The sequence below is a fragment of the Rhinoderma darwinii genome, chromosome 2, assembly GCF_050947455.1.
Source record: "Rhinoderma darwinii isolate aRhiDar2 chromosome 2, aRhiDar2.hap1, whole genome shotgun sequence".
Classification (NCBI taxonomy): Eukaryota; Metazoa; Chordata; class Amphibia; order Anura; family Rhinodermatidae; genus Rhinoderma; species Rhinoderma darwinii.
Genome location: NC_134688.1, coordinates 120,305,404 through 120,418,619, shown reverse-complemented (window position 1 = coordinate 120,418,619; position 113,216 = coordinate 120,305,404). Strand labels below are relative to the sequence as shown.

Sequence of the window (113,216 nt, the reverse complement as noted above, 5' to 3'; positions counted from 1 at the left end):
GTTCAAAGCAAAAACAGTTAATTTTTATCCAGCTCACCAGCCAAGTAGATGCGTGGAGGGTGCAGGACTGCACCAAAGTGTAGCAGAAAGGCAAGAAGGTTCCTGCATCAAAATCTTGAACAAATTACGGCTTTATTGAGGTTCCATAAAATCAGGGACAACACATAGAGCAGAAGCTGTCACAGGTGCTCGCAGCTCACTCTGCATTCAGGGACTTCCTACAGATCTGACAGCAAACCCGATTGTAACGTCTATGGCCACGGTCTGTCGTTCTAACTTACCCCTCGACATCCGTGGCCATGGACGTCCTGCTGCTGTTCTGCGTCGTCCCCCTGTGAGGCACCGGCACTCGCTTCAGGGTATCGAGCCTGTCTCCCAGAGGGTGCACGCATGCTCGTGCCCACTCTTAAAGGGCCAATGTGCGCACCTGGAAGTTGATGATTTCCAGGTGCGCGCACTGGCCCTTTAAGAGCGGGCACGCCTGGAAATCATCATCATCCACTCCTGAGTTCCTGGACTATAAGGCTATGTTCACACGGAGTATTTTGGGGGAGGAATATCTGCCTCAAAATTCCGTTTGGAACTTTGAGGCAGATATTCCTCTCCCTGCACGCCGATTTTCGCGGCGATTATCGCGCCGTTTTTCGCCCGCGGCCATTGAGCGCCGCGGGCATAAAACAGCGAGAAATACACTTTATCCTGCCTCCCATTGAAGTCAATGGGAGGTCAGAGGCGGAAGCGCCCGAAGAGAGGGCATGTCGCTTCTTTTTCCCACGAGGCAGTTTTACTGCTCGCGGGAAAAAGACGCCGACGCCTCCCATTGAAATCAATGGGAGGCGTTCTCGGGCCGTTTTTGCTGAGTTTTGCGACGCGGTATCCGCGTCAAAAAACTCGGCAAAATACCCCGTGTGAACATAGCCTTAGAGGGTCAACGCCCTTCTTAACCTCGCCTGAGCGTTGTTGTTGTTGTTTCCCTTAGTCTGTCTTGCAAATGGTCTCCTGAGTGTCTTCCAGCTTCCCAGTGTTCCCCGTACCTGTATCCTGTTTCCCGTGCTAACAGTACCATCCTGGTCTATTGCCGTGCTGAGCTGTTGTCATGTTTTACTGCATTTCCATGCCTGTTCTACTGCACCACGCCTCACGCCTACCTGCTGCCTGGTCCCAGCCGAGCCTGCCTTGCTACTGCCTGCCTTCCTACTGCCTACATTGCCTCAGATACCCCTTTCTGGACTATAGACTCTGTACCATACCTGTTTAGCCAGCTGCCATCCCGATACGCGGTACGAACCAGTGGGTCCACACCCCGCCTCATGACACCGATCCTCTATTCTGCTGGCGGTCGACCGCATGAAGCGTAAGGCAGACAAAAAGAGAGGAAAGCCTCCCCAGTTTCTTCCGGGTACCAAGGTCTGGCTGTCCTTAAGAAATATCCGGCTGAGAGTGCTGTCGTGCAAATTCGCTCCCAGGTTCCTCGGACCCTTTGAGATCCGCCCGGATCAACCCGGTCGCTTATAAGCTTCGGCTGCCCGCTACCCTCAGAATCCCCAACTCCTTTCACGTGTCTCTTCTGAAGCCCGTGGTCCTGAACCGCTACTCTAAGCCTCTTAGCCCTGCAGTTGCCCCTAGCGGTTCTGATGATGAATACGAGGTCAAGGAGATCTTGGACTTCAAGAGGATAAGAGGAAGAGCCTTTTACTTGGTGGATTGGAAGGGGTTTGGTCCAGAAGAGAGTTCCTGGGAGCCAGAGGAGTATGTCAATGCTCCTTCCCTCATTAAGAAGTTCTTCTCTCGTTCTGGTCCCAAAAAGAGGGGCGAAGAGGGGGGATACTGTAACATCCGCGGTCGTACACCACAGACTCCTATCACCCTGCAGACGTCTTCCTTCCCAGAGATGCCAGCACATGCGGCCATCCTGTCCTGCAGTGACCTCTAGGGTGCGCGCTCTAGCTCATTACTGGCCCAGAACACACACATGTTTTAGATTGACTGATTGCTCCCTGATCACCCTGGACTATAAGGGCTCTGCCCCTTCCTTCATTGCCTGAGTGTTGTTGTGTTTAACCGTGTTAGTCTTTGCAAATGGTCCCTTAGTGTTTTCCAGTTCCCAGTGTTCCCGTTCCTGCTACCTGTATCCCATGCTACCTTGTTCCTGTGCTGTAGAGAGTTGGATTCATGTTGTGTCGTATACTACGCCTGCTGTATTTCGCCGCACCTGGTGTCTGCTTGCTGCCAAGGTACCATCCGAGCCTGCCATCGCTACTGTCTGTATTGCCACAGGTACCCTTATTCAAACTATTGACTTTGTCTTGGTATCCTGTTTGGCCAGCTGCTATCCCGCTACGGCGGTATGGCCCAGTGGATCCACACACCCATCGTGACATTTCACATGTACAGGAATATTTTCAAATGCAAATTCGATCATAGCAGAAAAGCAGATACATAGGGAAAAATCGGACAATGGCCCCTTAAATAAACAACCAATTTTGATTAACCATGAACAATACTTTTATCGTTTTGTGCAATTATCATTCCAATCACTTATCAACATATGAGTAATAATAATAATAATAATAATAATAATAATAATTGTTTTGTGTAAATGAGGCTTTAGCAATAATTTAGGGAAACTTACTGGGACAAACCTCTTAACCCCTTGCGTACCTTCGACGTAATAGTACGTCGCTGGCCGCTTATTTCAGCGTACCTTCGATGTACTATTACGGCGCAGGAATAAACTGTCACTATGTGAAATCACATAGTGACAGAACAGCGGCGGCAGCTGTCATTGACAGCTAACCGTCTCTGCTACCGGCCTGGGGACCAATTAGCAGTCCCCAATGCCGGTGATTGCTGTGATTGGTCAGTCTCTGAAGACTGACCAATCACAGCCGTCTGTGACGTCGTCTGCAGGAGAAAGCTCCTGTCACTTTCACTGATCTCCTCACTTCTGTGAGATACGTGAGGAGATCAGAGAAAGCGGTGTAAAAAAAAAACCACTATTTTTATTAACCCCTTCCCGAAAATGGGCGTATAGTAACGCCCTGAGGATGAAGCGGGCACAGGAGCTGTGCTCGCTCCATCTTCATCGGATGTCGGCTGTAATATACAGCCGACATCCCACTGCAACTACAGCGATCACTGTCCTCTCCGATCGCTGTAGTTTAACCCCTTAAATGCCGCTGTCAATAGCGACAGCGGCATTTAAGTGATTGATACAGAGGGAGGGGGCTCCCTCTGCACCCCATTGCCCCCCCCCCCGCGAAAAATCGCGGGGTTCTGATGGTTGCAATGGCAACCAGGAAGCCTAGCAATGGCTTCCTGGTTGCCAGGTACGGGAGCCTATTAGGTCCTGCCCAAGGCAGGACGTAATAGGCTCAACTGTCAGTTGTAAAGTGACAGTTACAATACACTGCACTACATCAGTACATACAGAAGTAGTACAGTGTATTGTGCAGGGGATCAGAAGATCAGATCTTCCAGTCCCCTAGTATGTGTAAAATGAAAAGTGAAAAAAAAGTAAAAAAAAAGTTTTAGATAAATAAATAAATACAAGTTTTACGTAATAAAAACAATAATCGCCTTGTTTCCCTGACCAAGCCCTTTATAATTAGAAAAAAAATGAAAAAAAAGACAAAAACTAGACATAATAGGTATCGCCGCGTTCATATCGGCCTGACCTAAAAAAATATCATATTATTTATCCCGCACGGTGAACACCGTAAAAAAAATACCATAAAAAACAATGGCAGAATTTCCTTTTTTGGTCACGTTGTTTCCAAAAAAATGGAATAAAAAGTGATCAAAAAGTCGCGCGTAGCCAAACATGGTACCAATAAAAACGACAGTGTGTCACGCAAAAAATTTATGTACTCCGCACAGATTACATATGCCCCCACATTATAAACTGAAACACAAGTAAAACACTAAACAAAACTACTACCAAGCAAAATCTGCGCTCCAAAAGCCAAATGGCGCTCCTTCTGGGCCTGGCAGTGTGCCCAAACAGCGGTTTATGACCACATATGGGGTATTACCGTACTCTGGAGAACCGCTTAACAATTTATGGGGCGTATGTCTCCAGTGGTACAAGCTGGGTCCAATGCATTGGGCACTGAAATAGCATATATGTGGAAAATGTCAATTTTCAATCTGCAACATCCACTGTGCACTAATTTCTGCAAAACCTTTGGGGGTCAAAATGCTCACTACACTTCTAGATGAATTCCTTGAGGGGCGTAGTTTCCTAAATGGGGTCACTTCTCGGGGGTTTTCACTGTACTGGTACCTCAGCGCAATGCAACATGGCGTCAAAAACAAATTTTGTAAAATCTCCACTCCAAAAAACGAAATTGCACTTTTTCCGTTTAGACCCTTGCCGTATGTCCAAATAGCCGTTTACAACCACATATGGGGTATTTCCGTAATCAGGAGAAATTGTGGAACACATTTTGGGGTGTCTTTTCTCCTGTATTCCTTGTGGAAATGAAAAATTCTGAGCTAAAGCTACAGGTTATTGGAAAAAAAAAATGTTTTCATTTTCACGGACCAATTCTAATAAAATCTATAAAACACCTGAGGGCTCAAAATGCTCACTACACCTCTAATTTAATTCTTTCAGGGGTATAGTCTCCAAATTGGGATCACATCTGGGGAATTTCTACTGTACTGGTACTTGCGACAAATGCGACATGGCCCCCAGAAACCAATTCAGCAAAATCTGAGCTGCAAAATCCAAATGGTGCTCCGTCCCTTCTGAGCCCTGCCGTGGGTCCAAACAGCAGTTTATTACCACATAATGGGGTATTTCCGTAATCAGGAGAAATTGCATTACAAATTTTGAAGTGCTTTTTCTCCTTTATTCCTTATAAAAATTAGAAAATTCTGTGTTTTTTCCAAACAAAAGTCTCTTTTCATCTTCACAGACTAATTCCAATAAATTCAGCAAAAAACCTGTGGGGTCAAAATGATAACTATACCACTAGAAAAATTCCTTGAGGGGTATAGTTTCCAAAATGGGGTCACTTTTGGGGGGATTCCACTGTTTAGGTCCCTCTAGGGCGTTGCAAACGTGACACGGCACTGAAAACCATTCCAGTAAAATCAGAGCTCCAAAATCCAAATGAGGGTCCTTCCCTTCTGAGCCCTGCTGTGGGTCCAAACAGCAGTTTATTACCACATATGGGGAATTTCCGTAATCGCGAGAAATTGCTTTACAAATGTTGGGGTGCTTTCTCTCCTTTATTTCTTGCAAAAATTAGAAATTTTTACGTTTTTCCAGAAAAAAAGTAGATTTTCATTTTCACAGACTAACACCAGAAAATATAGCAAAATACCTGTGGGGTCAAAATGCTAACTATACCCCTAGATAAATTCCTTGAGGGGTGTAGTTTAAAAAATGGGGGTCACTTTTGGGGGTTTCCACTGTTTTGGCACCACAAGACCTCTTCAAACCTGACATGGTGCCTAAAATATATTCTGAAAAAAGGAGGCCCCAAAATCCAAGAGGTGCTCCTTTGCTTCTGAGGCCTGTGTTTCAGTCCTTTAGCGCACTAGGGCCACGTGTGGGATATTTCTAAAAACTGCAGAATCTGGGCAATAAATATTGAGTTGCGTTTCATAGGTAAAACCTTCTGTGGTACAGAAGAAAATGTATTACATATGAATTTTGTAAAAAAAAATGAAATTTGAAAATTTCAGCTCTACATTCCTTCAATTCCTGTAAAACGCCTAAAGGGTTGAAACACTTTCTGAATGCTGTTTTGGATACTTTGAGGGGTGCAGTTTTCAAAATGGGGTGTTTTATGGGGGTTTCTAATATATAGGGCACTCAAAACCACTTCAGAACTGAACTGGTCCCTGAAAAAATCGCTTTTTGAAATTTTCTTAAAAATATGAGAAATTGCTGCTAAAGTTCTAAGCCTTGTAACGTCCTAGAAAAATAAAAGGATGTTCAAAAAACGATGCAAACATAAAGTAGATATATGGGAGATGTTAATTGGTAACTATTTTGTGTGGTATTACCATCTGTTTTACAAGCAGATGCATTTAAAATTGGAAAAATCATAATTTTTGTACTAAACTAAAGTACAATATGTCACGAGAAAACAATCTCAGAATCAATTGGATAGGTAAAAGCATTCCGGAGTTATTACCACATAAAGTGATACATGTCAGATTTGAAAAAATGGGTCTGGTCCTCAAGGCCAAAATGAGCTGGGTACTCAAGGGGTTAAAGAAGTACTAGAGGCACATGTAAATATTCCCAATTTGAGTGACACCAGATCTCCACATTCTTGTCTTCTATTTTTCAATTTTTTTTCAGTCTTCAAATCCAACTTCTTGTCTTTTTTTAAGGTTATTTCTTTTCAAATTCCGTTAATCAACATTTCAGACCATTTATTAATAGGACATTTGAGGATTGTGCTACAGTGACTGTAAGACATTGCACCTGCTCCTAAATTGAACAACAGTCAGCCATTCCTACAACAAAAGTTCATTGATCTTTTCCAAAGAAATGCATAGACAACTACTAAATGATCTGCAGCCCTCATCTAAATATCTTCAAACACATTTTATAGTTTTTGATTGATTGACTGAGAGAATGTGTAATGTCAAGATGTCTATCACTGTAAAGCAACAGGGAGTGCTATGTAATACCCGCGGACGCTGACTGCCAGGATCTCCCTCTTACCGGCAGCTGCAGGACTATGCATCCTCGCCAGCGTCTCCCTTTCCAGAGAGGCCGGCGCACTGTGCTCTCTGCCTCCTTTCCTGTAGGCTGTGTGCGCTCGTGCCAGTTCTTAAAGGGCCAGCGCACACACCAGTAAAGATGTTCCCAGCCTGTCCCTGCACACCCTGGTCTTTATAAATGACCCTGCCCCTTTCCCCAGTGCCTGTGCAAAGTTGGACAAATCTAGTGTTATCCTGCGAAAGTTCCATATCCTGTATCCTGAGTCTGTTACCTATAGGTATCCTGAGTCTGTTACCTGTCGGTATCCCGTGCCCTCTGGGTGCTTCCAATAATCCAGCACCAGCGTGCTTCCAGTAATCCGGTACCTGCGTGCTTCCAGCAAACCGGAATCAGCCGGCTTCCAGTAATGTGGCACCGGCCTGCATCAAGTAATCCGGCTCCTGTCTACTACAACGATGGTACCAGCTGTCTGTCTCTGTCTATCTTCTGTTTGGCCAGCAGCAACTCCGCCGGGACCACCTCAAGAGGTAGCGACCTGGCAGTCTCCCCGCAGCAAAGACCAGATCCCTGTAAAGGGGTTAAAAGGTGAAGACCGGGGAGGCTGCTTATACAATACCATTAGAGGTGGCCCTGTGCCAAACCGGCAGAGTAGCCCAGTGGGTCCACAAACCTGCTGGTTGTTACATGCTATCTTGTTTTGTTAAATTAAGTCACATTCAACTATGGCTAAAAGCCAGTTCAAGCATATTTTTTTCTTTTACTGACTGTAATTTTACTTCAAAAATTGAATTTACTGATATATAGGAAATTAGTAAGAAATAATTGAGCAGAAATAATTGTGTAACATAGTCTGTCAGTGAATATCCAGGAAATGACATCGAATATTGCACAATATACATTCTTAAATAATGATCATGCTAATTCTGGCATTAGATCCAGAAGATGGATTCTATAAGAAAACTTGTCCCTATGGCATACCTATTAATAAATAGGACATCCATACAGGGCCGCCATCAGGAATTTCAGGGCCCCCTACAGCTAAATTTTCTGGGCCCCCCTACCGTGGCACCGCCTGTTAACGGTACTCCGTCCAGCACTATATCATGGTACCCAGGGCCGCCATCAGGGGAGGTATTAGGGGTACTGATGTGAGAGGCCCGGCCAAACCTAATTGAAAGGGGGGCCCGGCAACTGCCGCGACTTGCCTTTGGTAGAAAAAAAACAGGCCCCTGCAATGGGGCCCGTTTTTTTCACCAAAAGAATGTCGTGAGCTGCGGGCCCCCCTTTCAATTAGGTTTGGCCGGGCCTCTCACATCAGTACCCATAATACCCCCTCTGATGGCGGCCCTGGGTAGCATGGGGGTCGTCATGGGGGCCGTCAAACACTGCCGCCCGTGCGACCGATCGCGCGCACCCGCAAACTCCCGCGCATGCGCACCCGCGACCGCCTGGAACCGCGCACCGAATTTTGAGGCAGATTTTGACCTGCCCACACTATCTTGCCGCGTTTTTTGCCCGCGGCGATTGAGGACAGCAGACAAAAAACGCAGGGAAAAATGCATTTTCTGCCTCCCATTGATTTCGATGGCCGGTCAGAGGCAGAACCGCGGCAAGAAAGGACGTGCTGCTTTTTCTTTTTTCCGCGACTGGCTCCCATTGATTTCAGAATAAATCAATGGGAGGCGGTTTTGGAAGTTTTTTGGTGCTGATTCTGACGCAGTGTCCGAGTCAATATCAAGGCCCAAAAACTCTGTGAACTGGGCCTTATTGTTAGGGCTTATTCAGACGAACGTGTAATACATCCGTGCAACGCGCATGATTTTCACGCGCCTCGCACGGACCTATGTTACTCTATGGGGCCGTTCAGACTTTCAGTGATTTTCATGCAGCGTGTGTCCGTGTGTCCGCTGCGTAAAACTCACAACATGTCCAATATTTGTGCATTGTTCGCGCATCACGCACCCATTGAAGTCAATGGGTGCGTGAAAATCACGCCCAGCACTTCCGCAGCCGTATAAACTATGAATGAAAACAGAAAAGCACCACGTGCTACAAACATACAAACAGAGTGTCATAATGATGGCGGCTGCGCGAAAATCACGCAGCCACGCATCATACGCTGCTGCCACACGGAGCTGTTATGGACCTTTTGCATGCGCAAAACGCCACGTTTTTGCGCACACAAAAAGCACACGCTTGTGTAAATCCGGCCTTAGGGTAGGAACACACTAGGCATGAACACTGCGGATTTTATGCAACACATTTTATTGTGGAAAATCCGCAGCGTATCACAGTCGCAGCAGAGTGGATGAGATGTGAACAAATCTCATCCACACGCTGCAAAAAAAATGGACCTGCAGTGTGGCTTTTTAAGCCGCAGCATGTCAATGTATTCTGTGGAATCGCTGCTCCTCTGTTGCGGAAATGCTGCGGTTCTGCCGCAAAAATCACACATGAGAAAAAAAAAAGGTACTTTTTTACATTTATAAAAAAGTTTAGACTTGCCCCGGCCGTAGTCCTGGTGACGCGATCCTCTATTCTTAGCGCAGCCCGGCCTCCTGTCATGACGTTTCATCCCATGTGACTGCTGCAGGTCACATGGTCTACAGCGTCATCCCAGGAGGCGGGGCTACGTTCAGAAGAGAGAGATGCGTCACCAGGACTACGGCCGGGGCAAGTCTAAACTTTTTTTTCCCTGCAGGATTCCCGCAGCGGACACGCCTCACGAAACCTGCGCCACTATTTGGTGCGGTTTTGCTGGCGGAATTCCCTGCGGCTACCGGGGCGGATAAGCTGTGTAGTTTTACTCAGCATATCCGCCTAGTGTGTTCCTTATGATGTCGCTCCTGGAGCTGCTGCCGGTCTCTAAATAGGCAGTTGGTCCAGTAGAATTTGGAATTATTTTTTTTTGTGAACCAGCTTAAAAAAATCAAAAACTTTTGTGTTAGGGCCTGTTCACATCACCGTTCGCTTCCGTTCCGTCTGAGGTTTCCGCCGGGTGAACCCCGCAACGGAAAGTGAAAGTGACAGCTTCCGTTTCCGTCACCATTAGCGCAGTCGACTACGCTATTGATTCCGTCCGAAAACCTGCCGGAATGGTGACGAACGGAAACCATTAGCGATGTTTCCGTCACCATTGAGATCAATGGTGACTGAAACGGAAGCTGTGCTGTCACTTTCACTTTCCGTTGCGGGGTTCACCCGACAGAAACCTCAGACGGAACCCCGGAGCGGAAGCGAACGGTGATGTGAACAGGCCCTAACACAAAAGTTTTGTGTTTTTTTAAGCTGGTTGACAAAAAAAAATAATTCCAAATTCTACTGGACAAATTGCCTATTTAGAGACCGGCAGCAGCTCCAGGAGCGACATCATAAGGGACACACTAGGCGGATATGCTGAGTAAAACTCCACAGCTTATCCGCCGCGGTAGCCGCAGGGAATTCCGCCAGCAAAACCGCACCAAATAGTGGCGCAGGTTTCGTGAGGCGTGTCCGCTGCGGGAATCCTGCAGGGAAAAAAAAGTTTAGACTTGCCCCGGCCGTAGTTTAGGTGACGCATCTCTCTCTTCTGAACGTAGCCCCGCCTCCTGGGATGACGCTGTAGACCATGTGACCGCTGCAGCAGTCACATGGTATGAAACGTCATGACAGGAGGCCGGGCTGCGCTAAGAATAGAGGATCGCGTCACCAGGACTACGGCCGGGGCAAGTCTAAACTTTTTTATAAATGTAAAAAAGTACCTTTTTTTTTTCTCATGTGTGATTTTTGCGGCAGAACCGCAGCATTTCCGCAACAGAGGAGCAGCGATTCCACAGAATACATTGACATGCTGCGGCTTAAAAAGCCAAAAGCCACACTGCAGGTCCATTTTTTTTGCAGCGTGTGGATGAGATTTGTTTAAACCTCATCCACTCTGCTGCGACTGTGATACACTGCAGATTTTCCACAATAAAATGTGTTGCATAAAATCCGCAGTGTTCATGCCTAGTGTGTTCCTACCCTAAGGCCGGATTCACACAAGCGTGTGCTTTTTGTGTGCGCAAAAACGTGGTGTTTAGCGCATGCAAAAGGTCATAACCGCTCCGTGTGTCAGCAGCGTATGATGCGCGGCTGCGTGATTTTCGCGCAGCCGCCATCATTATGACACTCTGTTTGTATGTTTGTAGCACGTGGTGCTTTTCTGTTTTCATTCATAGTTTATACTGCTGCGGAAGTGCTGGGCGTGATTTTCACGCACCCATTGACTTCAATGGGTGCGTGATGCGCGAACAATGCACAAATATCGGACATGTCGTGAGTTTTACGCAGCAGACACACGGACACACGCTGCGTGAAAATCACTGACAGTCTGCACGACCCCATAGAGTAACATAGGTCCGTGCGAGGCGCGTGAAAATCAAGCGCGTTGCACGGATGTATTACACGTTCGTCTGAATAAGCCCTAACAATAAGGCCCAGTTCACAGAGTTTTTGGGCCTTGATATTGACTCGGACACTGCGTCAGAATCAGCACCAAACAACTTCCAAAACCGCCTCCCATTGATTTAATCTGAAATCAATGGGAGCCAGTCGCGGAAAAAAGAAAAAGCAGCACGTCCTTTCTTGCCGCGGTTCCGCCTCTGACCTGCCATCGAAATCAATGGGAGGCAGAAAATGCATTTTTCGCTGCGTTTTTTGTCTGCTGTCCTCAATCGCAGCGGGCAAAAAACGCAGCAAAAAACGCGGCAAGATAGTGTGGGCAGGTCAAAATCTGCCTCAAAATTCTTTAAGGGATTTTGAGGCAGATTTTTTCGGCCTGCAAAATACTCTGTGTGAACAGGGCCATACATAAACAGCACTTTGAGACACTTTACTCACCGTGTCAGAAGAGCTGCTCCCACTCCAGTCCTCTTCAGGCGATGTCTTCGGTCCAGATGTCGTCCTTCACCTCCAGGCTCCAGAAAATGGCGGGGATCGTAGAACTGCCACCGCGCAACAACTAGACTCCCCCCCCTCTCCTTACGCAGCCACGCTCTGGAGAAAGAGGAGGAGGCGGAGTCGGACGAGGAGGCGGAGTCGAACGAGGAGGACGAGGAGGCGGAGTCGGAGGCGGACGAGGAGGACGAGTCGGAGGCGGGCCAGCAGGTAAGTAGACTGCGCCGCTGTCCAGTGTGGCTGTCCTTCCCCCTATATCTTGTGTTGCGGGCGCACCGCCTCCCTCTCGGCGGCGCGCCTGCTCGTTCGCGCGTGGGCGCGCGCGCTTGCGGTCGTTCGCGCGCGGTCGCGCACTCGCTCGTATGCGCGCAAGCGGGCGGTGTTTCGCGGCGGTGATAAGAGGGGGCCCGCAGCTCACGGCGGTGTTTCACGAGAGGGGGGCCCGCAGCTCACGACATTGTTTTGGTGAAAAAAACAGGCCCCATTGCAGGGGCCTGTTTTTTTCTACCAAAGGCAAGTCGCGGCAGTTGCCGGGCCCCCCTTTCAATTAAGTTTGGCCGGGCCCCCTACACTACTACCCCTAATACCCCCCTGATGGCGGCCCTGCATCCATATGATACATGTGGGTATAATTTATCTCACTAAACAGCCCACTAAAGTGCCAAAGAGGAGGACAAAAAGAAAGAACTTGTAATTTTACATGATCCCTCTCAGCCAGTCAGGAGCTCTAAAAGGATCATGTAAGGCGCACTATGACTACTGTTTCTGAAGCGTTATGGAGTGTATGTCACCTGATTCTTTTCAGTGTATCACCTCCTCTATGAGCCAGAGTAGAGAGCTCCTAACAAAGAGCAGCCCTTCCTCTGATGGACCTGTTCCATGTATTACATGGTCGGCCATTAATTTAAATGGCCACCATGTAATACTCTATTTCCCCTGCTGGCTGCTGCAGGGAAATGTATTCAGCTGGCTGCAGTTTTCCCACACAGCATTCAGCTAATCGCTGGTCCCTGAAGCCAGACATGTGGCGATCAGCTGATCGCTGTGCTGGCTTCTTTTGCAAAAGAAAAAGAAACAGATGAATTTTAAGACGGATACAAATGGATTGGCAACTTTTTCAAATGTCAATAACATAAAAGAAAAGAACGTAACCATAGTACAAAACGTGAGTTTAACACAATCTTAGTTCCCAGGAGAATGCAGACAAGATACAATGCTATATGGGAGAGGCAGCCTGCATGATCTAATAGTATGGGCGTAACTAATAGGTAGGTTGCTAGCAGGAATTGTGCACTGAATTGTGCACTACACATAAGGGCTCATACAGACGAGCAAAATACTCGTCCATGCGCTGTGCGGTGAAATCACTCAAATCACACGGACCCATGCAATTCACTGGGGCCATTCACCCATGCGTTGTTTTTCATGCAGCGTGTGTCCGTTGCGTGAAACTCACTACATGTCCTATATTGGTGCTTATTCACGCACTTAGGCTGGATTCACACGAACGTGGCGTTTTTGCGCGCGTGAAAAACGCTGCGTTTTGGTTGCGTTGTAGTTGCGTGTGGCATCCGTTAGGGCTGCGTTAGGACTGCGCGATTGCGTATTTTACGCGCGTATGGCATGCGGTTTTTACGCGCGTCAAAACAACGGAGGGTGGAGTAATGGAGAGGGCAGCCTACAAAAAGACACCTTCTCCAACACCTGCTTGATGTGAGCACATGTTCACATCAAGTTTGCACCTTGCAAACTACTTTTGTCCGTGTTGGGTGGTTTTTGGGATTTTTCCAGGTAAAAAATCTACACTATGCCCTTGACTCCGCTGGGCCGTGTGCTGATATCATGGATGGTTTCTCGGAGATTTGGTGAGCAGCGACCAATGCTTCAGGAGGGAACCCGGAGAAGAGGGAGGATTTGGGTTCATCCACTTGTGGCCCAGCGCACCTCCAAAGGCCATTTTCATACTCTATATGATGACCTTCGCAGCCACCCTGAGAAATTTTGGACGTTTTTCCGCATGTCTGTGTCGACTTTTGATATTCTGCTGGACCTGATTCGCACAGGAATAACCTACCAGGACACAAATATGCGGCGCTGCATTTCCCCCGAGGAGCGACTCCTTGTGACGTTGAGGTATGTGTGTTTTAAACAATTGCAGCTTACAGGATGGTGTGTGGTTGTCATGTCCTACATCACGTTTATTTGTGTGTTGTGTTTTTGCATCTCGCCCATGTAGATTTCTAGCTACCGGAAACAGCTATCATTCGTTACATTTCGAATTCCTTCTTGGAGTGAGCACAATTTCGGGCATTGTGACAGGCACCTGTGTTGTGATGTGGCAGCGATTGAAGGCCACAGTGATGCCTCAGCCCACGACAGAGCACTGGCTTTCGATTTCTGACGACTTTATCACCACCACCCAATTTCCAAATTGTATTGGTGCCCTAGACGGCAAGCATATTCGGGTCAAGAAGCCCCACCACTCAGGATCCCGATTCTATAACTACAAACAGTTTTTTCCATCGTCTTGTTGGCCTTGTCCGACAGCAATTATTGTTTTACCATTGTACATATAGGGTCCTATGGAAGCTCAGCTGATGCCCGCATCTTTCGCACATCCAGGATGGGCCATCGTCTGATGTGCAATCTACTTTCCGTGCCGGCGCCTAGCCACCTGCCTGGTTCGTGAGGACCACCAGTCCCTTATGTAATCGTGGCAGATGAGGGTTTTGGACTCACAAGTCAAGTAATGCGCCCATTTGCTCGAAGAGGCTTAGATGACCGTCGGCGCATATTCAATTACCGGCTTAGCAGAGCACGCCGATGTGTGGAATGTGCATTTGGCATAATGTCCTCCAAATGGCGTGTTTTTCTCACCACCATGCAACTGTCACCCGTGTCATACAAGCGTGTGTCGTGCTTCGTAATTTTTGTCGCATACATGACGCCGGTTGTGATGCCGAATATATTAGCCAAAATGTTTCAACATCAACCATTCCGCAGCAAATTCCACTCGGAAAGGCTCAAACATCTGGGATTCGAGTACGCGACATATTTGCACAATATTTTGACAGCCCCGATGGAGCTGTGCCATGGCAGGAGGATGTTCTGTGAAGGGTGTCCTAGTGTAGATTAGTGGCCCACTGTAGCATTTTTTAGTTAAATTTGTTGTCATTTGGGGAGGGGATATTTTGATTAGGGACTCGCAAGACATGAGGACCCTTGACGTGGGTTGCGAGCTTATATCTTTGGTGGTTTTTCTTTTTATTTGGAATGTCCTCTAAACGAATTAGCATGGGAGGCAGATTGGCTTAGCCCATGTTCACTAATCCCAAGCCAAAATACATTTGTTCGACATTTCTCACACCACTGCAATGCAGGCGAGCACAATATGAGGAATTGAGGAAAACCACCAAAGATACACTAATACCTCAATCATGGCATGCAACAATCTTGCTCCGTCGGCATAATGTTTGAACATTACCTAAAATAACCTTTTGGGGAACCTGGGTTCCACCACATAGATGGAGGCAAACACATCAAATCTTACTTGCAAACAGAAAAAAAATGTAATGTGTAATTTCGAAGGGTAACTTTTAACAGAAACCAGCAGGCATCCAAAAATAGAAAACGCACCAACATGATGCTACATTTACAAACTCGGACTTCGATGTTTACATCACCACATCGAGCCACCCGTAATCTGCCTACACACATCTATAAATCATGATACCTCTGTGATGGCGACTGATGGCTCTGCATTTCAGCACCACTATACTGTCCCTGGGCCTGCTGAGGATGTTCCTCAACATCATAGTGGTGCTGATACACAGGGTTGAACCCTGCCGGGGGGCCATGGCCAAAAGGTTGCTGGGGTCAGACGTAGGGGGCGAAAGGGCGCTCCCGAGGCACCACATGACCAGGTGACATTATGCTCACCATCGGCCGTTGGTACTGTGGCCGTGGAAAGGTGTGTGCAGGCTGGGAAGGGAGAGGTGCAGTAGAGGGCACCAAATCCTCAGGCAATCCACGCCATTGCTCTATTACCTGGAAGCACTGGCGTGGATTGTTAGGAGGAGTGGCGGAGTCAATTATAGCAAGGATGGAGCCTTGGACGCGTGCCATCCGGTAGTCGCCGGAGTAGCGGCGCTATGCTACGGTCAAATGCGTCACACCCATCCTCCTCCGAACAGCGCCGGAGGTACTCCAGGACTCTGGAGTCCACGTTGGCACCTGCTGTGGCAACCTGGGCGCGCCGGCGTCTGGCTGGTGGCGTCCGGGGATTGTCCACGTCCGGTGGCAGCTGTGGTTGGCTGCTTAACTGGGTGGCTGCTTGTGTTTGCGTAGGCTCGGGGGTCAAGGGCAGCACGGGATGTTGATCCGTGACCAGTTGCGACTCCACATGGCCAGCCTCCTCCTCGGAGTCATTGAGATTATCACTGCATCTGGCAGAAACATTTTGCGTTACTCCTTTTAACATGTCCACAAGGGGCAAACAGCCATTTTTGGCCAATTATACAGTGAACACACACATGTCATCAAGGTACAGTCAGTACTTACGGCCGCATCTCCATAATGTCCTTGAGGAACATCAGTTGTTTCATATATATGTAGGGGCGTTTTTTGGACGCCCCATCCCCACTTCGCCCTCTGCTTCCAAATTCCCTCCTGAACTGATCCCGACAGCTCCTCCACCGGGTTTTAACATCATCAACTGGACATAGGAACAGCAAACAGACAAAAAAAGGAGAACATGTGACATAACTGAAAACTGCACTTCTCCGAAACGTCGCTAAACATTAAACACAACTAAACATTAAACACTTGCCTAATGATGCAGTGACACACCCGCGACCAAGCACAGTAGAAACATGTGAAACACAAGGATATACACTACAGCATGGCCGATTGCATTAGCATCAATACAGATCTGCGCTTACCTATGCTTTTGCGGTCTCTTGTGGTGCTTTTATCCCACTCCTGTCCGAAGAGGCTCTGCGCGACCTCATCCCAGCCAACCTCCTTGCACGTGCGGTCGTGGTAGGCCTCTGCGTTGGTGTTCCACAACTGGGGTCTGTCATGGACCAAGCAGATAATTTTTTCAACATCGCAAGCACGTGGCATTGCAGCAGATGTCGGTTGGAACTGTGCGCATGTGCTCAGAAAGTGAAAAGCCACTTCCTGGTTTGTGCTTGTTTTGTCTAGTTTGGTCAACTCATTTACATAGACTTAACAAGTGTTGCGTGAAAAACGCTGTGCGTACGGAGGTGCTTCCGTGTGCCGTGCGTTGTTTTCACGCACCCATTGACTTCAATGGGTGTGTGATGCGTTGAAAACGCAGAAAGAACGAACATGTCGTGACTTTTTTGCAACGGAGCAACGCAGTGCAAAAATCACGCACATGTCTGCACGGCCCCATAGACTAATATAGGTCCGTGCAACACGCGTGAAAATCACGTATTTCCCGTTCGTCTGAATAAAGCCTAACACGCTCGTGTGAATGTAGCCTAAGGCTACATTCACACGAGCGTGACAGATTTACGTGGACTGATGCTGTCCGTTGCGTTATGCATCAGTGTGCTTTGCGAGTGGCATGCGTTTTTTACGCACACGCAAGCACTTTTTATTTTTTTTTATGTCATCGATGCGTAAAACACGGACTGCACACGGATGTGCATCCGTGGTTTTCACGCACACGTTGACTTCGATGGTCGGCTAGGTGCATGAAAACGCACCAATATAGGACATGCAGTGAGTTTCACGCAACAGACTCTCGCTATGTGAAAACTCACGCATGTGTGAATAGCGTCATTTAAATCAATAGGGCTGTGTGCTGTGCGTTATTTCAACACACAGCACACGGGCGAGATTCACATTCGTGTGAACGGGCCGTAACTGTGTGAATGGCACCTTATAGAAGCCTTATCTGTATGCAACTGTAGTACTAAGTAGCTGCCCCCCTCATGGATGATAGGTGTGTGAGTGGCTGCTTATCAGTATTTTGCACTAGTGCTACCTCCCCCATATAACATTGTAGTCTGTCTGGGAACTTGTGTTTTAACCTGCCCTTGTATCAGTAAGGCTATATTCACATGAGCGTATCAGATTCACGCACGTGAAAAACGCAAGTGAATCTGGTCTGTTATGCATGTGTGCTTTGCTAGAGGCATGCGTTATTCACGCACTCACAAAACATGCGTGTGCTGTGCGTGATTTTCATGCACTCATTGACTTCAATGGGCGATAGGACAATATAGGACATGCAGTGAGTTTTACGCAATGGATACTCCTGCATGTATGAATGGCCCCATTGAAATCAATGGATTAGCGTGCTGTGCGTGAATTTCACTCACTGCACACGGACGAGTTTTACGCTCGTCTGAATGAGCCCTTAGTGTGTTTTTTGTGATTTTATGTTAATTTGATCCCATTTTCTGTAATCTTTTTAACACAATCTTAGCTATGAATAAACACGGATTTTGCATTTACGCAAACTACTAAAATAGAGTTGGATAAAACAGCATGTAGCGTCCATGGCCGCGGGCCGTCGGGTTTACTCACCTCCCGACGCCCGCAGCCATGGATCTGTGAGCGCTGGTCCCCGTCTCCCTCCTAGGAGGTCCCTTAGTGTTTCCCGTTTCCTGTTGTTACCCGTGTTTCCTGTTGTTACCCGTGCCTTGTTCCCCGTTCCTGTTGTTACCCGTGCCTTGTTCCCCGTTCCTGTTTCTCGTGCTTTGCCTTAGTATCAAGTCGTGCCACGTCCTGTGTCATCAGCCACGTCCTGTGTTATCTGCCACGTTTCGAGGAATCCGCCACGTCTGGCGCAACTTGCGGCTCCTGTGTCATCCGCCACGTTTGGCGCCATCTGCTACACCCATCTCATCTGTGCCAGAGTTGCGGCCACCATCTGGACTATTCAGGTACCCTTGTGCGGGACATTGTATTTCTGGGGTGTCCTGTTGTTTGGCCAGCTGCCTCCCCGCTGCGGCGGTACGGCCTAGTGGGTCCACTAACCCGCTCCGTGACAGTACGCTTAGGCCATGGACCCCGCTGGTCAACCTGAGACGTTGACTACACAAGCCATGCTGGCTGAGATGGAGGATCTCCAGTCACGACAAGACCAGCTCCTCCTGTCGGTGAACGCCATAGCCCATCGGCTGCTTGCTCCAACCACAGTCATCACCGCACCCGTTCCTGCGGTTCCGCCTGCTACACTTCCTGTCTGTACCGGTACCAACCCCCTGTGTTTCTTGCCGCTACCTCCACGCTATGACGGAGATCCGAGGTCCTGCAGGGGATTTTTGAATCAGTGCCTGATCCATTTCAGACTACATGCCAGGTCCTTCTGTTCGGATGACATCAGGATCGCCTTCATCATCTCTCTCCTTACCGGCAAAGCCCTGGCATGGGCCAATCCTCTGTGGGAACATCAGGGACCAGAGACCCGGGACTAAAGTCTGGCTGTCCTCTCGTAACATTCGTTTGAAGGTATCCTCATACAAGTTCGCTCCCAGGTTCCTTGGTCCTTTCGAGATCCTGCAACAGATCAACCCTGTCTCCTATAAGCTGCGGCTGCCTCCTACCCTCAGAATCCCTAACTCCTTCCATGTGTCCCTCCTTAAACCAGTGGTCCTGAACCGCTACAGCAAGACTTCTAGTTCCACAGTTGCTTCCTGCGGTCCTTCTAATGTATTCGAGGTAAAGGAGATCCTGGACTGCAAAAGGGTAGGAGGAAGGACTTTCTATTTGGTGGACTGGAGAGGGTTTGGTCCTGAGGAGAGGTCCTGGGAGCCAGAAGAGAACCTCAGTGCCCCTGCTCTCATTAAAAAGTTCCTCTCTCACTCTGGCCCCAAGAAGAGGGGGCGTAAGAGGGGGGATACTGTAGCGTCCATGGCCTTGGCCGTCGGGTTTACACACCTCCCGACGCCCGCCTCCATGGATCTGTGAGCGCTGGTCCCCGTCTCCCTCCTAGGAGATGCCAGCGCTCACTTCCGCTCCGTTCGGCTGTGTCCCGTAGGGTGCGCGCGCACGCTCGCGCCCGGCCTTAAAGGGCCAGCACGCGCAATTAGGAAATCGTCATCATCATCAACTGCCACGATTTCCTGGTCTATAAGAATGCCCATGGCCTTCTAATCCTTGCCTGAGTGTTGTTAGTTTTCCCAGTCTGTCTTTCAAATGGTCCTTTAGTGTTTCCCGTTTCCTGTTGTTACCCGTGCCTTGTTCCCCGTTCCTGTTGTTACCCGTGCCTTGTTCCCGGTTCCTGTTTCCCGTGCTTTGCCTTAGTATCAAGGCGTGCCACGTCCTGTGTCATCTGCCACGTCCAGAGGAATCTGGCACGTCCGAGGAATCCGCCACGTCCTGTGTTATCTGCCACGTCTGGCGCAACTTGCGGCTCCTGTGTCATCCGCCATGTTTGGCGCCATCTGCTACACCCATCTCATCTGTGCCGGAGCTGCGGCCACCATCTGGACTATTCAGGTACCCTTGTGCGGACATTGTATTTCTGGGGTGTCCTGTTGTTTGGCCAGCTGCCTCCCCACTGCGGCGGTACGGCCTAGTGGGTCCACTAACCCGCTCCGTGACACAGCATAATTTACAGGAATACTAACTTTGGAGAGATAATATTAAAAACGTCCATTTAGTACAAAAGATTTTTGCTACACATCTACTGGTACACTAACACATCGGTCGCCATCTAAATACAAAAAATTAGATGTGTGAAAAAAAAACAACAACAGAGCCTGCTATGTTTTACATGACAAAGGTAAAAATGTAAACAGTAACAATGTATTGAGCTTTTCTGTTTTTTTCTGGAGACTAAACCTAAAGTCTACCTTATCTCTATTTGATGTACCACTAAATACAATATTTATACAGCTTTAAAAGTTTATTCCGATCTCAGACGTTTTTGGCTTATACATAGGATATGCCATAAATGTCTGATGGATGCGGATCCCATCTCTTGGACCTGCGTCTATATCAAGAATCGGTTCACCCGACCTCCGTTCTGCTTGGTGAGCCAGCCACTGATTCCAGGTTGAGACTAAGTGGAGAGGTGGTCAGCATGTGAACGGCTCTCTCAAATTTTTTCTATAGGAGTTACAGAAACAGCCGTTTCAGCTGCTCAGCTGTTTCCGTAACTCCCATAGAACAGAATAGAGAGAGCCGTACGCATGTGCCTGGCCACCTCTCCACTTAGTCCCCACCTGAAATTGGCAGCCAACGGGACAAAGTCAGGTGACCCCACCATTCTTGATATAAATATCCTGTGGATATGCCATAAATGTTTGAGATTGGAATAACTCTTTAAAAGATATGCCATCACTTTCACAAGGATATGCAGTGCCGCATCTACCATGAGGCAATGTGAGCCGACAGCCTCAGGCGGCGCAGCCCAGCTGAAAGTGGGGGCGGCATTTTGATCCAGAGACGGATTGGACCTGGGGAGGGGGATTATTTTACTTAGCAGACGTGCTCCTCTCTGACGCTGTATGGCTATGTTCACACGGAGTATTTTGGGGGAGGAATATCTGCCTCAAAGCTCCAAACGGAATTTTGAGGCAGATATTCCTCCCCCAAAATACTCCGTGTGAATAGCAATGATCGCGCCGTTTTTCGCCCGCGGCCATTGAGCGCCGCGGGCAGAAAACACGCTTTCTCCTGCCTCCCATTGAAGTCAATGGGAGGTCGGAGGCGGAAGCGCCCGAAGATAGGGCATGTCGCTTCTTTTTCCCGCGAGGCAGTTTTACTGCTCGCGGGAAAAAGACGCCGACGCCTCCCATTGAAATCAATGGGAGGCGTTCTCGGGCCGTTTCTGCCGAGTTTTGCGACGCGGTTTCCGCGTCAAAAAACTCGGCAAAAGACCCCGTGTGAACATAGCCTATGAAGCACGCGCCACCAGAGAGGAGCAGGTCTGCAGGAGGAGCGGTCGTCTCCTCAAACAAGTGACCAAACGAATGAGGTGAGACTGCTGTGCAAACAAACTACTTCCTCTCCCTCTCTCTCCCTTTCGTCTGAAGCAGTCGGTGCAGAGAAGAGGGGGAGGGGAGAGTTCACAGCCTCAGCATCTGCACAGAGGAAGCTCCATGTCTAGTCCTCCCCTGTGTCACACTTCTGTGTCTCCTCTGCCCCCCGTATCCCCCCCTCTCCTCTGCCCCCTGTATCCCCCCTCTCCTCTGCCCCCTCCTCTCCTCTGCCCCCCTCCTCTCGTGTGCTGTGTCCCCCTATTTATCTAACAGACCAGCCACTTCTGCAGCTGGTTATATCTGCTGTCCTGGGATGCCTCTGCTGCTTCAAGAGACTGCATGAGAGATCCTACATAGAAGGTAAGTGTGTGTATGAGTGAGTAAATGTGTGTGTGTGTGTGTGTGTGTGCATATATATATATATATATATATATATATATATATATATATATGATTCTCGTCTATATATGAGACTGTCTGCATTAGAGATCCTACATAGAAGGTAAGTGTGTGTATGAGTGTGTAAATGTGTGTTTTATATATATATATATATATATATATATATATATATATATATATATATATATATATACAGTGAAGGAAATAAGTATTTGATCCCTTGCTGATTTTGTAAGTTTGCCCACTGTCAAAGACATGAACAGTCTAGAATTTTTAGGCTAGGTTAATTTTACCAGTGAGAGATAGATTATATTTAAAAAAAACCAGAAAATCACATTGTCAAAATTATATATATTTATTTGCATTGTGCACAGAGAAATAAGTATTTGATCCCTTTGGCAAACAAGACTTAATACTTGGTGGCAAAACCCTTGTTGGCAAGCACAGCAGTCAGACGTTTTTAGTAATTGATGATGAGGTTTGCACACATGTTAGATGGAATTTTGGCCCACTCCTCTTTGCAGATCATCTGTAAATCATTAAGATTTCGAGGCTGTCGCTTGGCAACTCGGATATTCAGCTTCCTCCATAAGTTTTCGATGGGATTAAGGTCTGGAGACTGGCTAGGCCACTCCATGACCTTAATGTGCTTCTTTTTGAGCCACTCCTTTGTTGCCTTGGCTGTATGTTTCGGGTCATTGTCGTGCTGGAAGACCCAGCCACGAGCCATTTTTAATGTCCTGGTGGAGGGAAGGAGGTTGTCACTCAGGATTTGACGGTACATGGCTCCATCCATTCTCCCATTGATGCGGTGAAGTAGTCCTGTGCCCTTAGCAGAGAAACACCCCCAAAACATAATGTTTCCACCTCCATGCTTGACAGTGGGGACGGTGTTCTTTGGGTCATAGGCAGCATTTCTATTCCTCCAAACACGGCGAGTTGAGTTAATGCCAAAGAGCTCAATTTTAGTCTCATCTGACCACAGCACCTTCTCCCAATCACTCTCAGAATCATCCAGATGTTCATTTGCAAACTTCAGACGGGCCTGTACATGTGATGAATACCTATATAGAACCAGACCTAACGATAAACGTTATAGTAAACGTCCACACATATCAAGGAAAAACAGACAATAAATACCTAACTGTATGTGAGGACAAATCAAATCTCCCAAAAGGGAAAAATAATGACACCAAGTACAATAAGTAACTTGCAAAAAATATAGATTCTTTATTACAATATACATAAGAACATATTGGCCATCAGGACCTAAAAACCACAAACAATTAAAATATACAATGTGGAGAACATGAGGCTACTCAGAATGGCATATATTCAACATTCAATAATACCGGACAGGGTCACTCTGACAGTCATGCTATAAATGTACAATACAAGGATAACCGACACCACAAAATGTGTCTCCAAAAAGCATGCTGAAACAGAACAATGTAATACAGACCCTGTAAAAAATAGTATACACGAGAGATTGGTAGCTAACACTGAAATCTCAGTGTAAATAAAGTGGTATAGAGACCAGGGTATCACCAAAAATCAGAGTAGGTCCCAGAAGCCATACCAACCTGTGTATTGCATATCAAGCCAAAAATGAGCTCCACAGCAAGAGCCCCGACGCGCGTTTCGCGGTAGCTTTTTCAAGGGGTACTGACTAGTAAGGTGACCGGCGTTGTATTTATACTCAGTGGTGGGAGCGGTTTATACAGAGATAGCAAATAGCAGCACGATATTCTCAAATCCCCCATGCTGAACACCTGAAATGTACCAGGTGCTCTACATTGGTGAATCAGTATGTCTAAAGTTACCTGAATGCTGATCGGTAGGTAGCAAACACCACCATTGCAAATGTCAAGTGTACGTCTCAAGAAATGCAAACGCACATGCGCGTGCGCATCAGACCGCAAGCGCCGCAGACAACAGATGTAATAGCTTATGTATGACGTATCACACCATAGTGGCCATTTTAAGGATGGGCAAGGACAATACGAGATCAAATTATATGGCAAGAACCAATATAGGGCATATGTATCACGATCCGATTTTTTATGTGAGAAACAAAAATAAAATGGAACTCTAATGTCTCAAAATATAAACAATAATACATATATAGAAAAAATACATAATTTGATAATACATCAAACATAGTGTCATACTGTCATTTCATAAAACCATCAATACAAAAAAGACCATATATTGACTTCTATATATACAAGAATAAATATATATAACACATAGTAAACCGGGGAAACAATTTATGAAAGAAAGAATATTATTTCATAAAAAATAATAGGTGATAGTGAGAAGTGAGTGAACACACGTGCACAGTGGGGTGATAAAATAAAAAACAAAATAAATAAAGTGAAACACACGTGACAAAAACGCATTTAAAATACAATTCTATTTATTAATATAAATGATACATACAATAATTTAATAGATGTACAATGTAATATGTACTAATATACCAAAAAAATATAATGATAAGAGATATATGTTTTTATTGTTAGCATATATACAAATAACAAGCGTGTAAAAAATATAAATATATATTGAGAGTGAATATGTGTAAACATAAATGTGAGTAAATAAAAACATAAATATAAAAAAATATATATACAACATAACGAGTGTGTTAACAAAATTTATATAAGGGTATATAAAGTGTATAATAAATATGCGTGCAGTGTGTGCACAAACACACGAATAAAGATAAGTACCCCATGAAAAAAGCTAAAAAATGATCAAAATTTAAAGCGTATTATTGAATAGAGTCCAACCAAAAACATTATTCAGAGATATAATATGTGATACTTGGTATTCTATTCAGCCCAATAAATACAGATCGTATGGCCCCTATAAAAAGACAAAAATGATGATATTAAAAATGCCACCAAATATGGATACAACCAAAGCGCAATAATGTTTAAACCGACAAGCCCACCAATTATTAACAGCACAGTCCAACCATACCAGTCAAAAATATACAGATTTAAAAAGTTAAAAAATAATGATGCTATAGGACCCAAAAAGAAAATATTGTTATAAGAAGGAAGCGAAGGACATTTTCTCATTGAGCCCCAGAGGCGCGCTAGTCTTCAGTTTTGTGATCCATTTGCATTCGATCCGTTCCAATTTACGGAAAGTGTCTCCTCCACGTAATCCAACAATAATTTTATCGATGCCATGAACCTTTAAATCCTGCCACTTGTTGTTGTGAAAATCACGGAAATGTCGGGGGATAGATTTCAATTTATCAATTTCTTCCCAGTTGTTACCCTCTATTGTTCCAGCCTTTTTAATGTCCCTCACATGTTCTTGAATTCGCATTTTAAGTTCTCTTGTGGTCATGCCTACATAAGACAGGCCACATGGACATGTTGCCATGTACACTACACCAGTAGTACTGCAATTGATGAAGTGTACAATTTTGAAACTTCTTTTCTTTTCAGAATCAGTGAATGTATCAGTTTTCACAATCAATTTGCAAATAGAGCAATGACCACAAGAGAAAGATCCCCACGCCGGCCCTTTAGAGCCAAAAAGGTAGTTTTTGGGACTAGGAGCACTATAGTGACTCCGAACTAAGTGGTCACCCAAGGTTTTACTTCTTTTGGCTGTAAGTTGGGGCTTCGGGGGTAGATGTTTTTTCAAATCTGGATCCGTGAGCAGGATTGGCCAAAAGCGATTCACAATATTTCTTATCTCCATCACTTCAGACGGGCCTGTACATGTGCCTTCTTGAGCAGGGGACCTTGCGGGCACTGCAGGATTTTAATCCATTACGGCGTAATGTGTTACCAATGGTTTTCTTGCTGACTGTGGTCCCAGCTGCCTTGAGATCATTAACAAGTTCCCCCCGTGTAGTTTTCGGCTGAGCTCTCACCTTCCTCAGGATCAAGGATACCCCACGAGGTGAGATTTTGCATGGAGCCCCAGATCGATGTCGATTGACAGTCATTTTGTATGTCTTCCATTTTCTTACTATTGCACCAACAGTTGTCTCCTTCTCACCCAGCGTCTTACTAAGGGTATGTGCACACACACTAATTACGTCCGTAATTGACGGACGTATTTCGGCCGCAAGTCCCGGACCGAACACAGTGCAGGGAGCCGGGCTCCTAGCATCATACTTATGTACGATGCTAGGAGTCCCTGCCTGTCCGTGGAACTACTGTCCCGTACTGAAAACATGATTACAGTACGGGACAGTTGTCCTGCAGAGAGGCAGGGACTCCTAGCATCGTATATAACTATGATGCTAGGAGCCCGACTCCCTGCAGTGTGTTCGGTCCGGTACTTGCGGCCGAAATACGTCCGTCAATTACGGACGTAATTAGTGTGTGTGCACATACCCTTATGGTTTTGTAGCCCATTCCAGCCTTGTGCAGGTCTATGATCTTGTCCCTGACATCCTTAGAAAGTATCTTTGGTCTTGCCCATGTTGTAGAGGTTAGAGTCAGACTGATTAATTGAGTCTGTGGACAGGAGTCTTTTATACAGGTGACCATGTAAGACAGCTGTCTTTAATGCAGGCACCAAGTTGATTTGGAGCGTGTAACTGGTCTGGAGGAGGCTGAACTCTTAATGGTTGGTAGGGGATCAAATACTTATTTCTCTGTGCACAATGCAAATAAATATATATAATTTTGACTATGTGATTTTCTTTTTTTTTATATATATAATCTATCTCTCACTGGTAAAATTAACCTAGCCTAAAAATTCTAGACTGTTCATGACTTTGACAGTGGGCAAACTTACAAAATCAGCAAGGGATCAAATACTTATTTCCTCCACTGTATATATATATGTATATATATATATATATATATATATATATATATATATATATAATCTGTGTATGTGGATATATATGATTCTCGTGTGTATATGATACTGTAAGGACATTCACACATTGTAGTTTTGCAGCAATAATTTAGAAACTGTTTTTGCTGTGCTTTAGTGTAAATAGTGGGAAAACTGATGTGTAGAGTATATAGTGTATATACTGGTATTGTGTGTGTAGACTGTGTAGCAGTATTGTGCGTAGTGTATGTTGCAATATAATAGGCAGTCACGTAGCTGTAGGGGTCGCAGCGGTCGCAATTGCGACCGGGCCTCGAAGCCAGGGGGGCCCGCAGCCCCCCGCACCACATCAATAAAAAGTTATTATAGTAACTCGGGCCGCGGGCCCCTGTTACTATAGTAACTGACAGTACTTACCCTCCTGGTTCCGGAGCGCAGTGGAGGTCCTGACGTCAAGCGCTGTGCGCAGCGCATGACATCACAGCGCTATTCACCGCACACAACATCGTGATCCTGGATAGAGTTAGGACAGAGCTTCCTCCGCGGCTGAAGAGGAGAGTAAGATTAATATCCCTGTCTGCTGAAGCTGATTGGCGGGGTCCGTCTCCCGGGAGCCGGCCAATCAGCTGTTTTGAAGGGGCCGCAGTGTTTGTACGAGAGCTGCTTCCCCTTCATTCCGGTCACTTCATTCCGGTCACATTGTGAATTGGTGTCGGCGATTCACAGTGTGAGCGAGTAAGGGAAATGAAGGGGAAGCAGCTCTCGTACGAGTGCTGCGGCCCCTTCAAAACTGCTGATTGGCGGGTCCCGGGAGACGGACAACGACACATCAGCTACTGATGGCCTATCCTGAGGATAGGCCATCAATGTTTAGGGACTGGACAAGTCCTTTAAGCCTACGATGTAGCAGGTTTAGAGGGCCCATGAGACAGGATCACAGATTGTGTGATGCTGTCTGCTGGGCCCTGTATCTAAGCCAATCACATGGTAGGCTTATATACATGGCCCATGTGTGATCCTGTCTGATGGGCCCTGTATTACTGTATAAGATTACTGTCTGCCTGACCCTGTATATAAGCCTACCTTGTGGTAGGCTTAGATACAGGGTCCCACAGACAGTATCACACATGGGCCCTGTATCTAAGCCTAACATGTGTTACTAATCGTTTTTTGTGTGTTTTCTTACACAAGATTTTAGATTCCAGGACTACTTCAATGACGGCTTTTTTTTATTATCAATAAAATGGTTAATGAGGGTTGTGTGGTTTATTTTTATTTCAATTAAATATTTTTTCTATGTCTTTGTGTTTTTTTTTAAACTTTATTACTACCGACTTAGTAATGGCCGCCGGCTGATTGACAGCGTCCATTGCTAAGGCGGGGCTTAGTGTTAGCCGGTGCAGAGGCGAACACTAACCCTCTTTATTACCCCGGTACCCACCGCCACCAGGGGTGCTGGGAAGAGCCGGGTACGATCCAGTACCTGACCATCTGTAGTGATGGTCGGGCAATGGGGCGGCCGCAGGCTGTGGAAGGCCTTACACAGTGGCCCTTCCCACCCTGGTAATGCTAGGCTGCTGCTGCTTTATTGTATCTGGCTGGTTATGAAAAATGGGGGGGACCCCACGTCATTTAAAAAAAATATATATAAAAAATAATTGGAACGAACGATGTGGGGTCCCCCCTAATTTTCACAACCAGCCAGATACAACACAGCAGCAGGCAGCATTACCAGGGTGGTAGGGGCCACTGTTTTTGGCCTTCCCCAGCCTAATACTACCAGCCTGCGGCCGCCCCGGTGTCTGGCCGTCACTGCAGATTGTCGGGTACTGGTTCGTACCCGGCTCTTCCCAGTACCCCTTTTTGGTAATAATGGGGGTTAGTGTTAGCCTCTGCACCTGCTAACATTAAAGAGGCTCTGTCATCAGACTCTCAAATCCCTATCTCCTATTGCATGTGATCGGCGCTTCAATGTAGATAACAGTAACGTTTTTGTTTTTTTAAAACGTTCATTTTTGGCCAAGTTATGAGCTATTTTATATATATGCAAAAGAGCTTTGAAATAGACAACTGGGCGTTTTTTTTTTCTCGTTATGTCCAACTGGGCGTGTATTGTGTTTTTAACTGGGCGGGTTTATGTTTATGACGCTGACCAATCAGTGACCAGTCAGCGTTATACACTCCTCAACATCTGCACGCTCCTCTCCTGAAATATTCTGTGCTGCTGTGAACTCTGCTCTTACCATTACGTATCTCTCAGTCTGTTACCTCTCCTCCACTCCTGTCCTCAATATTACCTTCACATGATTGGCAAGTCACCACCCCGCACAAGATCCGCACGCTCATCTCCTGAAATACTCTGTGCTGTCTTAAACTCTGTGGACAGGTCAGGATCCTGTTTTTGCTTTTGACAAGTTTTGCGGAGCGGTTTCCGCGCCAAAAAACTCGTCAAAATACTCCATGTGAACAGGGCCTAACAAATAAACATCAAATGTTTTCCTATTTAAAAAATTTATATATTGCGTGTTTGTGTAAAGCTAGTAATCTGAAAACTCCGATAGATTTGGGGGGGGGGGGCGCCTTTTTATAGTTCGCCTCAGGCAGCAGAGGGGCTAGGTTCACCCCTGAGGATATGCCATCACTTTCTGATTGTTGGGGCTCCAACTGCTGGGACCCCCACCTATCCTGAGAATTAAGAAGCCACAGAGCTCGTTTAGCGCTGCAGCCTTTTTAAAGTTTTTCCCTGCAGAGCGGCATTATTCACTTGAATGGAGCTGTGTTGCAGTTCCCTGCACAGAATGTGGATGGAGTGCCAGGGAAAACCAATTGGGCATCCATTTCAGACTATGGAGAGGCTAAGTGTAGTATTCTTCAAAGGGATTACTGACAGAAAGTGCATAAATATGGCTCTACACACGATCCCTATTATATTTTGCACCTCCAGAAATATTTACACACATATCTGGGAAAAATATTTGCAGAACTTTTAAAAGCTTCCAACTGTTGCCTGCAAGGCTAGCAAGTCCTTACATTAAAGTAAATATTTACTGTTGACCATTAACTTTCACTTTGCTGTGTCAAAATTTCTATAAAAAGTTAGGAGTACTAACAACATCTATAGAAAGAAATGTTGTATCAGCAGTCATAAGAAGTTCACAACTGCTTGTGGTCATAAAACCTACGGTAAGGTGCCAGAGACTGTAAAAAGGTGAACGCCACTTTATTGTTTGTCATTGCAAAGTGACAGATGAAAAATGTAGCTACAGTACTCTAAATATTTACAGGGATGCTTCACTCCTGTTATTATTCATCCATGTACGGCATTCACAATATTAAACCCTCTAATCCACAACACCTGGTAGCCAAAGACCTTGTCTGTATGACAAATTTTCCCATGCTCAGATATGAGTCAGGAGTTGCTGGCCAAAGTTGTTGCTGGCCAAAGTTGTTGCCACTACACTGGCACAACATATGTGCAACTTGACCCCATCACTCTACTGAAATGGCCCTAACCAAAGTAATTAATGATCTTTTAACTTCCACAGCCTCATGACATTAATCTGTGCTTGTCCTTCTGGACTTGTCCTCTGCCTTCGGCACAAATTCTCTCATTACCTGGCATCACAGACTTGGCCCTCTCCTGGATCTCATTATACTTCACCCATCGACCATTTAGTGTCATTAACTCATATACCACCGTCTCGTCTTGCCCTCTCTCTGTTGGGGTTCCTTTAAAGCTCTGTCCGGGGACCCTTGCTCCTATCTATCTACACCTTTGGCCTGGGACAGCTCATAAAATCCTATGGATTTCAGTACCACTTTTTGCTGACAAAGCTCAAATTTACCTCTCGGGCCCAGATGTCACCTCTCTGCTATCCACGGTTCTACAGTATCTATCAAGTATCTCCTCTTTCTTCTCCTCCAGCTTCCTTGCAGTGTACTTGTTGTTTCAGGTGACTTTTCAGAAAAAGCTGTCATATTTATGTACCTGAAGAATAATAAAATTTCTGCCAATTATAAGACTTGTATGTGTCATTTTTTTTTTTTAGCAGTTTTCCCCCTCTAAGGAGATCAGGGTCACGAGCCCCTGGCACATCTTCCCTCCCTCCAAAAAAATATATTAAAGACAGCATAGTTATAAAACAACTTTTAGAATATAACAGGCTTAGATACACCGGCTCATCAGTACACTATGCTTGGATATATATTTGGATTTGCCCCCAAATAATTTACCCCATTATAAACACTAATGTTTTATATAGTAGCACATCTATGAATAATACAGTCATGCACTTACCAAATAATACTACTATACAAGGCTTAAACAATAGCTCCACACTATGACCACAGTAGAGACATACAGTCCCTACCACAAAGACCAATACAACCAATAATATCACCATAAGGGTGACATACCAGTTCTACACTGGTGCTTTGCAGAGTAAAATAACACTGTAGATCTTATATAAGTGAATATAGTGCAGTCTTATCCAGTGTCTCACAGGTGACATCTTCTCTGATTGAGGTGTTCACTTTACGTCTCTTTTCCATTTGACCCAGCCTGCCATGACGACTTCTCCTGGCCACCACTTGTTTATGCAGAGTTTGCTGCCCCCTTTTATACCGTGTTGTGCACTAGTGTCCCACACAAAAATAGTCACTCCTCAGTGCCCGCTATAGTAGTAGTGCCCCCTTGTGTGTCCCCACACAATTATAGTGCCCCTGTGTGCCCACACAGTAATTATGCCTTCTTAGTTTCCCTCACAGTAATAGTGCCCCAGCACGCAGTAAAAGCGCCCGCTCCAGTATTGCTGCTAACTTAGTGGCCTCCACGAAGTAATAGTGCCCCCACTGAGTAATGGTGCCTCTTTAGTGCCCCCACTGAGTAATGGTGCCCCCTTAAAGCCCCACTCTAATGGTTCCCCTCTAGTAATGCTTCCCCATTAGTGCCTCACTTAGTAATGCTGACTCTTTGTCATGTACTCTATGCCTGCGGCTCCCTCGGTCTCCAGGACATCGAGAGTTACTCGCTCGGGCGTCGCCCGGCCTGGCAGAGTGAGGCAGTCTGCAGCCAATAGGAGCTGGGGAACATCAGGCCAATCAAAGCCTGGCTGATGTTCCTGAGCTCCCGCCCTCTCCTTATTTAGTTCAGCCTGGGATAGTTGGCCTTTGTCTGTAATTAGAGTTTCCTTGCCTGGTGCTTTCCCATGTTTCAGACTCCCCTGAGCGACTTGCTTTTTGACTTCTTGTGACCTGACCTTCGCTGGACTCCTGACTTTTCTTTGCCTTCTGACTTTTGTTTTTTCCGTACTCTCCCGGTTTGACCCTGCCTGCCTGACTCCGCTTTTTGCGCCCGGACTTGTCAGCGCCGCAATTGCCCTGCCTCTCCCTCCGTGTACTTCCCAGGTGACCCTTTGTTATTTCGTACTGTCTCTGTCTTATCCGTTTGTCAGTTTCACTTGTACCAGTATAGGGAACGCCGCCCAGTTGTGCGCCGTCTTTTAGGTCGGGTCGTACAAGTAGGTAGGGAGAGAGTCCAGGAGAAACAGCGCAGGCGCACTTCTGGACTTTGTCTATATTGCGGCCTCGCTGGCCATGTCGTGCGTCTGTGTCCCCAGAAGCCAAAAAACTCCAACGCCTAGGATTGGTTAGGGAGACAACCCTGGGCGACACAGCAATTGACAGAGAACTCTCCTCCAAGCTGTCCATCCCTGTGACTAATGTCGCTGGCGAGAGGACCCACCTGGCCTCTGCCTATCTGGACTCTGGCTCTGCAGCCAATTTTATACGCGGAGACCTTGTGGATCTTCTCCACTTACCCACTACCCTTTTGGAGAAGCCATTGATCGTTGCCTCAGTAGACGGACTGCCGCTGCCTGACCCAATACTGTCTGTGACCAAACCGCTGAGGCTTCAAGTGGGAGCCCTTCATTCTGAGCTCATCTCCTTTTTCGTCCTGCCCAAGGCCGTCAACCCCGTGCTGCTGGGTTTGCCTTGGCTCCGTCTACATGCCCCTGTACTGGGTTGGAACTCCGGAGAGGTTCTCCAGTGTGGTCACAAGTGACTCAACCACTGTCTGGGGCATATCCATCCGCTTCAGCCTCCTCCGCATCAGTCATTGGCAGGGTTGCCCTCTAGTTACTCTAAGTTCTCGGATGTCTTCAACAAGAAGGAGGCAGAGACGTTACCGCCACACCGGGCGTATGATTGTCCTATTGACTTGGTCCCTGATTCGTCTCGTCCTCGCGGGAGAGTATACCCTCTTTCCTTACCTGAGACCCAGTCGATATCTGCCTATATCAAGGAGAATTTAGAGAGGGGCTTCATACGCAAATCCTCATCCCCGGCTGGGGCCGAGTTTCTCTTTGTTAAAAAGAAGGACGGATCCCTCCGACCCCGCATTGACTACCGGGGTCTCAACCAGGTCACGGTAAAGAACGGAAACCCGTTGCCTTTAATCTCTGAACTGTTTGATCGCATACAGGGAGGAAATTTTTTTTTCAAAATTAGACCTACGGGGGGGGGGGGGGTGGGGGCCTACAATCTAATCCAGATTCGACAGGGGTACGAATGGCAGACGGCATTTAATTCACGTGATGGGCACTACGAATACCTGGTTATGCCCTTCGGCCTGTGTAACGCCCCCGCGGTCTTTCAAGAGTTCGTCAGTGACATCTTCCGTGATCTCCTCTATGTCTGTGTTGTGGTGTATCTCGATCACATTTTGATTTATTTACCCAGATTCAGCGACTCATCAGAGACATGTCCGCCAAGTCTTGCTTCGATTAAGGGAGAATCACCTATATGCCAAGCTGGAGAAGTGCGTGTTCGAGAGAAAGTCTCTACCCTTCCTGGGCTACATCATCTCCGATCAGCGCCTCAAAATGGACCCTGAAAAGGTAAAGGCTGTCTTGGAATGGCCACGACCCTCAAAGCTTAAGGGCCATACAGCGCTTCCTGGGATTCACCAACTGTTCATCCCCAATTTCTCCTCACTGATAGCTCCCATCTCTGCCCTCTCCAAAAAGGGCGTGAACGCCAAGGTGTGGACTCCAGAAGCAAAGGCCGCATTCAAGAGCTTAAAGAAGGCCTTCACGTCAGCCTTAATCCTCCATCATCCTGATGTGTCTCTACAGTTTTCATTGGAGGTGGACGCCTCCTCTGTTGGTGCTGGCTCCAAATGCAAGACTGTGGTATGTGGCTACTACTCTAAGCTTTTTTCTCCCGCAGTGCGCAACTACTCGATTGGGGATCGGGAATTACTGGCCATCAAGCTGGCTTTGCAGGAGTGGATACACCTACTAGAGGGCGCAGCTTATCCAATCCTGGTATTCACGGATCACAAGAACCTCATCTATCTCCAGACGGCCCAACGGCTGAACCCTCGTCAGGCCAGGTGGTCGCTGTTCTTCGCTCGGTTCCAGTTTGAGCTCCACTACCGCCCTGCCGACAAGAATGTGAGGGCCGATGCCTTGTCTAGGTCGTTCGAGACCGAAGACATTGTGGAGTCCCCACAGAATATCATTGACCCTTCCTGCATCATCTCTGTTAACCCTCTGCAAGTTAGAGACATTCCCCCGGGGAGGACATTTGTGCGTCTGGCAGACAGAGGAAGAATCCTTAGCTTGGGACGCAGTTCCAAGCTGGCAGGTCACGCGGGTGCCTGTAAGACCCGAGACCTAATTGCCCGTCAGTTCTGGTGGCCCAGAAGACGTCACGGATTTTGTCTCCTCCTGCACGGTGTGCGCAGCAACTGGTCTGCTCTAGCAACTGCCTGTGCCCGATGCTCCTTGGCAACATATTGCTATGGACTTTGTCAAGGACCTGCCTCCCTCTGCTGGATGAAGTACAGTCTGGGTGGTGGTGGATCGATTCTCCAAATGGCTCATTTTGTTCCACTGACTGGTCTGCCTTCTGCTTCCCGACTGGCCGGTCTCTTCATCCAGCACATCTTCCGTCTGCACTGCTTGCCTCTGCATATTGTGTCGGATCGGGGGGTTCCGTTCACCTCAAAGTTCTGGAGAGCCCTCTGTGGTCTCTTCGGTATGAAGTTGGACTTTTCCTCAGCCTACCATCCCCAGTCCAATGGTCAAGTCGAGAGGATTAATCAGATCATGGAGAACTATCTGCGGCACTTTATCTCCAGGCAGCATGATGACTGGGTGCAGCTGCTTCCTTGGGCTGAATTCTCCTACAACCATACTAGTGAGTCTACCATCTCCTGCCCATTCCTTATTGTCTGCGGCCAACATCCACGAATACCTCTTCCTGTTTCCACTATGTCCCAGGTGCCTGCAGCTGACTCTACTTTCAGGGACTTTCTACAGATATGGCAGTGTACCCGATCTTCTATTCTGCTGGCGGTCGACCACATGAAGAGAAAGGCAGACACAAGAAGACGAGAGCCTCCCCAGTTTCTTCCAGGCACTAAGGCCTGGCTGTCCTCTAAGATTATCCGGCTGAGGGTGCCATCTTGCAAGTTTGCTCCCAGGTTCCTCGGACCCTTCGACTTTCTGCTGCAGATAAATCTTGTCTCCTACAAGCTTCGGCTGCCTCCCACCCTCAAGATCCCAAACTCTTTTCATGTCTCTCTGCTGAAGCCCGTGGTCCTGAACCGCTACTACAAGACTCCTAGTTCCGCAGCGGCTCCTAGAGGTTCGTCGGTGACATTCGAGGTTTTTGAGATCTTGGACACCAAGACAGTAGGAGGAAGAACGTTTTATTTGGTGGATTGGAGGGGATTTGGTCCAGAGGAGAGGTCCTGGGAGCCAGAGGAGACCATCAATGCTCCTGCCCTTGTGAAGAAATTTCTCTCCCGCTCTGGCCCCAAGAAGAGGGGGAGTAAGAGGGGGGATACTGTAACGTCTATGGCCGCAGACCGTCGTCCTGACTTACCCTGTGACGGCCGCGTGGGAGACGCCGGCACTCACTTCCTGGTCCAAACACTGTCTCCCGCAGGGTGCGCGCGCCCGCGTGTGTTTGGCCTTAAAGTGCCAGTACGCACACATTTGAAGAATAGCTGCAATTAGCCCAGAATGCCTCTGGACTATAAAAGGAGCTCTTCCCTTTCAATTGTTGCCTGAGCATTGTTGTGTTACCTTAAGTTTGTCCTTGCAAATGGTCTCCTAGTGTTTTCCAGTTCCCAGTGTTTCCCATTCCTACTGCCTGTACCCTGAATCCCATGCTACCGCACCTCTGTGCTTTCAGAAGTTGGCGTCGTGTTGTGCCCTCCGCTGCATCAATTGTGTCGCACCCCACCGGGTGTCTGTCTACTGCCAGAGCCTCATCTTGCCTGAAACCACCGCTACTGTCTACATTGCCTCAGGTACCCTCTCAGAACTATAGACATTGCATTATACTTGTTTGGCAAGCTGCTATCCCGCTACGCGGTACGACCCAGTGGGTCCACACCCCGTACTCCTGAATATAATAGTATTATACACTGTACTCCTGAATATAATAGTACTATACACTGTGTTCCTGAATGTAATAGTACTAAACACTGTGCTCCTGAATATAATTGTGTCAAACACTGTAAAGTAATGCACCACACACACCTGCCGATATTCGGCCGATGCAGCGAGCGCCGATGAATGATACATCGTTGATAGGCGCTTGTTTGCCCGTCACATGGAGCTATGGATGGGGACGAACGGTCCCCATACATTACCATCATGTTGTCAGCGTGTCTCCCTGTTTACACACCATGATGTGCTGCCGACAACAATAATATTTAACTTTTTACAATTATCGTCAACAAGCGTTCTAAGAACGCTGGTCAGCCCAATAGTTGCCCAGTATAAAAAACCCTATAGTGTGTCTCATAGAGCCCCCTGTAGATAGTGCTCCCCATAGTGTCCTCTGTAGATAGTAGCATTCCCTGTAGTTAGTGCCCCCTATATAGTCCTCCCCTGTAGTTAGTGCCCACTATACAGTCCTCCCCTGTAGTTAGTGCCCCCTATATAGTCCTCCCCTGTAGTTAGTGCCCCCTATATAGTCCTCCCCTGTAGTTTGTGCCCCCTCTATAGTTATTGTCCCTATATAATCCTCCCTGTAGTTGGTGCCACCTATATAGTCCTCCCCTGTAGTTAGTGCCCCCTATATAATCCTCCGCTGTAGTTATATTCTCCTATAGTTAAGGCCCCTAACACTGCCCACAATAAAAGGAAAAAAAAACATTATATTCTTACCTGTCCCATTGCCGCACTTTCCTCCAGCGACCGTGTCCTCCTCCAGCGGAACGACGCAGCGTCACTAAAGCGCCGAATGGCGAGACATCATGTGCCTCACCAGGGCAGCGCTAGTCAACTCAGTTACATCCGCATCCTAAGGACGCAAATACAATTGAGTGTAGGGGACCGGCTCTGGCTTCACCTGATTCTGCAAACCGGCTGCAATTTTAACAACCGGTTCGGAGGAACTAGAGTGAAGGAAATAAGTATTTGATCCCTTGCTGATTTTGTAAGTTTGCCCACTGTCAAAGACATGAACAGTCTAGAATTTTTAGGCTAGGTTAATTTTACCAGTGAGAGATAGATTATAAAAAAAAAAAAAAAAAAGAAAATCACATTGTCAAAATTATATATATATATATATATATATATTTGCAATGTGCACAGAGAAATAAGTATTTGATCCCTTTGGCAAACAACACTTAATACTTGGTGGCAAAACCCTTGTTGGCAAGCACAGCAGTCAGACGTTTTTTGGAGTTGATGATGAGGTTTGCACACATTAGATGGAATTTTGGCCCACTCCTCTTTGCAGATCATCTGTAAATCATTAAGATTTCGAGGCTGTCGCTTGGCAACTCGGATCTTCGGACGTAACTGGAGATGGTTTTCCATGGAGTCCATGGAAAACGGCTCCATTTACGTCTGAAGAAGTGACATGACACTTTTCTCACTTTGTGCCTCTGTGCACTTATCTATAAACTCATCGGTGACCTCTTTCTTGTATTATAGTAATGTTATAATTATATGTACAGCGATTACCATCAAGCAGCCTGGTGTGCTTCTGCACTTGAGTGTTGTTCATTGGTGGCATCTAACTAGTAAGTGATTGATGGCAGAATCTGTCAAACAACGGAGGAGGAGGCTCGGTCCTCTATTCCTCCTTGGATAGGCTATCGACTGATTGTGGACACATGTTCAGCTAGTTGCAGTGAATACTTAATGAGACTGACACCGCCGCTCGCTGTCATTGGCCCGATACCCCTGAGGACGCTACATCGTAGCGAAACATGTCGGGGGGGCTTCTACCTTTATTTTAATAATTGTCCTATTGACACCTTTGAATCTAACTAATAACTAACTGCATGTAGCGCTCTGTGGTTGTGGTACTTAACCCTTTCTAGACAGAGCTCTTACGTCTGGCACTGTGCTAATTGCTGTCAGAAATGGACATTAACTTTTAAATTTCATGTAGTCTGTCCTTGTTGCAAATTGAATAAAGACTTTTTTATTTTTACTTTTTAATAATGGTTGGAAAACAGGGCTTATTTCTGCCGGCAGGCAGCCTATTTTGAATGACACTTCTTTGGCGCGGGCGTCTATTTACACGCCGTCTTTTGACAGCGACGCGTAAATATACGCCTCGTGTGAACAGACAAACGTCAGCCCATTGCTCTCAATGGGCAGATGTTTGTCAACGCTTTCAAGCCGTATTTTCGGACGTAATTCCAGGCGTAAAATGCCCGAATTACGTCCGTAATTTGGCCGTGTGAACATACCCTCAATCATTAAGATTTCGAGGCTGTCGCTTGGCAACTCGGATCTTCAGCTCCATCCATAAGTTTTCGATGGGATTAAGGTCTGGAGACTGGCTAGGCCACTCCATGACCTTAATGTGCTTCTTTTTGAGCCACTCCTTTGTTGCCTTGGCTGTATGTTTCAGGTCATTGTCGTGCTGGAAGACCCAGCCACGAGCCATTTTTAATGTCTTGGTGGAGGGAAGGAGGTTGTCACTCAGGATTTGACGGTGCATGGCTCCATCCATTCTCCCATTGATGCGGTGAAGTAGTCCTGTGCCCTTAGCAGAGAAACACCCCCAAAACATAATGTTTCCACCTCCATGCTTGACAGTGGGGACGGTGTTCTTTGGGTCATAGGCAGCCTTTCTCTTCCTCCAAACACGGCGAGTTGAGTTAATGCCAAAGAGCTAAATTTTAGTCTCATCTGACCACAGCACCTTCTCCCAATCACTCTCAGAATCATCCAGATGTTCATTTGCAAACTTCAGACGGGCCTGTACATGTGCCTTCTTGAGCAGGGTGACCTTGCGGGCACTGCAGGATTTTAATCCATTACGGCGTAATGTATTACCAATGGTTTTCTTGGTGACTGTGGTCCCAGCTGCCTTGAGATCATTAACAAGTTCCCCCCGTGTAATTTTCGGCTGAGCTCTCACCTTCCTCAGAATCAAGGATACCCCACGAGGTGAGATTTTGCATGGAGCCCCAGATCGATGTCGATTGACAGTCATTTTGTATGTCTTCCATTTTCTTACTATTGCACCAACAGTTGTCTCCTTCTCACCCAGCGTCCTACTTATGGTTTTGTAGCCCATTCCAGCCTTGTGCAGGTCTATGATCTTGTCCCTGACATCTTTAGAAAGATCTTTGGTCTAGCCCATGTTGTAGAGGTTAGAGTCAGACTGATTAATTGAGTCTGTGGACAGGAGTCTTTTATACAGGTGACCATTTAAGACAGCTGTCTTTAATGCAGGCACCAAGTTGATTTGGAGCGTGTAACTGGTCTGGAGGAGGCTGAACTCTTAATGGTTGGTAGGGGATCAAATACTTATTTCTCTGTGCACAATGCAAATTTTGACTATGTGATTTTCTGTTTTTTTTTAAATATAATCTATCTCTCACTGGTAAAATTAACCTAGCCTAAAAATTCTAGACTGTTCATGACTTTGACAGTGGGCAAACGTACAAAATCAGCAAGGGATCAAATACTTATTTCCTTCACTGTATGTGTTGCCCGATCAGCAGCCTGTGTCATAGTGACACAGTGTAATGTATTAGCATACAGTAAAGTTATCCCTTAATGGGATTTAAAAAAAAAAAGAAAAAAGTAACAAAACAATAAAGTCCCAAAACGGTCATTATTTTGCATGCCCCCACATTACATAAAAACAAAAAAGCTACACATATTAGGTATCTACATGATCATAATAACCTGAAGAATTAACCCCTAGGCGCACCAGGACGCAACTGTACGTCCATGTGGCCAATGTCTTAGCGCACAGGGAAGTACAGTTACTGCGTGGTTCCCGCTGCACACTGTTGGCGACAGTGTGCACCGGGAACCGGGAGGCCAGCTGTCCCTGACAGCTGACACTCCACTGTATGCCGATCAGCGGCTTATTTCCGCAGATTTCGGCAATTAACCCCTTGATTGCGGTGATCGATTACAATCACCGCATTCAGGGGTTTGTAGCTCATCGGCAGACCTGACGATGAAATCGTGAGGTTTGCAGATGGCTAGCATGGCGATCGGAGGTCAAGTAATGGCCTCCGTGTCTGCCATGTACGGAAGCCTATCAGGATCAGCCTCCTGATAGACTTCCTGTCAGAATGACAGGACGTCACTGCCGTTCGCAATGCACACTGTCGATGACAGTGTCCGTGACAGTGTCGGTGACCGTGTGCATCGGGAACCGGGAGGTCAGCTGTCCCTGACAGCTGACACTCCACTGTTGCCGATCAGCGGCTCATTGCCGCTGATTTCGGCAATTAACCCGTTACATGCGGGGCTCGTTTGCGATCTCCGCATGTAGGGGGTTTGTAGCACATCAGCAGCCCCCATGCAATTGTGGGGGCTGCGGATGCTTGTGATGGCACCCGGGGGCCAGACAACGGCCTCCGGGTCTGCCATGTATGCAAGCCTATGAGGATCAGCCTCTGGCTGGTCCTCGTAGACTAAGGCCTCATTTAGACGAGCGTAATATACGCGCGTGTGACGCGCGTGCTTTTCACGCGTGTCGTACGCACCTATATTACTCTATGGGGCAGTGCAGACAATGCCTGAATTTTGCGCAGCGCGAGTGCGTTGCGTAAAACTCACGACATGTTCTATAATCGTGCGTTTTTCGCGCATCACGCACCCATTGAAGTCAATGGGTGCGTGAAAACCATGCATGCCGCACGGAAGCACTTCCGTGCGAACTGCGTGAATTGCGCAAGAGCTGTCAAACTGAATGTAAACAGAAAAGCACCACGTGCTTTTCTGTTTACAAACATCCAAACGGAGTGTCAGAATTTAGAGATGAGCGAACCGAACTCCACCGGGTTCGGCCGAACTCGTTTTGACCGAACCCGGCAAAAAATGTTCCGGTACGCGACGTCAGGAGACAGTCACTGTCCAGGGTGCTGAAACAGTTAAACTGGTTCAGCACCCTGGACAGTGACTTCCGATCACAATATACATGAACGTGTAAAAAAAAAAAAAGTTCTGACTTACCGATAACTCCCGGCTTCTTCCTCCAGTCTGACCTCCCGGGATGACAATTCAGTCCAAGTGACAGCTGCAGCCAATCACAAGCCAAGCACAGGCTGCAGCGGTCACATGGACTGCCGCGTCATCCAGGGAGGTGGGGCCAGATGTCGAGAGGCGCGTCACCAAGGACGCGTCACCAAGGACGCGTCACCAAGGCAACGGCCGGGAAGTTCTCGGTAAGTACGAACCTCTTTTTTTTTAAACAGGTTACTCGATATGGTGATCGGCATTCACTGTCGAGGGTGCTGAAAGAGTTACTGCCGATCAGTTAACTCTTTCAGCACCCTGGACAGTGACTGACGTCGACTAGCCTCATCTCTATGATGGCGGCTGCGCGAAAATCACGCAGCCGCGCATCATACACTGATGACACACGGAGCTGTCAAGTGCCTTTTGCACACGCAAAACGCTGCGTTTTTTTGCGTGCGCGAAACGCACACGCTCGTGTAAATCAGGCCTAACTGTCAGAGTGACTGTGACGTCACACTGACAGTTGGAATATGTTACACTACCTAGGTAGTGTAATGTATTGTAGCAGCGAATGAGCTGCAGGTAAAAAAAGAAAGTGTCAAAAGTAAAGAAACAATAAAAAAAAAGTTAATAAAAATGTTTTACAAAAGTGTAAAAATAAAAGATTTTTTTTTCCTATAATATGTCTCTTATTATAGGGAAAAAATGAAACTGTTAAAAAACAGTACACATATTTGGTATCACTACGTTCGTAACGACCCAATCTATAAAACTATAATGACATTTTTACCGCACGGTGAACGGCGCAAAAAATAAATAAATAAATACAAAAAAAAAACAATGCCAGAATCACTATTTTTTGGTCACCACCCCTCCCAAAGTATAGCATAAAAAGTGGTAAAGAGTCGCATGTACCCGAAAATAGTACCAATAAAAACTACAACCCGTCCCGCAAAAAACAAGCCCTTACACAGCTTTTTTGACTGCAAAATAAAAAAGTTACGGCTCTCAGAATATGGTGACACAGAAAATTTATTATTTTATAAAGAAGTGTTTTTATTGTGCAAACGCTGCAAAACATTAAAAAAAACTATATACATATGGTATCGCCGTAATCGTATGGACCCGCAGAATAAAGTACAATTGTAATTTATAGCGCATTATGAATGCCGTAAGAAATAAAGAATTTCAACCGCCAAAATCACTGTTTTTGGCCACCAAAGCTCTAAATAAAATGTAATAAAAAGTGATCAAAAATTTGCATCTAACAAAAAATGGTACCAATAAAAACTACAGCTCGTCCTGCCAAAAATAAGCCCTCACACCGCTCAATTCATGGAAAAATAAAAAAGTTATGGCGTTTGGAAGGCGTGGAGTGAAAAACTAAAATGGAAAAGCAAAAAAGGATCAGTCCTGCAAAGGTTAAGTAATTTCTATTAAAAAAATAAATTATTACCACATGTGGGGTATTGTCGTACTCGGAAGAGATTGCGTTACAAATTTAGGGCGTCTTTTTCTCGTTTATTCCTTGTGAAAATAAAAAAATGCAACATTTTAGTGGACAAAAATGTTTATATTTATTTTCACTGCCTAATTCTACTAAATTCTGCAAAAGACCTGTGTGGTATAAATGCTTACTAAACCCCTAGAAAAATTCCTTGAGAGGTGGTTTCCCAAATGGGGTCACTTTTGGGGTGTTTCCACTATTTTGTTCCCTCCAGGGCGTTGCAATCGCGACATGGCACTAAAAACCAATCCAGCAAAATCTGCGCTCCAAAATCCAAATGGCGCTCCCTCCCTTCTGAGCGCTGCCGTGGGTCCAAACAGCAGTTTATTACCACATATGGGGTATTTCCGTAATCAGTAGAAGATGCTTTACAAATGTTGGGGTGCATTTTCTTCTTTATTCCTTGTAAATATTAAAAATGTCTGTTATTTCAGAAAAAAAGTAGATTTTCATTTTCACAGACTAACTCCAATAAATATAGCAAAATACCTGTGGGGTCAAAGTGCTAACTATACCCCTAGATAAATTCCTTATGGGGTGCAGTTTCCAAAATGGGATCACTTTTGGGGAGTTTTCACTGTTTTGGCACCACAAGACCTCTTCAAACTCGACATGGTGCCTAAAATATAATCTAACAATAAGCAGGCCCCAAAATCCACTAGGTGCTCCTTTGCTTCTGAGGCCGGTGTTTTGGTCCATTACCGCCCTAGGGCCACATGTGGGATATTCCTAAAAACTGCAGGACCTGGGCAATAAATATTGAGTTGTATTTCTCTGGTAAAACCTTCTGTGGTATAAATTTTTTTTTATTACAAATGAATTTCGGCAAAAAAAATGAGAAATTTGTAAATTTCCCCTCTACTTTGCTTTATTTCCTGTGAAACGCCTAAAGGGTTAAAATACTTTCTGAATGCTGTTTTGAATACTTTGAGGGGTGCAGTTTTTAAAATGGGGTGATTTATTGGGGGATTCTAATATATAAGGCCCTCAAAACCACTTCAAAACTGAACTCGTCCCTGTAAAAATAGCCTTTTGAAATTTTCTTGAAAATTTTAGAAATTGCTGCTAAAGTTCTAAGCCTTGTAACGTCCTAGAAAAATAAAAGGATGTTCAAAAAACGATGCAAAAATAAAGTACACATATGGGGGATGTGAACTAGTAAATATTTTGTGTGGTATTACTATCGGTTTTACAAGCAGATACATTTAAATCTAGAAAAATGCAATTTTTTGCAAATTTTCTAAAAATTTTGGTATTTTACCCCCAAGCTGCGGGGGAAAAAAATGACTATTTCTCTGGCATAAAACAAGGGCTCATACAGCCACGTCAACAAAAAAATAAAAAAGTTATGGCTGCTGAAAGGGTATGTTCACACGCTCTGTTTTCAGACATAAATCGGGCGTTTTACGCCTCGAATTACGCCTGAAAAAACGGCTCCATTACGCCTACAAACATCTGCCCATTGCTTTCAATGGGTTTTACGGTGTTCTGTTCCCACGAGGTGTTATTTTACGCGTCGCTGTCAAAAGATGGCGCGTAAAAAGACGTCCGCGTCAAAGAAGTGCATGTCACTTCTTGGTACGGTTTTGGAGCCGTTTTTCATTGACTCCAGTGAAAAACAGCTCCTAAAACGTCCGTAAAATATGCAGTGAAAAACGCGAGTAGTTACAAAAACATCTGAAAATCAGGAGCTGTTTTCAGGCGAAAACAGCTCCGTCATTTCAGACGTATTTTGCTACTGCGTGTGAACTGAGCTGGTCATTAAGGGGTTAAATCCATTCTTATATATATATTTATATATAGCACCCTGGAATTCAGATAACTTCATACCTGGCTACGTTTCCTACAGTCTGTACCAGCTGTTGTGCCATGTGGTGCCCTATTCATCGACACTGGAACGAATAATACAGCGCAATGTGAACACAGGCATGTTGTATTTGTCCATATCATGGCTCGAACAACCCACCATATTGGGCAGAACAAGCTACGTCCACCTGACGTGTGTGATGCAAGTTGTGCAGCTTGTTTTGCCCCATGTGATGTCTTATTCCAGCCATATCAGCCATGTTGTGAATAGAAATCAGAATTTCAGCGCGATTTCTTGATTTTCCTGCTCTTTAGCGATATAGGAGGGATCTGCTCAAGTATTTCTGTAAAGGGCACCTCAGTGAGGAGAAATGCTCTTTTCACCCCAGTCAGGTACCTGCTTACATGTTGCCGCGTTTTTTTTTCTCACTAGCGATGCAACGAGAATACAACCAGCATGGTTTTCACAAAGAGGAGACACAGCTACACGACTGAGGAGCAGCGCTATCCCTGTGTCAGCGGGGGTCGCTGCTCTGGCGGGTGGCCTCAGGCGCCCCTGTGAGGGAGACTTGAGCATGTATCTATTTACAGGCAGGGCCCAGACAGACGGGCGCTTTATTAAATGCCGGCAGACAGCCAACGCCAGGTAGCACTGTCCCTTTAAGGCGCGTACCACACACGACCCGAATACGCGCAACCCACCGAGTGGAAACAAAAGATTCTTCAACGCACGTCATTGCTGCTCCTCCCACCCACTGAGTGAAGTGGGCGGGTCATAACGTATGACCAATCGTTGCTCTCTGTTTACCCCTTCGGCTGTGGGTGGAGCGAAGTAATAGAGAGGTGTGGAACGCAGACTTTGCGTTCCACAGATTGAAGGAGGCCGCGCTGTGCGGCGCGCTCCCGTAGTGCTGCTCTGTCTGGATCGCTTGTGGTCGCGCAGTTAGTGGTCGCTGTGCGGTGGTTACTATGGCGGAGCTGCCGGCCTTCTTCATCATCACCATAAGCATCTTTCTACTCAGTGGCGGCGCTAGTCTGACGAATGGTGAGTGAAGGGGCTTTGTATGTTGTTCCGGGCGTCCAGAAGCTTGGAGTCCGCGGAGAACGGCAGGAGGTGGAGAGTGCAGACATTGAGGATGGGGAGGAGGTTACCTTATACATACACAGTGCATACGTGATTCACTGGTGACGGCTGTAGTGTATGTACTGTAGTAATGGCTGATGTACTCCGGAGAAACTGTACGTGACCGATCAGACCCACGAAAACTGTTGTTTGTTTAAGTAGGTACAATGTGGATGGAGGTGGGGAGACAGCAGGCAGTGTGGATCGCATGGGAGAGGGGCAGCAGGCAATGTGGATGGCATTAGAAAGGGGCAGCAGGCAATGTGGATGGTAAATGGAAGACCTACAGCAAGCTGTGTGGATGGTATGTGGGTAAATCAAGCGGAGGGGGTGTGGATCGTATTTGGGAGCGGGGTGGCAGGGGATGTTGGTGGCGGTGGTGCTGATCTCTAGCACCTGCCAGTGTAGGGCTGTTACATTCTGTCTTGATGAGATCAGAGTGCATGGTCAAAAAGTTTCAGGAAGAGAGAAACTGTTTCTTGGTGTGTACAAACTAAGGGCACAAAGGGCAGGGATGGTGAATAAATGGTGGGCACACAGTCTGCCGAATACCGCTGTACTGGTTTTGTAGTGTCTGCCAGGAAGTATCGATAGACCCATTGTACACAGATGCTGCCGTGTATTGTGATCAGCTGAAGGATTGTTTTTGTTTTTAGGCTTTGTTGGTTTATAAATGTCTATGGGTTCCTGTGCTGTCTCGAAAAAAATAAAAGCAATCCGATGTGCCCCAGTGCTATAGACCATTTATATGTGAACTTTATTCCCTGATGGGATTTAGCTCTTGGTAACATAAGTTTTATCTCATGTTTTAGAGGTATTGTGGTGGTTTTTTTTTTTTGTTTTAGTTTTTTTTTAAAGAAAGGTTACTCAGTTTTTCAGTATACTTTCTGCAGTAATTCTTCCGGTTTAAAGGCCTCTGCTTGCTGTCATTCGATCTATTGAATGGCCATAAAGATATAAAATGTAACTTAGAGAGAGAGAATCCCTCTGCCCTGGCCACCCCAAGTTTTTTTTGCCCAAATCAAGTGCTGGACTATGTCAATGTCTGGATTGTTGGATGCCAGATTAAGGACATTTTACTCTCTCTTGATTTAAAACTAAACCCCAAAAATTGTGAATGTGGAAAACTGTGTGGAAACCCGTATGCAAATAATAACATAAATTTATATGGCATCAACAGGGAAGTTTTGCAACAAATATTACCTAAAAATGACACACACTAGTGATCTCTCCACCTCTCTGTTTACATGGCTGGTTTCTGATTTGTGTTTGTTTATTTGTATACATTATAATGTGAATATTTTCTTGTAAATGTGCAATCCATTGCTGAAATTGTACATAAAAATGATTGTAGATGGTGCTTCTGATCAGATATTCTAATGTCTGCCTTTCCTCTAGACCGCACTTAGTCCTCTGGTAGGTGATACTTGACGGCATCACATGGGTTGACCATGAGATCAGGCTGCCTTCAGCAATTTGAGACTTAATTTTGATGATGGATCCCAGCTAAAGGCTAGACCAGACAGACACATTGTCACGGCTGTCATACGAGGCTTTTAAGATATCGCAGTTTCACTTTTTTTTTACATCTACATAAATGTACTCTTGTTTTTCCTCCTCTGTCCTGTGGGCTTGTTTGGGTTCTGGTATCCGGCTTCTGAAATTGGATACAAATCATTCAATACTGGTTGTTGTAATATTCAAAAAAAAAAAGCTGCCAATAAGTTCCCAATGTCCAGTCCTTCAAAGTATATATGGCCCCTGTTACAAAAAACAAGCCAGTAAAGTCAATCAAAAGAGCTTCTAATATTTATAAATATAAGAACTTTAACATTTATTAAAACTGCCATCATTTTGGTATTCCTATTATTATTTAAGCTCCCCTCTGGCTGCTTACAGGGAACAGTAGTTTGCATTCCATGTAATGGCTCTGGTGGCCGTACCATATGTCTTTTATTCTTAGCCTTGACAGCTATGACGTCCCAACAAATCCTGATGGATCTCATTGACTTATAATGGGGTCTGTCCGGTTTCCATTGAATTTCCAGTGTTTTTCATGGCAAAAATAGCGATACTGACTATTATTGCATCAAAGACGCTAGAACGTAAGCATTCACTAGTGTGCACGGAGCCAAAGGGTCCTTTTATACGGGTAGGTCCCTGCCCAGTAATGTGCCAATCGACGATAATGACATCTCTATTTACATGGAGCAATGATCGTGGCTATATGGGGACGAATGATCATTAATATGATCATTCGTCCCCATACAGCTTGCATATTGTTGGCAGCACATCTTCCCTGTTTACACGGGGAGATTTGCTGCTGACCATCATTTTCAAGGCATCATAATAGATACGATCAGATGACCGGTAATCAGTATGAAAAACTGCCCCATGCCCAGACAACCCCTTTAAGACAGACTTTAGATTAAGGCTACATTCACACGAGCGTGACAGATTTACGCGTGTAAAAAAGTACATAAATCTGCGTTTTGCATCCGTTTGCTTTGCGTATGGCATGTTTTTCCACGCGCTTGCAAGCACTTTTTTTTTTTTTTGTCAATGTAATTGATGTGTGTGCTTGTCTGTGGTTTTCATGCAGCCAGTGACTTCAATGGGCGACTAGGTTCCTGAAAATGCACCAATATAGGGCATGCAGTGAGTTTCACGCAACTGACACGCGCTCGGTGACAAAACGCATATGTGAATGGCCCCATTGAAATCAATGTTTCTGCATATAACCCCCCGCACCACAACATGCTATTAAGTCGTGGTGCACGAGTGAAAATTTAAATTTTCCACTGATATGCCATTTTAGTGCACAATCTGCTGTGCCCAGTTTGTACCACTGAAGACAAATACCTCATACATTGTTGAGCGAATATAAAATGTCTTATATGTGGGCCTAAACTGGTGTTTGGGCACGATGTAGGGCTCAGAAGGAAGGGAGCAGCATTTGGAGCGCAGATTTTGCTTGGTAATAGTTCTGTTTGGCGTTTTACTGGTATTTCAGTTTATAATGTGGGGACATATTTAATCTGTGTACATCAGGGCATAATAAGAGAGTTTAATAATGCGGTAAATAATAATTCATAGATATATGGCCGATGTCGCACAGATAAATGGCGCCCAATCTTATCTGCTTTTGGAACTCTGCACAATTTGTGTCGCTATATTCTGAGAGCCAGAACTTTTCTTTTTTTCCTCTAACGGAGCCGTGTGAGGGCTGATTTGTTGCGGGACAATCTGTAGTTTTTATTGGTACAATTTTAAGGTACATGAGATTTTTTTTTTTTTGATCACTTTTTATTCCATTTTTTGGCAAGCAAGGTGACAAAAACAAATTCCGACTGTTTTGTGTTTTGTTTTTTTTTTACAGTTTTCACCATGTGCTATAAATTAAATGTTACTTTATTCTGTAGGTCGGTATGATTACGGCGAGACCATCTCTATATAGTGTTTTTATGTTTTGTAGCGTTTGCGCAATAAAAACACTTTTCTATAAAATTTATTTTTTGTGTGACCATATTCTGAGCCACAACTTTTTAATTTTCAGTTAAAAAAAGCTGTGTAAGGGCTTGTTTTTTGCATAACGGGTTGTAGTTTTTATTGGTACTCTTTTGGGGTACGTGCTTTTTGATCACTTTTTATTCTATATTTTGGGCAGGGTGTTGACCAAAAAATTTGTAATACTCGCATTGTTTTTTCCTCTTTTTTTTTTTGCGGTGTTCACCGTGCGGGAAAAATAATATTACAGTTTGGGTTGTTACGAACGCGGTGATACCAAATATGTGTACTTTTTTAACATTATCATTTTTTTCCTACAACAAGACTTACAAAAACAAAAAATGCTTTTTTTCTCTATAATTTATATTTACACTTTTTTAGAAAACATTTTTATTACTTTCTTTTTTTTACTTGAAGACCTGCAGCACTGATAGCTGCTGTAATACATTACACTACCTAGGTAGCGTAGCTTATTATAAGCTGTCAGTGAGTCACACTGACAAGAAGCCTATGAGGACCGGGCCTCCGGCTGGTCCTCACAGGCTTCCGTGCATGACAGACCCCTGAGGCCGTTGTATGGCCTTCGGTTTTGCCATGACAACCAACGACAGCCCCCAAAATCAGTCCCCGGGTAAGTTTGTTGTAGCAACAAACTTTCCCTGCGATCACATGATCGGGACTTGAACATATCAGGTCCCGATCACGTCTCCGGGACCAGAGGCAGGTGTTAACAGCACTATCCGCGTGTCAGCACTACTCTGAGACACCCGACCGCGCTGTTAACACCCACCGTGAATTCACGTCGGCGCTGTACAGAGCCCAGCAAGCGCCGACGTGAATTTAGTGAGCGGTCGGGAAGCGGTTCATTGTGTGGGGATAACTGAGGAGCTGTGATTGTTTTTGTCTGTGTTCTCTCTCCTCCGAACTCACACTGACAGGAGGCAGGGGGAGATAGAAAGTTATAAACATTAGGTGCCGGGAAAGATTGGGACCACAACCAATCAGGCCCTGATGTGACCAGGCCTCATGATAGCAACAGCCCTTTCCGGGTGCAAGACGCACTCTGGGGGACCGATCGCTGATATAAGGAGGAACATAAATTAACGTTGGCGCTGTACAAAGCCCATCAAGCGCCAACGTTCATTTACCGTCGTGAAGCGGTTAATGATTGTAAGACCGTCATTGCTCATTGCCGTCCGCTGCAAAACAATTTTATCTTTTCCTGAAATATTGAACTGGCCACTATGCTACAAGCAAAGCAAGAAGTGTTAATAGTTAGGCATTGTAAATGGTCATTAAATAAACATTCTGTTAGATTTTTCTTAAACGTGTTCTGCCAAGATATGTAGGAGTATACCTTGGTATGAACAGCAGCCTGGCTCTCATATGGGGAGGTAGTGTGTAGGAGCCAGGAAAATAACCAAGGTGCTGATAAGATTTCAGGTCCTGTGATTTTCCAGTTAATGCTTCGTTTTAGACTTTGGTTATCAGTGATAAAAACATCATTTTTGACAACATTACTACATATTTAGGATAATTGCTTCAGTTTCCCCTATTAACACCCGCAGTGGTCTACACCTTTATTAAATGTGTGTGTATATAAGGCCCAGAAGTAGAGCCTACAGGTAAGCGTATAATTCATATGTTTGGGACTCCACTTCTGTGCTACATCAAAATGGATATGTGAACTGGACCTTATGAAAGTTAAGAACGAAGGCCACGTACCTCCACGGGCAAGAATAGAATTGTCCAGGAAAATTCTAATCTGAACATTTTTTTTTTCCTGTAGATGCTTGTGTGTCTGAAACCTCATGCATCTTAAACAATTTACAAATGATCTACAACTAGACCGTAAGGGTAGGGTCACACAGAGTTTTTTGCAGGCAGAAAATCTTCCCCAAAATTCCACTCCACAAAAAACAGCGCGCAGGCAGAGTTTTTTGCCCGCGGCCACTGAGCGCCGTGGGCAAAAGACGCAGCGAAATACGCTTTCTCTGCCTCCCATTGATGGCAATGGGAGGTCAGAGACGTAAACGCACAAAGATAGGGCATGTCGCTTCTTTTTCCCGCGAAACGGTTTTTCCGCTCGCTGGGAAAAAAAACGCCTCCGCCTCCCATTGAAATCAATGAGCGGCATTTTCAGCTGTTTTTTGGCACGTTTTACGACGCGGGTTCCGTGTCCAAAAACGTGTCCAAAAACTCTGTGTGAACATGCCCTAAGGGGTCCTTCAAAAATAGTCCTCAAAACCTACATACGAACCAAAAAGAAGGATATATAAATAATAACTTTATTACATATATTATCAAATAACAATAATATCTATAACACAGTTAAAAATGTTAGGGAGCAATAAGGAGAAGATGGAAGCAGATTGTATAGAGACACAGAAAAACAGTACACCTCAACATCATTACAGAAACCATGTCCTGTAATGGATACACGTCTACCAGATGATACAAGTTGTAATATATCTGACCATCAAAATAAATGCCGAAGAATAATCTGTATGTACAAAGAACAACAATGACCCCACCAAGGACCAGAGATATCCGGCTAAGTACATTCGGGAGGGTATCAAATCTATAGGTGATTAGAGGCCAGGTATTCAGGATACCTACAGGGCCCTATGGCAATCTGTACAAGCAAAAGGGTAATGCACCAAAAATTTAAAGGGACCAGATCATCCGTGAAAAATCTACCTAGAAACGATATACCAATACAAGCATGCACCCAATCTGTGAGGCCAAATCATTAGTGTGCTGAAACAGACAGGTGTGTAGAACAAATAATTGCCCAAGCGCACTAAATGGATGTTACCCGACCCATGCGCAAGTAAAGAAGAAGATGCCAAACACACAAATAAAAAATGGGAATGGAGACTGACAACATACCATTGACCATGATGGGAAAGTCCTGCAAAGGATGGAGACTGTACAATGTATCAGGCCTCGACGAGCATTTAGTGTCACATCGTGCATCTTAAAGGGGTTGTCCACCTTCTGACAACTGATGACCTATCCCCCGGATAGGTCATCAGTATGTCATCGGTACGGGTCTGACACCTGGACCTCGCACCGATAAGCCGCTCCGGTGACCTGCGGGCACCGGACGTTGTGGCACATAATGCAATGTACGGATCCCGGAAGCAGTTGGCTCCGTACATTGCATAGCGGCCGTGCTGCAGAACTGCAGCTCTGCTCCTATTCACTTGAATAGGAGCAGAGCTGCAGTACTGCAGCTTGGCCGCTATTTCGTGGCCGGAGCGAACTGCTTCCGGCTTGTACGTCCGGTGCTCTGAGGCATCGGACCAGCTGATCTGTGTGCGGCGCGGCTGTCTGACCCCTACAGATCATGTACTGATGACCTATCCGGTGGATAGGTCCTCAGTTGTCAGAAGCTGGAAAACCCCTTTAAGCTGCCCATGCACTTAAACCGTGTTCACATTGTTTGTTGCAGAATCCACATCGAAATTCCACAACAAAGTTTTTGACAAACCCCATTGGTTTACATGGTAAAATATAGTCAGCATATTCTAGACGTGCTGCAGATTTTACAATCCTCTTTATGAACTCTCTGTTGCGAAAATGTCTCAGACTTTTACCGCAGACTTTAGCGCACCAAAATCCGCATATAACACATGAGGATTTCGTTGTGGATTTAAAGACTGGTTCACTAGTGTAATATCTACACAATGCGTAAACCCAGCCTAAAGATAGCGGTCAGCCGACACCTATTCCTCCAGACTCCCATATGCACGCTCAGGGAATAAGCAGGAACAAAGGATTGGGCATGTTGAGCTGCAACATGCTCAATCCTTTTTTTTTTCCGATATCTGATGTCGGAGAGTTGGGATACCCTATATACATAAGATATTCAGCTGGTCCTGTCGGATGATTTTTGGCACCTTTAGCCTGTCAAAAACCTCCATGGTACTGTACATGGGTGTGCATATGTTGTTTTAATATGGAGGACGTGGTCAAATATCTTGGTTATCTGCTGCCAATGGCCGCATGTTCAGCAGCTTTCAGTAAATAGCACGGTATTGAACACAAGTCATAATGTGCCACTGGCCACAGGCTCGCAAATGTTCAGAAGTTTGTCGCAGGGAAACAAAATCTGAATTGTGAATAACATTGTTTAGTCTATTTACAAGATGACTTGTCTGGATAAACAGGAGCTATAGAAAACATGAATGTTCTACTGATAAAATCTACAAAGCTGATACGTATGAAGAATGTAAGGCTATGTTCACACGGGGTCTTTTGCCGAGTTTTTTGACGCGGAAACCGCGTCGCAAAACTCGGCAGAAACGGCCCGAGAACGCCTCCCATTGATTTCAATGGGAGGCGTCGGCGTCTTTTTCCCGCGAGCAGTAAAACTGCCTCGCGGGGAAAAGAAGCGACATGCCCTATCTTCGGGCGCTTCCGCCTCCGACCTCCCATTGACTTCAATGGGAGGCAGGAGAAAGCGTGTTTTATGCCCGCGGCGCTCAATGGCCGCGGGCGAAAAACGGCGCGATAATTGCTGTTCACACGGAGTATTTTGGGGGAGGAATATCTGCCTCAAAATTCCGTTTGGAGCTTTGAGGCAGATATTCCTCCCCCAAAATACTCCGTGTGAACATAGCCTAAGGCTGGGTTCACACACAGTTTTTCGCAGGCAGAAAATCTGCCTCAAAATTCAGTTTGGAATTTGAAGGCAGATTTTGCTCTGCCTGCACGCCTGGCAGAAAACGCCACAATACACGCTTTCTCTGCCTCCCATTGATGTCAATAGGAGGTCAGAGACGTAAACGCCCGAAGATAGGGCGTGTCGTTTGTTTTCCCCGCGAGCCGTTTTTTTCGCGGTTTCCGCGTCAAAAAAACGTGTCAAAAAAATCTGTGTGATCTTACTCTAAGGCTTTTGACGTCTATACTTGAGTGGGAGTTGTTTTTTGGATGCTATTGACCAGAAACTTTATTTGCAACATATATCATTAAACAAATATAATTCAGGTAAAATGGTATAAATAAATACGGGGACTTGGGTAAAGCTGGGCATTAAATTTTGTCTGCGGATTTTGCCAATTTAATGCCTATAGTGTTTAAAGAGACCCCCCCCCCCCATTCATATCCCCCAGCTTCACAGAAATGTGTTCAGGTGAGTCGGACATGTAAGTCGTACCAATACTGATAACTGTTTTCCTAAGGGTATGTTCACACGACGGCGTCCGTAACGGCTGAAATTACGGGGATGTTTTCAGGAGAAAACATCCCCGTAATTTAAGCCGTAACGGCATGTGCAGGCGCTTGAACGCCGCGTCCCTTACGGACGTAATTGGCGCTGCTTTTCATTGGAGTCAATGAATAACGGCTCCAAATAAACCCCAAGAAGTGATAGGTCACTTCTTTGACGCGGGCGTCTATTTACGCGCCGTCACTTGACAGCAACGCGTAAATAAACGCCTCGTGTGAACAGACAAACGTCAGCCCATTTCTTTCAATGGCCAGATGTTTGTCAACGCTTTCAAGCCGCATTTTTCGGACGTAATTCGGGGCAAAAACGCCCGAATTACGTCCGTAATTAGTGTGTGTGAACATACCCTTACTCATAGGCTGCCTCCTGTTTTGAAAAGTAAAATTTGTTAACTTAAAGTGAACATTACTTTGTAATACATGATGGAGTGCTGGGTCCCCGTTGCCATATTCCTCTCCCTGGCACTAGAAGCTTCCAGTCATTTATCTCGTTGCAGGTGACACTGAAAACTCTTCACAAGACCACGTAAATCCGGTGTAGTCACACAGCGGCGGGAACACATTGTAGCCACTGCATAGTTTTCGATGCCGTTGAGACTTGATTCATTAGGGAGACTGAATTATAAAAAAAATACAGTATGATCTATGTACGTATCTACATACATACATATCTGTGTGTTTTTTTTCCCAAACTGGAGATACATTTTAAGGCCCATATACGTGTACAAATTTTCCATAAAAAAGATAAATGCTTGCTAGTTAGTTCCAGTAGCTCGTACCCAAAAAAAAAAAAAGCTTAGGATAGTAAAAAATTTAAAAAACGGCAGAATTTAGGAGCCTTTTAGATTTCTCCTTGACCCAGTTTGACTCTTTTGGTAGAAAAGCAATAAGCTCCCTCAGATACATCAATAGAAAACACAAAAAACGAGACCCTAGTAGCATCTTTATAGGTGGTGTGTCCCTGGCTTAGGACGGTCATCTACATGAAGGAAGTCCTGACGTGCTTTTTATTATAAGCATATTGATAATTCTTGTTGCGTCTTGTGATTTCAAGGTTATACATTTGCTTTTACACTTGTGGAGCGCTCCGTTTCATGTAATGAATTCTGTGAGTGTTTCATGTATACTACCAAGCCTTGTGATTTTAATAGCACGGTCTTTGTCTTGTTACTGGTTCCAACTGGTATAACAGGCCTCAAATCCAACCCATTACGAATAATAGTTTACACAGGTAGAAAGCGGCTACAAAATGTTACTTGAAATAAATCCATTACACCTAGGCAGAACAATAATGTTAATTCTTTCAATTTGCCAAGGTTTTTTAGGGTCATGTGGGGTGCACCTGCATTCGTCTGGTTTAATAAGGCCGCCTATCTGGTGTCGAGACTGGAGTAGCACCTGCGTGTCTTTCATGCTCAGTTGCTGAGGGCAATATTCCTCAGCCATAAATACCATACTCCATAACTGAACAGAACAAAGCGCCCATTCTTTGTCTGGAAACCTGACGTTTAAACATGTCAAAACAGGTCCCTGAAGGTTGGGTTTCATACACCGCAGACACACAGCCGTGATCTTTTGACTAGAATCTGACTGGAATCTGGGAGACAGATGTTTATTATGTATTGTGACTTGTCCTAGTACAGTAACTGTGGACTGGATACAACGGGAATTCGGAGCCGTTCCTATTTAAGGTGTATGTTTTCTAAAAGCAACACCATGTATACGTCTATCTGCACATACCATCCCCATTCTCCTGTCTGCTGATTCTTGTCCCACAGACATGTCTGACTAGACCTCTCCCTGGTGCATTGAGAGAGGAACGTTCTTGCCTTGGTCTATCCATTTCAGTCATTGATCAGAGCGTGAGGTATTGGCTTCGCTGATATAGAACATAAAAGGGTAAACATGCAAACGAATGCAGCGCAATTTCCTGTCAGACTATCCAGACCTCTAACTTACGTTCTGCCGCATTGTCAACAATATTACCTGCAATGTAATTACAATAAGCACCTATCAACCTTGCAGGGATATTTAATGAATTTATTATTTTGCTGACATTATTGAAAATGAAGCCGATATGTTTTCGGATACGACAATGCTTCGTGTCCTCTGTGGCGGGAGTTATTGATGATGACTTTCTATTGTGATTTAGTATGGATCGTGTACAATGGCTGATCTGTAACCTATTGGGTTTCCGTAGTAAATTCATTTATGAATTGATACCTATAATGTGAGTAGTATTTATCCTACTCATGCCAATATGCTAGTGCCAAACGATTGATGGGCATGCTAAGGGTCTGCTGAAATATATTGGGAGGCGAGTCAGGCTGCAGGCACAGCAATTAGCTGTGGCTAATGTTACAATTGTCATCATGTTGAGCGTGTAATCCTGTACTGCTAATTCTTCTGCATTCTAGGCCACGTTTTACTAGCTCAGACTTTATGAAAGGTCTTTACACGCCAACCGTCATTGGGAAAATATTAAACGTAAATGTAAAAAAAGAAAAAAAAATTGCCATAAAATCCACCTCTTTGATGCTGTTGAAATGGCAAGGGGGGATTTATTTTGTTTTACCCACAGGTTGGAAGTCAGACTAATGTCTGATTGGAGGGACAGCAGTGGGGGATGGTTTCTGCTGCAGAAAGCTGTCTACAGTGTGAGACGAGACAAACTAAGCCCCACCCCTTAACAAAGCCCTCGCCTCGCAGTCCGTCTCCATCCAAAGTTAACACCTGTTTTCCCAACCAGATTTTTACCAGCCTTTTTCAGGAGCTTGGCGAACGTTATGTAGACAGGCAAATAATTTAGGGAAGCATTTCTCTCTCCAAATGTTTTGTTTTGCTGTCCTTGTTTTTAAAATGGGGTTAAATTTTTTACATACAAATAATTGTGATTTCTTCACATCACTATTGGGCCATATAGTTGAGGTATACATTTTATTTTTATTTTATTTTTTTTATTGGATTTATGTGTTTTTCTGAGGGTTTTAGGGTATACTCACACTGGGCGGATTTGCTGCTACTGTAATGAAATCTGTAGCTAAGTGGATTAGATTTGAACAGATCTTATCCACTCGCTGCAGAAAAAATCAGCTGAGAAAATGTTTATAAACTGACCTGCGGTGCTTTTTTTTAAAATTCGCAGCATGTCAATTTATGCTGCAGAATGGTTGCACTTTTGTTGCGGGCTTACTCCATTGTGTTCAATGGGGAGGTAAAAGCAGCAACACGTAGCAAATGTTGCGATCTTTGCGGTGGAAAAGCAGCGATACCATCGCAAAAAAATCGCAGATCTTAAAAAAAATAAAAACAAAGCCCTTTTCAAGTTTAAATAATAGTCTATACTCTCCCCCATTATCGTCCTAGTGATGGTTCCTTGTTCCCCTGCTGCCCTCCGTGCACCCGGGCGTCCTGTGTGAACGTATGTTATACTTTGTCGGTTTGGATTTTTCTAATGGATCCATTAAACAAGATTTTTTTTTTTTTTTGCTCCCCTGAACTTGGATCCAAATGTATACTTTGTCTTTTGCCTTTTTTGTTTTTTCATTATGAAATATAAAAGAACAATTCTCATATGCACGTCACAGAAAATTACACTCCCATCCCCCTCCCCTGGATCCACGGATATATTTATCCTTTAAATTTTATCTTACAGTTAGAGGTCCAATAATAAGTTCAACTTCTCTACTATTGTATATTTTATTTAACCACCTGGTATATCTTTGCCTAAGGCTGTGTTCACATCTGCGTCGGGCTTTCATGGGTCCCGTTCGACCTTTCCGTTGGAGGAACCCATGATCGGAAAGCCAAACCGAAACCATACCGTCCGTTTGCATTACCATTGATTTCAATGGTAATTCTTCCTTTGCAATTGGTTTTTTTTTTGTTTTTTTTAGCAGAAACAATAACTTAGTCAACGGAAAGGTCGAATGGAACCCATGATCCTAAGCATGACACTGATGTGTACAGGCCATAAACGTGTTTTTGGCTCCAGAACATAGTGCGTATTTTGCTGCGTTATTCCTAATGTTGGGAGATGGTGACATCTCTGAAAAACGCAGCAATTCAGTCCACTATGCGCAGCAGGAATTGACATGTTGCAGTATGAAAAATACGCAACGCAGGTAAATTTCTGCTTGGAGTTTTTAGGCAGCGTGTGGATGAGATCTGTTAAGTCTCATCACTTTGCTGCTACTGTATTATGCTGCGGATTTTCCGTCTGCAATTCCGGAAGGAAAATAAATATGCAGCAATTTCACTACTTGTGGACCAGTTATTTGCTGTATCAAGACCTTCACTTCTTCCCAAAATGTTCTAATTGAAGGACAATGGCACAGACAATGAATCGAAACAGTTTTAGGGCTTATTTAGACGAACGTGTAATACATCCGTGAAACGTGCGTGGTTTTCACGCGCCTCGCACGTACCTATGTTAGTCTATGGGGCCGCGCAGACAGTCCGTGATTTTCACGCAGCGTGTGTCCGCTGTGTAAAACTCACGACATGTCCTATATTTGTGCGTTGTTCGCACATCACGCACCCATTGAAGTCAATGGGTGCGTGAAAATCACGCGCACCACACGGAAGCACTTCCGTGGTACGCGCGTGATTCGCGCAACAGCAGTTAAAAGTATGAATGAAAACAGAAAAGCACCACGTGCTTTTCTGTTTACAAACATACAAACAGTGTCATAATGATGGCGGCTGCACGAAAATCACGCAGCCACGCATCATACGATTGTGACACACGGAGCTGTTAAGTACCTTTTGCGCGCGCAAAACGCACACGCTCGTGTAAATCCGGCCTTCTAATCACATTTTGGACATTCCTGCTTACAACCTGTAATATATTTCTCCATAGTATACTTTGTGTTGGGCTATTGACTTATATTATTAAACGCAAATAACACTGTGGTATACATATGTTTTGTTTTTTTAGTTTATCCAGATTTCATGTCAAATATGTGCCCAAAAGGGCGTACTATTGACGTGTCTCCATAGAAGTTTATGGGAACATTACAGTAAAAATGTGTATACTTTATTTTGGGATACAAACCTATCCATCAGGCATATGGCCAAATGTGAGGTTTTTCTTTATGTATTGTTATTATTATTACACAAAAAAACAATAGACAATATAATAGATAATGGGTAAAAAACAACCCAGAAAATTAGGCAAATGTCTAGGTGTATTAACTACATCCCTCCTGGGATTCGTCTAGCCCTGTTTATTTGTAAGGGTATGTTTAGACGGCTTATTTTTGGCTGTTTTTCGGGCTGAAAATGGCCGAAAAATTGGAAGCAGAACGCCTCCAAACATCTGCCCATTGATTTCAATGGGAAAATAGCATTCTGTTCTGACGGCGAAAAAGTGCTTCTTAAAGGTAAGCAGTTCGTTAAACAGTTAGTAAATACATTATTAGACATTGTAGTCATACTTTTTAAATTTTTTCACAAGTCAGGAAATATTATAAATTAGATTCTAATTTATAACATTTCCCTGTGATGGTCACTAGAGGGAGCAATTCCCAAAATTGCATCATTGGCATGTGGTAAAGCAACCACATTGCTTTATGCTGCAAAATTTGGGAAGACACACTCGCTCTAGTGTCCTCAAACAATCCCCCCTCCTTTATCCTGGCTAGTGCCAGGAGAAAGGAGGGGATTGAATGTTCAAACCTCCTACACTGTGTTCCGCCATTTTTTGAGCTAACACGCAGTGTAGTAGGTTTACACACAGTGCTAATCACACACTAAAACACGAACATACACAAACATAACTTACCTGCTCCCTCCGGTCCGTCCGCTCCTAGTGCTTGCTTCTAATCACATGTCCGAAAGCCGCGACCGGAAGTAGTCATCTTACTGTCCGGCCGCGGCTTCCGGTCCACATGAAAATGGCGCCGTATGTCGCTCGGCCGAAGACCTTCCATTTGCACTGTGTGGGAGCGGCGCATGCGCCGTTCCCACACAGACGGCGTATACCATAGTGAATGCGAACGGCTCCCGTTCGCATTCTCTATGGGGATGTATGTGCCATATTCCATCTCTGTATGTGTCGTTAATCGACACATACAGAGATGAAAAAAAAAATGGCAGCCCCCATAGAGAAGTAAAAGTTAGAAAAAAATAAAAAGTAAAACACACAAATAACTAAAATTTATTTTAATAAAACACTAAAAGCAAATTAATATACATTTTTTTTTTTGTGAAACCCTTCCTTTAACCCCTTAAAGAGTCTGTCACCAGATTTTCAAACCCCTATCTCGTATTGCAGCAGATCGGCGCTGCAATGTAGATAACAGTAACGTTTTTTTTTTTTTTTAAAACGAGCATTTTTGGCCAAGTTATGAGCATTTTTATATTTATGCAAATGAGCCTTTCTTAAGTACAACTGGGCGTGTATTGTTTGTGTACATCTGGGCGTGTATTGTGTGTGTGTGTACATCTGGGCGTGTTTACTTCTTTTACTAGCTGGGCGTTGTGAATGGGAGTGTATGATGCTGACGAATCAGCATCATCCACTTCTCTTCGTTAACACCCAGCTTCTGGCAGTGCACAGACACACAGCGTGTTCGAGAGATCACGCTGTGACGTCACTTCCTGCCCCAGGTCCTGCATCGTGTCGGACGAGCGAGGACACATCCGCACCAGGCGACAAAGGCTACAGTTGATTCTGCAGCAGCATCGGCGTTTGCAGGTAAGTCGATGTAGCCTCTGTCGCCTGGTGCCGATGTGTCCTCGCTCGTCCGACACGATGGGGCAGGAAGTGACGTCACCCCTATCAAACACCCCATTTTAGAAACTAGACCCCTCAAAGTATTCACAACAGCATTTAGAAAGTTTATGAACCCTTTAGGTGTTTCACAGAAATTTAGAGCAAAGTAGAGGTGAAATTTACTTTTTTTTTTTTTTTTTTTTTTTAGAAAATCCTCTTTGGAAACTAGACCCCTTGAGGAATCCATTGTAGTTTTCTTGGGGTGCATGCGGCTTTTTGATCAGTTTTTATTCTATTTTTAGGTGGCGTGGTGACTAAAAAACAGCAATTCTACTATTGTTTTTTTATTCAATTTTTTTTTTACAACGTTCACCGTGCGCTATAAATGACATATTCACTTTATTCTGCGGGGCGATACGATTACGGCGAAACCAGATGTTTATAGTTTTTTTTTTTTATGTCTTATGGCGTTTGCACAATAAAATAAGTTTTGTAAAAAATCATTCACTTTTTGTGTTACCTTATTCTAAGAGCCAGAACTTTTTTATTTTTCAATCAATAAAGCCGTGCGAGGACTTATTTTTTGCGTAACGAACTGTAGTTTCCATCAGAACGATTTTTAGGTACATGTGACTTTTTGATCTCTTTTTATTCCATTTTTTGGGAGGTGAAGTGACCAAACAATTGTGATTGTGGTACGGTTTATTATTTTCTTTTACGGCGTTCACCGTGCGGGATAAATAACAAAATAATTTTGTAGTTCAGGGCGTTACGGACGCGGCGATACCAATTATGTATAGTTTATTTGTTTGTTTATATATTTTTACTTGTAATACTTTTAAAACTTTTTCTTATTTTTTACACATCTTTTTTTACTTTATTACTTTGTCCCACTAGGGGACTTGAGGGCAGGAGGCCCTGATCGCAATTCTAATACACTGCACTACATGCGTAGTGCGGTGTATTAGAACTGTCAGCTACTCACTGACAGCAAGCATAGTGGGTACTGACTTTGTCCGGACCCACTAGGCTTCCGTCTATGGCATAGCCGGACGCCATTGTTTGGTGTCCGGTTGCCATAGTCACCATCGCCGGCCGCTATCGTGTAGCAGGCCGGCGATGGCAGCTTAACCCCTAAAAATCTGCGATCTCTATAGAACGCGGCTTTTAAGGGGTTAATCAGCGGGGACAATGCGATCGGTCCCCGCTGTAGGAGCTGTGACGGCTGTTACTCCCGAGATGTACTATTAGGTCATGGAGCGCGAACGATACAGTTACCATGACCTAATAGTACGTCCAGGAGCGGGAAGGGGTTAAGCCATTTTTGGGGCAGTTTTTCATTGACTATAGAAAAACGGCCGTAATAAACGCCTGAAAATCAGGAGCTGTTTTCCTTTGAAAGCAGAGCTGTATTTTCAGACGTCTTTGGTTAAGCGTGTGAACATACCCGAATTGTTTGTCATTTGATGTTGGGAAAAATAAGAAAGCACCAAGTGTTCGTATAAATGACATGCGTGTTGTTATCTATAGATCTTCCAAGAGGATCGGATTTGAAGGGAATTTGTCAGTCTCTGAGGGCAGTCTAAAGTAGAGACAGGCTCTGATTTCAGCCGTCTGTCACTTACGGACTCCTTCCTCAGCCCTGGCATGGCACTGCAATGTTTAAAATGTAAGTCCTCCACAATCGCATACAACCGTCTGGACTCCTGTTTATAAATCTTGTGGGGTATCTCCAACTTTTTACACCATTTTTAGAGTTTACTTGTTTTCTGCGTGCAAAAAGTTCAGATACTTTGCATTCCTTCTCTTGCGCTGCTCCTGAGTTACAGCCTGTATTCCAATCTAGAGCTGCATTCACAATTCTGCCAGCTGATATGTGATGTTTACCAAGTTACTTCTATACTTTCTATGTGTTAAAAGTTCTTCAAAAGTGAACATATGCCATGAAATACTAGGGGACATTTATGGCTGGCCAGCTTATTTTCAGGAAGGGGGTGTCTTTTTGAGAAAAATCATTTTAATGTTTTATAATTTTATGTTGATCACAACATATAGTAAAAAAAAAAAACACCCACATTATTATAGTGTCTGCATTATTACAGATTCACACAGAAATGAGCACACTTCCTTTAAAAAAAAGATTTCAACAGGTCAATGGGTTAATGCCGTGACAATTCCAAATAGTGTAATGTTTGTCTCATTTAGCCAAAAACCGGTCTGCTGGAATCACACAATACATGCCACTATTGTTACCGCTCATACCTCACCGAGGAAAGAATGCAGGCGCTTTCCAGAGCAGAAATCTATTGTGCAACTCCGCAAAGTGATTGGGTGAGGTTCAAAAAAAAGGAAGGTTCAGACAATATGTAGATGGAAAGAAATGTTTTCAGCCGGCCAAAAGCTAGAGAAGGCGGCTCCGTAAATGTCTGTATATGTTGTGCGTTTTGAAGCGATGCAAGTTGGCAGCTTGTGAGGTCGTCTCTCAATCTAATGTACGTGAATCGGTTAGTCACACATGGGCATTTTTTTTTCCCTAAGAATGAACCTGGGTAGTCGCCTAATGTGCCTATTACAGTAGATGTCCAGATGTGGGCTTTTTTTTTCTTCCAGATGTATGATGGAAAAACAAAGTGAATTACGTTTTAGAGCTTTCAGAGTCCGGGCTGTTTAGATCACAGGATAGCCCAGACTTGCTACAATTGGAGAGAACTGAGTAGTATTAGGTCTCTACAGGTTTGCTGCCCCTGTGGCAGGTTCTCATTCACTACTAGCAAGCAGATCTCTTGAAATGCTGATGAAGTGAAACAAAGTATATTAAAAAAAAAAGTTGCGTAACATTTCATTAAGCTTTATTTATGAAAGACTGGAAAAGCCCCTTTATTGAAGGTTTGCAAAGTTTTAGGGTAACCTCACACTTAGTGGATTTTCCACAGCAAAAACCCCTCGTGTTCCATGCAGATTTTATTGCGGATTTGACTCCTTCTATATTGAAACGGGTGAAATCCACAATGAACATCCAGAACAGAATGAGCGCGCTGTGGATTTGAAAATCTGCAGCATTCTCTGATTTCCATGCAGAAAATGTTCAGCTGCGTGTGGATGAGCTTTTTTTTTAACCCCTTAATGACCGCTTACATGTCTTATCACGGCGATCGTTAAGTGTATTTGTCACGGAGCCGCCTTTTTAGGGCGCTGCGCTAATAAGCCGGGCACTGGTGTCCCTGTTCTGGTGTCTGGCTGTTTAAAGAGAGGTGAATAGGTAACTGTGATCCCAGGCCATTTAACCCCTTAGATGCCGTGGTCAATAGCGACCGCGGCATCAAAGTGGTTACACGGGGAGTCACAAAGTGAAGTCCTATTTTTTAGTGGGACAAAAAATAAATAGATTAATAAAAAAATATATGAACCCACTTTTTCCACCTACAAAATGCTTTTATTATAGAATAAAAATTACTATAAAGCTTTGTTTTTTTTTATGGCTAAGTTCAGACTACTGTTAGTATACGTTTACCTCTCTTCAGTCAGAGGATTGAAAGATCAAACGGAAAGCAACGGTTCCGTTAGAGGTACCATTGATTTCAATGGTAATTCTTTTGTTTCATTTGCGTTCCGTTTGTCTCCAATCGCTAGGTGTTCGTTTTTTTGGTGGAAGCAAAAGTGCAGTCTGCAGAAAGTCTGAGCCAGATCAGAAAGTCACTAACAAGCAGCTGCATTCGTTCTGGCGGGATCGGACATCCCAATGAATTTCATGAACTGCCAGTTAATACTACATTTCCCTGCACGGGCAGCTAGAGGGGAAATGTATAACCAGCCTAATCCTCTCCCCCCCCCCCCGGCATAATCCGCCTTTTGCCATGGGCCTTGGAAGCAGTTCCCGCGCGATCAGCTGATTGTTGCGGCAGCTCTTATATTAAAGGGGCTGGACAGGACAAATCGCAGTGCAGCTATAAGTTTTCACCCGGTATGTATATAATCCAACATTTTGTGCTGTTAAAATGTGGGCGTCTTAAACTTTAGCTCTTTTTCTTCCTGTAGCAAATAATTATTGGTGTGAGAATGGTTCCTGTTGAAAGGTTGACCACTGAAGAATGACAAGTCATTCTGGTGCTGAATTTCGGACTGAGGAAGTCGCCCGGCAGTCCATTGATGCCTCACTAATGTAGCCGCGAAAACGAATATTAATTAAAATGCTGCCCGCAGATCAGCCTGGATGTTCAACATGACTGGTTTTAATTTCGCAATCAAAACCACGGAAAATGTTATTTTTTTTTTATTTTTTTAAAATTTTAGTCCTTTCACTTGTATGTCTTTGACAGTAAAAGTGTTCGAGTATGTGCAAAGAAATTCCACTGCGGTTTTTGCTGCCAGTGCATGTAACCTGTCACCTCTCCTGACCGGTCTGTATTAGTAAAATCTTGTATTCCCTATGAAATAACAATTCGGTAGCATCTTTTCTTAGAACTCTACATTGTGCTGTTCCTCTGTTATTCCTCCTAGAAATGTATGAATAAATTGACCGCTAGCTGTTACCAGTTGGGGCGGGTGTCGCTACAGTCTGACATTGTCCAATCAGTGCTGTCAGTTGAACTGTGTAAGGGCACGCCTCTTTGACAAGGAGAATGAAAATGCTCAGTTGTCATTTTAATTCTACACTTCCAATAGGAGTAACCGCAGAACAGCACAATGCAGACTTGTAAGAAGAGGTGCTTTAGAATTGCTATTTCATGGGGGAATACAAGTCTTTACTGGAGATCGGCCGTTTGATACTCAACCATTCCATCCACTAACAATCATTCCATGATCTGGTCCTCCGATCCGATTTCTTCCACATTCTGATGTTTATCTGCCTTCTTGACCATGTCTGCCTGCTCTTATGCTGCCACATGTATGGCTGGTCACATGTTTTTATTAACCTCAGGTATATAGCTGTACCTACTGGGTGTATATTATATGATTTTTATTTTTCGTGTTCTTCCTCGTTGATTAAATGATTCTTTACGCTGTAATATTACAAGCGTATGTCATACAGCATTAGTCAGAACGGAAAGCTTCATTACAGTTTGACACATACTGCCGACAACAATAATTTATGAGTGCGATACAGTGTGCAAAATGATACCTTATTTCACAAGACATTTCAAGCAGATTGACTGTTTCGTACCGCTCGTGGAAAAATCTGCTCTCGTACTCACGTCATTATTCATTTGGTTTGGGACGGTAGAAGGCACTGAAATCTGTCCCTTCTTCCCTTGTAGAAACTGCTCTGACACTTCAGTCACAGCCTAGTGTCTGAACCGAGCTGATCTGCCGTGAGATGTCCTGGAGGATAAACTTCTCCACTTCATGCTTCACAATAAATATTAGACAAGTAGAAACATGTAGGGATTAAGAGAAGAGACATCCTGACAAACCGATGAGATGTCCCAGTCATTTTAATTTTTTCCCTTAAATGCAAACTTCATACTTTGGAATTGAATGACACTTCTGAGGCATCCTACCACCGATGTATGAAACTAAAATGTCTCTCTTATAATGGAGTTAAAGGGGTTGTCCACTACCGGGCAACTGATGACCTATCCACCGGATAGGTCATCAGAACATGGTCTGTGGGGGTCCGACACCCGGGCACTGGACGTTCATGCCGGAAGCAGATGTCTCCGATCACTGAATAGCGGCTGAGCAGCAGTACTGCAGCTTTGCTACTATTCAAGTAAATAGGAGCAGAGCTGCAGTTCTGCAGCACGGCTTCTATGCAATGTACGGAGCCAACAGCTTCCGGCTCCGTATGTTGCAAACTGTGCAATGACATCCGGTTCCCGCAGGCAGCCGAATCGGCTGATCGGTGCGGGGTCCGGGTGTCTGATCTGCACCAATGGTATACTGATGACCTATCCAGTGTATAGGTCATCGGCTGTTTGGTAGTGGGCACCCCCTTTAATTATTTTGCTGCATTGAGAACTTTTTTTTTTTTTATGGGCTTGATGCTGACATTGCGGGAAAAAATTAGATTTCTCCTGAAATTTTTCCACTGAAGGTCATAGTCAACATCTTTGAATAAATCACACGTTCGGAATGATTGCGGAGAGTAGATTTATTACCTAGTGCTTGTAATTCTATTGCTCTGGAATCTTCACTAAATGAACTGTGACCAGAGACAGAGCAAATTAATATATTGTGCGTATATATCGTGTAAGATGAAAACCGTTACTTTGCATCCACTTTATATACCCTTTTTGATAAATGATTTGGAGCGCCACCTTCTGTCACTTCCGGTCTGATCACAGAAGTATGTGCCCAGGCTTACTTCGTGTAAAGATGTGGTGATTAAGGCCCTATTAGACGGAGCGATTATCGTACAAATTTAGATGATGGTCACGTGTAATAGTGTGCTACAATCGAATGATAAATCATTGGCTTTCCGGGGATCGGCCACATCTACCTGAGGGAAAGATTATAGTTTGTCACCGCCGCATCCCCTCGTCTAATCCGAGGTGTGGGCCAACGATGAATATTCGCAGTAACGACTGAACAGCGATAATCTTTAGCGATTGCCACGTGTAATAGACCATCTCATAAACTCAAACGACTCGCTAAATTATTACTTTGCTCGTTCATGAAAGAATATCTGCCTGTCTAATAGGACCCTTAGTCCGGGGAGCTGACCATATGCATTAGATAAAAATTGTCTTACGTTTGGTTTGACCGGATTGGCTAACTATCTAATGTGTATAGGGGCAGGTTACCCCAATATTGGCTAGAATGATCTTGTTCATGGGAGGTTCAGGAGCGAGCGCTATCAAATATTCAGCCAACAACTGACTCATATTTATTGCCAGCTTAAAGGCTATCTAAACCTTTGTAGCCTTTTATTTTAATGAAATGTATATGTAATGTGGTAGAAACATTTTTTAAATAGACTTTTATTAAATTCTCTTATACTTTTTTGCAATGTAGCTTTTATGTACGAATTATACATAGAAACTGCATAGCGGCACTATAAGCAGAATCCGTCAGTCTACTGGACTGTCTTACTCTTTGAGCTGGACCGAGGCTGTCATGTTACACATGATATACATAAGTTCAGTAGTTGTCTCCTTCTGTAAAATGTAGTACAGTATTAGGGCCAGTTTACACTTTGCAACTTGATGCACATCTGGAAATTGATCCAAAACATACGATGTGGGTATGTTCTCGCGTTACGGTAGCAGTTCTGTAGTAAGCCACACCACTACCACATTGCGCCTTTTTTTTTTTTCTTTCTTAAATGGTCACTGTTGTTTTAACAAACTTTTTGCATAAATCAATAGTACAAGGAATTTAAGAAACTTTGTTATCCTAATTTACCAAATTGCCGCCACCATTTATGAGCGACTTCTTCTCTCCCCCCTATGTCCTGCATTGATCTTTCACTCAATTCACTGCTGGAATCAGTCTTCAGATCCCAGATAGATTATTAGCCCACTGAGGGATCAGGTTACATGCTGCCCATAGAAGTCTGAGGGGAGAGAGACATGCTGCTGCAGCTTCTAGTAAGTGGTCTATGTCACCCCAGTGCTGGGTTCTTAGCTGTCATTACTTCTATATAATGTCCTCCATGTTGCTGCTGCTTCTATATATGTGATAGATATACAAAGATAGAAGAGCAGGATTCTCCTCTTCTCTGTGTGCAGTGTATAGAAGACATGATAGCAGTAGCAGTTAGGCCCAATTCACACGAACGTGTTATACGGCCGTTGAAACGACGGTAGTCATACGGACCTATATAATTCAATATGGCCATTCACACGGCCGTTATTTCAACGGAGCGTGTGAAGGGTCCGTGAGAAAATAGGACACATCCCTCCATAGACTCTAGTCACGTGATATCTTGTCCCGCAGAGCACTGATGCACCTCGGATGTGAAAAACTCCTGTTTTTAACGTCCGAGATACGCAACGCCAGTCTGAATCTGGCCTTGGAGAGAGAGTCTGCAGAGGGGATAACCACTTATTCTGAAAAGTCGCCTGAAAGGTTAGGCACGCTTTAAGGAAGCTGTTCTAGTAAAGGTTTCTAGTACTGCTCCTAAAAAAAAACAACATATTACATTACTACATGTTAATAACTTGTGCGAGACAGTGAATTGTTCTTTTTTTAAAGCAATAAACAGTACATGTGGGTCCAGGTGTTTTTTTTTCCCCTAAGACTGGCATTCAATACGCTAGTTTTAGTCAGTAGCTCGTAACATTAACATGCAATTTTATTAAGCAGCAATAAATTAATTACATCTTCTGTCTGTGCGTCTGACAGGGAAATCAACGGTAGCTCCAGGCTAAAATTTACACTACTTTCTGCGTAAAATAGGAGAAATCGGTCGGACCGTGGTGGCACTGCCCGTTTTTAAGCCAAGGCCTATTTTGGGGGAAAAAATGCCGGATGCTATGTAAAAGTTGTAACGCAAAATAACCATGCGCCTGGTGGCCTGCTCGCCTGAGAACCCCCCCCCCCCCAAAAAAGACAACCTTTTGTCAGGAAGACATTGAGGCGCTTTTATAAAAACAGTTGAAAAGGTGCAACGTATGCATCATATTTCTAAAGTATCTGGCTGTCATTTTTGCATGGTTTACTCGTGAACTGTAGTTTTCCGTTTGGAGATGTGGTTTAATTTGACGTAAACATGCCCTTAAAAGTTGTAATACTTTTTCTATACCTGACAGTCCGTCTAGACCAGGTCAGACCAGGTTTGCTCTCCTGCAGAATGCTAAAGTGGAAGCGTCGGTGGTGAGAACACTACCAGGACTAAGAATAAAGTATATAAATAAAAATATGGCAATATAAACCTAATTTATCAATTTAATTCAATTTGATGCTGTTTCTTTGATGTGGTTGGTATAAGTTATGTTCTATCTATTGTTGGATGTTTTCTTCACCTACTGGCTAAACTTCTGCTCGTGTTTGAACACAAAATACTAGGCGTGCATGCAGCAACTATATACACTATAGAGTCGCTAGGTAGGCCGTTACCTAAAATCCAGTAATTTCATGCTTGATGAGGCTACTTTAACGTATTAGGGAATTGCATTGCCCTGCGTATCTATCTGCAGTATTTCATCTATGTAAAGAGTCCTTTAAGAGAGGTATGAACTCCTTGATGGGAAATCTGATCTCGCGTATTTCCAGTAGACTGACTCACGGTTATGCAATCCTTTTTGTTAACATACATGGATTGTAAGACTTATCACAATTTTCACTTCTTGATCAAATGTTTCTTGCATAAGAAATTCCACATTCGCGATTTACTCATTCTACTTAATAGTCCAAGAACTCGCTGTCCTGGTTCTAGTGCCAATTCTATATTCCTACTGCTCTCACTTTACAGTTTGTTATTCAGTTTCTTGGTAAACACTTTAATACACTAGTTTAAATTGATGTTGAATGAAACTGTATATACAGATAATGCTGAGGATTAATACGGTTGCGGCCTACACATGAGGAGTTTATCGCTGTCAAGCTATTCGATTCTATGCCCTCGAAGACACTTCAATGGAGTGTAGCAAGCAGTCTGCCATTTACGCCGTAAAAATCCGTCTGCTGGTAGAACTCTAAGGGTCCATTTACATTGGTCAGTTTTGGCCGTAAAAACGAGTGCTGATCAACGAGACAGCGCTTTGTTCGGCGCTCGTTTGCTCCTTTCACAAGAAGCTATGATTAGTAATGTATGGGAACGAGTAATCGTTACTACGAGAGTTGCCCTGTTTATACAGGGCAATGCTTGGGAACGAGTGTTCAAATGTACCCTTGTCTGCCCGATCATTGCCCCGTGTAAAAGTGCCTTTATGTATGGGGACCATGATCTCTCGTCCCCATGCATTTCCATCATGTCGGCAGCACATCTCCCTTTTTTACACAGGGAGATGTGCTGCCAATATCGATAATGTTTTGTGCTGCATAAATGATACGATAAGTCGACGAATGAGCGTTTGCTCGATCGCCGGCTGATCGTTGCCCTGTTTACACTTGGCAATGATCGTGAAGGGGTGTTCATATGAATGCTCATTTGCCCGATCTTTGGCCCGTGTAAAAGGAACTTAAAGAGAGTGTCATCACATTATAAGCGGCCTATATTGTACATAATGTGATCGGCGCTGTAATGCAGATTACAGCAGTATTTTTTTATTTAGAAAAACGATAGTTTTTGATGGAGTTATGACCTATTTTAGCTTTATGCTAATTAGTTTCTTAATGGACAACTGGGCGTGTTTTACTTTTTGACCAAGTGGGCGTTGTAAAGAGAAGTGTATGACGCTGACCAATCAGTGACCAATCAGCGTCATACACTTCTCCCCCTTCATTTACACTGCACATAGTAATCTTACTAGATCACTATGTTTAGCCACACACACACACACACACACACACACACACACACACACACACACACACGTTACTCAAGTGTCCTGACAATGAATAGGCATCACCTCTAGCCAGGACGTGATGTCTATTCAGAATCCTGACACTTCGCTAACGTTTGTGAGATTTACAGCAAGGCAAGCGCAATCTCGCGAGATTACGCTGTAAACTGTCATTTAAAACGAGATTACGCTTGCCTTGCTGTAATCACACACAAACTTTAGCGAAGTGTCAGGATTCTGAATAGACATCACGTCCTGGCTAGAGGTGATGCCTATTAATTGTCAGGACACTTGAGTAACGTGTGTGTGTGTGTGTACATAGTGATCTAGTAAGATTACCATGTGCTGTGTAAATGAATGAGGAGAAGTGTATGAGGCTGATTGGTCAGCGTCATAAACTTCTCTTTACAACGCCCACTTGGTCAAAAAGTAAAACACACCCAGTTGTCCATTAAGTAATTAGCATAAAGCTAATATAGGTCATAACTCAGTCAAAAATGATCGTTTTTCTAAATACAAAACACCGCTGTAATCTACATTACAGCGCCGATCATATTATGTAGGAGATAGGGCATTTATAATGTGGTGACAGAGGCTCTTTAAGGTCCTTTTACACGGACCAAAGATCGGGCAAATGAGCGTTCACGATAATTTGTAGTGTAGTATTATGGGAGCAATCCCATTGCAGACGAGCCCGTTTTGATGCTATTTATGCATTTTATTCATTGATCGGCTCCAAAGTTGTGGACTGACATTAACTGATCACAAACAAACAGATTTATATTATGTACCTATGAGCAGCAATATTTATTGGGTGAATGAATGAAGTGCTTACAGTGCTAAGACGAATAGCCAAGCCACATTGTAACTTGCTCTATAGCAATGATTGGCCATCGGAGGTAGAGGGAGTCTAGTCGGGAGAGCAGAGCAACAATTGTTGAAACGAGGTGTAATTTTGCACTTATCCTAAACCAGTTTTTACATTTGTCTTTTTTTTGTTTTTGTTTCCTAGCCCTGATTTGTCTTTGCTCTAGTTGCATCAAAACCAACTACACGTGTGAGACAGATGGTGGGTGCATAGTCTCAATTGCCAACATAGATAACGTCCAACATCACATGCGAGCATGCATTTCTGCAAGTGAACTCGTTCCTGCAGGGAAACCTTTTTATTGTCTTAGTTCAGAGGATATCCGCAACACCGAATGCTGCTACACGGACTACTGCAACAAAATCGACCTCCCGGTACCAAGTGGTATGTATTGAACATCCAAGCCGATTTGATGGCAGACCGATTTTATACATTTTCTGCAGTTTTAGAAACCTGGCACTAAGGTGCTTTTTATTCTTGCAATATGTTAAACTGCTTTGACATTAGATGTCCCTCTTGTTGGTTTTTGTTTTTTTTATATGATCGTTCTCCTATTGCTTCTGTTCGTAAAGGACCAGACTCTATGAAGTTGAACCAATACATTAATTAAACGTGAAGCCCTATGGAGGAAGCTTTTCACATGAGAACTTCTCTCCTTTTATACCTAGAGGTGGCCATATATCTGTTGGCCGTTAGCCAACAACTATCTTCCCACAGACACGCTCATAGCGTGTGTTTATTTCACTAGGGAAAGGGAGATAAAGGGGTGCGAGATACCATGTTGAAAACCTTCTTCCCGAGCCTTGTTGCTCCTGATATCTGCTGATTATTATACATGTGCTGATTCATATTTAAAAAAAAAAAAGCTTTGGCTGTTTCTGCTCTTGTGCGTCCACCCTCCTGATCTCCATTAATTTGTTTGAAGAGCTGTTCCTGAACTTGCGGGACCACGGCTGCTGTGGATTTGGGGTAAATTGATATAGGACTGCAAAAACACACTGAAATTTAGTATTCTATTATCCTCAGGCCCTATTTACACTAGAATTAATATTTTGGGTACATTAACCCCTCCATAGAACGAGGGTGTTGGCTGTATGTTACACAGACATTTCAATATAATGAGCGGGAACCGCTTGCTTAACCCCTTTAGATGTCGCAGTCACTAGCGACTGCTGCATCTAAGCCGTTAGAAAGTGAGGGGCAGCCCCCCTCTGAAGTTCCATCGACCCCCGCCCCCATCACGACATCGTGGGTTGACGACCGTTGCCATGGTAGCTTGGGGCCCTAATGAAGGCCCCCATGTCTGCCATTTTTGTACTCCTTTTAAGTCAGAATCACGATATACTGCAATACATTTGTATTGCAGCATATCATATGAGCGATCCAACTGGTTCCAACATCGCTGGCTCAAGTCCCCTTGGGGGACTAATAGGAAAGAGAGTTAAACACCACAGTAAAAAAAGTGTGTGTATGTGTGTATATATATATATATATATATATATATGTGTGTGTATATGTCCTTCTCAATGAATTAGAATATCATCAAAAAGTTAATTTATTTAGGCAATTCAATTCAAAAAGTGAAACTCATATTATATAGATTCATTACACACAGAGTGATCTATTTCCAGCATTTTTTTCTTGTAATGTTGATGATTATGGCTAACAGTTCATGAAAACCTAAAATTGTGTCTCTGAAAATTAGAATATTATATAAGGCCAATTTCAAATATTATTTTTAATACTGAAATGTTGTCCAACTGAGAAGTATTTGCAGTATCTGCCCTCAATACTTAGTCAGGCTCCTTTTGCATGAATTACTGCATCAGTACGGCATGGCATGGAGGCGATCAGCCTGTGGCAATAAATTAACTTTTTGATGATATTCTAATTCATTGAGAAGTATGTGTGTGTTTGTGTGTGTATATATATATATATATAATCTTTTACGCCACGAACGCATTGTAGAAAAAATTAATATACCTGGTATCTCTGCGTCCGTAAAAGTCAGAATTATTACAAAGTAACATTATTTAACCCGCACGGTGAAGGATGTGAAAAAAAAAAAATGCCAGAATATCCGTTTTTTTATCACAATCTTCCCAAAAAATTTAATAAAAAGTCTTATATACCCCAAATTGGTGCCAATAGAAACTACAGCTAGTCCTGCAACAAAATATGCCCTCATACCTTTCAACCGACGAAAAAATAAGTGTCGGTTCTCAGAATATGGAGAAACAATTTTATTTTTAATAATTCGTTTTCTTTCTTGTATAAGTAGTAAAACATAAAAAAAAACTATAAATTTGGTATAGCCGTAATTGCATTGATACGCAGAATGAAGTTAACATTTCTTTCATGCCGCACGGTGAACTCCAAAACCAAAACTGAGGAATCCCTATTTTTTTTTTTCCATTACACCCCACAATTTTTTTTCCAGTACAAAAAATGGTGTGAAAATCTACAACTCTTCCCACAAAAAACAATCCCTCTTATGGCTATTTTGATGAAAAAATATAAAAAGTTATGGCTTTTGGAAGGTGGGGAGGAAAAAGTGAAAATGAAAATCCGAAAAATGGCTGCAGAGGGAAGGGGTTAAAGATATTCTGGTTTAATATAAGCAAATCTTAAAGAGGCTCTGTCACCACATTATAAGTGGCCTATATTATACATGATGTGATCAGCGCTGTAATGTAGATTACAGCAGTGTTTTTTATTTAGAAAAACGATCATTTTTGACAGTTATGACCTATATTAGCTTTATGCTAATTAGTTTCTTAATGGACAACTGGGCGTGTTTTACTTTTTGGCCAAGTGGGCGTTGTACAGAGGAGTGTATGACGCTGACCAATCAGTGACCAATCAGTATCATATACTTCTCCCCATTCATTTACACAGAACATAGCGATATAGCTATATCGCTACGTGCAGCCACATAAACACACTATAACGTTACTGCAGTGTCCTGACAGTGAATATACATTACCTCCAGCCAGGACGTGATGTCTATTCAGAATCCAGATACTTCTGTAGCATCTCTGAGATTTACAGCAAGGCAAGCGTAATCTCATTTTAAATGACAGGTTACATCGTAATTTTGCGAGATTACGCTTGCCTTGCTGTAAATATCACACAGACGCTATAGAAGTGTCAGAATTGTGGATAGACATCACGTCCTGGCTGGAGGTAATGTATATTCATTGTCCGGACACTGCAGTAACATTATCGTGTGTTTATGTGGCTGCACATAGCGATATAGCTATATCGCGATCTGCAGTGTAAATGAATGGAGAGGAGTGTATGACGCTGATTGGTCAGTGTCATACACTCCTCTGTACAACGCCCACTTGGTCATATAGTAAAACACGCCCAGTTGTCCATTGAGAAACTCATTATCATAAAGCTAATATAGGCCATAACTCCGTCAAAAATGATTGTTTTTCTAAATAAAAAACACTGCTGTAATCTACATTACAGCGCCGATTACATCATGTACAATATAGGCCACTTATAATGTGGTGACAGAGCCTCTTTAAAGGGAATGTGTTGCCAGTAAAACATGTGTTTTTGTTTTGGTTTTTTTTAATTAAACATTTAGAGTGTAGGTGATTAAACATTGTTCACATTTTTTTTATTTTTTTCACGAGTCAGGAAATATTATAAATTAGATTCTAATTTATAATATTTCCCAGTGCTGGTCACTAGATGGAGCTATTCCCAAAATTGTAGCATTGCATGTGGTAAAGCAACCACATTGCTTTTTGCTGCAAAATTGGGAAAAAAAGCACTCTCTCTAGTGAGCTCTGAGAATCCCCCCCTCCTTTATCCTGGCTAGTGCCGGGATAAACTAGAGGATTGAACGGTCTAACCTCCTACACTGTGTGTCGCCATTTTTTGAGCTAACACAGTGTAGTAGGTTTACATACAGTAGTAAACAAACACGAACATACATAGAAATCTCTTACCTGCTCCTGCTGCCGCGGCTCCCTCCGATCCGTCTGCTGCCGCTGGTCCAAGTGCACAAGTCCGGAAGCCGCGACCGGAAGTAGTAATCTTACTGTCCGGCGCGACTTCCGGTCCACAGGAAAATGGCGCCGGACGGCGCGCATTTCAAATTGGACTGTGTGGGAGAGGCGCATGCGCCGTTCCCACACAGACGGCGTACACAGAAGTGGATGGGATGGGACCCGTTCGCAGTCCCTATGGGACTGGAGCTGCCGTATTCCATGTCTGTATGTGTCGTTAATCGACACATACAGAAATGGAAAAAAAAATGGCAGCCCCCATAGGGAAGAAAAAGTGAAAAAATAGAAAAAAGGAACACACAAACACACAAATAAATAAAAACGTTTTTAATAAAACACTAACATAAAACTGCCATGAAAATTTTTTTGGTGGTGACACTGTTCCTTTAAAGAGGTTTTCTGGAAGTTGATTTTGATATTTTAACAATAGCACCGCTAGCTGGACGTGCTGTGTACAGAATCAATGCATTATTATTCGTCCAATTCTGTTTGAAATAAAAGTTTCTCTGCAAAAAGTTATGAATTTATATTCCTAAGGCTATGTTCACACGCTTAACGAAAAACATCTGATAATACGGAGCTTTTTTCAAGGGAACACAGCCTCTGATTTTCAGCCGTTTTTTTAAGCAACTTGCGTTTTTTGCGCTGTTTTTTATGGCCGTTTTTGGAGTTGTTTTTCTATTGAGTCCATGAAAAACCGCTCCAAAAACAGCTCAGGAAGTGACATACACTTCTTTTTATGTGCCATTTTTCGAAAATGAAGCGTTAAAAAAATGCCCCGTCTTAACAGAAGACCGTATTTCCCATTGAAATCAATGGGCAGATGTTTGTAAGCGTTGTGCTTTCGATTTTTCTGCTGTTTTTCGCAGCGTTTATGGCCCGAAAAATGGCTGAAAATAGCCTGTGTGAACTTAACCAAACAGAACTGACTTTCTTGATTTCTGAATATTATGTTGCGTAGATACAGTTTTAATTCTACTTTTTAAAGTTCTAAAAATCCTTCTGTTTTTTTTTGTTTTTTTTTTAAGGTTTCCCAAAGGAGAATCTACCATCAGGCTGGGGCCCAGTAGAGCTTGTGGCCATCATAGCTGGCCCTGTGTTTCTCATTGGCGTTATTATTATTGTGGTGGTCCTTTTCCATTGTCACCAGCGGTTATACCACAACCGCCAGCGACTTGACTTGGAGGATCCATCATGTGAAATGTATCTGGCAAAAGATAAAACCCTTCCAGACTTGATCTATGATCTGTCTACATCAGGATCTGGCTCAGGTAAAGTTCTTGGTAATGCGGTGCATTTTAGGGCCCTGTCAGACGGGCGTGGTCTAGGTGGTGTCCGTTCAAATAACTGACCGCACACGGACCCATGCAAGTCAATAGGGCTATTCAGACCTGCAGGATTTTTCACGCAGCAAGTGTCCGTTGTGTTTGCAGTGGATAATCACTGTTGTGAAAAATGGATGGCACACGGACATGAAATGCAGGAAATATGTTTTTTTGTTGTTTTTTTTGCGCCTGCATATTGGACATGCCCGTGTCAATGTAGCCCAAGTATGTGGATGTGTATATATAATAAATACATTTTTGTTTATTGATTGAGTTAAAAAGGAGAACCCTGAATTTAGAGTTTAATTCAAATATTGCTTGTAGAGGCCTTCCAAAAGCCAAGCCAAGTATTGTTTTGGTAACTAAGGAGCTGTATTCAAGAGAACCTGTTACAAGTTTTTAGGCCCCTAAACCGCCACCAGGCTGTTACACAGGACGGTAATAGTATTGTAAAGAAAGATGCCGCTATATAATCTGTCCGATGCAGAATAATGTAGAAGTTGAATTTATAACATAGCACATGCTGTATGTAAATTAGCTTTGAAGAGTCATCTACTCGTTGCCGCTATCCTGAATAGTCATGAAGTCCGGTCCCAAAACGTGTCCTTCCTAGATTGATTGACGTCCCACAGGCCGTGATCCGTCATAACAAGCCAACACCTGTGGAAAGTCAATCAAGCCAGGGAGGGTGTGTTTAGTGACCGGACTTCATGACTCTTCAGGAGAGTGCCACCTCCCAGTTGGTAATTTTACATACAGCTATGATCTGTTTATTTTCTACATTATGCAGCATCGGTCCAGTGTATACAGTGACACCTTTTACTATTACCGTCCAGTTTAACAGAAAGGAGTTTGAAGTAAATACAACTTTATTGGACCTCCTATATGTAACGGATTCTCTGCCTGGATCGGCTGCTGCCTTACCATGCAGGATCTGGTTGGGGGCCATAAATGTCTAAGATGGGAATACCCCTTTAAGGGACACTGCTCTTTATTGCTATTGATGAAGCAGCCTGTGTTCGTGGTTTTTCCTCTGTGCGTTATGGGGGCCTAACTTAATAATTTTTTGGCTTAAGTTGATGTCAGCTGTATGTGGTGTTTTTTCATGGGTTTTTTTTCTTCCATTTTTGCATTTAGTTGTAATATTTTTTTATGGTAAATGTGAAAAAAATTCAATTCCGCCATATTATTATTTTTTTTGTCCGACCACCTTAATTCATGTTTAAAATTTTATTGTATGGGTTGTAACGATTACAGGCCTATATAATATTCCAATGCATTACTTACTGCCTGTTCGTGTAGAATGCACAGGCAGCTCTTGGAGCATACCTCCGATGTACCCTAACCGGCACTATCGTGGCAGGTGTCACCATGTGATGTCCCATGTATTAATTGCAGTTCTGATAAAAGGTTTTTAATGCTGCAGCAAATCTTTAATAAAACCCTGATTGATGTGGCACACTTTATACAGTTAGAAAGAACTCTTGACATATCCAGTATCTCCTATCCACAGGACTTCCACTTTTTGTGCAGCGCACTGTAGCAAGAACGATTGTCCTTCAAGAAATCATTGGGAAAGGGCGCTTTGGTGAAGTGTGGCGTGGAAAGTGGAGAGGAGGGGATGTGGCAGTCAAAATTTTCTCATCTCGAGAAGAAAGATCATGGTTCAGGGAGGCAGAGATCTACCAGACTGTGATGCTGCGTCATGAGAATATACTGGGATTCATTGCAGCAGACAACAAAGGTACAGTACCTCAAATAATTATATATATATATATATTAGTGTCTGTGTATGTGTGTGTATATATATATATATATATATATATCTCCTATTTTTATAAAAAAAAATTATACAGTGGCAGGTTACTTGCGCAGCTCAGGATTAGAAATACATAGCTGCTGTTTTTCAGAAACGGCGCTATACATGTCCATGGATTGTTTCCGGTTTTGCAGCTCCGCTCCATGTTTGACGTCCATTTTTCTCTTTTGCAGACAATGGAACGTGGACCCAGTTGTGGCTTGTGTCTGACTACCATGAACATGGCTCGCTATTTGACTATCTGAATAGATATACGGTCACCATAGAAGGGATGATCAAGCTTTCCCTGTCAGCTGCCAGCGGCCTTGCCCATTTGCATATGGAAATAGTTGGAACTCAGGGTAGGTCAGCGTACGACCCCCCCCCCCTCATTCTTCCACAGATTAGTCCTGATCAACAATTGATTTTCATACTTTTTTTTCTTCTTGTTAAATAGGAAAACCTGGAATCGCTCACAGGGACCTCAAGTCCAAAAATATATTGGTAAAGAAAAATGGTGTGTGTGCCATTGCAGACTTGGGCCTTGCTGTGCGGCATGACTCTCTCACAGACACAATAGATATTGCTCCAAACCAGAGAGTTGGGACCAAACGGTGAGTAGCATGGCCTCTTTACCCTCTATTCCAATCACATTAAAGAAGCACTCCAGCAACTTTCGCCTATATAGTGCAGAATAGGCGATTTTTAACCCCTTTAGGAAACGGACAATTTTCATATTTTTCCTCCCCGTCTTCCCAAAGCCGTAACGATTTACGGATTGATGTTAATTCTGTGGATTTGGGTAGATGAGCAGCTGCCAATATTTCCAAAAGAATTAAAAACGTGCAACTTGTTGTTTTTTTTTACTGACAAGTGTCTGCCAGTCACCTTAGAGATTAGATTATTAACAAACCTCTGTAGGCAGATTTCAATAATCTCATTTTTAGGATTCTTGTGAAATTGACTTGCTGGTTTAAAGAGGCTCTGTCACCAGATTTTGCAACCCCTATCTCCTATTGCAGCAGATCGGCGCTGCAATGTAGATTACAGTAACGTTTTTATTTTTAAAAACGAGCATTTTTGGCCAAGTTATGACCATTTTTGTAGTTATGCAAATGAGGCTTGCAAAAGTCCAAGTGGGTGTGTTTAAAAGTAAAAGTCCAAGTGGGCGTGTATTATGTGCGTACATCGGGGCGTTTTTAATACTTTTACTAGCTGGGCAGTGGAAGGAGCTGAAACGTTGCCACTGTTTATGGGACAATAAAAGTACCCTCTTTTTTCACCTCTACCTGAACGGAGTGCTGCCTATTTTTTGTCTTATATACCATTGGGATTGTGGTCTTATCCCGTTGGCTTGCACCCATAGCATACCGGTGCGGCTGGATCCATTTGTTTTTCTTCTTTTTTTATATATATATATATATATATATATATATATGAGTTTTCCATATTAAAATGTTATGCAAAATTGGTGATGTGTGATGTTTTACTAAATTTCCATCTTCATTTATATGATATTCAAGAAGGGGGAGAAAACGGCAGAATTACATGTTTATCTGTGTCTGGCTTTGGAGAAAGGAATCCTACAATTTACTTACTAACGTCCTTCCTTTCATAATGCAGATATATGGCTCCAGAAGTCCTGGATGAAAGTATAAATATGAAGCACTTTGACTCCTTTAAGTGTGCAGACATTTATGCTCTTGGCTTGGTGTACTGGGAAATTGCTCGTAGATGCAGTGCTGGAGGTGCGTGTTCTTTTTCTTTTTTAGACAATATATTAAGCCTCTTAATGAAAACCATGGCAAATAAATGAATAAGTGCATACAATGTAAATTCACTTTTGATTTTGTAATCTTACTATTGTAATCGCTAACTGCATAAAATGGCAATGACCTAAAGTATACACCGACGTCAAAATCAAGTTTCTTGAAATTTTTATTATTACGATAGATGCCAAGGGTTTGGTGCGTGCAACGTAACGTTTCGGTCAAACGACCTTCGTCGGGCACTACAGGTATACAGAACATATATATTATTGTCATATATAGGTATTATTAGCATCATATCCATGTGTGAAAAAATAAATAAAAATGAAATCAAAACGAGACATAAATAAGGACAAATTAAATCTTTACATAACTCAAAGCAGAATTGTGGTATAAAGAACCGCAAAAATAATAGTCATCATCAACCAGGAACTGTGAGTGGACGACATTCTCATCCCAGGCACAATGGTGTATTCAGGTATGTAGTTACTTCGTAGGAATCTCATAGCAACAGAGTGATCGGTTCACAGTTTAAACTCAAAAGAACAAATCTGACAATCAGTCATTAAGGAAAAGGAGAAAAAGCTAAGTAAACATAGCACATCTTAATCCTCATGTTAGATAAACTCATTTGTTTCCAAACATCAGATAAATGACATCAGACTATTCACATGTGACATCTATCAGCATATATCAACTACGATGGTTCAATGCAGTCTGGCATACTATCAAAAGCAAAGTCCTAGTGTAATGTAGGATTGTGGTGCACATACCTGATTACCCTGGTTGCTGGAGTTTCCAGAAGGATGGCGCTGCTTGTAATGGCGGATTTCCGCTCGTTTTGGCGCTAAACGACAGGAGAAATACTCCTGGTTTAAAGGCATGGTGTTGCCCTAAAAACATGTGTTTTTTTTAAAAAATTAAACATTTAGTGTGTGGGTGATTAAACATTGTTCAAATTTTTTTTTTTTTTTGCACGAGTCCAGGAAATATTATAAATTATTTCTAATTTATAATACTACCCATTTTTGGTCACTAGATGGAGCTGTTCCCAATGTTGCAGCATTGGGTTAAAAGCCCTCGCTCTAGTGAGCTCTCAGCATCCCCCCCTCCTTTATCCTGGCTAGTGCCGGGATAAACGAGGGGTTTGAAAGGTTTAACCTCCTACACTGTGTGTCGCCATTTTTTGAGGTAACCCACAGTGTAGTAGGTTTACATACAGTAGTAAACACACACAAACACTAACATACATTGAAATGTCTTACCTGCTCCTGCCGCCGCGGCTCCCTCCGGCCCGTCCGCTCCCTTTGCTGCCGCTGTTCCATGTGCACAAGTCCGGAAGCCGCGACCGGAAGTAGTAATATTACAGTCCGGCCGCGACTTCCGGTCCACAGGAAAATGGCGCCGGACGGCGCCAATTTTGAATAGGACTGTGTGGGAGCGGCGCATGCGCAGTTCCCACACAGACGCCGTACACGGACGTGAATGGGACGGGAGCCGTTCACAGTCCCTATGGGACTGTGGCTGCCGTACTCCATGTCTGTGTGTGTCGTTAATCGACACACACAGAAATGGAACAAAAAATGGCAGCCCCCATAGGGAAGAAAAAGTGTAAAAATAAGAAAAAGTAAAACACAAACACACAAATGAATAAAAACGTTTTTATTAAAGCACTAACATCTTTAACATATAAAAAAAATTATTTGCCATGACACTGTTCCTTTAAATATCCCTGCTTAGGGGCGGGCTCTGGGCGTGTATTGTGCGCGTCATACATTGCTGTCATGCTCTGGGTGTGCCTGATATTATCAGGACGCTCATGTCCTCCTCTGTCTCTGTCCTGTGTAGGGGCGGGCAGGGGGCGTGGTCAGCTTGTACAGAGCATCTCTGGTGTTGCTGGGATGCTCATGTCCCTTGTCTAACACTGCCCTGTATGGGGGCGGGCAGGGGGCGTGGTCAGCTTGTACAGAGCGTCTCTGTTGTTGCTGGGATGCTCATGTCCCTTGTCTAACACTGCCCTGTATGGGGGCGGGCAGGGGGCGTGGTCAGCTCACACAGAGCATCTCAATGCGTGAGGAGATGTTCTGTTACTAGCCTGCCTACACCCTATCTTGGGGCTGGCAGTGAGTATAGGTAGCGTGCACAATCCTGTATTAGGATATGTAATGGGCTGTTTATTGTGTGGTTACACCGTCATGGTCTGGGCATTAACAATAAGCAGGAGGACGTTTGTGTCATCCTCAGTCCATGTCACAAAAGGAAAGCTACATGTAGAGGTGATTTGTATAGGCATAAATCAATGTAAAGGCTTAACCAGGAGCCAATGAACGATATAGGTAGATCACTTATGATTCTAATCATGAGCCTAGTTTGTTTATAGTTATAAATAAATAAATGCATAGATGTAAATACATTCATGTGACCTAGGGGAACATAAATACGACTAAGCGTGAGGATAAACATAAGAGCAGGAATAGGAAGGAACTCAAGCGTGTTGTTTATATTGAAAGGTCTTATATGTGTAGGAAGGCACATAGCCAGATGTCTGATGTGATGGAGTAGAGTGAAGGATAACCTATGTGTACAAATATCACTATCATCAATTACCCAAGCATGAGTAATCGCATCCCCAGTCATTCAGGAGAATCAATATTCTAAAGGATACCTTTGTACCGCATGTAGTTGGGCATCATGCCTAGTGTTAAGTCAGCGTGTCTGTGAAAAGAGACATTAGTCACGTTAAATGATGATTATTAAACATGCTCACAGGAAACTGCTTACTTCATATTCCCTATTCAGCCCCCTCGGTTCCAGTGTTTGTAGTCTGTGAATCCAATACGCCTCAGCTACAATTTCAGGTCATTGAGCACATATCAGCCCCACGAAGAGGAGGGGACAGGATAAGGACACTTAAACGCAGAGAGGCGTATTGGATTCACAGACTACAAACACTGGAACCGAGGGGGCTGAATAGGGAATATGAAGTAAGCAGTTTCCTGTGAGCATGTTTAATAATCATCATTTAACGTGACTAATGTCTCTTTTCACAGACACGCTGACTTAACACTAGGCATGATGCCCAACTACATGCGGTACAAAGGTATCCTTTAGAATATTGATTCTCCTGAATGACTGGGGATGCGATTACTCATGCTTGGGTAATTGATGATAGTGATATTTGTACACATAGGTTATCCTTCACTCTACTCCATCACATCAGACATCTGGCTATGTGCCTTCCTACACATATAAGACCTTCCAATATAAACAACACGCTTGAGTTCCTTCCTATTCCTACTCTTATGTTTATCCTCACGCTTAGTCGTATTTATGTTCCCCTAGGTCACATGAATGTATTTACATCTATGCATTTATTTATTTATAACTATAAACAAACTAGGCTCATGATTAGAATCATAAGTGATCTACCTATATCGTTCATTGGCTCCTGGTTAAGCCTTTACATTGATTTATGCCTATACAAATCACCTCTACATGTAGCTTTCCTTTTGTGACATGGACTGAGGATGACACAAACGTCCTCCTGCTTATTGTTAATGCCCAGACCATGACGGTGTAACCACACAATAAACAGCCCATTACATATCCTAATACAGGATTGTGCACGCTACCTATACTCACTGCCAGCCCCAAGATAGGGTGTAGGCAGGCTAGTAACAGAACATCTCCTCACGCATTGAGATGCTCTGTGTGAGCTGACCACGCCCCCTGCCCGCCCCCATACAGGGCAGTGTTAGACAAGGGACATGAGCATCCCAGCAACAACAGAGACGCTCTGTACAAGCTGACCACGCCCCCTGCCCGCCCCCATACAGGGCAGTGTTAGACAAGGGACATGAGCATCCCAGCAACACCAGAGATGCTCTGTACAAGCTGACCACGCCCCCTGCCCGCCCCTACACAGGACAGAGACAGAGGAGGACATGAGCGTCCTGATAATATCCGGCACACCCAGAGCATGACAGCAATGTATGACGCGCACAATACACGCCCAGAGCCCGCCCCTAAGCAGGGATATTTAAAGGAACAGTGTCATGGCAAATAATTTTTTTATATGTTAAAGATGTTAGTGCTGTAATAAAAACGTTTATATTCATTTGTGTGTTTGTGTTTTACGGTTTCTTATTTTTACACTTTTTCTTCCCTATGGGGGCTGCCATTTTTTGTTCCATTTCTGTGTGTGTCGATTAACGACACACACAGACATGGAGTACGGCAGCCACAGTCCCATAGGGACTGTGAACGGCTCCCGTCCCATTCACGTCCGTGTACGGCGTCTGTGTGGGAACTGCGCATGCGCCGCTCCCACACAGTCCTATTCGAAATTGGCGCCGTCCGGCGCCATTTTCCTGTGGACCGGAAGTCGCGGCCGGACTGTAATATTACTACTTCCGGTCGCGGCTTCCGGACTTGTGCACATGGAACAGCGGCAGCAAAGGGAGCGGACGGGCCGGAGGGAGCCGCGGCGGCAGGAGCAGGTAAGACATTTCAATGTATGTTAGTGTTTGTGTGTGTTTACTACTGTATGTAAACCTACTACACTGTGGGTTACCTCAAAAAATGGCGACACACAGTGTAGGAGGTTAAACCTTTCAAACCCCTCGTTTATCCCGGCACTAGCCAGGATAAAGGAGGGGGGGATGCTGAGAGCTCACTAGAGCGAGGGCTTTTAACCCAATGCTGCAACATTGGGAACAGCTCCATCTAGTGACCAAAAATGGGTAGTATTATAAATTAGAAATAATTTATAATATTTCCTGGACTCGTGCAAAAAAAAAAAAAAAATTTGAACAATGTTTAATCACCCACACACTAAATGTTTAATTTTTAAAAAAAAACACATGTTTTTAGGGCAACACCATGCCTTTAAACCAGGAGTATTTCTCCTGTCGTTTAGCGCCAAAACGAGCGGAAATCCGCCATTACAAGCAGCGCCATCCTTCTGGAAACTCCAGCAACCAGGGTAATCGGGTATGTGCACCACAATCCTACATTACACTAGGACTTTGCTTTTGATAGTATGCCAGACTGCATTGAACCATCGTAGTTGATATATGCTGATAGATGTCACATGTGAATAGTCTGATGTCATTTATCTGATGTTTGGAAACAAATGAGTTTATCTAACATGAGGATTAAGATGTGCTATGTTTACTTAGCTTTTTCTCCTTTTCCTTAATGACTGATTGTCAGATTTGTTCTTTTGAGTTTAAACTGTGAACCGATCACTCTGTTGCTATGAGATTCCTACGAAGTAACTACATACCTGAATACACCATTGTGCCTGGGATGAGAATGTCGTCCACTCACAGTTCCTGGTTGATGATGACTATTATTTTTGCGGTTCTTTATACCACAATTCTGCTTTGAGTTATGTAAAGATTTAATTTGTCCTTATTTATGTCTCGTTTTGATTTCATTTTTATTTATTTATTTTTTCACACATGGATATGATGCTAATAATACCTATATATGACAATAATATATATGTTCTGTATACCTGTAGTGCCCGACGAAGGTCGTTTGACCGAAACGTTACGTTGCACGCACCAAACCCTTGGCATCTATCGTAATAATAAAAATTTCAAGAAACTTGATTTTGACGTCTGTGTGCCGAAATACTTCTTCCAATATACGATTGGGTTGGGACCCTATTCGAGCACCTACTCTGATCTTGTGCATTCCGAACCTACCTCTAAAGTATACACCGTTCAGCCATAACATTAAAACCACCTGCCTAATATTGTGTAGGTCCCCCTCGCGCCACCGAAACCGCTCTGACCCATGGAGGCATGGACTCCACAAGACCTCTGAAGGTGTCTGTGGTATCTGACCCCATGGCGTTAGCCCGCAGATCCTTTTAGGCCTGTATTTTGCAAGGTGGGGTTTCTATGGAATCGGACATATTTTTCTAGCACATCTCACAGCTGCTCAATCGTATTGACATCTGTGCAATGTGTAACCTTTAACGCTTTATCATGTTCCTCAACCCATTCCTGAACAATTGTCGCAGGGCGCGTTATACCTGCTGAAAGAGGCGACTGCCATTAGGGAACACTTGCCATGAAGGGTTGTGCTTAGTCTGTAATAATGTTTAGGTAGTAAACATTTCAGGTGGTACGTGTCACAGTAACATTCATACGAGTACCAGTGCCCATGGTTTGCGAGCAGAACGTTTTCCAGAGCATCACACTGCCTCCGCCAGCCTGCCTTCTTTTTCCCATAGTGGATCTTAGTTGCATCTATTTCCCCAGGTAAGCGACGCACAAGCACCCAGCCATCCTCAAAATGTAAAAGAAAACCTGATACATCAAACCAGGCCTCCTTCTTCCATTGCTCTATGGCCCAGTTCTGATGCTCACAAGCCCATTGTAGGCACTTTTGGTGGTGGACGACATGGGTCAACATGGGCATCTGGACCGGTCTGTGGCTACGCAGCCCCAAACGCAGCAGGCTACGACAGTCTTCGAACACCTCTCTATCATAGCCAGCATTAGTTATTTTTTTAATTTATTTTTTTAGCAATATTTGTTACATTAACTCTTCTTTGTGTTCGGACCAGACGTGCTAGCCTTTGCTCCCCATGCGCATCAATCGGCTTTGCGCGCCTATAACCCTGTCACCGGTTCACTGGCTGTCCTTCCTTCTGCCGCTTTTGGTAGGTTCTAACTACTGCACACCAGGAACATCCCACAAGACCAGCCATATTGTCTAGTCATCACAATTTGGCCGTTAGCCCGTCGCTCAAATCCTTACACTTTCCCATGTTTTCTGATTCTAAAACCCCACATTCAAGATCGGACTGTTCAATTGTTTCCTACACTTGTCAGGCGCCATTTTAACGAGATAATTAATGTTATTCACTTCACACCTCATTGGTTTTAATGTTGTTGCTGAACAGTGTACTGTATATATACTTAGAACTGTGAGCAAGTTTTGATAATGGCGCAGAATGCAGACTGCTGTGGAGCAGTGGGCAGAAGCTTGCGGAGTGTTAAAATGAGCTATGGCTTCCTGTTGTACTCATTTTGCTATTCGGTATATATGAGTGTGTGAGTTTAATGTTTAGTTTCCTAATGTTTAGGGATTTAGGTGATTTGAAGTAGACTTATTCCTTTATGGACTATATGAATAAACAATATATAGGAGACTTCTATAATCAAAAACTGCTCTCCTAATATGTAAATTCAATATATGGTACAGAGTTATCTCATTGACGGACAGCTTTGAACATTTGTATGTATGATTATGGTCAAACGTCTGAATGTGGCCACGTAGTCCCTCTTAGCGATAGGGCCACATATTTTGCATGTAGATCACACACACTTGCAAAATCCGTTGTTTCACTGAATCTAGTGTTAATTTAATCAATATGACAGTGATTGAGGATCATTGGCCCCCGTAGGTGAGGCCAGCGTTTCTACCATTATTATAAATGCATTTATTTCATGTGTAATAATATGACAGATGCTATTTACAGTAATAACATTACAGCCATACATAGTGCCCTGAGAAATCCTAATTTTATACTATATTCTTCTATTCCATTTCACCATGCTTCAGTCCTCATGACATCTGGAATGGATATGAACCGTTTTAATGCTCTTTTGTATACTTAGGCTTAATGGAGTTACTTTACTTTTATACTGTTACGGTGGTCTGTCATCTTGCGTTTATTATTAATTTTGGAACTGAAAAACTGAATTTTATTTTCAGGCTTCCATGAGGAATATCAGCTTCCATATTATGATCTTGTACCATCAGATCCTTCTATTGAAGAAATGCGAAAAGTTGTATGTGATCAGAAATTACGGCCTAACATACCCAACTGGTGGCAAAGTTATGAGGTAAATGTGGCCGCTGTCCTTTTAAATAACTTGTGGTAATTTTTTTCGACAGTTACCACCATCAAAAGTGTAATATATATTCTTATTACCCAATCTGTTTTCCTTGTGAAAAATCGCTCTGAACAGTCACGGGGTGTCTCTGAGCTATTTGCAGTCCGCGCCCCGTCGTCCGGTTCTCTCCGTCTCCAGTTAGAGACGAGCTAGGACGGAGCACAGGAAACGGACGTGTATTACACACTGACTACTGTGATGGTGATGAGCGCTTTGTGTACTGTAGTGTATTGTAACTGTATGGTCCGGCTCTCTGTCAATGCTTGAGGGGTTTCGGACCAGACCGTTTGAGTTCGGACAGTGATAATGTGCTATGCATTACTATTAGTAAGAGAACGAAAGTCAATTTAGAACCCTACGGGCAAGCTTCCCTGCCTTTCGACACACCCTCCCGCATGCATGTAGCGGCGCAAATTATTCTGGTGCTGGGGACAATGTCAAATACAACATGGAGTGATAAAAACCAACAGTATTGCACAGGTTACATAACCACTAGTAGATTATGAGCTCATTTTCATTTTGGGTGAAAGTCAGGTACCCTTTAATAAAATAGCTGACAAGTGCTGACATTTCTGCTTTCTTTCACTTATTAATGTGCGACACGAGGTATTATGAATTTTGAATCTCCATGTGCCTCACATTAATAGTAATTAACCCCATCATGTACCTCACACATTAACCCAATGTTGTCCATTATGACTGAGGAACATGATGGGGTTAATCACTATTAATGTGAGGCACGTGAAGATTCAAAATTCATCACACCACGTGCCTCACATCCGAAAACGGAAGAACTTCTTTTTTTTTATTATTGTTGGCAAAAGTATCGTTTTGGTATGGAAATCACAATACTACACAAAGTATCGGTATCGAAGTCCAAATTCTGGTATCGTGACATGCCTAGTTTCAATAGTCTAATTCATTTATCGCTGACCATGATCTTGCTGCATAGAAAAAGGTAGAATTCTGCCTCTCAAGTTGCAAGATTTATTCACAAGTAATACCAAGGTGGGACAGATGGAGGACCATGTCATTGAATAAGTCAATGAAGCCTTCACAGCAGATTAACATTACAAGTGAACGTTTATACCTAGAAAGAGAGGTGTATCCTCCCCTTGTAATCATGTTAAAGCCTGCGGTATACATTGTGTTTAATGTTTTAACAATAAGCAATTGCAGAATAATTGGGGGAGCAGGGAGGTTGTGGCATGTGCCAACACTTTGCCATTTTGTTGCTCTAATATAATTGTATATTAGTCATTTGCTTTTGTAATGACATGAGGACTGGCGCTAGGGCTAAAGTTGTCCCATTCTTGGTATCAGCGGAGGTCCCCATGTCTGAACACCCATTGATCATTCTTTAATGACATGTCATAAAATACTTTTGTGGTGAAATCCATTTAACATTTAGAAGTATTAATGAAAAGTCGCATTTTGTGAAACATATTGGAGTGTGAAGCTTTACAAAGTTAAAAGCAATTCGCTATAAGTGTATGCCTCAATGTAACCAGCAAGTTGAAAAGTACCTGAAGTAATGAAGCCAATATTTTAATTTTATAGAAGATTCCCAAAAACTGTTTTAATCTTTCTTTTTTTTTTTTCTTCTCTCTCTCCAGGCTCTGCGGGTGATGGGTAAAATGATGAGAGAGTGCTGGTACACAAATGGGGCAGCGCGTTTGACAGCTCTGCGCATCAAGAAGACGCTGTCACAGCTCAGTATACAGGAGGATGTGAAGCTCTGAAGCCTCTACCAATTCTCCTGACAAAATGCGGAAAATTCATACAAGCTGCCATGATGTAGTACCGAAGTATGAGGCCTACCTCAACGTTTCTTCCCAGACAACTGCCAGTTGAACAATGGGGCATTTAGGCCAAAATGGAAGAGAACAGCACACTTTAATTATATGTTTGGGTCTGAAACAGAAACCTTTTTTTTTTTTTCTTTTTCTATTTTTTTCTTCTTTTTTTTTCTTTTTCTTAGCATGAAGATATGGAATTCGATTCAGGTGATTGCCGCATTGCCTGACATTTTTATTTTTCTCTCAAATGAAATGCCCATGGTGGCACCTCCTTTCTATCTGTGTAGGGTAAAATCCACTTTATGTAACTTGCTTAAAGTGGTTCAGGGTATCACTCAGTAAACCCGGCCATGCTCATCTACTGGTTCAGGTCCTAGTGAGCAAGCTAAGGTTTCTCTTGGATTTACCCTAAACTCGAATAAGGAGACTCCCGTTTAAAGGATTGTGTTCAGGCTCTGTACAATGACAATGGAGCTTGAAAGCAAACGACACTGTCCACATAGACCCGCGTCCATGCATGTGCAGGGGTGTGTGTAGCAAATTTTTTGACCTGTGTTTTGTAGGTGCACACGTATACATGTGAGCTTGTCTGCATGCGCTAATATAAAGCTCCACTTCTCCGAGGTGTCGGTATGTAGATCACTATGAGTGACACTTCATGTAAAGTTTGCATACAGGACCACTTGTCACCTTAATTTAATTTAATTTTTTATTTTTGTAAAAACAAAACCCAAACTCTTAGCTTGTTTGAACATAACACTAACGTCCGTGTTTCCAGGAAGAGGAGATTCATGCTGGTGAAATCTATTGGCAATAGAAATATTACAATAAAAGACCCTCAGCTTGTGCTCTCCGAGCGGGTGTGAAGTGAGGAGGACAACCTGCAAAAATCCATCGTCCTTTGTAAATGAATCTCAGGTGTCAAGCATTTGCCAACAGCAGGGATTTTAGATGTTTGTGCTCATTAAATAGACTGACATGGGAAGATGTCGATCCTTTCCAGCCTGCCTTCTGGGGGAACTGACATGGAAAGAGTGCTTGGTATATTGAGGTTGATCGGCAACTTGAGAGAGACTGTTCTGGTCACCCAGGCCTCCGGAGGAGGTTGGAAGCAGGGTTTGAAGTGGATTGACACATTACATTTTAATACAGGATCTTAGTTGAATGGGAGAATTTTTCGGTTCAGCATCTACAGTACAATAACTCTGAAGCCATAACTTTTAACTGGAGTGTTTGTTTTGTTTTTTTCCTTTTAATTATTATTGCGTTAAGATTTTTTTGGGAGGGGAGAGTAGGGATTTTAACTTTTTTTATTAAGTATTTTAATTCTTTGTAAAAAAGAGAAACCACAAAAAAATTCAGAATATCTCTATCTATAAATATATACACACACACACACACACACATACATAAATATCAATATTACCTCTCAGTCTATTGTTTGTATAGAGATCATAACAAAAAAAAACCAAATGCGCCAAGCTATATTTACACTGGAACTATTTGTACTCGTACATGGAATTTTTCTTCTAGACGCTGGATTGGTCCTCGTGGTTACATGTCACATTTTTATAATGCCATGTCGTCATTGTCTGTTTCTTCAGGTGTACACCATTTTCCTGTGTGTATCCTTCAGGGGTTTTAGTGACTTGTCCAAAGTTCTATAAATATATATATATTTTTTTTTTCTGCTTTCTGTGCAGAACTGTTAATAAACTCCCAGTTTTTCTTGTCCAAGGTGCTTCTCAGTCTCATACAGCTTACTAACATATTAATGTGAAGCTGGCTTGTGCATTAATGGGGTGTATGTAAAGATTAGTGTTCTGGGGATGGGATGTCGCTCTGTCACTTGGGTTGTTGTATTTGTATAAACATTAGTCATTCGAAGTCTGCTGTGCAATCCCTTGGTAAAACATTTACACACCTATATGCAACATCATCTTCCGAAGTCTATATTGGTCAAACGAATGGCTAGAGTTGCTGTGGAAGCAATTGTGGTATCCGATCCCATTTGCTTTGTGGCGCAGGGGAAGGTTTGGCATTTTCTTTCGACATGCCCAAATATTAACTAGTCGAATGTACACAAATATATATTGTGAACCAAACGGATCCGAAGTGCTGGTATCCTAGATTTAAAGCTCGTAGTAGAGTAGTTGCACCCGGCTGTACCTCCTTGTATTTTATTGAATATTCCCTATTAATTTGCAGTGGATACATTTTCTTATAGGTATTCTATAGGAGATGTAATAAAAGATCAGGAGTTTGCAAAACTTTCATAAAACTGTTGTGTGTCACTAGTGCAGTAGAGTCGCACGTCTTGTAAATGCCAACCAAAGTTTATGCAGGCTAGTGATGCACACCCATTATGACAGAAGAATTGTGCCAGGTCATCCAGTAATGGCATCATCTTGGCATTTCAGTCAACATGTCTTTACTTGGGTTATGCAGATTTTGGATATGGATGATTGAATAAATCCTATATTTGAATCTTCCTGGAGTGGAGGTCTTAGATATATAACCAAGACTGCTTATGTTTGTCTTAGCTGGGCCAACTTTCCGTGCCAACCCTCCTGGTTAAGAGTTGTAACCACCCCATTGCAAATAAGCCGTGTCTCAGGCCATAGACAGATTTCTGCTAAATATATTTATTTTGTGTAAACTCAGTGGATTCTATATATAAATTTTAAAAGGCCGTTTTATCTAATGATGGGTAATGGCCACAATTATGACATTTCTTCCATTGCTTGGTCACCTTCATTAGTGCCTATAAAGGAACGTAAATCACCCGCACAATGTATTCATCTAACCATGTTTTGAGGGAGTATATTTCAACTCTGTTGAAAAACACCTCACAATGATAAGTAAAAAAGGCACTTCTCTTCCTGGGCACTATTCCGGGTATTTAACGTTTTTATTTTTATTATATTTTTGTCCCATGGATTTGTGCCTTGTTCATCTGTTGTACATCATCTCATGTGCATCGGGCTCTTATTTGGTCACAAAATGCATTAACTTGTGTAACCACTACATTAATTTTTGGGAGGTATGGTAATTTTTTTCTTAAATATTAACATGAAATCATCTCTAACTGCTGTGTTTTTGTATTTTTTTTTGTATTTTTTTTAAATTAAAGGATTCACTAAAGCAACATATGGTGGGTTAATGGCCGGTCTCTGGTTTTATTTTTTTTTATTTTTTCCTATGTACATATGGTGACTATTTTCCAGCTTTTCGGCTGATTGGTAGTTTTAGGCCATAAGCACATAATTTAGTGGGGGCAGAATTACACCTTTTTTTAAGTTGAATTGTAGCATGATTTCTAATCATTTCTCAGGATGTCCAAAATGTTTTACAGTAATCAGAAGATATAGGTACATAAACAGGGACAGCAAAACTTCCCATGATTTGCATTATCCGCTTAGACATGCTGCTACAAAAGGGGGGGATTCGAGCTTTCCCTTTTGCAGAAACAGTTGCGTCTACTCTGAATTTTATGTTTGATCCTGCGGTCCAGATGCAACACTTTTGTGGAATCTTTTTATCTTGAGATGTATGTAATAGAAAGTATTGGAAGTAAGAAAAATATGTGATGGACAGGTTTTAAAGGGGTTTTTCCCACAAATAACATTTACAGCGTATAAATTTCAGCATCCTTTGCGGTTTCCATATCTCCCATAGACTATGGAGAGTGACTAAGCTGGCACTGCCAATGGGGTACCAGGCACCCTTGTTTTTTAGAATCTGTGGTGTTCCAGCGGTTGATACCCCAAAAATCAGATATTTATGGGATATCAAATCCATATGCAATAAATTTTATTCATGAGAAAACGCCTTTTTAAATGGGTTGTCTGAGATTAGAAAATTAGGAAAAAAAACTCGTCCATTGGCTGTTTGATACAGCAGCTCAGCCGTATTCCGACGGCCCATGGACAAGAGTGGAGCGGTTTCTGGGTGAACAAAGCAAAATGGGTAACTCCCTTTAACTACACGTTTTGTTCAGCTAATGGTTAACATGAAAAATGTTCGGGATGGTCCTCAAAGTGTTGAAGAAACAGCTTGTTTAGAAAATCAGAAAAAGGTTCTACAAATGTTGTGAAAGGGAACATGAAAAGTGATTGGACCTGTCACATGAGAAATCCCTTTGTGGCTTGTGACATTAATGTAGTTACGAGTTCATGTGAATATGGCCTACAGAATGGATACATTTCCTTAGGGTGTGTTCACATCAACGTTTGGTTTCCGTTGATGGGTTCTGTCAGAGCTTGCCGTCGGAGGAACCCATCAATGAAAAGGCAAGCTGTAACCATAGCTTCCGTTTGCAATACCATTGATTTCAATGGTACCGCTTCCGTTGCTAATGATTTCTGTTTGTCTCCGTCCAATAACGGTTACGTTGTTTTGATGGAATCAATAGCGCAGTCGACTGCGCTATTGATTCCGTCAAAAAAAGGAAACCTTACGGCATGGAGACAAACTGAAACCATTAGCAACGGAAGCGGTACCATTGAAATCAATGGTATTGCAAACGGAAGCTATGGTTACAGCTTGCCTTTTCATTGATGGGTTCCTCCGACGGCAAGCTCTGACAGAACCCATCAACGGAAACCAAACGCTGATGTGAACAAGGCCCTTAATGGTACATATTATTTTTACAGATTTGACCTTCAAAGCTTTTATAATTTTACAAAGATACAATTTATTATTTCTTTTGGGACTTCAGCAGTCTTCCATATGTTTTCTTATGGCTATTAATCTCTGTGTAGGAACAAAAGGCTGCACTTTGATAAACATCATAAACTTGAGGCTTGTTACTTTGAATGTATATGCACCATATGTAAAACATTCTTCCCAAACCCTGAAAACTTCTCGTCATGTAGTTCTGGTAGCCATATGTTTCGAAATAATATTTATCATATCTGAAGTTCATTCTGATTTTAAATGGTGCAAATAGCCTTTTATCATCATTTTTATGTTTTGAAGGTTTTAAACCTGTTTCTTTAGTCATGTTCCCTTTTGGTCTATCTGACCGGTATCAATCATAAAATGCAATGGCAAGTTATTGGTACTTCAAGCAATCCTTCCAGAGCCAGGAAACTGTGTGATGAATTGTAGTCAGATGCAGAATGTTTCTGCCAAACTGGCTCCGGAGGATTGGCTTTTTGAAGATATGAATCTGGTACTTGTCTTTTCATCCAGGTTTTCATTGTATTGGAAAGGACTGTAAAAGAACCACTTAGACACTTTACCTCCTCAGTATGCAAATGTACATACATTGTATGATAGAAAATCTTTTGTTAATATAAAAAGCTGTCCAATTTCTGCTGTACATTAAAAATTTGTTTTATTCATGTTATTTGTGTGTGTTCTATTTTTGTATTAACTTTTGTTTATCTACAGATATAGGGGGCATTTACTGAATATTCTTTTCGACAATACATTCCAAGATCCCATTAAGTTTTCGACATAGTTTGTAAGTATTTCAATCTGGGCTAGTTGGGTAGAGCATTCTCACATTTGAGGGTATTGAACCCCCTAAAAGCCACATATTGGAAGTAAATTTATTTTTACCCAAATTTCACATATATTACCTAGTTTAAAAACAGCACTTCCAATCGTGCTTTAAATGCCATGTTTTGTTATTCAAATGATTAAAAATACATAGTAAACCAGAAGTGGAAAAGATATGGACCAATTCTTGACAGACATCACAAATGATGGTAATAAGGGGGCAATCGGCTTCAATTAATTTAAGCATAACCATATCCGATACCAAGTATTCAGTAATGTGTATGAATAACATGATTCAATTAGTTTAAACACGTTTTAAATTGAAGTGGTTGTGGTGCACTCCTTTACAGCCTGGCTCCACATTACTTCACCTCTCCACTCAACTTTCTGGTAGGACCAGGCTACACGCCTTCTTAACTTCTGAGTTCAGTTGTATATTGCAGCAGCAGCAGTTGCTGAGGGCCTCCTAAAACCACATTACCCTTTCATCCAGGTGAAGTAATTTTGCATGGCACAGATCACCCTCTTTTACTAGACGTGTAATCAGCTACTGTTTGAGATGTCCGAACCCAGAGGAGAGTCATCTCATTCATTGGTGTCTAGCCACATTCAGTTCAACACCAAATTTCAATGCGGTCAATCTGCCTAGCCTTGAGACTGTTATCCGCGGCCCTGCCTCCCACCAAGTCGGTCGCTGCGTTCTCTGACTTCACTAATCTGGAATGGGGGCTCGGCACTGGGTCAGTAATGTGGCTACAGAATGAGCCCTTCGCCAAGGCATCCTTTTTCGGGACCCTCCAGTACGAGTTGGTGGACCTAGCTCACCAACTTGTGTATGTGGGTAAAACTTCTCTAGATGCAGGTAAACTCCTAGTGTGCTCAATGGCTCTCAGTGTCAATCCGATGCGCTCTTTAGCTCAAGACTTGGGCAGGCGATCCGGCTTCCAAGCGCCCGCTCGCTGGTTCCCTGTATTTGGTCCATGTTTGGATGAAATCATTTGTCGATCAGTAAAAGCTTACACTTACCTCCGAATAGACCCGATCTTGTTTTCTGTCCTTTTCTTCGCTTCACCGGTCCCTATTCCACGCCATATGAATGCTTATCTCGACATCCTAATTTGTCTGGCCCATCAGTCTTTCCTCAGATTTGCAGTTCAGTCCCACCATTATCAGTGTGTGGCTCCTCCCTTCAGCTTAGTGACTGTTCCTCGTGTATTCATGAAGGTGTTTTCCTCAGTCATGGCTCTTCTCTAGTCCAGTGGAATCTGCCATTCCCTACCTGGACGATGGCTCACGTAAGGGACTGATGGCTTTCAAGGCTACCATTGCTCGTTTAATTAGGTTGGCTATTGGCGTATCGCGTTAAAGGTGAGGTTCCTTCGCTCTGTGTGTCAGCATATTATACCAGAACTGTGGGGACCTCTTAGGCCACTGTTCTATAGGTGTGTAAGGCAGCCATCTGGTCTTCTCGCCACACTTTTACTACGTTTTACAGGGTGCACACCTTTGCATCCTCGCATGCGTTTTTTCAGTCTTAAGGTTTTGCAGTAGAGTAGGCGACTTTTTGTTTTCTGGTTACTGTTCCCTCCACCGGGGGCTGCTTTTGTACGTGTCATGGTCTGTGTCCTTCAATGACCCGAGCGAGACTGTTTGCGCCACAAACTGATAAACTGACATGAAAAATACATTAAGGCTGGATTCACACGAGCTTGTTCAGTCCGTGATATGCGGGCCGCATTTCCCGGACTGAGCACACTGCAGGGAGCACGGCTCTTATCGTCATCATTATCTATGACGCTAGGAGTCGCTGCGGGAAAACTGTCACGTACTGAAAACATGTTTTCAGTACGGGACAGTAGTTCCGCGGAGAGGCAGGGACTCCTAGCGTCATAGATAACGATGATGCTAGGAGCCCAGCTCCCTGCAGTGTGCTCAGTCCGGTATATGCGGCCGACCTGTGGACCATATATCACGGACTGAACACGCTCGTGTGAATCCGGCCTAAGGCTAAGTTCACACTTGCGTTGTATAATCCGTTACTCTGATCCGTTTTTAGATCCGAATAAGGCTAAGTTCACACTACCGTTATCTCCCGTTTAGGTCTCTTCCGTCAGAGGAAGAAATGACCGTAAATCCAAACTGCATCGCTTCCGTTTGAGTTACCATTGATTTCAATGGTCATTCTTTTCTGTCAGTTGGATTTAGTTTGCCTCAGTTTGCTAGGTTTCTGGTTTTTTTCACGGAAGCAAAAGTGCAGTCTGCAGCACACTTGCTTCCGTGAAAGAAACTGAAACCTAGCAAACGGAATCCAACTGAAACAAAAGAATTCCCTTTTGATATCAATGGTAATTCAAACGGAAGCGATGCTTTCCGTTTGGATTTTTGGTAATTTCTTCCTCTGACGGAAGAAACCTAAACGAGAGACAACGGTAGTGTGAACTTAGCCTAAGGGCTCATTCAGTCGAGCGTCTGCAACCACGGATGTGAAAAACTAAAGTTTTTCACGTCCGAGGTGCACCCGTGCTGAACGTGTTGTCACGGATCCCCCATAGACTAGAGTCTATGGAGGGATGCGTGACACGCAGTAGAATAGGACATGACCCTTCACAGGCTCCGTTGAAACAATGGTCGTGTGAACGGCCCCATTGAAATACAGGAGTCGGTGTGACTGCCGTTTTAAAGGCTGTCACACGGATGTGATACACGCTCATCTGAATGAGCCCTTAGGGTAAAAACAGATCCGTTAAAAATCCCATTGAAATGAAAGCGAATAACAGAAGCAATGGTTCCATTGCACAACGGACACCACCGGTGGCCAACGGAACCCATTGACTTTAATGGGTTCAGTCAGCTTTTCGTCGGGGTGTCCGTGATTTTACCGGAGACAATAGCACAGTATACTGCGCTATTGTGTCTGGTAATCTCGGCTGGATTTGCGACGGAGGCCTCTAACACAGATGTTAATTGTTAGATATATATATAATTTTTTTATTATTTTTTGTTTGTGTTTTTAAAGGTGTTGTGAAGGCCGGTACGAAGTGAATAAATCAGTCGTAACCGTATTTTCAGATGTTAAAGAGGCTCTGTCACCAGATTTTCAAACCCCTATTGCAGCAGATCGGCGCTGCAATGTAGATAACGGTAACGTTTAGTTTTTTTCAAAAACGAGCATTTTTGGCCAAGTTATGACCATTTTTATATTTATGCAAATGAGCCTTTCTTAAGTACAACTGGGCGTGTTTAAAGTTATGTCCAAGTGGGCGTGTTATTGTGTGTGTAACATTTGGGCGTTTTTACTTGTTTTACTAGCTGGGCGTCGTGAATAGAAGTGTATGATGCTGACGAATCAGCATCATCCACTTCTCTTCGTTACCACCCAGCTTCTGGCAGTTCAGACACACAGCGTGTCCTCGCTCATCCGACGCGATGAAGTTCCTGTGGGAGGAAGTGAGTGACGTCACAGCGTGATCTCGCGAGGACACGCTGTGTGTCTGTGCACTGCCAGAAGCTGGGCGTTGTGAATAGAAGTGGATGATGCTGATTCGTCAGCATCATACACTTCCATTCACAACGCCCAGCTAGTAAAACAAGTAAACACACCCAGATGTACGTACACAATACACGCCCATTTGTACATAACTTTATACACGCCCAGTTGTACTTAAGAGGCTCATTTGCATAAATATAAAAATGGTCATAACTTGGCCAAAAATGCTCGTTTTTGAAAAAAAAAAAACTTTACTGTTATCTACATTGCAGCGCCGATCTGCTGCAATACGAGATAGGGTTTGAAAATCTGGTGACAGAGCCTCTTTAAGGTGGTTACAGTTAAAACGGAATTTTTACAGTGACTGGGTGAGTTTTTTTTGCAGTTGCAGTAAAAAATGTGTTTTTTATTTTTAAATGCAGTTTTAACCCCCCCTCAACCGCGGTGTCTGAATATACCTTAAGCCGCTAGTATGCAAATAACAGGGTTTTGCTTGCTCATTACCAGGAGGCTCAATATTCTCTCTGAATGTTTGCCACCCAATCAACAAATATTCTGTGTCAAGACCTTAACTGCCAAAGTTTAGCAGCGCAACACACATTATTCCTGTGTTTTTATAAAATGTCTTCAAGACGGGAAAAACTTTCAAGAAAAAAGATGACTTTGTTCTATAACATGGGTGAGACTCCTTTTCTCAGCTAACATATGGTTCTTGACAATAGTCGATTTGTGTGCATTCATGTCTGTGACGTATTATTGATTACTGGTCAAAGTTTTGTGGGGGTTTTATAGGTTCGATTTACTTGACACAAAATTTTAAACAGATGGTAAGTTCCCAAAGTCTAGCCCAGTTTATCCAAGTTAGCAATGTAGCATGTGTTTTTAGATAACAAAAAAAAACAAAGACTGGACTGCTATATTTATGTATTAAGATTTTTTACTTGTGCAATCCTCAGACTCAAAAAATGTATCCGGCGTAACCAGGGGCGTAGCTAAAGGCTCATGGGCCCAGGTGCAAAATTTCAGTTTGGGCCCCCCTACGCATTTTCTCTCTAACTTTCAGCTGCATTACTGGGTCTCTAAAGTAACCCCTCAAAACAAAAATATATACATATATACATCAGAGACGAATAAAACAACTTTTATAACACGGCAGGCTTAAAGCGGTGCAGTTCTATGTATGATAGTATACCTAAATAATGAAGTCACCAAATAAAGGTCATATACCAGCTCTACACAGTGAAAAATTAATACACTACAGTTGTATCCCGATTTCCCTTTTCTACTCTATCCAGGCCAGACCGGCAAGACTTCTTCCAGCCACAACTTGTCTCTTCACACAAACTACAAATTATGCTGCTCGCCCCAATAGCCCTCTTAGTGCCCCCTCCACCTTAATAGTGGCCCCATTTGTGCCCCCTTTTGTTCCCTACAAAGTAATAGTGTCCCACCACAAAATCATAATGCCTTTTTTGTGCCCCACAGTAATACCCTCCTTTGTGCCTTATACAGCCATAATACCAACTTTTTTTTGCTGCCCCCTATGTCCTCCTACACAGGATAAATTCCACCTGGGCAGTTGATAATTTTATTAATTGCAACATATTTAAAATGGTTTTCCCAGAATCATAAATTATTACCTATCCACAGTATATTTGATCATTCTCTTATTGCTGGAGGCGATTGAGAGACCTGGGGTCCCAAACCCTCCGATCCTTCTCACTGCACCCCTGCAGTAAAGAGGAGCTTGAATGGAGCAGCTGTTGAGCATACGCCCGCCGCACCATTCACGGTCTATGACAATGACGTAAACAGCCGAGCGCTGTACTCGGTTGTTTCTGTCATTCCTATAGACTTTGAATGGAGCAAGTAGAGTGCATGCACCACCGCTGCTCCATTCAATGTCCTGCTTACAGTGAGGAGGAATGGGGGGTTTGGAACCCCAGTTCTCATGATTGGTGGGGGTCCCAGCGAAAACAAAATGATCACTTATCCTAAGGATAGGTGATAATTTATGATTCTGGCAAAAAAAAACAACTTTATAACTCTTTAGGAGCAGCCTCTTTATTTTCTATAGTTTCCAATGGACACTGGCATAGCAGAGCTGTGTGTTTCACATTACAGCACAGCTCCAGACCTCCAGTAATGTGCAATCATTCATGACCCACAGTAACCTCTAGCCCCCTTATCAGTGTCTTCCCGATTACTGGAGGCTGAGCTGTCCTGTAATGAATTATGACCCTCAGTAACCTCTTATCAGTGTCCTGTCTGCGCTGCTCTCACTGCTGAATCCTCCCGTTCTGTCCTCTATTTGCAGGATAGAAAGAACAGAGAGAGACAGCAAAGATCAAACAGTATAGGAAAAAACACTAAAGAAAGACCATGTAACTGTATGAGTAACGCATGTCCAGAACTCACATTGATGTGGGGGAAACGAGCTGCGATGAGACAGGAGCTTCTCCTTACACAGCGTGCGGCAGTGTGTGTATCTAGACTCCTCCTCCCCTGTCTCCTCCAATCCAGTGCCTCAGAGCACAAGAAGGGAGGGGGAGTACACACGCTGCTGCACCTGCGCTGTGTAAAAATCAATTTTATCTAAGAAGTACGGTCACTCTAAGGCCTCATTTACACGAGCGTATTATACGCGCGTGCTTTTCACGCGTGTCGTACGCACCTATAATAGTCTATGGGGCTGTTTAGACGATGCGTGAATTTTGCGCTGCGTGAGTGCGTTGCGTAAAACTCACGACATGTTCTATATTCTTGCGTTTTTCACGCAACACACACCCATTGACTTCAATGGGTGCGTGAAAACAACGCATGCCACACGGACGGTCCTGCGTTGCATGCGCGAAAATCACGCAAGAGCTGTCAAAAGGATGAATGTAAACAGAAAAGCACCACGTGCTTTTCTGGTTACAAACATCCAAACGGAGTGTCAAATTCGAGATGAGCGCACCGAACTTCACCGGGTTCGGCCGAACTCGTTTTGACCGAACCCGGCAAAAAATGTTCGGGTACGCGACGTCAGGAGACAGTCACTGCCCACGGTGCTCAAAGACTTAAACTGTTTCAGCACCATGGACAGTGACTTTCGATCACAATATACATATACGTGTAAAAAAAAACAGAAGTTCTGACTTACCGATAAGTCCTGGCTCCTTCCTCCAGTCCGACCTCCCGGGATGACAATTCAGGCCAAGTGACAGCTGCAGCCAATCACAGGCCAAGCACAGGCTGCAGCCAATCACAGGCTGCAGCGGTCTCATGGCCTGCCGCGTCATCCTGGGAGGTGGGGCCGGATGACAAGAGAGGGACGCGTCACCAAGGCAACGGCCGGGAGACCGGACTGGAGGAAGCAGGCAGTTCATGGTAAGTTTGAAAGTCTTTTTTTATTCACAGGTTGGTGTAGATTGTGATCGGCATTCACTGTCGAGGGTGCTGAAAGAGTTACTGCCGATCAGTTAGCTCTTTCAGCACCTTGGACAGTGACGGGCGTCGACTACCTCATCTCTATGATGGCGGCTGCGTGAAAATCACGCAGCCGCGCATCATACACGGATGACACACGGAGCTGTCAAATGCCTTTTGCGCGCGCAAAACGCAGCGTTTTTTGCGCGCGCAAAACGCACACGCTCGTGTAAATCCGGCCTAAGTGTGGCGAGGGGGGCCCGTGGGCCCCTCAGGCTTAGGGGCCCGGTCGCAACTGCGACCGCTGCGACCCCTATAGCTACGCCACTGGGCGTAACATGCAGTGCAGTTCTGGTGGTTAATGATTTATTTTTTTACAGTGTTCAACGTGCAGGTTAAATAATTTTATATTGTAATAGTTTGGATTTTTACAGACGTGGCAATACAAATTTTGTTTTTTTTCTATTTATTTTTTTTTAGCATTACTTTACAGGAAAAAAACAAAGGTATTTTTTTGAACTTTAAAAAAACCAATAAATATATATACATATACTTAAATAAAAACTTTATAAAACTTTTTTTTTTTACATGTTTTATTAGTCTTCTTCAGAGACATGAACCAGCTTTGGGTAGATCACATTGTATTGGAACATTCCAAACAGGAATACAATGAATTGGATGAAACCTCATGATTACACACCTAAGGCTTCGTTCACATAGGCGCCAGTGACTGACACAAATGGAAACCAAATGTTTCCATCACCATTGATTTCAATGGTGACGGATCCGGCCCCAATGGTTTCCGTTTGTCTCAATTGTGCAAGGGTTCCGTCGTTTTGCCGGAATCAATAGCGTAGTCTACCATGTTTGTGTCAGTCAGGGTCCCGTTCTGACGGAACGGGACCCTGGCGCATATGTGAACGAAGCCTTACAGAATCCTAATTTGTGGCATTTTAAAGAAAAGTTGAAAAGCGATTGATTCCTATACGAAATTAAATTAAAGAATGTAAAAGGGACACATTTTTGAGGGATTTAATAGACTTTGATATGGATCGAATTTTCACCTGGAAGACCCAATTGCGTCTACGTCCCACACAAGGACAAAATTGGAGGCGGGGGCGTAGAGACAGGGGAAACCACAACCTGATTATTGAACCATTGACTCATGGTCTGATTCTAGTCTGTCAGAGGACTATGGAAAGAAGACACCAAGTGATAGTGCTACTGGGGACAGTATCGTCACATCCCAATCCACTCCTTTAGGCATTCTACGTGCAGAGGGCGTGGAAAAAAGAAATCGCTATCAACCTTTAGGTTGGGGGGGGGGGGGTACAAAAAGGAAACCAGTTTCATGGCACAAGTAGGGATACCTGCTCCTAGGGCAGAACAGTAATATCATTAATTTATCCAATGTGGAATTGTCTGTTTTTCCCTCTTCGCCAAAGGCCTGAATTTCAAAAAGATTTGATGATGGAAAGTTTACCATTGACTTAAGAAAATCACTAAATAATCTAAATTTACATACAGGTTTATGCTTGAAAACTTTAATCGAATCTACAGAGGTTTTACAAGGTGATAATCCGGCCTACATTGTCCTTTTGGGTTTTACACTTGGTGACAATGTAGAGTTGGAGGATAGACCTTTAGGGGTGGTATCGGATCGTCTTTGTTCACTCCCTTGTCACCGGGCAGTTCAGTATATAATTTTTCCAGGGCAGTTACACAAGATGTCAAGGCTTTGATATATTCTTGTGTTCAGAATAATTTAACTGATAAGGAAAAAGTTGCCCCTCGGTGGTTAAATCGGAACAATCAGCTGATAATTAAACCTGCTGACAAGGGAGGGAAGCGTGATCATGGATCGTAAATATTATGTCGAGGAATTAATGCACCAACTATTGAATGACGAAACCTATGTTGCAATGGGTAGAGATCCAACTAGTATGTATATTCAGAAATGACATTCCGCTCTTAGGAAATGTATTGAATGGAATGTTTTATCCAAACTATTATCTGAATGTTTGTTACTGGAAAAGCCGGCCCAACCATATCGGTACTTTCTGCCTTAAATGCATAAGACCCACACTAATCCTCCAGGTAGGCCAATTGTGGCAGGAAGGGGCTCTATCATGCTACTTAGATTGGTACCTTCACCCTTTACTCAAGTGTTCCATCTTATCTATTAGATACTAAATCACTATTACAGTATCTGGCATGGTTTGATTGGCAGACTGGATATAGCCTGGCCGCCATAGATGTGGTAAGCCTTTTTTATACCAGGATTCGCCACAATGATGGTATTCTAGCCATTAAATTATTCCGGGGAAGGACTGGTAAAAGTGAAGTATGTGTAAACTATATTTGTGAAGCTTTGGATTTTGTGCTTGCCCATATTGCCTTTCGATTTGCGGATCAATGGTTTGCACAGAAAATAAGGACAGCTACGGGGACACCAGTAACACCGACATCTCCTATATTGCCAAAAACAAATTAGCAAGAGAGAAATATATATACATACGTCAAAAAGCCTTTTGTACAGTATATTAAATACTGGATTAGATTTATCGATGACCGTTTAATAGTGTGGTCAGGTACTGAGAGACAGTTTGAGGAATTTGTCCACTATATTAATAGTAACCAACTCAATATGGAATTCGTAGCTAATGTTGGAGGAGTGTATGTGGAATTCCTTGATGTAAAAATAAAGGCTGATGAAAGGGGATTACATACTAGTGGTTTTAGCAAACCGACAGTGACTAATGCACTCTTACATTATAACAGTTTTCATCCACCACATGTTAAGAGGTCACTATGGCCAATTTTTAAGGCTAAAGAGAATTGATAGCAATAACGATACGTTTTTGGAACAGTCAACGGAACTTATGGATAGGTTAAGAGCAAGGGGTTAGGGTATGTTCACACGGCCAAATTTCAGACGTATACGAGGCGTATTATGCCTCGTTTTACGTCTGAAAATATGGCTACAATACGTCGGCAAACATCTGCCCATTCATTTGAATGGGTTTGCCGACGTACTGTGCAGACGACCTGTTATTTACGCGTCGTCGTTTGACAGCTGTCAAACGACGACTCGTAAAAATACAGCCTCGTCAAAAGAAGTGCAGGACACTTCTTTCAGACGTTTTTGGAGCTGTTTTCTCATAGACTCCAATGAAAACAGCTCCAAAAACGAGTTGGTAAAAAAATGAGTTGGTAAAAATGCGAGTTGGTAAAAAACGTCTGAAAAGCAGGGTCTGTTTTCCCTTGAAAACAGCTCTGGATTTTCAGACGTTTTGGTTGACTACGTGTGAACATACCCTTATGGTGAAAAATTATTGTCCCAGTCCTTTGCTAAAGTGATTAATCAGGAAAAAAATTTGATATTCAGTCATCACAGTAGGTCTAAGAACACGCGGTTTGTGTTTTCCTTCCAATATAGTCCTTCTGCAGGTCTCATTAGGTGTTCAATAAGGAAACATTGGCACATCATTGAATTGGACAAGGATCTGATAGAAATTGCCTCCCAACCCCCAATAGTCTCATTTAGTATATGCAAAAATGTCCGAAATGAGTTAGTTAGGGGGAGATTTAGGGACGAGGAGGGACGCTGCCCCAGTAGGCATTACTTATTGTAAGTACATGCATATCGGTGAGAGTGGGAGCTATACAGCACGACGTCTCGCAGCGTATCACCTGTCGGCCTCATTATACTGTATTATTTGTTATTTTTTGCCCTTGGAAATTTTTTTGTATTGGTAAAACAATAAGAACGCTATTTAAGCGGTTTTGTGAACATACAGTTAGGTCTAGAATTATTTGGACAGTGACACAATCTTCATGATTTGGGCTCTACATGCCACCACATTGGATTTGAAATGAAACAGCGGAGATGCAATTGAAGTGTAGACTTTCCGGTTTAATTCAAGGGGTTGAACAGAAATATCCTGTGAAACGTCAAGGCCCTGTTCACACAGAGTTTTTTGCAGGAGGAAAATTCTGCTTCAAAATTCAGTTTGGGATTTTGAGGCAGATTTTGACCCGCCTGCATGCTGTTTGCCGCGATTTTCGCAGCGTTTTTTGCTTGCACCCATTGAGTGCTACAGGCAAAAAACGCAGCGAAATACGCTTTCTCTGCCTCCCATTGATGTCAATGGGAGGTCCGAGGTGTAAACGCCCGAAGATAGGGCATGACGCTTCTTTTTCCGCTCGCAGTAAAAAAACGCCTCCGCCTTCCATTGAAATCAATAAAAAACGCCTCCGCCTTCCATTGAAATCAATATTTCGACCGTTTTTTGGCGTGGTTTCCGCGTCAAAAAATCAGTGTGAACAGGGCCTTAGGAATTGCAACCATTTTTCTACACAGCCTTTTTTTTCTAAATACTTTGTAGAGAATCTTTTGCAGGCAATGACTGCCTGAAGTCTGGAACCCAAAGGACATCACCAAACGCTGGGTTTCCTCCTTTGTGATGGTTTGCCCGACCTTTACTGCAGCCGTCTTCAGTTGTTTCTTGTTTGTGGGTCTTTCTGCCTTAAGTTTTGTCTTAAGCAAGTGAAATGCAGCTCGATCGGGTTGAGATCTGGTGATTGACTTGGCCATTGCAGAATATTCCACTTCCTTGCCTTAAAAAACTCCTGTGTTGCTTTCGCAGTATGTTTTGGGTCATTGTCCATCCGTACTGTGAAGCGACGTCCAACCAACCTTGCTGCATTTGGTTGAATCTGAGCAGAAAGTAAATCCCTGAACATTTCAGAATTCATCCGGCTGCTTCTGTCTTCAGTTACATCATCAATAAACACTAGTGACCCAGTGCCTTTGGCAGCCATGCATGCCCATGCCATCACACTGCCTCCACCATGTTTTACAGAGGATGTGGTGTGCTTTGGATCACAAGCTGTCCCAAGCCTTCGCCATACTTTCTTCCTCCCATCATTCTGGTACAGGTTGATATTAGTTTCATCTGTCCAAAGAATGCTGTTCCAGAACTGGGCGGCTTCTTTACATGTTGTTTGGCAAAGTCTAATCTGGCCTTTTTATTTTTGGGGCTGATAATGGTTTGCACCTTGTGGTGAACCCTCTGTATTTGCTCTCATGAAGTCTTCTCTTTATGGTAGACTTAGATACTGATACACCTACTTCCAGGAGAGTGTTCTTCACTTGGGTAGATGTTGTGAAGGGGTTTTTCTTCACCATGGAAAGGATTCTGTGATCATCCACCACTGTTGTCTTCCATGGACGTCCATGGAGTAATACAAGATCACCAGTGCGCTCTTTTTTTTTTTCAAGAATGTACCAAAATGTTGATTTGGCCACTCCTAACATTTGTGCTCTCTCTCTCTCTGATGGACATCTTTTTAGACAGGCCTATAACATTCCCTAATCTGACTCCTTTCCTTGGCTCCATTAGTCATTAGAATAAGATTCCCTCACACTCCTTGCACCGTACTGTATTTCATGTTTGTCATACACGGATACTGGCTGGTGACCGGCTCATGCAGCCTTGTTACCACCCCATGTGTATAAAAGATGGCCGGACCATTGTACTGAACAAACACTTTTACACTTTGTGTCTCCCTTATTTCCTCATAGATTGTAAGCTCTTGTGAGCAGGGTCCTCAATCCTCCTGTCTGAATTGTAAATTAGCTTCGTCACTATGTAATGTCTGATATTGTCTGTTTATGTTCCCTCTAAATTGTAAAGTGCTGTGTAATATGTTGGCGCTATTTGAAAAAAATGAAGAAATAATAATAATCTTTAGCCAATCGATGGTCTGTTTCACTTGCATTGAGAGGACCTTTCACCTCATGTTATGGGTTCACAGCAACAGCTTCCAAACGCAAATGCCACACCTGGAATCAACTCCAGACCTTTTACCTGCTTAATTGTTACATAGTTACATAGTTAGTATGGCTGAAAAAAAGACACATGTCCATCAAGTTCAACCAAGGGACGGGAAAAGGGAAGGAAAAATTTCTACACATAGGAGCTAATATTTTTTGGTTCTAGGAAATTATCTAACCCTTTTTTAAAGCCATCTACTGTCCCTGCTGTGACCAGCTCCTGCGGTAGGCTATTCCATAGATTCACAGTTCTCACGGTAAAGAAGGCTTGTCGCCTCTGCAGCTTGAACCTTTTTTCTCCAGACGGAGGGAGTGCCCCCTTGTTTTTTGAGGGGGTTTTACAAGGAACAGGATTTCACCATATTTTTTGTATGTGCCATTAATATATTTATATAAGTTAATCATGTCCCCCCTTAGTAGTCTTTTTTCAAGGCTAAATAGGTTTAATTCTTTCAGTCTTTCCTCATAACTTAAATTCTCCATGCCCCTAATTAGCTTTGTTGCTCTTCTTTGTATTTTTTCCAACTCCAGGGCATCCTTTCTATGAACTGGAGCCCAGAACTGAACTGCATATTCTAGATGAGGCCTCACTAATGCTTTGTAAAGTGGCAATATTACATCCCTGTCCCGTGAGTCCATGCCTCTTTTAATACACGACAATATCCTGCTGGCCTTTGAAGCAGCTGATTGACATTGCATGCTGTTATTGAGTTTATGATTTACAAGTACACCCAGATCCTTCTCAACAAGTGAATCCGCCAGTGTAGCTCCCCCTAGGACATATGATGCATGCAGGTTGTTGGTACCCAGATGCATAACTTTACATTTATCTACATTAAACTTCATCAGCCAAGTGGACGCCCAAACACTTAGTTTGTTTAAATCTGCCTGCAATTCATGAACATCTTCCATAGACTGAACTATATTACATAGCTTGGTGTCATCTGCACAAATAGAAATAGTGCTATTAATCCCATCTTCTATATCATTAATAAATAAGTTGAATAATAGTGGTCCCAGCACTGAACCCTGGGGTACACCACTTATTACCGGGGACCATTCAGAGTAGGAATCATTGACCACAACTCTCTGTATACGGTCCTTGAGTCAATTCTCAATCCAATTACAAACTATATTTTCTAAACCTATAGTCCTTAATTTACCCATTAAGCGCCTATGGGGGACAGTGTCAAATGCCTTTGCAAAGTCCAAAAACACTAAATCCACAGCGGCCCCTCTGTCTAGACTTCGAAAAATTGGTAGAGACCCTAGCAGCTGGCAGGGATAATTTTAATGAACGAACAAATAAATGTGCAGAGCACAAAGAAGTCCCAAATTTCCCATCTGCTATAGAATTGTAGCATTAATTAAAATATAACTTTTATTGTTTAAATTAGAAACAAGTTGGAAACAAGTTGCAGTAAATAGGGTAAATGGTTGTACAATAGTTTGTTCAATTAAAATTTTTCTTCGGAGCTGGTTAGTCTAACGTTGGAGATCTGGTGTATATTAGGATCTCAGTGTGTCAGGCATGGACGGCAGCTGCAGACTGCTCGGGCCGCCTCTAATATGACACAGTGGTAGAGTTTATTTGTTAGACCAGCAATCATTGCTGGTCTAACAAATAAACTCTACCACTGTGTCATATTAGAGGCGGCCCGAGCAGTCTGCAGCTGCCGTCCATGCCTGACACACTGAGATCCTAATATACACCAGATCTCCAACGTTAGACTAACCCTAAACCCTTCCTCAAATTAGGATGTGAATACCCTCAAATTAAAGCTGAGAATCTGCACTTTAAGCCCATATTGAATATATTACTGTATATTCAATATGTTTTGGTAAACCGCTAAAATGGCAAAACTTGTGTCACTGTCCAAATAATTCTGGACCTAACTGTATGTACTCACTAGGTACAGGGAAGGGATCGCTGAAATTGGTCAGCCATATGAGGGTGGTACATGGGGGGGACCCCCAATTGTTTGTTTCTTGCAAGATTGCAACGTGTATTCACTCCCGCAGTTGGAAGTGACAGGCATGTCAAGTTGCTGAGATGTAAACCCAATTGGATTGGGCAGGGGCGTAGCTAAAGGCTCATGGGCTCGGGTGCAAGAATTCAGCTTGGGCCCCCCTATCCCTCCCCAACACCACCATCATCAGACCCCTGCGTGCGCCTATGCCCAGACGCTTTGCCCAATAGCCCCTATAGTATAATGCCCCCACACAGCATAATGCCCCCCATAACAGCCCCGTACCGTATAATGCTCCCCATATCAGCCCCCACAGTATAATGCCCCACATAGCTGCCCCCATACTGTATAATGCCCCCCATATGAGCTTCCCATACAATATAATGCCCCCATATGAGCTCCCCATACACTATAATGCCCCTCCATGTCAGCTCCCCATACAGTATAATGCCCCCTATATCAGCTCCCCATACAGTATAGTGCCCCCATATCGGCTCCCCATACAGTATAATGCCCCCCATATCAGTCACGGTGTACCATGTGACCGTAACCAGGAAGTGCCGGCTTCACGGAACAGAAAATTTATTTGCATGCTGTATGGCAACAGAGGCGCGGTCGCAACTGCGACCGCTGCGACCTCTGTAGCTACGCCACTGAGTGGAGGCGCTAAGACTTTTGGGTCTAAATTAAAAGAATGACCTATCGGGATTTCTTAGGTAATTCCTCTTCATTTTGTTTGTATCTGTCTATACTCTTTGTATTTTGTTTTACAAACAAACATTTGTATGTGTTTAGAAATTCTAAGTTGTTACATCTGTTAGTGCTTACGTATGGCGGGATATTTAAGCGTCCGCATGCTTGATTCCATAAGGCCTCGAGAAAGTGCCTTTGAGGAAGCGAAACGGCCTTAGGTGGTCTGCTTGTCTCCTGTATGTCTCCTGTTGGTGGTGCTTGTCTCCTGTTTTAGCCTACCTCCACACAAAATAATAAGTGCCAGTTAAAGGTCTGGAAGGGTGAGGGCCGTGTATCTTTTTCTTCATTTTACTATTATATTTGGATCTGACATGCTACATGCACAAAGCCCCAACCGTTCTAGGACCACAGATCCCAGCAGCACAGTGATCCACAGTGTATTGCCAGGGTGCGGGGTAGTGCCAACCGCTCACTCTCATGTGTTTGGGTAAATACAACAATACTTTCCTACTTGCTTGGATAGTGGCAGTTGTCTGTGTGTCTATGAAGGAATTACCATTTAGTGATTTGCATCCACACAAGGCCTTCCTGACAATGCTGCACCTGAAATAAATCGTTCTCTCTTTAGGTTTTGGGCCTGTTTCTTCAAGTGATTTCTCTGCAGAAAAGGAAAAATTTTTTTTTTTTTAAATGCCACTGTTTTTCTTCTGGTAGGACTGCTTTAAAGAAGCACTTTATTTTATTTTTATTTATCTTGGCCCCCGTTTGGAAAGTGTGTCTGATAAAAGGTAATTAAGGCGCTGAACTATCCTCTCTGTGTCGGGCTGCTGTTATTCACAATGCGGGTCACGTGACATCCAAATCCAACAGCACCTGCTGTGTGGACCGGAAGTCACTTTCACAATGTGTTTCTTACACCTGCTGCAGAAACAACGCCATTCAGATAAATACAAGGGATTTTAAGTCATAGAAATTTCTGTAACAAAATCTGACGCGTATGACTGCACCCTTAGGCTGGATTCACACGAGCATGTTCGGTCCGTAAAGGACAGAACGTATTTCGGCCGCAAGTCCCGGACGTACACACTGCAGGGAGCCGGGCCCCTAGCATCATGTACGACGCTAGGAGTCCCGGCCTCGCTGCGGGACAACTGTCCCGTACTGTAATCATGTTTACATAACTATGATGCTAGGAGCCCGGCTCCCTGCAGTGTGTTCGGTCCGGGACTAGGAAAGACTGGGCCCCATAGCAAACTT

At 43.6% G+C, this 113,216-nt stretch overlaps 1 protein-coding gene across 2 annotated transcripts; it reads left to right on the top strand.

Annotated features, from left to right (window-relative positions):
- The first annotated feature begins 45,455 nt into the window (after positions 1 to 45,455).
- ACVR1B (activin A receptor type 1B) lies at positions 45,456 to 95,333 on the top strand. 2 transcript variants are annotated; one of them, XM_075852236.1, is made up of 9 exons: positions 45,456 to 45,622; positions 72,561 to 72,800; positions 77,470 to 77,712; positions 79,280 to 79,510; positions 79,759 to 79,926; positions 80,022 to 80,178; positions 81,188 to 81,312; positions 89,071 to 89,201; positions 90,869 to 95,333. In XM_075852236.1, the coding sequence occupies exons 1-9, from the start codon at positions 45,547 to 45,549 to the stop codon at positions 90,992 to 90,994; spliced, it is 1,497 nt and encodes a 498-aa protein (XP_075708351.1). In that variant the 5' UTR covers positions 45,456 to 45,546; the 3' UTR covers positions 90,995 to 95,333. The 2 variants fall into 2 exon arrangements, with proteins under 2 accessions (XP_075708351.1, XP_075708352.1); XM_075852237.1 differs by lacking the exon at positions 72,561 to 72,800.
- The last annotated feature ends 17,883 nt before the right edge of the window (positions 95,334 to 113,216 follow it).

Bases quoted from the DNA above. Each gene is read 5' to 3' on its own strand.
- ACVR1B (XM_075852236.1), top strand. From the start codon at position 45,547: ATGGCGGAGCTGCCGGCCTTCTTCATCATCACCATAAGCATCTTTCTA. The intron at 45,623-72,560 runs GTGAGTGAAGGG...TTTGTTTCCTAG, and splicing joins CGGCGCTAGTCTGACGAATG to CCCTGATTTGTCTTTGCTCT. The intron at 89,202-90,868 runs GTAAATGTGGCC...CTCTCTCTCCAG, and splicing joins ACTGGTGGCAAAGTTATGAG to GCTCTGCGGGTGATGGGTAA.